We start from the raw sequence: 122,845 nt of genomic DNA on the forward strand, positions 1-122,845 counted from the left end.
CCAATAATATTCTGTAAGATATGTTTATTGTGCTGTCGTAACCAACCAAAGCCTAAGAATCGAGAAATATTAGGAAATATCAACTAAATATTGTAAAAATCTTAGTTTTAAGTTATAAGCTATAAATTTTTTAACCTGCATAGACCTGTATCGAACGCCTAAGAGCCGGATAAGCCGAGCCTCCGAGTGGTGAAATATTAAAACATTATGACACGAATTACATATGTGTAAGGTAATTTTTAAAATTTTCGGTAAATTTTGGGAATTTCCTTCTTAAATTTACAGTATTTATACCCTACACCACCATGGGGTCATGCGTTTGTGCAGATGTTTGTAACGCCCAAAAATATTAGTCAAACACCCACCTTAAAGTATACCGATCGACTTAGAATCACTTTCTGAGTCGATTAAACGATGTCCGTCCGTCCGTCTGGTCGGCTGGCTGGCTGTCCATGTAAACCTTGTGCGCAGTGTACAGGTCGCAATTTTGAAGACATTTCGGCTCAAGGACCAAGCCTATTAAAACTTGCTGAAATCGGTCCATTATTTCACCTAGCCCCCATACAAATGTCCTCCCGAAATTGGACTTTATCGGTCATAAATGTTTAATTTATATACATATCCACACATTCCGCTCCAAATAAGTTTTATATACACAAAATTAATGTCACCAAATTTTGTTACGATCGGTCCATAATTAGTCATAGCTCCCATATAGACACGCTTCCGAAAATCAGTTTAACGTGCATAAATCGCTTAAAAATGTTGGTATACACACAAAATTCCACATAGTTAACTTTAATATAGACATAAATCACACGACCTAATTTCATGGTGATCGGTCCATAATTGGTCATAGTAGTCATATGACCACTTCCGAAAATCACTCAAAAATATAAATTATTGAAATTTTAAAAGAAAAATGTTTTTGTTCTTTTACTAAGTGTAGGGCATTATCAAGCCCGACCATACTTCCTTACTTGTTATTCTTTGTGATTTGTTGTCAATCGAATGATTCGATTATATTCACCGATTTTGTCTATACTAGCAACCATTTAGTAAGCTAATTTTTGCCATCCCAACCCAAATGAATCATAAACTCGGTTATTACAACTAAAACTATTTTCTCTGTGACAAAAACATAAAAATGTTTATTTAAAACAGGAAAATTAACATTTCAAGTAGGTTGAGAATTTAATTAAATATAATTTAAGATCATTAATTAATTCATATTTCTTCTGAGTAAAGTTTTCTTTAAGAAATATTAACTTTTCAATCAATTATATGGTATTTTTGAAAAATATCCAGATTTTGTGCAGTCAAAATAATCGTAAGAAATTGTCGAAAAAATATAGAATATTCATGTTTTCGTTTTAAAAAATCGCCATAAAATTATAATTTGAATCTACTTTTAAAATTTTTTTAGAAACAAAAAAGTGGTTATGTGAGCTCTAGTTTAAAAAATAATGATTTCTGAACATACAAATTAGCTTAATTCAGAATAAAACTATTTATAGATATTTAGAAATGGTTTTAAAAACCATTGCGTGGAAATAAAAATATAAATTTTAGATTTCGAAACCGCTTACCTCTTTTAATCATAACACTCTTAGCTCACCGTTTCGAAAATCAGGCATTTATGTTCTGCACTGTGGTCAAAAGCGACGACTAGTGTTGCAGTTATTCGCTGACCATTACAAGAACAAAATTTAAATTATTTAAATCCTATAAAGTTTCACCAATAACAATATAACATCCTATATTAAAGGTACAATTTCCGAAGTCGCATTACCATTTTTCAACATTCAAGTACCAAATCACTTTTTGGTCAAATAATTAAACAAATTATATTGTTTGATATCAGACTTCTATAGAATGTCCTCCGAATCCAATTTCAACCAAAATTTAAGATAATATATTCATCTTATCTTACAAACACACATATTTTAAAATTATAGTTTGATTGTGGTTTTTCTATTATAACATTCAAAGAATATATTGAATATGTGAAATAAATAATTCAATCTTATATGATCAAATGCTTGATAAAATCATACTCAGATATAAATCAAAGAAATTATGACCATAGGAATGATCTATGGAACGATAAACTGATATAAATTTGGGTTTCAAGCTAAAAGGTCAATATCGTGGCACAGAATGTGACATCCCCAAACACAATTTTATTAAAAATAGATGGCCAAAAGTCACAAAAAGGGTAAAAGGAAACCAAAAATATTGTTACGAAATTGTACTTGAATTCAAATATAACGATTTTAAGTTCTGATTTAAAAGTAGCATAATGCTTTCAAATAACAGTGCTGTAATAGCAAACTGTAACATATCTGTGGGCATTATTAAATAAAAGCTTTCAGTTAACCATTGATCGTAAGTTAGCAACGCTGTTTGAATTCGAATATTCAGTTAAAGAACATTGTAGAAAGTACACCACAGATGGCGTATGATCTAGAATATTCGAACTCTGACAGTTAAAGAGCAATCTAGAGTGCAGACGGCAGTGTTATAAATAGTGGCAGAGGTTACAGTCGTGAGTGAGTTTATCAGAGACGCTATTTGAATAAACATCAACTGAGTGCCTTAAAGTGTTCTGTATTTTTCAAGTGAATTCGTGTACATTATAAATGGTGTCTTTATTTCTGCGAATTTATAAACGTGTATAAAAAACACTGAGTGACTATTTAATTCTGTTGTTGTACATTTTAAATAAATAAAGAGTTGTTACAATTTTCAAACTACTAAACGGCTTTTATTTGCAATCAAAAGTATCCGGTTTATTTAAAGGAAATAAACCAGCGTTTTGAAAAGGTTAAAACTTAACAATATTTAAGAATTTATTTTGGGGAATGAAAAAATATATTTGGCATACAAGTTCGATACAAAATATTGAAAATTTTAGAATATTATTTAGGTAGGAGGTGGTCGGTCTCTTTTTTGCCAAAAAATACGAAAAAAAAGTCAGCAATATTTTACTTTTAATAATTACGTGTTAAGAACGTTACAAACCATAATAATTGTTACTAAATTAAATTTTGTTCTGGTTAATTTTTGTTTATTTTAATCGATTTCTATCTTGGTGCTATTTTTTTGACTGATGAATTATGTAGTTTTTCTTTAAAATTTGCATCGTGGTGCTATTATTTTAACCGCAGCTGTATATATTGCGTTTTAATCGGCTCAGTAGTTTCGGAGTTATAAAAACAAATTGAAGTAAAAAATATATTTTTTATGTGAAAATATAAATTTTTTGTGTCCCTTCTTAGATTTTAAGATGAGTCTATTGCCAATAACTATTAAATAAATTTAGTATTAGGTACATAAATCCATAAAAATATTTTGTTATTTTGTTTTTAAATAATTTAATAGGATAGTCAAGGATATGCTACTTTAACAAATTAGGCACAAGTCACTTATGTTGAGATAATCCAAATTTGTTTCTAAATTTATCTAAATCAACTTAAATATATAGATATATGAACTTATTCCGTTTTAGCCAAATTTCAACTACCAATTTTAAAACATTCTGAACCAACATTTTCACTGAATTATTGCACAGGAATAGAGGTATGAGTTATGTCTTGGTATACCACATGATATGAGAAACAATTGTGATACAATTGAGAATGTTTGCGATTTATAATATCTATGTAATTTTTGGTTTTAGTTCTTCTGATTTTTCCATATGATATTGAACCACCCTAATGAACTGGTACATACATATATCTATTGAATGTATGCAGGTAAATGGTGAACGTGTGTTAGTGTATAGAATTACATTTGGCAAAAGGGGCTATTAAGAAGTTAAGCAATTACAAACATCTTTCTTTATTTTTTCTTTTCAATTATTGTTTGTTTTATTTTCACTATATGTTTAATTAATGATAAAATGGTATTAAATATCATTGATGTAAATACTGTAAAAAAAATAGTTTATTGTATTTTTTATGTAAAAATTAATATTAATTTCAAATTATTTTTAATAGAGTTGCCATGGTAAGAAAATTTTAATGTAATGTTATAGAATAAACCCCTTATTCATATTCTATAGAATGAAAAACAATTGTAAAAAGCAATTTAAATTCGATTTTCAGTTTATATTTTCACAATAAATGTAGATTAAAATGTTTTTTCTCATATTTTCCAAATGATTAATTTATAAATTATGATTGTAGCAGCAAAAGTTTGTGTGTCTTCTTTTAAAGTTTTGTAGTTTTATGCATAGAGAAATACACATAGAGTGGAAACTAGAAAAAACTTAACAAAAAAAATTACTCTAAATCTTAACACATAAGTTAGGTGTTGTTTTCACATGATTTTACTAATACATTCTCCTCTCATTCCTAACTCATTTTGACAATTGATTTGTCAGGAGAGTTTCCGATCTATGTGTATTTCCATGGTTTTACATATAAAGTTAAATATTTATTTATTTTAATCAATTGTATTCCCAAATAATTCTCATGATATCTTTAATAATCTTGATTTTTTTTAGGAGATTATTTTATCAGTTGCACTCTAAAATGTTGTTATATGTCTCATTCAACAGTTATAGCTAAATTAAAAGATATTTTAATAAAAAAGTGTGTACATTTTTCACACTTTTATTATTGTTCCCATCATCTATTAAATTAAGATTTTTAAAACTGTAACACAACATGAATAGCATAATTTCGAAAAATATGTATTTACAACGCCAAGCTTGATGCAGTACTTTTATAAATTAGCGTCAAGTTGTTTAACTGTAAAAATAAAAAAATTCATATAAAGTTCTTAAATCGTTCTTTTTAATTAACACTAGATACTGGCAACCTTGTTTTTTTGCTGTTATTGTTGTCGCTGTTTTTACACAATAACCCTACTAAAAAAAAGTACTCGTATTATGGGAAATTTAAACCAATTAAAACTGTAAAACAAAAATCAACTAACTCCTGCTGCAGTATTTAACACTAGACTCTACAAAAATTTAATATCAACAAAACTTGTAGTAGTAATCGTAGTGATGTCAACTATTTTTGGACTAAAAAACGCAAATATTTCTTTTGAAAAAATGCTTTTATAGTTATATGTTGTGTTCACATTGAGCTTGTTAACAAGCAATTTTGTCAAATTTAACATGACCGTACACATTGCAATATAGGATGTTTTTTTTGTTGTAAACCGACAAAATTATATAATTTTGGTCCTTATAGATTTCCAAGTCGATCTAACTATATTTTTTGTCTGCTTAGAGGGAAGCACCGATAGGGTTAAAATTTTCCCCAACTATTCTCTGAAATTTTGAGAATAAGGTTTAAAGTTAATTAATTTAATTATTTTAACTTTAAAATTAATTCAGTTTAAAAAAGGCTTTGGAATGAATCAAAAAAATTAAATATTATAAATGGATTTATGTAATGCAAGGCTGACATTCTTTTATTACGGATTAAGATTTTAGTGAATTAAGCTCAAATTTTATTAATTAATTCGAAGCTCTGATATTTAATAATTATTACACCAAGTTTTTATATGAAATTTGGCTATAATATTCCTAATTTACAGTATCATTATATATTTCGGGAGTAGCCGGGTACCCGGGAATGTAGAAAAAAATTTCCCGATTCCCGGGAATCAAAAAAGGTCGGGAAATTAAAAACCCTAATGAAAACCCATTTTTAAGTGAAAAAAAAATTGAGTGAAATATAATATGTGATGCAAAATAATTTTTAGTGAAAACAAATTTAGATATTTGTTTTAATTTTTTGGGTGAAAAAATTGTAAAAAAAATAAATTTGGTAAAAAACTAATTTTTTGATAAAAAAATTGAAAAAAAATGAAAATGTTTTTTAAAAGTATTAATGACTTAGTAAACCAGATGAAGATCACAAATACGTTAAAAATCGACGTGGGCCAATTTTCCAGAATTTAAATAAAAAACTAAGCGGGACTATATCGGATATATTGATGCATCAATCATATATGTATATTAGGGTGGCACCGTTTGTATGGAGAAAAAATAAGGTATCGATGTTCCCGCCTAAAATGAAAATTTGATTCATTCTAAGACTACGTTTTGAAATTTTTTCGTCCTGGGGTCAATATTTGGCGAGCTGGATCAAAGGATAAAAAGGTCCTTTTTTGATGTTTTTTACATTTTTTCCATATTTCTTCCAAATGAAGTATATGTAAATTTGGTATCATATGAAAGGTCTTTGAGAGACGCATTCAATTGGTTAAAAGAAATTTAAAAAAAAAATTTTTTATATAAAAAAAAATTTTAAAAATTTTCGACAAAATTTTAGTTTTTTTTAATTTTTTCATAGAATTTATTCAAATACATAGATGAAATTTCTTGATCATAAACATCATGTAATTTCACCGAAATGGTTTTTCTCGTTTTTTAAAATTCAATCCAGTTCAATGTTTATTCAAATTTGTTTAAACCTAATTTCATCCCTATCTGACAATCTCTGTACTCAATTCATAGTATATGTAATAGGCATCAAAATAACTCAAATTTTATAAGCTTTCCATCGATGTATAAATTCGTATACTTTTCTTTTGTTACACTACGAATATTTAAATTTACAGTCCAGACTGTGTCCTCTCCGACTGCTATGTATTTCAATCGATGTAGAATGCTCTCTCTCTATGATACGCTTCATTTTGGAACAGAGTATCCGATATTGGCTTAAATCGTTCTTGGGCTCAAAAGACGTGGAGTTATTTTGGCTCGGAATTCATATGTTGGCAGAAAGATGGGAAGAGGTCATAGCTAACAATGGCCAATACTTTGAATAAATTTATATTGTAATTTTTTATTTTTTTTTAAAAAAGGAAAAGTAACAGTCTCTGAACATAAATCAGAAACGATCGAGCTAAATATTGCCGATACGTACTAAATATTGCCGAAATGCAACCTGATTTACTGCGAAGGGTATTTTTTTTCAAATTCGAAACATTAAATAAAATGTGCAACCATTAAACGTTATGCGATTTTAATCAAATCTTCAGACCATCAGCCTGACCATTATAAAAATCTAGGTAAATTTAGTTACGGCCGTCTGTGATATATCCGTTCAGTAATATCAGAATTTTAACTTGATTATCTTCTCTGTGAATATGCGGCTCATTATTTAACAATGTGTAGGATTTTGGTATACTGGGCGACTTAGCAAAGGTATCGGGAACTGGAGGGAATTACCTTATTAGATAACTCAATATCATAGGCTGGATCAAATAGTCTTCCACACTGACAATATAATATATAGTAACATCAGTGGTATTTTCAAAATGGAGTCTTACCGACTCAACATGAGTGCTTGCGAGTAAATAGTTACCAAGTCAATCAACCAACCGAACTCTATTAGATCAGAATTGTAAAACCTAATAGTCAGAATCATGCCCGATATTATAATACCCTACACTGAGTAAATGAGCAAATATATTTTTCTTTTAAAATTTAAATAATTTATTTTCGTGAGTGATTTTATGGGAGCTATGACCACTTATGGACCGATCGCCATGAAATTAGGTTGTGTAATTAATGTCTATATGGGCCTTATATAGGCGCTATGACTAATTATGGACCGATCATTATAAAATTAGGTGACATGACTTCGGTACATATAAACAAATTTTTGTAGATTGCTATATAAATTAAATATTTATGACCGATAAAGTCCTATTTCGGGAGAACATTAGTATGGGGGCGAGTGAAAGAATAAAACATTTAAAATGTATTGACAAGATACACAAAAGCTAATTGAAATAATGGACCGATTTAAGGTAATTTCAGTAGGCTTCGTCCTTGGACTGAAAAAAGTACTTGACGGGTGGACATTCTGAGTCGATCGGTATACATTAAGGATACAAACATCAGAACAAACGAATAATTCCCTACCCACTATTGTGGTGTAGGGTATAATTATAGTTTAAACTCCTTCTTCCTTTAAATAAAGGACTAAAAATAATAAATCACTAAATGTAACCCAAAACACGCTATATTAACAATGCCGAATACGAATATGAGTATGTGAATGAGTAAAACCAAACAAAAAACATTTAAAATGTATCGACAAAATACACAAAAGCAACTGAAACTTTTGCGATTGCGCTGTGCTTGTGTGGAAAATCTACAAAGAAATAATAATAATGAATAAGCTCTTGTTGGCTGAGTAGCAGGCAGGCACTCACGGTAACATTCAACATGCGCAAAACTTAAACCAGTTATGAGACAACTTTCATTACGTGCTGACGTTTCGAACGAACAACAACTGAACGCGTCGAGGAGCGGTTAAATTTTTATTTTTTCTTTATATATTTAACGAGTTTTACGTCGCCAAGTATTGTTTTTGTTTCGGTATTTTTTTTTTCATCTGTTCGTTTGATTTTTTAATAAAATGTTTAAAAACACTTTGGCATTTAAAAGAAATTTTGTTAAATAAATAAAAAAAAAAGTGTAGAAGAGGTGATGACAGTGACAGTGTTTCTCAACAAAATAAGAAAAGAAAGGTGTGAATATTTAAAAAAAAAACAACAAAATTAAATAAAAATAATATATCTGGTCAATACAATACATATGAAAGATATAATTAGTATTGAATATATTTATTCTAAAACAAATCTTGTATACATTTTAATGTTTATTAAATAAATAAAAGAAATAAAAATAAAAAAAAATAAAATAAAAACAAAGCGAGGTCAGCCAGTTGTGTACCGTGTACCGTGTTGAGTGTTATTTATTAACTTTGTTGTTACTAGCTGGTTATCGGTTTTAAGCTATCAACTTGGTCGTTTGTACAATTGTTTTTAATTCACTTTTTTTTGGGCTAATAAAAAAATAAACACACAACGAACGCCAGTCGGTGGCTAACACATTCATAACCATATGCCAGCCAGCCAACAGTCAAAGTCTAGCACTGCTGTCTGCAGCCAGCAAAAGCACATTAATGCAATAAAGTAAAGAGAAAGGATTTTGTTGTTGTTATTATTGTTATTACGTTAAAGCGAATTTATTTTATGGCTATAGAATATCGTCTATTTCAAGTCAATATAAAATTTATTTTTTATTTAATTAATTAAACTAAAAAAACTTAAAAAAAGTAAAAATAAAACTGCTAACAGCCTTTTTTCCAAAGTGATTTAATCGTGGGTTTTAAACTGCCTTTAACAATTTTTGTTTTGCTTAAATTAAAGTGTTCTAGAATTTATATAAAATGTGTTAAAATTTATACCTATATACAATGTTAATTAAATTCCGGTTTAAACTAATTTGCAATAAATTTATAAAAGCAAAAAAATAAGAAAAACTTGAAAAAACAGTTCTTGAGTTTGAAAATTTTTTTATAAAAACGAAAGAGTTAAAACACAAACTTGTTTATAATAAATGTACTGGTGAATTATGAATTTATTGTTGTTGTTTTCATATTATTATTATTATTGTGGTTGTTGTTGCTGTTTTAAAAACATTATTGTTTTGAAATTTAAAAATAAAAATTGTTTATGAAACTTGTTGCGGTTAGTACTTATTCTTAAGAAATCTTAAGGGAATTTTTTATTTTTTTAAAAGAATTGAAATGTTTTAAGTTTTTTTTGGAAAATAATTATTTGGCATATTTTGCTCTTTATATATATGTGGTTGTTTGGAAAAACTAGGTAACTCCATTTTTTGAAAACACGAGTAAAATACATTTAAAATTTTAAACATATTTCACTAATTACACTCTGCTACAAAATGACACTTTTTGTCAGAACTTGAAAAGCCTAATGGAGGTTGTAGGCCAAGGTGAGGACACATTAAAACCGTTTTCAAAGATTTTGAAACACCCTCAAAATTTAGAGGTATTTTGAAAAACTGTTTTAGGGTAGGTCGTAGTACTTTAGTACCTCTAACTCACACATTTTTAGACCGATTTCAAAAATTTAGAAGAGGTGACTTTCATAAAATGTATATTCCAAAATCTTGTGTAAGTTTTTATAAAAAGTTTCGCTTTATTTTTAATTTTTTTCGTAATTTTTCAAATTCAACAATAGATATTTTAATTTTTTTCTATGAAAACTATTTTTTTTCAAAATGTTTTAAAGACAATTTTATGTAGACAAAAATGAGACATTACTCTTTAAAATCGGTTTACATTTGTTAAAGTTATTAAACTTTTTCGAAAAATGTTCAAAAAATTTACCTTGTAAGTTCTAAATTTTATAAATATTTTGTTTGTACATTTTTTTGTTTTTTGTTATTCATATGCGCGGGGGGAGAAAATATTAAAAAAGGTGTTAATGTAAAGTTGGATAACTTTTACAATTTTCATCCGATTTTAATAATTAAAAATTAATTTTGTTAAGAACTAAATTTCCTTTATACATTTGTATAAATTTTTATTAGCTTTCATATCAAAATAAGCAATGAAAAGCGACTAAAATCAAAAAAGTTGATAAATTTAGATATTCTTTTAGATATTCTTAAGATATTCTTCTGTTTTTTCTAACAGAGGAGTTACCTAGTTTTTCCAAAAACTATTTTTTTTAATTTATTTTTATATTTTACGGAACTAAGGCAACTTTAGTAATCATTTGTGGTAAAACATTGACTATTTGGCTCCGCAAGTTAATTTAACCGTTTTTTAACGAAAAAATGGAGTTACCCAGTTTTTTAAAAAAAATATTTTTTCGTTTTATTCTTATATACATATCAAAAATAAGCCGAGTTTTTTTATTTTTTAGTTTCAAAATTTGAACCCAAAGAGCTTGTGATCCGAATTTGTTCTATTTCTCTCTTAGTATTTTAAACTTCTAATTTTTCTGTTTTTTTAAAGAAACTATGGAGTTAGCAAGTTTTTATATAAAAATAACTTTTAAATGAGAAACTATATCAAAATTTCAATTTGAGTGATAGTAAATTAAATGTTTCTATTTTTGGTGTTATATCAATTTTCGTAAAAAGTGGAGTTACCTAGTTTTTCCAAACGACCACAGATATGTATATCGATGGCTTGATATAAAAAGTCGTAACTCGATTTTTTGTTACTTTACAGAAGAAGGAAAAAACTTAATAAAATCCATAAAATTTTAGACACAAAAAAAGTTTTAATGCTATTTTTAATAAGAAGAGACATCACATTTTATTTATCATTTAATTTTTTTTTTATTTTAATGAAGTTATTTAATATAACCCTTTTTCATTGATATTTTTGAATATTAAGCCATCGATATGAGCTATTCATTGCATGAATATGTCAACCAGGCCTAAAAAATTTCAAATAAAAAATTAAAACTGGAAAAAAATAAAACATTTCATACAAGAAATATGAATTTTTAAGAAAAAAATTTTTGTTCTCCAAACTTTTTAATAAATTTTCATCAAATTAACTTTGAAACATATTAATCTAAACTTTAGTTTCCTTATCATCTACATTAATAAATTTAAAGCTTTAAATATACTTGTGTGTGCTTTATTAATTAGCACTACTAAAACTAATATTCATTTAAAGATCAATAAAATTTCCATAGAAATTTGGTTTGGTTTTGTAGACGTTTTTAAATTTTTTGAGATTTTGCTTTATTTGGTTTACCAGAATAAAATTGACGTACATTTTGTATGTTGATTTTAATAAAGTTTTAGTTTTGGGCGTAAATAGGTGAAGGGCACATTAAAAGAAGAATGATAGCGGCACAGAGCAAGCCGACCACATGATATCCTACACCAGTTTCAACCCACAAAAAATATAACTTCTTTTGGAAGCTCTTAAGAAGAAAAAAAAGTACTTTTTTTTGTGCAATTAAAAAAATCAATTGAAGCCTCTTCAGAAAGGGAGAGGGTGGGCATTATTTCTACCTTTATGGTACCTTAATACCATTAAGCTCCCTATTCTTGATTCTTTCTTTACTCAGATGAATATCAGCCAACTATTATGAATATATGAGTTAAATAATTTAAAATATTAAAACAGTATTGTACAATTAGAAGAAAAAGAACCAATTTGCATTTTCCCTCTTGAATGACAGTCAAGTTTAAAATTTCAAAGTCATTTTTATACCCTACACCACCATAGTGGAGAGGGTACAATGCGTTTGTGCAGATGTTTTAACGCCCAAAAATATTGGCCTAACACCCACCTTAAAGTATACCGATCGATTTAGAATAACTTTCTGATTTTGAAGATATTTCGACAAAATTTGGTACATATAATTTTTTTGCCCCAAGGACCATGCCTATGGAAATCGGTCCATTATTTCACCTAGCCCCCATACAAATGTCCTCTCGAAATTGGACAATATCGGTCATAAATGTTTAACTTATATATGTATGTATGTATCTACACAAATTTCGCTCCAAATAAGTTTTATATATACAAAATTCATGTCACCAAATTTTGTTACGATCGGACCATAATTAGTCATAGCTCCCATATAGACACGCTTCCGAAAATCACTTTAATGTGCATAAATCTCTTAAAAAAGTCTGTATGTACAACAAACTCAACGTAAATAACTTTCATATAGACATAAATCACACGACCTAATTTCATGGTGATCGGTCCATAATTGGTCATAGCTCCCATTTAAGGCCCATTTCGAAAATCACTCACGAATATAAATTATTGATATTTTAAAAGACAAATCTTTTTGCTCATTTACTTGGTGTAGGGTTAATATGTAGGGTTAATATATGGTCGGGCTTGACCGACCATACTTTCTTACTTGTTTTATTTTAGGTTCAGTAATATGGATTATTCAAAAATTACAATTTGAAGAAAGTACCATTATTTCCAAATTTTCCTTTTCCCTCTTGAAAACCCAACAAGTTTGAAATTTTAAAATACAAAGATACTTATATCTCAAGCGACTTAAACCTGTGAAGTACAAAACTGTTTACCCGTATTTGGCACAATCTACATCTTTGCATTCAAGTGCCAAATAAAAATATGTTAGTTAATTTTTGTATGACTTACCCTCATTATCACAATATTTAGTTAACCTAAATAACTATAAGTTAACATGAAACCAGACATTGTGCTAATGGGAGTTAGAAACAAATGTTTAAAATTTTATTAAAATTGGTTCAATAAAAGGTTCGAATTTCCAAAAAGTACCAAATTTATATTTGGTTTTTTGTTTAAAAATTTGTTTATATTTTTATCGGTTCAAACGATACATCGGTTGTAAAAAAGTACCAAAACATTGTGGTACCAGTTGTCGATCATAAAGGGTTTGAATATTTTTGAAAAAGATAAAGATGCAATTTAAATGTTGTTGGTATTAGTTTAGAGGTTATAATGTTACCAAATTTACCCGTTCTTAAACTGTAAACATTCGATTGGAATCATATTGAATCAGTCAGTCACTCAGTAACGTTACTCTTTTATATACATATATACTTTGAGACATGTATATGGGGATTTTGATCTCAAGTGACACAACTTTTGAAACCGATGTCTTCCGATCAACAAGATCGGTCAGGAACTCTCTGAGTTAGAGGGGGTCAAAATTTGTAATTTTTTTTATTTTGACTTATTTTTAGTTACAAAACATTTATTTTGATATATGTATATCCCACTCGCTTCCGACTAAGCGACCAAAAAGCTATTAAAGGAAAAGGGTCCATTTTGATAAAAGTCAAAGTCAAGTCATGTCTTGAGTTACAAAACATTTATTTTGATAGATATCCCACTCGCAACCCACTAAGCGACCAAAAAGCTATTAAAGGAACAGAGACAAGCTTTATTTTGTACAAAAAAAAAATAAAAAAGGGTCCATTTTGAAAAAAAGTCTAAAAAAGTTTTTAATTTTGCAAAAAAAGTCAATTCTTTTAAATTTTTTTTATCGAAAGATTAATGAAATAGCTGTATAAACCATTTTGGGAAAAAATTTGCTAAGAAAAATAGCTAGTAAGTTACATGGATGAGAAAAAAAACCTGTTTGGCAAAAATTTCAAATTCTGTCTACCTCTAACTCAGAGAGTTCTTCACCGATCTTGTTGAAAAATTGTGTCTATAACTTCCGCATGATCGTTTGATCAGGTTACAAAATTGATATTTAAATCAATTTTAATAAAAATCCAGCCTACTTTAGTATATAATTTAACATATAAATAAAAATTTAGACAAGTGTTTTAAATAAAAACTCAGCAAGTAAAAGGTTAAAATTTTACTTTGTTATTATTTTAAACTTTCCCTTAAATACAGTTAACAGCTTAAACCGCTTTAATTAAATTATAAATTTATTATACACAGAGTTAAGCTTTTATTTACAAACAACAATATGGTTTAAAAACGAATTTGACAAAACAAAAAAACCAAACTTATGCAACCCCCCCCCCCAAAAAAAAAACAAAATAAAACCAAACATCAAAAACGAAAGACTCAAGACAGAGACTTTAAAAGTTAGATTTGAAGCCAATTTCCTAAAACAGCTGCAAAAATTTCAAATCTTTTAATAAATTAAAAGAAAAATTCAATATGACATAAATATACAAATTAAACCGAAACGAAATAGAAGAAAAAAAAAACGTGAGAAAGAATAGCCTTCATTGTATAGACTTAAAAATACGTTTTACTGATTTTATAAATTTTTAACGCGTTTCTTTGTATGATTAATTACTAAACCATCATATGCGAATGAATTAACAATAGAAATGCATAAAATAACTGCAACGAGTACAAAGGCAAAATAACAACCATAAAAATAGTTTAAACATAAACTGCAGCATAAAAAAACTCAATGAATTTAACAACAATTGAAAACCACAAACAAACACATGAACGAATGAACATTAAACAACATAATCAACACCACAGTTTATTCTCATTCATATATTTTAACAAAAAAAATGTGAAGTGAATTCAATTGAATTTGAAGTGCATAAAAAACAAGAAAAATAAAAATTCATCATTTTTGTAAAACAAAAAAAAAAAAAAAAATTAACAGCAGAAAATGTTTTCAAAAAATAATAATCTATTAAAATCACGAATCCATCAACTTGTTTGAGGAGATAAAAAGAAAATTTATATATTTTAAATAATAAATTGCTCAAAAAAACAGCATTTGCCAACTGCAAGCAACAAACAGCTGCCTTAGTTCAACAACATTTGTGTCGTGTTTTACTGCAATATGCAACAAATGTTTTTCAAATAAACAAATTTACATAATTTTTAAATTTATTTATATTGTATGTTTTTTTCTTTTATGTTTATAGTGAAAATTTTCACTGGAAATTATAAATAATAATACTAAACCAATAATAATAATAAAAATAGTAGTTTAACAAAAAAAAAATCAAAATTTATATGTCTACACAAGAAATTATAATGTTAACACCCGTATCTACTACAACAGCCACAACAACAAAAACAACTGCAACTACAACATCAGCATCTACAACAACATCAAAATTAACACCATTTGGTGGCTATAAAAGCGAAATGTTTCAAACAAAAAAACTGTCACAGTGTACGGCGGCGGCGGTGGCCAAAAAAGCATCTGTGAATTCGAAAAGTTTTCAAAAACTAAGCCCAGTTTGGCTGTGGTCGCTGTTAATAATAACTACATTGCGTGTAACTTACAGTCAAGGTAAGTGTTGTTTGTTACATTATTGCTTTTTTTTCTGTTTTGGTTTTTGTGTTTTCAAAAATTTTAATTTACTTAGTTTGCGAGTTTGTGAAAAAACACCATATGTATGTATATGAATAAATTATATTAAATTATTGTATTGCATAAAATGAAATAATTGTTTTATTACTTAACCAACTGGTTAAATTATAACAATATTTGAAAAAAATAAAAATAATTATTAATTGCTGGTGGTTAAATTGAACAAAATTTCTTAACGATTTTTGGTTTAAAATAATAAAACACAGAGGCGTATTGTATTTTTAACAATAGAGCTAGAGTTCTAAAAAGTTTTGGTAAAAAGTATTTTTTTTTTAACAAAACAGTAATTGATTTGTAGATGATGGACAAAATTATACAAATTGCTTTTTTGGGGCGATTAGTAATCGCCAACGTTTTAGTTAGGCTAATAACTAGGGTTTCTTTGCTTTGCAATGAATAACACAGGTCAACAAAATCGAAAAAAATGTAGAGGCTTTTTAAATCTTACTCAATTTTGTTGTATTGTGGTTCCAGTAGTACAAATATGGTGCAAATTTTAAATTCTATGGAGGTGTTTTTAAAAAAAATTTTTAAGTAAAATTGTGAAATTTTTGTAGACGTTTCTTCACATAATTAATGATTACTCAAAAACGGTTAGTTCGATATTATAAGAAAAATTTAAATTTATATAACTTTTAATCTGATTATATATTATGTTTCAATCGGCTCAGCAGTTTCGGAGTAATAATAATAAATTGAAGTAAAAAATATATTTTTTACATAAAATAGCTAGCTTTTTTGTTTTAAAAAAATCATGAAAAATCTAAACCGCCAGAAAGTGTTTAGATTTATTACTTTATCGCAAAGCCACATGTAATATAGACAAAATTAAGTATCGATCGTAAAAATCGATAGATACTTTATGAATTTATTCACAATTAAGTGAATTCACTCAATTTCACAACATTTTAGGTTTTTGTTTGATATACATAAAATTGAGTAGTTAATGTTCATCTTTTGAATGATTGAATTTTAAAAACATTTTTCCAATGATATGTAAAAATTTTCGAATATATATTGCGTTTCGATCGGATCAGTAGTTTCGGAGTTATAACAACGAATTTAAGCTAAAAATTAATTTTTTATATGAAAATAGCTAACTTATTTGTTTTAAAAAAATCATGAAAAATCAAAAACGCCAGAATTTGTTTAGATTTATTACTTTATCGTAAAGCCACATGTAATATAAATAAAATGAGATATCGATCATAAAAATCGATGAATTCTTTTCGACTATATTCACAATTAAGTGAATTCACTCAATTTCACCAAATTTTAGTTTTTTTGTTTGATATACATAAAATTGAGTAGTTAATGTTCTTCTTTAGAATGATTGAAGTTTGAAAACATTTTCCTCAAGCTATTTAGAAATTTTTACATATATATTGCGTTTCAATCGGCTCAGTAGTTTCGGAGTTATAATAACAAATTGAATCCAAAAATATATTTTTAGTGAAAATAAAAATTTTTTTTTTAAAAAAATCATGTAAAATCGAAAACGGCCGAAATTGTTCAGATTTATTGCTTTATCGCAAAGCCATATATAATAGCAAACAAAATGAGATATCGGTCATAAAAATCGATGGATTCTTTTCGAATTTATTCATAATTAAGTGAATTCCCGGTGAAAATTTTCCCGAGTAGAAACCCTAGTTGTTAACAATGGCTTATAATTTGCAAAATGGAAGATATCTTTTTTGAGATATTCTTTGTTCAAGCATTTTCCACCCTATACAATTTGAAGCTGCCGAATATAACACTCCTAATAAATTTAAACTTTGAAAATCAATAAGCTCTATGTGAAATGAATTTGTATCAAATTAGTGTTTCACATTAAACCATATAAATATGTTTTTAGTTGGTTACTAACAAATTAGATGAGTTAACTTTAATTTAAAAAAAAAACTCGTTAAATATCTGAATTTAATATCCCTACATCCGGACTTACAGCAACTCCCCTTTTTCACGCTATTTTACATACAACACTGACTGCAGAATGATGTTTATTTTTTTCTATTAAATTTTTTGCGTGCTCAATATTTAATATTTCTGCAAAAGTTAAAAAAAGTATAACAAAAAATCAAACGGAAGTATTAACTTGTCTGATTATTTGAAATGTTTGTCTAATAAACACCACAAAAATGAATCATAGCAAAATAAATTTTCTCATACAAAAAATAGATTACAATATAATTAGTAAATAAATTGTTACAAAAAAATAAAACTCAAACAAAAATTAAATTGAAATTAATTTACAATATATAGAAAAACCTTAAAGCATGATCAGAATATTATTTAATTTTTTATTAATAATTTAATTAACAAACATTTATATGAAAATTTAAAGCTTAGCAGAAGATTTTCAAAGAAGAAAATGTATTTAATGTAGTCATATTTTAATAGTTTATCTTCAATGACCTTCATGGTTAGTTAGTTTTGATCATTTATAATCCAATATTTAGTTCTCTACTCTAGTTTGTGCTTTAATATGTTTAAATTTTTAGTTTTAACTGAGAACTAAAACGGAAATAGTCAATCTTAATATTTTGTTTAGTGAAATAAGAAACAGCTAAAAAATATATTTATGATTTAGTTTTTGTTTGCCCAAATATGGCTAACAAATAAATAATAACCAATTTAAAATTCATATACAATTTAGACTTTTAAATTATGGGAATTTTTATTTAAGAAAACATTTGTTTTATTAGGATTTCAGTCTTGTTTTTGTATAAAAAATAAAATTTGAATCTTTTAGAGTATGACTGTAGAAATATTTATTATTGGCTGGATGCCGGCTTAGTTTGACGTTGCACAATGGGTAAGAATCAAAATAGTTTGGAAATAAATCTGGCATTTCTAAACGGCTGGTCCGATCGAGTTTAAGTTATTAAAGTAGGGTACCTTCGATATGTAAAATGTTTAAACACATGCCATCTAGTTGTTTCCCATCTGATTTCAAAGATTTTAATATTTATGGAAAGCGCTCGGGCGTAACTCAATTATATTCAAAAATATGTCACTTTAAAACACCGTTTTTTTTTAAATATTTTCATATTTTAGTATAAAATATGACTAATTCAGAACCATTGGCTTGTTGTTGAATAAACTAGTATTAAGAAAATTTATAAAAATTTTTTGGTATGAAAAAAAAAGTGGCATATTTTTGAATCTAATTGAGATATTGACTTGACATTTTATGTAAGACCAAAAATTTACTTATCTAAAGAAACAAGTAAGAGAGTTATATTCGGCTGTGTCGAATCTTATATACCCTTCATCTAATTATACTTCAAAATACAAATTTTAACTATTTTTTAATAAACAAAATTTATTTTTTTTAATTTTTTGGAAAAACAAATTTCGAATTGTTATTTTAAATTTTTTTTTTTTAAATTTAAAATTTTTATATTTTTTTGTCGGAAAAAATATATTTTAACCCGATTTTTTGGGTTAAAAAATATTTTTCCCGATTTTGACCCATTGTAGGTCCAACTTACTATGGTCTTATATACGTCGTTGCTAATTTTTTTTTTTTTTTTTCATCATTTATTTATTGTATCTTCATTATTTAATGAACTAACAATAAGTGGTTCAAATCTTATATCTAATATTATTATTTAATTAGTCCAGCCAGTGCCGGACGAAAAAATTTTGTGTTCAAATTTTGTCGTTGCAAATGTCTTTGAAATATCATTAGATATCCATATCTATCATTAGATATCCATAATGGCTATATTAATGACTTAGTAATCCAGATATAGGTAAAAAATCGAGGTTGTCCTGGTTTTTTCCTCATTTGTGGACCGATCTTGCTGATTTTAAATAGGAAACTTCTCGAAAGCATGTCTGACAAAATTACGGACATGGCTTAATCGCTATCTATAAGGATCCAGAATATATATACTTTATAGGGTCGGAAAATTATATTGTGGAAATTACAAACGGAATGACAACTTATATATACCCTTCACTAAGGTGAAGGGTATAAAAATAGATGTGGACCAAATTATTCCTAACATTTGCAATCCTATTAAAATTTTGATACAAATTTTAGTTTTAGAAACTCAATTAATATGTAAATGTAATAAAATTGGTCAAATTCTGAAGGACGTAGGGGCGACATATTCGAAAAATAGGACATGTTTATTATACCAAAATATTGTGCGTAAATATGCCTTACAGAAAAACATAAAATGTTTATATGTTCTTAAAGAAAGTTTTTTGTTAATAAAAAAAGAGTTAAGTCACTTTTTTAAGCAAAAATCTACCATTTTTTAATTTTTTAATTGAAAATCTTTTATTTTTGGATACATAATTGAGATTGCTCTGAAATTTTTTGTATATTATTGGTAATTTAGTTGTCTAACTAACAAAGAAATTCGAACCCATTCGGCGCTCTATATTTTTAAAAAAGCGGACCAATTTAATGCAAAATTTTAAAATTTCAATTTTGAAATGCCTTAAGTAATACATTTTTCAAGACCTAGCCGAACGCTTTCCAAAAAAAATAAAAGTCTTCGAAATCAGATGGGAAACAAACAAATGAAGGTATCCTATTTTTAGCCCATATAACGCCGCCCCTGGATCATTTGTACGGTCCATTTTAATAACTTAAACTCGAATACTCCTTGGCCACGTCCATGTTAATGGACTAGCCGTTTATAAATGCCAAATTTATTTCCAAAACATTTTGATTCTGCCCCACTGTGCGTTGTAGGAAAATAAATATAAACACTTTCCAAATTCAGGAGAACGTTAAGTCTTGTATGGCCATGGAAAACATGTATATCAAATATTTTTAAATTCAGAAGAGTAAAGGTTCAAAAATTCATATTTTTTTAAAAATTTTTTCGTTTCTTCCCCATAAAATCCATAAAATATGTATTGTGCAACCTTTTACATGAATCTTTTGTTCTTGATTATTTTTATTTTCAATCTCTACCTCCATGGATGCAGTAATACTTTGTATGGAATTGATTTTTGCACAGTGACAGACAACAACAATAAAAATAACAATAAACAAAAACACGCTAAAACCAGTTTAAAAATGTCAAAAAGTCTTCAGACAATATTTCATAATACTTATACGTACGTACTCGTACATACGTATTCAACTGGTTCGAATCTTAACTGTTTTTGTATTTGTTACTTCGGATATTATAAAAAAAAATTTAGTAATTTATTTAAATTTATAACTTTTATTTTCATTTTTGCAACAAAAAGACAATAACTAACCATCACCATCATGTGAGTGAGTGAGTGGCTTTTATAATCGAAAAGATAAATTAATAATCAAAATCAAAACATGTTAATCAACTTCAATATTATGATGCCAAAATTTCTTTATAAAAAAAAATTCGTGGCCAAAAGCTAGTTGCAAAAAAAAAACCATAAAACTTATTCAATAATTTATTCATAATGATGACCGAAAACCAAAACAAAGTAAATGTTAACGAATTTACAAAGACTTGTTTGGTTAATATTTATTTAACTGTGTGTTTGAATGAATGAATCAATATCAAATAGAAATAGTAAAATAATAAAAATAAAAATAGACTAGAATTGAGTTTCCAGAATATCTGTTGAATGACTAGACTCTTGGCTGGAAATTGTGGAGGTTTCATGTGTTTGTTAGTGTTTCGTGCTCATAATTGCCTACAAAAGGATTGTTAAATGTTTAAGTGGTTTAACCTGTTTTTTGTTTGTTATTATTTATCATTGTTTTTTATACCCTCCACCACCATAAGTGGTGAATGAGGGTATATATAAGTTTGTCATTCCGTGTGTAACATTGAGAAATATTCATCTGAGACCCAACAAAGTATATATATTATTGATCCTTATGAAATTCTAAGTCGATTGAGCCATGTCCGTCTGTCTGTCCGTCTGTCCGTCTGTCCGTCTGTCCGTCTGTGTAAAACACGCTCACGTCCAAAATACGCAAACAAACTTAGTAGAGTTGCAAGAAAAATGTTTATTATTGTCCTAAGCAGTTTGGTATTGAAAATCAGCGAAATCGGTACAGTGGAACCAAAGTTATGAATGAAAATGTGGGACAACCTCAAAAAAAAATTGATAATTTTCACATATTTTTGGACATTTTTTGTAAATATATTGCAGCTAATATCATAAAATTTTGCACTCGTTACTTTTATGATAAAAGGAGTAACTATGGTGAAAATTATAAGAATCGGTCCATGATTTCTCCTAGCCCCCATACAAATTTCTTCCCGAAATATGGTTCTATGGTCTATAAATGCCTACAGAATAGGAATATCCACATCAAATTCAGCAAAAATAAGTTTCGTGGCAAAAGAAATTATACTACAAAATTTTTCGTGGATCGGCCCATATTTGACTATAGCCCCCATATAAAGTACACTTCCGAAAATCTCTTAAATAAGCATAAATGTCTTATAAATATCGCTATCAAGTTGAAATTCGACATGAGTAATCCCAATATATACCAAAATCGCTGTACCTAATTCTATGAAGATCGGCCGATAATTGGTTATAGCTCCCATATAAGGACCACTTCCGAAAAACACAATAACCTACATAAATATCTAAAAAATATCAATATCAAAACAAAATTTCACACACATCCATAGTTTATATTTAGAAATCATACTACTGGATTTTGTGAATATCGGTCCGTATTTGACCATAGCTCCCATATAAGGTCCACTTCCAAAAATCAGTTAAGTACTCATAAAACTCTTATAAATACATTTATCATGCTAAAATTCGACAAAAATTATACTCATAGATATAGATATCACTGTACCAAATTTTATACAGATTGTCCTATAATTGGTCATAGCTCCCCTATAAGGCCTATTTCCGAAAAAAGATATTAACCTTAAAAAGTATTAAAAACATATCGATATCAAAATGAAATTACGCACAGATCCAGTATTTTGAATCCAGTAATCATACTTCTGGATTTTGTGAATATCGGTCCATATTTAACCATAGCTCCCATATAAGGTCCACTCCCGAAAATCACTAATATCCTCATACATTTCTTACAAATATAGTTATCAGGTTGAAATTCAAAACAAATTTATTCAATATATACAAAAATCGATGTACCAAATTTTATGATGATAGGCCCATAATTGGTCATAACCTCCATATAAGAACTTCTTCAGGAAAACACATTACCCTGCACAAATATCCATAAAAATCTACACTACTATAAGATTTTTTAAATATTGGTGCATAATTCTGCATAGCTCCCACGTGAGGTCCACTCTTGTTAATAGCGTTGTTTATATGAAATTCTACAAAAATAAGCCTTAAATACTTAGGACCATAATAGGTCATAGCATCACCAAAATAGTACACAGATCAGTAATTTGTATTCAAAAATCATAATACTGAATTTTGTGAATATTGGCCCATAATTGGCCACAGCTCTCATATAAATACATAAAAATCACGTAAAAATATTTTATGACAATCGAATCATAATAGTCCATACCTCCCGCATAAGTCCCACAACCAAATATTTTGAAATTTGACCACATATATTTGTATACCCTTTTTATACCCTCCACCACCATAAGTGGTGAATGAGGGTATATATAAGTTTGTCATTCCGTGTGTAACATTGAGAAATATTCATCTGAGACCCAACAAAGTATATATATTATTGATCCTTATGAAATTCTAAGTCGATTGAGCCATGTCCGTCTGTCTGTCCGTCTGTCCGTCTGTCCGTCTGTCCGTCTGTGTAAAACACGCTCACGTCCAAAATTCGCAAACAAACTTAGTAGAGTTGCAAGAAATATGTTTATTATTGTCCTAAGCAGTTTGGTATTGAAAATCAGCAAAATCGGTACAGTGGAACCAAAGTTATGAATGAAAATGTGGGACAACCTAAAAAAGAAATTGATAATTTTCACATATTTTTGGACATTTTTTGTAAATATATTGCAGCTAATATCATAAAATTTTGCACTCGTTACTTTTATGATAAAAGGAGTAACTATGGTGAAAATTATAAGAATCGGTCCATGATTTCTCCTAGCCCCCATACAAATTTCTTCCCGAAATATGGTTCTATGGTCTATAAATGCCTACAGAATAGGAATATCCACATACAATTCAGCAAAAATAAGTTTCGTGGTAAAAGAAATTATATTACAAAATTTTTCGTGGATCGGCCCATATTTGACCATAGCCCCCATATAAAGTACACTTCCGAAAATCACTTAAATAAGCATAAATGTCTTATAAATATCGCTATCAAGTTGAAATTCGACATGAATAATCCCCATATATACCAAAATCGCTGTTCCTAATTCTATGAAGATCGGCCGATAATTGGTTATAGCTCCCATATAATGACCACTTCCGAAAAACACAATAACCTACATAAATATCTAAAAAATATCAATATCAAAACAAAATTTCACACACATCCATAGTTTATATTTAGAAATCATACTACTGGATTTTGTGAATATCGGTCCATATTTGACCATGGCTCCCATATAAGGTCCACTTCTGAAAATCAGTTAAGTACTCATAAAACTCTTATAAATACATTTATCATGCTAAAATTCGACAAAAATTATACTCATATATATACATACCACTGTACCAAATTTTATGCAGATTGGCCTATAATTGGTCATAGCTCCCCTATAAGGCCCATTTCCGAAAAAAGATATTAACCTTAAAAAATATTAAAAACATATCGATATCAAAATGAAATAACGCACAGATCAATAATTTGTATCCAGTAATCATACTTCTGTATTTTGTGAATATCGGTCCATATTTAACCATAGCTCCTATATAAGGTCCACTCCCGAAAATCACTAAAATCCTCATAAATTTCTTACAAATATAGTTATCAGGTTGAAATTCAAAACAAATTTATTCAATATATACAAAAATCGATGTACCAAATTTTATGATGATAGGCCCATAATTGGTCATACCCTCCATATAAGAACTACTTCAGGAAAGCACATTACCCTGCACAAATATCCATAAAAATCTATACTCAACCAAAATTTTACACCGATCAGTAATTTGTATCCAAGAATCGTACTACAAGATTTTTTAAATAGTGGTCCATAATTCGGCATAGCTCCCATATAAGGTCCACTCTTGAAATTCTACAAAAATAGCCCTTAAATACTTAGGACCATAATAGGTCATAGCATCCATATATTAAAACAAAATAGTACACAGATCAGTAATTTGTATTCAAAAATCATAATACTGAATTTTGTGAATATTGGTCCATAATTGGTCACAGCTCTCACATAAAAATATAATAATCAGGTAAAAATATTTTATTACAATCGAATCATAATAGGTCATAGCTCCCACATAAGTCCCACAACCAAATATTTTGAAATTTGTCTAAATATATTTGTATACCCTTTTTTATACTCTGTTTCTTCACTTGAGGTTAAAAGGGAAAAATGTTGATCCAAACGTATTAACTAATTATTAAGTATATAAATTGTTAAATTGCATACGTTCTAATAGGAATTTCAGTTATAAATTGCTGAATTAGATACAATTTTTTGTACATTTGAAATAAAATATCTACTGCGTAAACTAGTCTTTCTAACGATTGTTATATTATTTCAGTTGTTATACCATCATATTTAGGTGGAGGGTATTTAAGATTCGGCACGGCCGAATATAGTACTCTTACTTGTTTATACTCTGTTTCTTCGCTTGTGGTTAAAAGGGAAAAATGTTGATCCAAACATATTAACTAATTATTAAGCATATAAATTGTTAAATTTCATTTCATGAGGTCCAGACTTAAACTCGACAACACTTTCCCTTTGCGCATGTGAAATTTCATTAAAATCGGACTAAGGGTTTAGAAGTTACAGATTTATTTCCCTCTTTTTTTTCTCATACCACTGTGCGCCACTTTGACACTCAGATATTGTAGATCATTTAACCCAGTTCCAACAAACTGTTTACGGTTACCTATGTAAGAAAATAATAATTTACACGAAGATTTAGAAAAATTAAATTGAGACGACAATTTCTCAATTAAAAGACAATAATTAACTGTGTCAAACGTTGTAATAGGAATTTCAGTTATTAATTGCTGAATTAGATACAATTTTTTGTACATTTGAAATAAAATATCTTCTGCGTAAACTAGTCTTTCTAACAATTGTTATAGTATTTCAGCTTTTATACCATCATATTTAGGTGGAGGGTATTTAAGATTCGGCACGGCCGAATATAGTACTCTTACTTGTTTTCTTTCGCTTTGGCTTGAATTTAATAACGGTTTCATGAGAGACTGGAGGAAAATTAAAATTGAATTCAAAAATTATTTTAAATGAAAGCGAAAACTAGATGGTCTAGTTTTATTTTAACTTTTTGTATCATTTGTGTTTCTGTTTTTTTTTGGTTTTATTGGAAAGTCATTTAAAATGCAACAAAATGCTCATTGTTATTGAAATATGAAAGCCTGTGGTTTTGGACTTTTAAAAATATACGTAATAGTTTAATTGAAATTAACGGACATATGGTTGATTTACACCTTAAGGATTTTTCATTTTATTATTACAAATTTTAAAGTCAATCAAGAAAACCTGACTATGCTGTGTTACTATTAGGGTATTCATTCGACTAATGATCGTTCGATTAATCGAATAATTTCTAACGAATAATTATTCGAACAATTTAAAAATGACAATTTTCGAATAACGAATAATTCGAACAATTTTATGTAGAATAATCGAATAAAACGAATAAATGTTCATACATATTTAAATTTATTAAATTGCTTACAATTTTTCATAATTCAAAATTTAAATAAGTAATAATGACTCACAAAAATTGTATTGTTTCTGAAATTCGACAAATAACTAATGACAAAGGGACTTTCGATCGCTGTAGATGAGTGCTCCGATAGCTCCTTCTATATATAAATATATAAATATTACTGCAAGAAGCTACAATTCTAAAAACAAATCTTTCAAAATTTTTAACTTAGGTCTTAAACCAATGAAAATAAAAGGTAGATACGGAATAAAATATTTGTTATTTAGCTGGCGAAATATTAGAAGAATCGCAATTAATAATTTAAAATATTAACTTAGATTAAAGTGGAGTTGAATGTGATGGCGAATGTGATTTTGAAACGGTCGTCGAAAGTGATATTGAGGATGACATTTATAATGATAACGTTGAAATACACAAAGGCCATGATCTTAAAATATATGTGTATTTCAAGCATTCACATGATTGCCGCACCAGTGTTGCATTTGATTGGGTCAAATAAGCACAATATTGTTGTGGTTTGACATATGAGCCAATAAGTTGTGAAATCACACGATTGACGTATAAAATAGACCAATAATTGGTGCATAGCGGCAATCGTGTGATCCTACCTTAAGTGATGTTATTAACAGCGTACGTAAGTGTTGCAAAATATTTAATAAATCGAATGATAAACACAAATATTGCAAACTAACGTTTTGCTGCAAGAAAAGCAAGAAGTTCGTCTTATACATGATTTTGAACATCGTTGAACATCTTTGTCTAACATGGTAATACATTTTTTGCGTATTTGTAAATGCGTCAATCATGCACTGCCTGACTTCAAATTAGCCACGTTCACTGACAATGATATCAAACTTTGGACAGATTCCCTTCATTGTGTAATTCCCCAAGCCCACTTTATTAAGCAAAGATTCGGCAACGTTGATAGAGCTTGATGAGTAATACAATTTGTTATAAATAATTTAGAAATAGTGAATAATTAATTACTAAAGAATTAGTTACTCAATTTAAAACCCGAATTAATGAACGTCATAAAAAAGTTCTTAATACGTTTATATTGTATTTGAATTCAGGATCATGTCCAACTAGCTCATGTTTTTAAAGCATAGCTCCAAAACGGAAACTAAAGGGTTTGCTAGTAAATTGTTTTGTAGATTGTTCTGGAGTTAATCTGATCAGAATATTTCTGTTGAAAATTTAATGATGGACTTTGTTTTCGAATGTTTTTTTAACATTATCAATACTTGAATTGTTAACTTTAACGTTATTTTTTGTTTTTCTTTAACAATAAAATATTAAAACACCGACATCAAAACTTCATTCTTTACTTTTTTAAAAAAATTTAAATTATTCGAATAATTCGATTAATTTTAAACGTGTGATCGAATTATTCGAACAAGTTAAAATCTCTTATTCGAATTATTCGTTTTATTCGAACAAGAGAAAAATCGAATAATTCGAATACCCTAGTTACTATGTATGATCTTTAATTTCACGTATGTATATATAGATTTTTCCATGTGTAAAAATTACTGTTGCACGGTGTAATAAGTCCCCGATCAAGGCGAATCAAATAAGGCAGCGAGAGAACAGCTGACTCTTATTTTTGAATTCGCCTTCCTCGTTTTGCGATTAAAATTTGCTATTTGTTTACAATTGTTTGATGTCTTTAATTGTAATTTTATTAGTTTTTATATTTGTGAAATTTTTTGTTTTAATACAATAATTTATAAAAACGGTTAAGTTGTCTCTAAAAAAATAAATATAATAAAATATTCAGACTTTGATTATATGAAGTAAAAATTTGTGGAAAATAAACAAAATATTTCAAACGATACATAAATCCGTTGGTTGTTTATTGGAAATAACTGTTACAAATTACATTATGTATTTCTAAAATAAAGTATTTGTTTACAAATTTGTTTTTAGTACCAGCTCATTTTGACATACACTCAGCCTCAAAAGTGAGTAAAGACTAGTGTAGTTTTTGATTCATTTAAGATCATGAACATTTTTATAGTCCGACTAAAATTTTTTTCAGAACCGAATCTATTATTCAGCCCAATCTCCAACCAACCAAAATTTGAATCAATATCTTAAAAAAAATTAAATAATTTGTGGTGTTTATTCACTTTTGAGACTGTGTGTATATGCTAGGTTTTCGCAAAAACAAATAAGACTCCTCCAAAGTAAATCTATTTTCTAGATTCTATTTTCAACAGTGAAAAAATTCACTAACAATGTCAAAAATTCCGTGCCATTATGAATAAATAATTATTTTATTTTTCAACTCTTTCCTCCGAGACATTTCTACAGGTTAGGAAAAAGGAAATAGTCACATGGGGCTAAATCCGGAGAATAAATAGGGCGGAATAGCGAGCATTTCGTAGTCTAATTCATGGAGTTTTGCCATGTAAACTGCACATATGTGTACCCGATTGTGAGCAAACGCAGCAGCCATCTTGCGAAAAACAAAAATGTATCCCCTTTTAGTAGACACTGAACCGTATACACTTGTTTCAATAGTAATTTTAAATGCAGTAAATTTTGTTTATACACTTCACCATAAGTGACAAGGGTATAATATAAAAGTTTGTCATTCCGTTTGTAACTTCTACTTTTTTCATTTGCGATCCCACAAAGTATATACATTCTGGATCGTTACAGATAGCGAAGTCGATACAGCCATGTCCGTCTGTCAGTCTGTCCGTCTGTATGTTGAAATCAACTTTCCGTAGCCCCCTTATAACTTACAAATATGATCAATACATCAATATATCGAGAATTCTTCCGGCTCGGTTTCTATTCTAGAAAATCGGCCAAAAAATGGCTGAGATATAAGGAAAAAACTGGGACAACCTCGATTTATGGCCTATTTTAAATTTAAAAAAATTTGGAAAAAAAATTAAAAAAAAATGTATTTTAAAGTACAATTTAGTGAAGGATATATAAAATTCGGCGAAAAAAAAGATAAAGATAAAATAAAAAATGAAAAAAAAAATGTATTTTAAAGTACAATTTGGTGAAGATTCAGGGGAAATATAGTCGGTCAAGCCATAAAATACTACTCGTTGTGATAAATTATGGATTTATCCGCAAACAAACAATTCAATGTGATTTGTTATATACACAGAGAAAACAGATTCGTGATAGCAACCGAATTTGTTTCCAATCGAATGATTCGGTTGCACACATAGAATTTTTCAGTTCTAACAACAAAAAGTCAGTTGATAAAGACGACTTTCAGTTGAGGCAACCAAACTTTAGTTACCCCTTCCAAAATATGGTAGCCACAACTGTAAAATTCGGTCACTAAGATAGTATCATTCGATTGGCAACAAATTCGGTTGCTATCACGAATATGTTTTCTCTGTGTAAAACTTATTTGTGTAGAAATTTATAAATTTCAGGCATTAATGACAAAAAAGATTTAGTTCGGGAGGACAGTTGTATTGAAGCTAGGTGAAATGAGGGCATCAGCAAAAGTGGTGTAAGTTGAATATAAATTAATAGTTCGGGGTTACACCACTTTTGTACTGATAGTTTCAAATAATGAACCGATTTTAACCAATTTCAATAGGCTTTTCCCTTGGATCGAAAAAAAAATGTATGTACCAAACTTTGCGCACAAGGACAACTTGGACAATCGCCTGAGAATTCGTGTTGACCAGTTTACTTTAATGTATGTATTAGTCCATTCCCACTAGGAAAAATATTGATGGTTTGTAATATTAGCTTTAAAATAAAATTACGAACTGTACAGGGCTTAAATGGCCAGCCAGACGGAATCGAATCAGATAGTAAATTTATTTTAGACAAATAATTCAGCTAAAATAACATTATTAGTGGCCCAAATAGTCAGATTGACTATTTTTTCCTTAAAATTGTCATTTGGTGGGAAGCTAAAAACTAAAGGCCAAAAGTTACCCAAAAAAAATTATGATATTAAAATCATTTATTTATTTTTTAAGTACCTATAACCGAATCTTATTAATAATATTGAAGCAATACAACGCATTTAACTTGCTTCTAGATAAAAATCTGTTACATACATATATAAAATATATTAGCACAATATTAAGGAGCAAAGAAGATTAAATCAAATTATAAAAAACACAGATATTTTTTATTGCTAAATTTTATATTGAGAGGTTTTATCAAGATTATTCAGGTAAAATAAATGTAAATTTGTTAATAAACAAATGTTTAATTATCAAAAATAACACTGTACTACAGCAAAATTTATATTTATATGAAAATTTTGAGTTATAAAAAAACAGTAATTTCTTAATTATTTTTCATTATTTTTAGTATGGAAATAAGATTTAGAAAATTTTGTGAAGAGTGAACATTATAAAAACAAACATTTTAATTTTACTCAGACAATTTAGAACATTATTTCAAAGAAAAAATTATTTTCTATTCATATCTTTTTAAGGATTTGAAATCGGTTAATAAATGAATGATTTAGAATTCATTATCACAACTCACAAAAAATTGTTTTTTATTCAATTTTGTAGCCTGGTGAAATTCTTGAAAAAAATGTTTTAATTTTTCAAGGTATTTCGCAATTTAACAAAATATAGTCTAAATTAAACAATAAATTTGGGTAGATATAATCTTTGCTATAAATTAAATATTGTATAATTTGAGAAAGAGATGGGAAGATGCATAATTAAAATAAATCTGAAACTCATAAAAAGCAAAACATATGTATTTCGTAAAGGGTAAATGGTTATTAAATAAAATCGAATTTTTAATTACACTATGGAACAAATGAAGACTTTTGGAAAAACACAAGATCATGACAGTATAGGTTCGACTCTACTACCAAAGGGTAGTAAAACCCTATACTCAGTTTGTCCATTTTGGTGACCGATTTTTTTTTATGGGCCCCCAAAGTTTCTGAAAATCAGTGGGGCCTATAAAAAAGGTGTCATCAGTTTTTGGTTAACAGCTAATTCAGACTTTGTGGTACAGCTTAACTTTATATGGCAATAATATAGCTAAGAGTCCGCCAAATAAATTTTGTTACAATCTTTTTCCAAAAAATAGCTTTTTTGTGCACTTTTGTTGAAAAAATATAGGAAGAAAAATTTTTTTTTTTACTTTTTTTAGAATAACTTCCAGGGACTCCTAATATTTCAATAACAATATTTTGCAAAGTTGTAGCTACGGTAAATCTGAATAACTCTTGTGAACATATCAATGCAATCCGAACATATCTAGGCATTCTAAATGGCTGTCAAAAATCACTTTGTAGCTTAAAAATTTTAGTTTTTTTTACTATTTTTTGACTCTAAAACAAAAATTTTTTGTTAAAAATGTATGTTCGACGTTATACTTCTCTATTATGAGGGAATAACGAAGAATGGACGAATCATCGGTATGATCCGGGCGTCATCACTTTATCCAATCTTGATCACGCAAGACCGGCTTGATGCAAGATATGAAAAAACATCAAAATTTTTGAAAGTGGGCAAGGTTTGTGGAGCTTCTGAAGAGTAAATATAAGCTTTTTATATAAGTTTTTGATATCGGTGAAAACCTTCTGACTTGGAGATTGACATTTTAGTGAAATGAATAAATTTTGTGTTTTTTTGGACGTATTTTAGCTTAAAAACTAACTATATTATAAAATGGTGATTTTCCATCAAGAAAAATAAAAACTTTGAATTAATGTAAAATTTGAACAGTTACAGACATCACAATAAAATTTGGAAGTAATATAGATCTAAATGTTCTTAAGTCAATGGCATCACTAAAGTTGCCATTCTTTGTTTTCTAACATTGGAATTCCTAAAACGGGGAAAATTTGTTCCAAAACCTGAGTTTTTTTTAGAAAATAGCCCACTTTGATGTTATTTACAGTATGATAGTAAAAACGTTTTGTATGTAATAAACGATATATAAGGCTATACAAATATGACGAGATTTTGAGGATCGGTGATTTGCTTTTTTAGAATTTTTTACTCAAACCTAAAATTTTGTTTCAAAATTGGCCAAGTTTGGATAGGGCTGGGGGGTAAAATGTCCGCTTAAGTTAGTCAAATTTTACTTTATACGTTTTCGCAATAAGTTTTCTTTCTAGATTATAAAAAAATGTATATGGCCACAAAGAAAATTAGTTTTTTATAAAAGAAAAAATATGGGGACTTTTTTGGGAAAACACACACAAGTTGAAATATATAAAAAGATGCTTCAACTTTGGATGCGTGTAACTTTTTATAGGGACGAAATAATTGTTATCAGGTTTATTTTATTTTCTTTAGAATTTTATCGCAAATATACGTCGTATATAAAAAACAAATTTCGACCTTTCGTAGGCCCATCATATATAAAATACAAAAAAAAGATCGAGCAAAATTTAAAAAAAAATTAAACTTAAATGTCTCTTGAACTAAAAGAGATATCCACAGATAAAAGCATATTTTTGTAGACCTTCCAAAGGACTATCTACATTTTAAATTTCAGCTCATTCGGATCATAAATGCCTTTTTGGCGATTTTTTTTTAAATGTGTGACATTGAGGATCCATTAACTGATCCCCATTCCGAACACCTCAGCCGAGTAAATAATATAGCATAACATAGAAGTGTGGACTTGATCATACTATTTTAACAAAAAATCTTTGTTTTAGCGTAAAAAAATAGAAAAAACGAAAATTGTTAAGGTACAAAGTGATCTTTATGTGCTATTTAGAGTGACTACACACGTTCAGAATGCATTGATATGTTCTCAAGAGTTGTTCTATTTTACCGTAGCTACAACTTTGCTAAATATTGTTAGTGAAAAATTAGGAGACCCTGGAAGTTATTCTAAAAAAAGTAAAAAAAAAAAATTTTTCTTCCAATATTTTTTCAACAAAAATGCACGAAAAAGCTATTTTTTGGAAAAAAATTTTAACAAAATTTATTTGGCGGAATCTTAGCTATATTATTGCCATATAAAGTTAAGCCGTATCACAAAGTCTGAATTAGCTGTTAACCAAAAACTGATGACACCGTTTTTAGAGGCCCAACTAATTTTCAGAAACTTTGGGGGCCCATAAAAAAAAATCGGTCACCAAAATGGACAAACTGAGTATAGGGTTTTACTACCCTTTGGTAGTAGAGTCGAACCTATATAGTCATGATCGTGTGTTTTTCTCACTGTTGCACTGTGTTATTTTTATTTACATTGTTTGTTTTTTTTGGGGCAGATATTACTTTTTATTTTATTATTTGAGTTATAAATAGCTTAGATCTTGTGAGATTTTTAGTTTACTAGAGCAAGAATTTGAAACCTCTTAACTGACATTTTTCAAAATGTCAAACTTATTATACAGATATGAATCAGCTGGTTTCAGTAATATGGCAATAGAAAACAAACGAAAATATCAAAATGGTTGTGGTTTGGAAAGAGAGACAAATATATATCTCTCTTCTTGCCTATTGTATTTTTTCTCTCGCTCTGTAAAACGCAACCATTGAAAAGTGCTTGTAAAATGTCAAAATTAACATATAGATCGATATTACTTTTTTGACAACTGTCATTTGTTGCATATCTGTAATAATCTGTGCTATATTAGTATAAAATTGGTCAGTTACGATCGTCAATATAATATTATTTCTGTTTCTTTTTTTAAATTTAATTTTAAAATTCAAAAACCGCACAGTTGCACCGGTTTTGAGAACAGGAAACCAGTTTAAAAATGTATGCTACTTTTTGTGTAGCTGACTTTACTTTGTTTGATTCTGGTTTTATATTTGCAGTTTATTTATAATTTATGCAAATATCTAGTAATAAAAAATATATAATAATAGTTTATATTTGAATATTTAAAACAACAAAAAATAAACACTGCTAAAATCACTTAGCACTTGAGTTAATTTACGTCATTTGATGCTTTTAAACTCAATTTTTAATGTTAGTATTTTTGCATAATGAAACAAAAAATTAATAAAATAAAAAATAGCAGCAAAATACGTACGTACTACAGACAAGTACAGCTACAAACAAACCAAGTGTGAATAGTTTTGGTGTGTCAATGCACAGAACTTGATAACCTTTGAAATTTAACTTGAATTACATTTGAAAAAAAATATTTATATTTATATGAATATGTTTTTAAATATAAAAAAAAACTAAAAATTTCGACCTAAACCTAAAACATAAACAAAACATATAAAGAAAACCATATCAAATGTTTTTTTTTTATTATTTTAAAATAAATAGCTACTTCTAAGGTATTATATTTAAATGTTGTAGACATTGACCAAGAAATTTGTTTGAAAACAAAAGAAGTTATAAAAAAGAGTAATAAAATGTTTAAATAAATCTTAATAAATCAAAAAAATTTTGCCATCAATAATTTAAAACAAAAATAATCAAGAATAAATAACCTTAATTTAGAAAACTTTGAAGGTGAATGGTTGCAATTGATATCTGAAAATGGACCTGAATGAACTGAAATATTTTATATATTGGCATTTCCATGTCATCGTACGTAACATTTGTACGCCTATAGAGTGGAATAGATTTTGCCAAAATATTTAAAACTAAGGACTTTTTGTGTCTAATGTAAAATTTGTAAAAATGGACTTAGCACGTTTGCTAACGATATCCAATATGTAAGGTGGCCATTAGGGTGGCCCTTAATAAACAAAAGTTGGATTTTGGCCATTCTCACCCTACAGTTTGGTGAACATTAGTAAAAAAAATCAGCCTGAAAAAATTTTAGGTAAATCGGTTGGGGATAAGACGTGCCGCAAGCCTTCTGAAGTTTTGAGATGCATTTACAAGGGGGAAAATGCATTTTTTCAGTTTTTGTAAAAATTTTGCCATTAAAAAATTACTTTTGTAATTTAATTTAAAAGAATCGAAATGTGTACATAATTATCGTTCTAATGAGACATAAAAAACAGAAATCGGTCAAAAAATGTTAAAGTTATTAAAAATTCGCCAGGCCATTAACGTGTCTCAGGCCACTGAACAAGAAATGTAGGAACAAAATTAACATATTTTGAGAAATATTAAAATAAAAGCTCATTTTTACTTAAAATATGTCCATATTTACTTGTATATGAGTTTTTGTCTTCGTAGGATACCGTTAACCTATTCTTAGGTATGAACAAAAAAATAAATTTTTTTTAACGGCAGTTTCAAAACTCCATTTTCAAAATTTTAAAAATTTTGTTAAACAAATTTCAGAATTTTTTGATCATCTCATTGGGATTTATTAAGAATATAATAGGGAATAAAAATGTGAAAAAATTATGAAAATATCTCTTATAGTTTTTCCGTACCTGCGATTAAAATTTTTAAATTTTCGAGAAAAATCAATCATTTGGCAATTTTTAGGCCAATGAGCTCTATTTCCTTACTCTTATAAATTTTAAGTAAAACCTATTGAGAATATTATAGTCCAGATAATTCTAAATATACTCTGAAACTTTTACTAAAATCGGAAAACGTTAACCCTTAAATCGTGAAGGTGAAATGTCAAATTTTTCAATATTTGGAATTTCTCTTGGAAAGATTTCGAAATGTTCGAAATGTGGTATATTTTTGGGCCGATTTTGATGAAATTTAACAAAAATATAACATAATCTCTAGGGTTTATAATAACAGCACAAGAATGGAAATTAACGTTTAATGGCACTTGGGGTTAAAATGACCCCAAACCCCTATCATATTTTTTTATGGTTTTAGAAGTTTGGGGTCATTTTAACACCAAGTGGTATATAGGGTTAATTTTAATTTTTCTGTTGTTTTTTTAAATACTAGGCTTTGTGTTATATTTTTGTTAAATTTTATCAAAATCGGCCCTAAAATATACAACATTTCGAACATTTCGAAATCTTTCCAAGAGAAATTCCAAATATTGAATAATTTGACATTTGACCTTCACGATACAAGTCTCCTACGAAGACAAAAACTCAAATACAAGTAAATATGGATATATTTTAAGTATAAATACTATATTTAATTTTAATATTTCTTGGAATATGTTAATTCTGTTCCTACATTTCTTGTCCAGTGGCCTGAGACACGATAATGGAGTGTCTCTAAAATTTTGTAACCAATTTTGCCCTTTATATCTCATTAGAACGACAGTTACGCACACATTTCGATTCGTTTAAATTAAATTGCAAAAGCTATGATCCTAATATTTTACACAAGGCGTTTCAACAATACATACTATAGAACACATAGAACACGTACCATTAATTCAAATAAATTTTTGACTTTTTTCTTTATGTCATATATTTGCATTTTCAAAATCTAGTCGCCTTAAATATGGAATCAGAAAATTATAGTTGATTGCCTTAGAAATAACGATAAGGTATTTAGCTTAATCTTCGATTATCAAATTTGACAGTTGACCGATATTTCTTGTTAAACGCTTTTCATATAAAGCGATCTACAAAATATATATATAGTTTCTAGAAATAATGCCCGATACACTAAAATTATGTTAAACATTTTAGATTTTATTCATTGAGAATAAATAAATAAATTTAAACCGAAAAATTGCAAAACTTTTAAACATTTCCTTTCCACCAAAAAAAAAACTAATAGTTACAAAACGTTATTATCACTTGATTTTTTTTTGTATAATTCAACCAATAAACTGTTGAAATAACAAGTTATTTCTTAAGTTTCTTATGAAAAAATATGATTTTTAGGTTTTTGAACAGAATTTCCCACCACAGTTTTTTTTTTCATTTAAAACATTTATTTCTATGTAAAGCTTGTGGCCATTCGAGTATCATGTTCTATCTTGACGGTTTTAAACATGAATTTTGTGGATTTTCTTGCAGTTATTAAGTGCCAGTATTCTTGGAATTTGTTGAAACTGAAAATAAACAACACATTTTACTTACAAACAAAGTGCAATTTTGTAATTGCTTGCTTGTGTTGCTTTAAAACCAGCATTTAATTAAAATTGTTGTTTAAGGTGTATTAACCTGCTTTAAGAACCTCGTTTGCTAAAGTCATGAGAATTTTTGGTTTGTTACGAAAATTTCCAACTAACATTATTTACATACGAATACAAAAAAAACAAACCAAATAAAACAACTTATTTATAAACATTTTGTAATACTTGTACACATTAGTTTTTTTTTTCTTCAGTTTTTTTCATTTCATATAACCGGTCAAATTTTGTAACACAAATAAACTCTCACTAAGCTACTTATTAAAGGCCTGCACAAGACAACATTTTGTAGAAAAATGTCTTACTTCAAAATTTGATGCTTTGTTTTGTTGTGTCGACGCGCACATCATGTTGTTCAATGTCATCGCGCCGCAAAAACCATGTTGTACCATGTCATCGCGCCGCGAAAACCGTGTTGTGCCATGTCATGTCTATAACTATTGATGATGCTGTTGTTATGTGTGGTAGCTTGAATTGAATTGATGTTAACAAGTGTCGCATTGTTAGGCAGAATAAAATTGCATAGCAGAATGAAATTGTACATAACTGCTGAACTGTGAAAATCTGAGAACTATTATTATTTAGCATTATATATTTTTTTTTTAAATATTTAGAACAAATAATATAAGGATTTTTAAAAAATATAAATAATAAAGTGTAACACAGGAAAAAGAAATTCATAATTGGAATGAATTTTTTAATAAATATTATTAATCGAACATGAATTTTTTCCAAACTTTTTTCATTCAGAATAAGAACATGTTCATAAATATTATTAATTTGTACATGAAGGAAATTTTTAATTTTTTTACACAAATTTGTTGCTATTTTATAATAAATTGCATTATGTAGTTCAAATATTTTTGTATAATATCCCAATATTGGCCAATATTTCTAAATGTATAGAAAAGTCTGAAACGTATACATATTTTCTCATTGTATAGCTGAAAATCATAAAAAAATTAAATATTTTCCAAGAAAAATTTCAAACATTTTTGAATAACATAAAAATATACTAGAAAATTTAAATAATTTTGTTCAAGCCTTCTAGATTTTATTTGAAAACAAAAAATAGGAAAAAAAATTCTGTGAAGTTACGCAATAAATGCCCTACACTTTTTCTTCAAATCGTTGGGCAGTTGCTTTTGTTCCATTGGATCATTTTCGTAGATTTATATTTTTGTAGCAATTATGCCGCGAACGATTCAGAGACACTTCATTAAATTTAAACACGTTTTTACAACGAGTATAATAAACACTTTTGTATTTAATATCATTAAATATATTATAAACTTCACCGTTAAGGATTTATACATTAATTTAATTTTCTTTAATTAAACACCGTCTAATAGGCCAATTGGCTTTGTTCATGAAGTTTTATTTTATTTAGCAATGTAATTATTAAATGTCCCGTTAATAATATTCGAGCCATTGTACCTATGTCAGGTAGTATTTAAAATATGTATGTGAAACACATTACATTTTTAATTCCATGAAAATTATTGGCATTTTATGGCTTATATTCCACGTATTCCTTTTTAAGTAATAATATAACAGGTAATATTACTAAATATTGTAAAATTTTCCAAAACAACATTGAAAAACCCATTGGTGTACTTTCGTATTTTTATTTTGACCTACTATATAATATAAATATAAATTTCAGTTGTATTTTTATAGTCAACTAGCTTGACTCGGTGCGCTTCGCTAGCCCTGTCGTAGTAAAAAAATATATAGCCTATTGACGCTTCCCAGTAAGGATCTATCTACGTTCCAAATTTCAATAAAATCGGTTCAGCCGTTTAGGCGTGATGCTCAAACAAATAAACAAACCAACAAACTTACAAAGACATTTATATATTAATATAGATTTTTTCTTATTGCACACAATAAATACTACAAGTGAATTGAAATCATCTCATACAAAAAAGGCCTCATACATGATTTAAATGACTTGAAATTATTTTCCATGTCATCCATGCATCTGTTAATTTTTTTAATGTTGTGTGTGTTATGATGTTGTTAAAATGATGCTGCGTTTGTTTTTTGTTTTGATATACATTGCCTTTGCGTGTTGCTGTTAAGTAGGTAAAAGAACATAACATGACATGACAAAAGCATCATGTGGCAATTGTCTTCGTGTTAAACAATGCAGCTTGTGCAGGTCTTTACTACTTATAGCAGCCAGCCCCAAAAACGGTAGGAAAATGTTAAAAAAAACAAATGTAAAGGAAATAAATAGTTATAAACCAACAACAATAACGAAAACTAGGAAAAAAATGAAAGTAATTTAATTATAGACATTTACATACTCATAGATACATAGATACACATTGTTACAAGTAGTGCAGACATTTGTGCATTTCATTTTTTTATTTTTATTTATAAATTGTATTTAGCCCAACTATGTAGTTAATGGTTTGAGATTTTCAAAAGGCTGCCAATTATTTTGAGTGGGTTTGTATGTTTGATATTTCAATGTTTTAGGTGTTTTAGAGAAATTGTTTAAGACTCTATAAGGATTTGAGATTTTATGTTACTTTAGAAATTTGAAGTGTAATTTTAATTGAAGGGCTTAGTGTAATAATATGATAAGTCACAGATATAACATATTGAAAATCATTAGCTTAGTGTGAAAACCTGATAAATCCATTTCGTAAATATTATTTAAATCTGTTAATTCTGTTTTATTATGTTTTTGCTATGACTTGTAATGATAAATAATCAAAGTTTAGAAAAAGTGCTACTTATAAATGTTTTTTTGGACTTAGCATATTTTCTTATACAAAATTGTCACTAGAGTTGCTCTCGAATGGCAATGGACCAACGCACAGTGGTATGAGAAAAAAAAGAGGGAAATAAATCTGTAACTTCTGTAACTTTTAAGTTTAGAATTTTGACCGCATGGGCCCACCGGGGGTGCGGCCAGGGTTCCCCAAAGTAGGACACCTCGGGTATGTTCAATTTTTAAAACGATCCTATTTCTTCGGCTGTGTTTCGATTTCAAAACGATCACATATATAGAATCTTCTCGTCGAGCACTACAAACCTCGTCGTAGCTATCAATGATCTCTTAAAACTTAGGAGATATCCGCATTTGAAAATTAAATTTTCATCATTTTTACCCATTCTACTCCGGTTTTTTGATAACAGCTGGTCCAAATATTTCCCGATTTTTTCCATTTTTCTTTTATTGGACTAGCAATAAATTTATGTATGAAATATAGAAAGTTTGTTTAAAAATAATTGTTTAAAACTAATGACTGAGTCCAAAGTTACATGCATTTGAATTTTAAAAGTTTTAAAAAGGCGATTTTTCGCTATTTTTTTTGGGAAAAAAGTACTATTATTCTTTTTAAGTTATCTAAAAAATTTCTAAAAGGATGTATAAAGAATTTGTACTTTTTAAAAAGCTAACTTTACATCGAATGTTTTAAATTAAAAAAAAATTTAAAATTTTTAATACCGAGGGGACCAGTTCCATTCAAAGAACGCCTATTTTTTATGTAAAATTCAAGTTTAGTGCAAAAATTCTCAAATCGCATACACGATATCAAAATATAGTAACCCATTTTACATGGCCCAATATGTTCTTAATTATCTTGTAAAGGGTTCCGATAACACCGATAACTAAAAATCCCATTTTTGGAATTTTTCAACACTTTTTTGGGAATTGCGGGATTCCTGATTACAAATTTAAAAATTGGTGTTCAGTTTTTAATTTTAAATTGAAAAATCTATATTACTGTAAAATTTTGTTAAAAAATAATCAATAATAAAAATTTTATTTCTAATTAAAATATTTTTATCTTTGAAAAAACTCCAAAAAAACATTTTTTTTCATATTTTTTAAAAAAGTATTCCATGATTTTTTTAGTTGTAAAAAGTTATATATATTTTTGAAAAGTATACAAAATTCCCTATCCGTTGACAAGTTACAGATTTATTTACATCTTTTTTTTTCTCATACCACTAGCAACGTTTTTTTGTGCGATTTTAAAATAGCACTAAAAGTAAATTTACAAGTTTTATAAAGTGATTTATACAACTAAAAATTCAAACATTTCTTTGCAATTGATACATTAATTAGTGAAGCTTGTAGAGAAGAATGTATAAAAAATGATCGTATCTGAGCTAGCCAAATGGTTTCATTAAATATTACGTGTATGCGATTTTGCGCCAAAAGAATACGGAATTGTATCGAATTTCAATTAGGAGAATTTTGATAAATTATTACACAATAAGACTTTACGAAAAGAAACTAAAATGGAAATTCATCAGAAGGCCAAATTTGATGAAAGCCATTTGGCTGTTACTTTCACACGATCCGTATGTAGTAAGATGATAACAACTGTTAATGTTTTTTGCTTCGATTACATACAAATTCAACCCTGATTTATAACGACTTGCTTGTTTTTTGAAATATTTCAAGGAAGAAAGACAGCCATACGAATATGAAATTTTCTACCGTATTTCATCTCTTTGTACTCTTCTATTGGGTGTATGACTTAAATTTTTAACATTTATTTTGAAACATTTTTACAATATAAATTTATTCAAAGTTTTGGCCATGATTAGTTATGACGAGCCAAAAGAACTGCTCCTCATTTGAGGCCAAGAACGAATCAAGCCATACTCGGATACTCTGTTCCAAAGTGATGCTTATCCCAGAGAGATCGTTCGTTTAATGGCTGTGCATGGAATGGACCAGTTTTGTTGTTGTCAGGGAATCTATTTTATAATAAGATTTCCCACCCCAGATGAAGCCATGTAACCCCAAACAATAAAGTTACCTCCTCCATGCTTTACGGTTAGCGTCAAATGCTTCGGATTAATTTCAGTATTTTGACTCGATCCCAAAATAAAAAATCTTTATCAATATGCTCATGTTCACTTTTCGAACAAGGGGCTTCTTACGGCTTACCCGACCATTGTATCCATTTAGTTTAAGGGCGTTTCTTACAGTTTGGGGGTTTACCGTTAATTCATCACTAGTTTTCAAGTTTCCCGCAGTTAAAATGCGTTAATTTTTGGATTACCTTCTACAAATCGTACAATTCTTCTCTCTAAGTGGTGGTATATTTCGTGGATGGTCAGTTCTTTGTTTATTTGCCATTGTTCCGGTTTTTTTGAACTGTTGAATAACGTACTGAATGGAAGAGCGTGGTCTTTTTACAATATCCTTGATTTCGGTTAGATTTTTTCCTTCATTTTGCAAGTTAATAATAATTTTCTTTCTATACATTAAAATTAGCTTATTTTTGGATTCCCTGACAACAACAAAGCTGGCCCATTCCTTGCACAGCCATTAAAATGAAGCAATTGCTCAGAAAGGAGGACCTACCACATATTAAATTCAATTAAGATTAATATTGGGATTCCTTGCCTTAAAATATTTAACTGTACGGAGACTTTTTTGGTGATACTTTTCGTACAATTATTGAATTTATGTAAATTTTTATGATTTTAAGGAAAATGTTTCTATTTTTTATGTTGATTTCTAGTTTATAGGATTTTTTATAAAATTAATTAAAAAAAGGTTTAAATATGTATTGAAAAGTGACCATAAATTGCTAATTTATATTATGAGTATGTCTGTACGGAGACTTAATTGATTCAGTGTATTCTGCAAACCTGGCATATGTTGCAAGTCTAGCATAAGTGCTATCATATATGGACTATAGTTACAAACAACTCTATAAAAATTTAGCTTATTTTCAAAGCACTTAAAAAACGCATTTTTTGTGTACTTCGATAAAAGTGCTTCTCAGATGCTATAAGTTGTAAGCGCGAAAAGAAAAGCTATAATTAAAATAGAACAAATAAAAAACAAACCCTGCATTCAAGACGGAACTCACCATTCAAAAATCATGTCTTCTGTCAGATAGTACCAGTTTTTTTGTAATAGAAATTGCTCTCTGCCTTACATTAGGCATGAATTTTGTATGACGAAATTTTAGAAGTCCATTTTTCGAAGTATATGAAATAAATGAAATTGTTCATACGTGCTCTCAAAAATGTGTAATCACTGGATTATTATTGAAAAGAGAGCAATATGAGCAACAGCTATTCCAATCAGTATTGAATATAAAAATTAACAATTTTATGAGCTATTTTGTAACAGGAAATAAAGTGAAGATGACAAAAGGAAATTATTAAACATAATAATGGAAAATTATAGTTTACTTTATTGTTTGCCATTCCATGTAAATGAATAAAGCTGCTTTTAATTCCTATAGAAAAAGAAAAAAATATACATAACAATACCAATATATTTCACAGACTTAAGGAAATTTTTAAAATCTTTTGAAATGCAATATGTATGCACAAAAATTCCAATAAATTTTTTCATTATTTAATCATAATTTTTGTATTCCACATAGTCTTAGTCATCTGTCGCCACGTGATTCATAATGGAAACAAAACACAACCAGACCAAACCAAATTATATTAACGTCACTTCAGAGAGTATTTGATATTGATACCCGTATACATAGCTAGAAATGAGCTAATACTTTTATAGACTGTGGCTAACAAACTCCTCACTCACAATTAACATAATTAATGACAAGAATCTTACAATATCTTCAATATTAATATTGTTTATGAATATCTTATGAGTTAAATTGTTTTCTAACAGTAGTAGGTAATATTTCCAATATGAGATCAACTTGAAAACAAAAGTGAATTTTATCAATGTTGGGACGGACAGCAGTAAAATATGTTTTTTTATTTACAAAACCTGGTATTTAAGTTTCCATTTAGAGAAAGTTGATTTTTTTTTTAAATTTAGTTTTAGTTTTGTTGTTGTTGGTTGTTATTTTTGTATAAGTACCAAAAAGTTGATGTATAAACGCACAAAAAAAGTCAATAATGTTAAAAACGCTTTAAGATGTTCGTCATCTTTCAGATGTTGAGTGTGTAAAGGTATGATTAAGAAACAAAGAAGACAACAAAACGACAAAAAATTATAAACTATCATAAAGATGGTCAGTTGTTGATAAATAATTATAAAAAAAAGTTTAAGCAAGCAACACAACAAGATAAAGAAAATTGAAATTAAAAAAATTAAACTATAATTTGTATTAACTTCTTTACTTCTGCTACTGCCAACAAAGACAATGAATGGGTCAATGTTTTTTCACTTGTTTTGCTAACTGTTGAGGTTTGTGGGAAAAGAAGCAGAGTAGGAAGTTAAAAACTATTAAAAATTCCAACTTTTAGTAAAGAAAAAGAAAGCTTAAATCATTATAAATGAATTTATGTGACAAGTTTGGTTTTATTAACAATATCTATTCTATTACGAATTTCTCAACGTTTAGTTGATTTCGACAAAAATTTTGGTTTCCAAATTCTTTAAATTATATAAGCAATTTGGTTTGTTAGAAAGTAGATCTAATTATAATAAAATGTAAACAATTTGGGGTTAGTATTATATGGAGTAAATAGAATATTAATTTGAAACAAACTAGGCTTTGAATAAATTTGTCAAGCTTCATAAATATGTTACAATGTTTCTTCTATGTTTTTATTTTAATAATAAATTCTACAGATTTATGTTGTTGAGAATAGTCACAGCCATTTTATTTGTTTGTAAAAAAAGAGCTAAAGTTTACAACAAATTTGCATAAAAATTTTTATATTTTTTTTATACATAAATCATGTGTTTAATGTTGTGTTCACAAACAAATTCTAAATTGTAAATTAGTTATGTGAAAATTGTTTTTTTATTTTTATTTTCTAGTGTTGGGAAATTCTGAAAATGTAAATATGTATAATCAAATGAGTTGATTGTTTTTTGTGTAATATTTCATGGTTTTTATATGTGAAAATTTTTAATGAAGTTTGTGTTTCAAATCTTTCGTTTTAAACTGATTTGGAAGAGATAGTGAGAGAATATGGAAAAAAACTTGGAAAACTACCTAGCGTGGGTTATAGGGCTTGCTGAGTACATTACAAAATGTGTCAAAAACTTTCAAAAACACCCTCAAATTCAGAAGTTATTCTGAAAAAACCGTTTTCAGTATGTTCGTCGACTTATCGATCTGTAACTCAGTCAGTTTTTGTCCGACTTTAAATCAGTTAACGGGTTTGGAAAGAAAACTGATTACGCTTTAAAATGACGTGCAGTTTTTTATACATTTGTAAGTTATAAGTATTGTTTTTGTTAAGAATATCTAAAAGAAAAACAAAATTTATCAACTTTTTTGATTTTAGTCGCTTTTCATTGCTTATTTTGATATGAAAGTTTATAAATCTTTATAGCAACATATATCGGAAATTTAGTTCTTAATAAAAAATGGTTTTAATTATTCAAATCGGATTAATATTGTAAAAGTTATTCAACTTTTAATTAACACCATTTTTAGTATTTTCACCCCCAGCGCATATGAATAAAAAAACAAAAAACTGTAGAAAAAAAAATATTTTTGAAAATTTTGAATTTACAAGGTAATTTTTTCGAACTTTTTTCAAAAAAGTTTAATAACTTTTGCAAATATAAAACGATTTTAACAAGTAATATCTAATTTTTCCCATATAAAGTTGTCTTTAAAACACTGTGCAAAAAAGAACAGGTTTTTATAGAAAAAAATTAAATTGTTGAATTTGAAAAATTATTAAAAAAATAAAAAATAAAGCGAAACTTTTTATAAAAACTTACGCAATTTACGATATACATTTTAAAATCGGTCTAAAAATGTGTGAGTTAGAGGTACTAAAGTACTACGACCTACCCAAAAACAGTTTTTTCAAAATATCTCAAAATTTTGAGGGTGTTTCAAAATCTTTGAAAACGGTTTTAGTATTTCCTCACCTAGGCCTACAACCCCCATTATGTCGCTTTTCAAGTTCTGACAAAAAGTGTCATTTTGTAGCAGAGTGTAATCAAATACTCGAATAAATTTATGTTCCATTTAAAATTGTATAAAGTAGTGTAATAAAAAGTAAATTTTATTAATAGAATATAAAATTATCAAAGAAGCAAAAACATGAATTCATTATGTCAATCAAATATATTCATCATTAAAAACTTTTTGCAAGAAACTATTTCCAGGTTTTTCATAGATTTTTAAAGAAATCTTTATGACTTTTAGAAACCTAGGAAAATACTACACAGAGAAAACAGATTCGTGGTATCAACCGAAATTGTTTCCAATCGAATGATTCTAACTTAGTGACCGAATTTTAATGTTGTGGCTACAAAATTTCAGAAGGGGTAAGAAAAGTTTGGTTGTTTCAACCGAAATTCTTCTTTACCAACTGACTTTCTGTTGATAGAATTGAAAAATTGTATGTGTGCAACAGAATCATTCGATTGGCAACAAATTTCGTTGATACTACGAATCTGTTTTCTCTGTGTAAGAATCAATAAAACAATTAAATTAATTATAAGCTATTTATAAATTAAAAATTAAGGCCATAGAGAAATACACATAGAACATAGAAACTAGAACAAATTCAAAACAAACAAATTACTCAAAATAATAACACATACATGTGTTGCTTTTGTTTTCATACAGTTTTATTTCTAATGCAATCTCGCCACTTAGGTTTTTGACAATGATGAGAGTATTTTAAGCAGCCAGATCCTTTATCTTGGGACCTCTCGTGACAGAAGGATATAGCTAGATCGTCTTAGAATCTTATGAGGACTCAGAATATATATACTAATATACTTGATGTGTTACTACATAAAAAGTAAGCTTAAATAATATCTTCTTATTTCTAAAAAACTCCAAAATAACACGTAAAAACTCAATATATCAATCGTGACAAATAACACGGGGCAACAAAATCGAAAAAATTTTATAGGCTTTTTAAACCCATACACAATTTTAATGTATTGTGGTTCCATTAGTACAAATATGGTTCAAATTTTAAATTCTATTGTGAGTTTTTTTTTAAAAAATTTTTAAGTAAAATTGTGAAATTTTTTAGACGTTTTTCCTCATAATTAATGATTACTCAAAAATGGTTAGTCCGATATTATTAAGGTAAACTTAGAAAAGCTGAAATTTATATAACCTTTAATCCGTTTAAATATAATGTTCCAATGGGCTCAGTATTTTCGGAGCTCTAAGAACAAATTGAAGCAGGAAATATATTTTTCACATGAAAATAGCTAATATTATTGTATTAAAAAACACATGAAAAATCGAAAACGGCAGACATTTTTCAGATTTATCGCTTTACTGCAAAGGCATATATAATAGAAACAAAATAATAATAAAAATCGATTGATTATTTCGAATTTATTCACAATTAAGTGAATTCGCTCATTTTCACAATATTTTAGTTTTTTGTTTGCTATTATAAATTTAGTAGTTAATGTTATTTTTTCGATTGATTAAATTTTGAAAATATTTTCCCAATTCTTTGTACAAATTGTTAGTTGTAGTTTCGGAGTTATAATAACAAATTGTAGCAAAAAAATATATTTTTTATGTGAAAATAGCTATTTTTTGTTTTAAAAAAATCATGAAAAATCGAAAACGGCAGAAATTGTTCAGATTTATTGCTTTATCGCAAGGCCACATGTAATAGAAACAAAATGAGATATCGATCATAAAAATCGATGGATTATTTTTGAATTCATTCACAATTAAGTGAATTCGCTCATTTTCGCCAAATTTTATGTATTTTTCTTTTAGTGGCCGATATAGAGCTTAAATATTTTTAATGCAAAATGTAACGGCATTTCAAATTTATAAATTATTTATATATCTGACATTGAGCACACATTTTTATGATTAATAGATATCTAAAGAAGTCTAATATACCAAAAAATACTAATAAAATTATTCAAAACGAATAGTTGCACTAAAAATTAATAATAATTCAAAAATCTTTAAATATTAACACGTTTATGTTATAGAAAATTTCTACAAATTAGCATTTCAATACAATACTAGGCTTTCTTTGAAAAGCTAGAAAGTCTTACCATAAATAGCAATTTATTCTAAAGCATAAAAAGTGTTATTGGTAACAAATCTAAACAAAATATACATTATAAATACAAAATGCTTAATGTTGTTTGAAATATAATTATTATTCACTTGTTTTGCCTATTTTAATTAATAAACAAATAAAACAATTAATTATAAATTCAAACATATTTATGGTTTTATACTGTGTGACCTCTTCAGAAATACCAGCAAACTAATAAACCAATTGGAATGGAATGCATTTGTATTGGTAATTTACACAATAAACTAATTGTAATTCTAACAATGTACCTTGAACACACATCAAGTCAAGTGCAAAGTTAAACTGAAACATTGGAAACATTTTTTCAGTTTCTTAGTTATTGTATTTGTAATGGAGTGTGGTGATGTATTCATTTGTATGCAGGTCTTACAAGTGTTTACCAATAAACAAAGCAACAACAAAATTTCAATCAAACCAAAAAAAAAAAATATTCAATATATTGAACAAAACTTTCATTTCGTCATTAATTTAATTAAACCTTATCATTTGGGCTTAGATGAAAACAAAAACTTCAAAGCTAAACTAATGCCAGTCACTTTGGAACAAAAAAAAACCTTCAAATTTTTATACCTAAAGAAACACGCTACAACTATTTTACAATATAATTTGAAATGAACTTTTTGATCTCTGGCTTTTGTTTGAAAAAAAAACACAACTCAATGAAATTCGAAATTGAGATAAAGATTTTTAAATCTTGTTTGTTTAGAAATTGTTCTTTGGAAAGTTGATTTCGAAATTTTCTGTATGTTAATTACAAAATTATATGAAGATGTATTTTTTCAAAAAAATTTCAAACAAAAAATTTAAATACATTCCCTCTGTGTTTTTTTTTAAATGTCTGTATGTATTAATAAGTATGTCATCTAAATGTTTTTAATAATAATTCCAGTTAGTAGTACCACAGGTCATAAGATCATTCAACTGTTACTTTAAATTATTGTTCCATTAAAATAACAAACAAACTGAAAGATGTTTTTTTTTTTGGAGGAAAAAAAGTGTTTTAACTGCCACTACATGATGTCACGTTTAGACCAGTTTGCTTTTGTTTGTTTGTAAATTGTATATTTATTGTTATTATTTATGGAATTTAATAGTACAACAATTTAGACGTCTACATCTGTAGATTGTTATTAAAATAAAATGTATGCCACTGTGGTAAGTAAATGGCTTCAAGCGTTTGGGAAATATCTTTTTAACTATTGGGCAATTTTTTCATTTAATTTTTTGTTTTGTTTCTCTCGGTCTGTCTCTTTTACATTTTTAAGTTTGTTATTTTTTATAATATCATTAGCAGAAAATTGGTATTAACTGTTACTAATAGAAATGATTAATTAAATATCTTTTTTTGTTACATTTACTTTTACGATTTAATAAATACAATCATATTCAAAATAATACATTAAAAATTTACAAACTGCTTTGATATGATTTATTTAGGAGATAATGTTTTACTGTTTACATTTTCTATAAATATATTTCAATTTTAAATGTATAAAAACAAGGCACTTGTTACCTATAAATTTCTCAATAATGGTGAGTTAAATAGTATATACAGCCGTATTTATAACCAACATTTAGCATGAACTTAACATACGACTTATTAATAAAGTATTTCTTATCCACTCACTAAACATTTGTTAACGAACAATCAAAGGGCCGTTTTCTCACTAGGTGATTATCCTTTTTCCCAACGAAAAACTGCAGATTAAAGAAGTTTAGTTTTCTCAATGTCTCATTTGCTTCTATTTATTTATCGTACAGATAAATTCAATCAGCTGCAGTTAGGGTTTTCATTCCGGGAATTCCCGGTACAAATTTCCCGGGAATTTTGCCAATTTTTCACTACCCGATTCCCGGGATTTTTAGTCGGGAATCCCGGGAATTGAAAACTGACGAAAATACATAGAAAACATGTTAGAACTCTATTTTTTTCACCAAAAAACAGTGAAAAGTTTTTTACAGTTTTTTGCTTATATCTCGGCAATAATATACCGCTTACTATTATTATTATTTATTTTGGGTTTTTCGTATGAAAATTTAAAATTACTTATAGAATTTATTTCTTATTGAATCACTCTAATTTCTTTAAATTTCTTCTTCAAAAAATAGCTTTAAAAATTTATTAAATCTTCAATTCAGATCTATTACAAAAAGGCTTAAGACAATTTCTTCGATTAATTTTGTAAATGATTTGATTTAATCATCAAAAGTTTGAATGAATTCTGTTATTAATTAACTTTAAAATTAATTCAGTTTAACCAAAGGCTTTGGAATGAATCTAAAAAATTAAATATTAGGAATGGATTTATGGAACGAATGGCTGATATTCTTTAATTAAGATATTAGTGAATTAAGCACAAATTTTATTAATTCATTCAAAGCTATGATATTTAATAATTGTAACACTAAGTTTTTATATGAAATTTGTCTATAATATTCCTAATTTACAGTATCATTATATATTTCGGGAATAGCCGGGTACCCGGGAATGTAGAAAAAAATTTCTCGATTCCCGGGAATCAAAAAAGGTCGGGAAATTAAAAACCCTAGCTACAGTTCATAGTTTTTATGTGTTTGTGATTTTGTAAACGAAATTAAATAGATTTTATAAAAAAAAGTTTAATAGAGGAATTTACATTAATTTGATGGAGAATGAACTCGAAGAACATGAGTTCCAAGTGAATGCTGAAAGAGTTTATCAGTCAGGCCTAAATACCTGGCAGACATGCAGGATAATGAATTTTTCAAAAGATTCCGGCTGTCGATGGTCACATTAAACAGCTGATTTATATAAACATGTTGTCACTTGAAGGCAGGGTCATCTGAAAATAATGTTTTTTGTCGGTATATTGAGAAAACCAAAATTGTTAACGGACAGTTTATCGGCCTAACAACTTTATGTCGACATTTAGTAACAGGCAGTTTGTCGATACATTGAGAAAACGAGCCATAGACTTGCTGTTTTGTATTATATTATATAATCTTGTATTGGGAAGCAAATAAAATTAATTAATTCCACATTTTGTTCTTCTTTTGAGGGAAAAACTTAAATAGAAATGTAAACAAATTCATCACAGTTGATTTTTTTTTAAATAGTTGGCAATGCATCATACTTTTCAGAGTTGTTTTTTAAATTATTTATTGACAGACAAAATTGCATTATAAATAAACTCTTTGCTAACTCTCTGCTAAGCTTAATCGGCCTGCTAGTTATCCTCTTTGAATAATTACATAGTAAATTGAACGTTATAGCTCCCATATAAGGCCTACTTCCAAAAATCACCTTAACGAGCATAGATCTCTTAAAAATGTTGGAGACCCATATAATCTCTCACGAATATAAATTATTGAAATTTTAAAAGAAAAAATAAAGTCGCGAGTTTTTCAAAACTAAAAGAAATAAAAACAAGTTAGAACGGTATATTCGGCTTTGCCGAATCTTAAATACCCTTCACCTGCATACATATTTTTTAGGTTAATATATAGGGGATCTATAACCAATTATAGGCCGATCATCATAGAATTAGGTATAGCGATTTTGGTATATATGGGGATTATTTATGACGAATTTCAACTTAATAGCGATATTTATAAGATATTTATGGTAATTTAAGTGATTTTCGGAAGTGAACTTTATATGGGGGCTATGGTCAAATATGGGCCGATCCACAAAAAATTTAGCGTTGTGATTACTTTTAGCACGAAACTTATTTTTGCTGAATTTTGTATGGATACAGCATTTCTGAAGGCATTTATAGACCATAGAACCATATTTCGGGAAGAAATTTGTATGGGGGCTAGGAGAAATCATGAACCGATTCTTATAATTTTCACCAGAGTTAGTCCTTTTATTATAAAAATTACGTGTGTAAAGTTTTATGGTATTATCTGCAATATACTTACACAAATAACCAAAAATATGTGAAAATTGTCAATTTTTTTAGGTTGTCTCACATTTTGGTTCATAGCTCTGGTTCTACTGAACCGATTTTGCTGATTTTCAATACCAAACTGCTTAGGACAACAATAAACATATTTTTTGCAAGTCTACCAATTTTGTTTGCGTATTTTGGACGTGGGCGTGTTTTACATAGACACACAGACAGACAGACCGACGGACAGACAGACGGACATGGCTCAAGAAAATATATACTTTGTTGGGTTTCAGATGAATATTTCTCAATGTTACACACGGAATGACAAACTTATATATACCCTCATTCACCACGAAATTAAGTAAGGAACAAATTGTACAACTAATGCATTCTCGAATTAATGAATTTAATAAGTAATTAACTAATTAATTATGATACAATTTAATTTGATTATAACAATTTAATTAAGAATTAGTTATTTAAATTTTAATTTGTTAAATGCAAAATTTTAGCAATAAATCTCAAAATTATGTTTGCCGTCTTAAGCTCTTTTAAAGTAGCTGAAGTTAAAGTTTATTTAATAGTTCAGATTGTAATCTAAAGGTAATGGTTTTAAAAATTACAAATAACAATTCATTTAGAATCAGAATCGTTCTCTACTGCTGAAATTCGATTTATTTTGGTGAAAATTACTTTCTCAGAGAGTTGTTGTAGATGGAATCTCATCAAATGCATTCATAATTAATTAAGACATATGGAAAGGTTTCGTTCTCACTCTTACTTTATTAGTTATGTTCCTGCATGATCCACAATTTCGAACTATTATTAATTATCAATTATTTCATGGATAAAAGCTAAATTTACCATTCAAATTCATTTAGTTATAAGATAATTTTGTTGGAGATTTGAAATATTAGGCAGAGCATGAAAGATACTCTTAATCGGGACTTTGTAAAACCATCTGAATGGGGTCGTGTGAATAAGGTCGATTTTAATACTAGAAATGCTGAATGTTTTAATGCATACAAACATGTCAGATCATGTTGCTTCATCTATATTTATGGCCACGAAAAATCAGTATGATTTAATTTCTTTTTATTTATTTTTAATGAAAGAAAGCATTAAAGTGTATTGTTTTCTTAAAACTTTGCAAGTGATAGATATCTTCGTCTAATTTCATTATTATCTATAAAATTTACTTCCGAATTAAAATGTAATTCATATCTTATGTGTGGATCAGTGTTCCACAATTTTCGACTACAAGTAGGGTGAGGGAGAATACGATTACGGTGACAGTAAGACATCATTCTTTTCTAATTCAGAGTATTTCAAATTAAACATTTTATGTGGGATTACATTAAAATACAACAAAATGTACAAGATTATATGTGAAGCCGAATACCCATAATAATAACATAATTAATTTAAAATCACTTTATTTGTCATCAAGTCCATTTTTTACTGTCAATCAAATATGTATGTTTTGAGTGAAAAGAAAAAATAAAACTAAAGAACAATATTGTAATTTTTATTAAAGAAATCTGCAAGACTAAAAGCACATTCTTTGCCTACACAATTTAAACAAATATTTACATAAATTCCCTAAGATACTCTTTATGTATAAAACACTTTAGATATGTACAAATGTGTAAAATTATAGGCCAACATAAATACAAATAGTGCTAGCTAGCTAGCATCACTGTGAATACCAAATATTAATTCATTTATGTTGTTGTTGGTCTCTTGAATAAATATTTGTTTAACACACCAAACGTTTTTTGACTTTAAATGATGACACAATTTCATCAACAATAAAATAAAAAAAATATACAAATACAAGCAGCTACTTTTTTGTACAAAGTGTATGACACTAATTGAAATGTCACGTTTTCTAGAGAATAAACCATAAACTGAAATGCAAATGCTAAAATAAACGCAGTTTTTCGTTTGGCGTATTTTGGACTTTACAGCGATGAAAATGATGATTTGATGGGAACAAATTATGTGAATATGTAAAATTTAAAACTGATTGACATTATCCGTAATACCAGTTTTTGTTGTTGTTGTTGTTGTTTTTGTTTTGCCACAGAAAAACTTCCTGATTTTCACTTTTTATCTGCTGTTGGATACACCGCACTTAAAATATGTAATTTCCCTAACATGTAACCACTTCCTTGGAAATATTTCATCCACCACATGAGCAGATAGATACTTATTTACTACGAGTACATACATATTAAATTACTCTGTTTGCAACATATGTACATACATTTGTTAGTTTGTTTATGTCAGTCAGTTCGTATGGGATGTGTGTAAGATAATTTACTTGTAAAATTAGAAGCGAAATAAAGTAAAAAATAAAACAAAAAGACAATGACTGTTTGGTTACAACCTTTGTACTGAACTTTAGTCATTTTTTATACCCATATAGTGACAGTTTATCAGCTGCACATCAAACATGTAACTATTTGTGTATTAAAACTATAAATTTTAAAACATTTTTTTTTGTTTATTTATAAAACAGAGCTGAGAAAGTTTGAGCCCCTTAAGGATTTAAATTTTAAAAATAAAAATAGGGTTTCAGATACAACATTATAAAAGTTATTCTAATTTGTCGACTAACTAAAAAGTTCTTTTTTGAAATTTGTAACCACCCTGTAGTTCATTGAACTGGTTACACCACGTCGAATTAGTTAGCCATTCAGAACTACTACTGGTGAATTTTCAACCTACTCGAAACATTATTAACTGGGGAATTTAACGTAGTGACGTCATTACACACTTTGCATAAAACTTCACTATTAAATACAATTGTACTAATACTCCAGCATTTGTACTAATTATAAACTCTCGAAAATATTTCAGGTTAAAATATTGTTACGAAATTGCAATATTAAGTTGCATTTAGCGGTCTGCAACGACTGCTTGCAACATTCATGGACATTACAATTTTTGAAATTTTTTATTTTCAAATACTGAAATTCCTACAACGGGGAAAATGTGTTCCAAAAACTGGGTTTTTTTAGAAAAGTGGCTACTGTGAAGTTATTTACTGTATGATAGTAAAAATACTTAGTAGGTATTTAAGAAACATATGGGGTTATACAAATACGAAGCTTTTTCGTGGATCGGTGCTTTGCCTTTTTAGATTTTTTACTCAAAGCGAAATTTTTCTTTTAAAATTGGCCAAGTTTGAATAGGACTGGGGGGTGGTATGTCCGCTTAAGTGAGCCAAATTTTTCTTTACATGCTTTTGCATTAAGTTATCTTTCCGGATAATATAAAAATTGCATATAGTCCCGAAGAAATTTTTTTTCTACAAATGAAAAAATATATTGGCGTTTTTGGGAAAAAACGTAAAAAATACGGCCCTTTTTACAAGTTCCAATTTTGGATGCGTATAACTTTTTATAGGGAAGAGATAACTGTTAGCAAATTGCTTTTATTTTATTTAAAATTTTATCAACAATATAGCTGATATTTTAAAAATAAATTTTGACCCTCCGTAGGGAGGCTCAATATCTAAAAAACCATAAAAAGATCGAGCAAAATTATAAAAAATAAATCAATAAACCTGAATATCTCTTCAACTAATAGAAATAACCTACACTTGAGCATAGTTTTTGTAGATCTTCTCAAGGACCATTTACAGTAACAATATCTCCAATAGTTCCCAAGATACCGAATTATTTCCAAAAAAAAAAGTTTTTAAACCACTGTGCAATGTTGATAACACTCTATTATTAACATTGTTTATAAGTAAAACAACATTAATTGTTAAAGCTGCAAGTATTAACATTAAAGCTCTAGAAATAGAACATTCTAGTTATGGCCGTTAGATAATTCATGAAAATACTAGTATGTGGCAATGTGTATATAAAAAGTAACAGCAAGTTGCAGTCATTACCTGTGTGTTTTAAAAGTTTAATATTTTATAAGTGTGTGTATTAAAAGAGAGTCACTATTTAAATTGTTGTGTAAATTTAAATAAATAAAGAGTTGTTACAAATTTTAAAATACTAATTGCTTTTATTTTCAATTAAATGAATACGGTTTAAAGTAAATAACCCACCCTTTTTATACCCTTCACCATGAGTGGAAAGGGTATATATAAGTTTGTCATTCCGTTTGTTATTTCTACATTTTTCATTTGCGACCCCACAAAGTATATATATTCTGAATCGTTATAGATAGCGGAGTCGATATAGCCATGTCCGTCTGTTCGTCTATGTGTTGAAATCAACTTTCTGAAGCCCTCAAATAACTTACATACGCGAATGATACATCAATATCTCCGAAATTCTTCCGGCTCGGTTGCTATTGCTATCGAGAAAATCGGTCCACAAATGGCTGAGATATAAGGAAAAAACCAGGACAACCTCGATTTTTGACCTATTTTTGACCCATATCTGGATTACTAAATCATTAATATAGACAATATGGATATCTAATGATAGATATTTCAAAGACCTGTAGAACGACGTATATAAGACCATAGTAAGTTGAACCTACAATGGGTCAAAATCGGAAAAAATATTTTTTAACCCGAATTTTTTTTTCACCAAAATTTTTTTTCACTAAATATTAAAAAACAAAATTTTTTAAAATTAAAAAAAAAATTATTAAATTTAAAAAAAAAAATTTTAAAATTTAAAAAAAAAATAAAAAACAATTTCGAAAAAACAACTGGAAAAAAAATTAAATTTTGTTTACCTAGAAATATTTAAAATTTTTATTTTAAAGTATATTTTGGTAAAGGGTATATAAAATTCGACACAGCCGAATATAGCTCTCTTACTTGTTAAAAGATAAAAACGTAACAATATATTATAATTATTTTATTGTGGCCCCCTTAATACACAAATGTTTGACATTTTCATCTTCCAAAACACAACTAATACAATTTCCAAATCCCAAATGTTACAGTTGATTGGCTGATATGCTGGCTTACTGCTTTTTCTTCACTATTTGTTACAATTTCTATAGAAATTTAAACGTTTTTTCTTTTATTTAAAAATGTAATTTATTTATTTATATTTTTGCTACATTTATTTGTTACTCTTCAATCGCTGTGGAAAAATAAAAATGAAAGTGAATTATTGTTTGAATTAATTTATTATGTCGGTACATAATAATTGCTGTAAATTGTCATATTATTAACTTGACTAAATGTAATCAATGCATAAGACATAATACATAGATATATGTATAAGAAATTATGTATTTGTTAATATTTAAAGTAAAGAGTACAGCAAAAAAACTTCCTGTCAAATATTGGTTTAATATTTCTAGTCGCATGTTCGGTTAATAAAATAAATATAGAGACACATAGACAGTGGTTAAATACCCAGCAGTTCTTGGTGACTAGTGATTTTACCTGTCATTTAGGGTGAGCACTAGTAACATATATAAATAGTTACGTGACTAGTTATTTTAACATGTGCGTGTCCTAAGCTGGGGATCAATTAACCCTACATAGATTACAAACATATAGTCCCCAGTAGTCAAGGTATTGGATTCACATACCTGTTACATATACTCATGTATCTTACTAGCTACTGAACTGGTTATTTGATTAGCTACATAACTAGTAAATTTAACATATACGCCTCATAAGAGGATGCTAATTGACCCCAAATAGTCAGTTTAAAATAATTGATTGCTTGTAAACCAACCTCCCTCTGACTACTCTCCAATAGATTACTGCTGGTGGGTAAAATAACTAAATAACTAATAACATTACAAAAACACTAAAGTGACAATTCACTTTACGTTAGGTTACTTAAGCAAAAAGAAAATAAACTGTATGAGAATTATATCAACAAAATTACTTTCTACTTAGTAATAGATTACTACATAGTAGTAGATTACTTAGAGACACTTAAGTGACAATTGACTTTACGCAGGTTACCTGGGATGTATAAAGTAACCAATTGTCTTCCCACCGCATTACAAAGAGCACATATGTTTCAAATGATCCAAAATATATAAATTGAAACCAAGTGACCAGACATAAGTGACAATTACAGTCTCTAAGGGATACATTGACTATTTGCAAAACTGCTGGGTATTTATACATAAATTGTGAGTTCATATTTATTTTGCTTGAGTAAATTATAGGTTTTTGACATGAAACAATAATAAATAATTAGTTAATCAATTGTTAAACAATTTGTTAACTAAGAAAACAAACGGCATTTTTGTAGCTTTTTACTCTTATGTATCTTGACAAATGTTGAGTTAAGTAGGTGTAATGGTTTATGAAAGTTGTTTGTATAATTTTGTTTTCTGGTATGATGTAAAAAACACAGTATTTAGAAAAAAACTAGAGCGATTAAAGTAAAATATCATTTCCGTTTCGTTTTGTTAAAAGAAAAAAATATATATTTATTTTATTTAATTTAAAAATCAGTTACTTTTAATAATGATAATGTTAAATTAGCATGTTTAGGCGTTGTTTATAAATACTTAAGCGTAAATCTTAATAATTGAATAAAATAAAACTTGTAATTTTACTATTATTTTTAGAAAAATGGCTAGACAACTTTTTTAACTATTTAGTTCCTTTTGACTTTAACCCTTTCACGACCATAAGACTAATTTTTGAACAATTCTTGAACATAGTATCAATAAAACTGTAGATTTTCAAAGACAATAAAAAAAGCTGTAACTGAACTTGTTTTAATCTAAACACATTAATAAGAGACACGTTTACGAACTAATTCGTTATTTAGTTATTCAATATTTTTGTGTTGGGACTCCGGTGTCCGTGATAGTCAAAGGGTTAAACGAATCGATATTGAATATGTATTCTATAAAAGCAGTATATCAGTTTTATTTTGCCAAGGACATTTCTGTGACAAAATTCAGCTAATAATGTGAAAACATTATATTGAGAGTTTGGCAGATTTGTACATTTTATGTCTCTTCGCTTATAGTTTTGATATTTATTTTTACATTTTGTTTTGACAATTTTTTTACTCGTGCTAAAACGGAAATGCTATATGTATGGCTTTTTTTAAATTTGACAATATGTCCGTAAGTTTAATAGTTACATAGTTATGCACTTTGTTTTGTTAAAGCCAACTACGTGCTATTTACAATTTCTTAAAACATTTGGCCTTGACCTAATTTTATTGTAATTTAAATGAGTCATTATTAATTTTGTGTGACATGAAAAACATATACCATTACTAGTTTTAAATAAAAAAACACATGTCTAAAGTTAAAGTTTAATGTAATTTTTATAATATTACCAAAAAAAATATATATTATACGTTAACTTTACTTTTAATAACTTTGAATGTATCAAATCACATATCATGAAAAAATTGGCCTGAAATCTAAAAATATATTTTACATTTTTTTGCTTTTAGCTTTCTTTAATGACATTTTCTCTTTAGTATTCGTATTGTTGTTAACATTTTTATTCATGATTGCACAATTGAATTCAACAAACAATTAATAAAGGGCCAAACAATGTTCTAATGTCGCGTTATTGTACTTTAATCAAGAGGCTGACAATTTAAAACAAGTTACAGAAACTAGCCATCACATTAAACAGTTTATTTTTATTTTCAAATATTGTCGCGTTCGCTATCTTTACAGTACGTTTTGTGTTTTTTAACATGAAACAATAAATAAATAATTAGCAGGGAAACCAAAATATGCAAATGCATGTTTTTCTGGTGAGTCTAATGAACACATGGATAAGATATTTACACGTTTCAGAACTATTTAAGAATTTTGGCATCGATTTGTTAGTGCATATTTTTGCATATTTTACCCTTAAATGAATATTTTTGCATATATTTGTTTTAAGAGTATATTTATGTCATATTTTTGCGTTTTTAGAGCATATTTTACTGTTTAAAAGCATATTTTGACTTTACAAAAACAAATTTTGTCTTACTTATTTTTCGCTGTTGTGTTACAGGTTTCTACTTCCTTTGTTTAAAATTCAAAATTGAAATAGATGGCTTTTTTTTAATATAAAATAAGCACTATTTTAATAATAGCGCCATCTAAATATCAAATTTTAGTTCTAATTCAAACTTAACCGTTCTAAGTGTTAAAGAAATATTGTCTTTTAAATTTGTTCCTATAACATCAGTTGATGTCGAAAGAACATTTTCTATGTATAAAAATGTTTTTAGATCCAATAGACAACGATTTTTATTAGAAAATTTAAGTCAGTATTTTGTAATTTATTGCAATAATAACCTTAATTGAAGAAGTGACTTTATATTTATATAACGCTTTTTTTAGAGCATATTTCCGGTTTCCTGATAATTAGTTAATCAATTGTTAAAAATATATTTATTTTCAAGAAGAATTGTGCTAATGAAATATTTACTTTAAACGTTTTCATCCAAAAAACCATCGGGAAAAGCAGTAAAGGATACCAGTTTTCATAGTTAAAGAATTAAATTTATTAAAGTACTTAAACGGCCCTATACTCCTTGTAGGAGTTAAAAGGAACAAATATATATACTAAAAATTACTTGAACACACATGAAAGAAAAATGTGTCGCGTTATAAATCATACTAATGTTTGTTAGTAGTAAAGCTTGACCCACTGTACTTTCATAAATATTTATTTAAATGTTGTAAGCAAATGTATCAAAATATTTTTATTTTTCATTAAACCTCCCTTAACAACATGTATGTGTATTAAGTCTTTTGTTTTGCCATATTTAAATGCTCGAAACAAATCTTAAATTTAAATTGATATTGTTAAACAGCGTTTAATAAACATATTATTAAACTAAAGATTAACACAAAACTACATCTAATGTTAAAATGTGAATTTACTTATGTTTGTTGAAACACTAAAATATGAAAGTGCAACAAGGCGTAAAATATTTACAAGAAATAAAAAAAAACTGGAGAAAAAAACACATAAAAACCCAAGCATGTAAATATGTATGAAAATACTTTTCATAAAAAAACAACATTAACCAAATAAGTTTAACAAATCTCTGGAAAGGTGTAAGACAGACATTCATTCACTTAGACAGTGAGACGCTTACTTAGTTTTACCACAGATTATGTATTATACTGGTACAAAATATAAAGTCATTTTGTTTGTAGATAACTATATAAGGTTAGAGTTATTATTACCATAAAAGTGTTACACATTACTAACATTATTATTTGTATTATTACATCAGGTCTTTTACTTTTGATGTTTTTGGAGAAGAAATTTTTTTTTTAAAATAAATAGTTATGACATAGAAAGACAACTGAAAACAAAAATTAATTTTTAATAAAAAATTATTTGAGTTTCAGATTCAAATATTGTATGTATAACTTAAAAATGCTGGATTTTTTCAATTGTTTAGCTTTTATTGTGGAACATTAGTACAATATACATTTATTCAAAGTATTGACCATTATTAGGTATGACCTTTTCCCATCTTTCTGGCAGCATATGGATTCCGAGCCATAAGAACTGCTCACCTTTGGAGGCAAAGAACAAATCAAGGCAATGTCGGATACTGTGTTCAAAATTGAAGAGTATCTTAGAGAGATAGCGTTCTACATCGATCGAATCAACTAATATTTGCACGGGGCATGGTCTGGACTATAAAGCGGGTGAGGCAAAATTTCACAACCACTTCATTCTAAATACTTTGTAACAGGTATTTTAACATGTGGCCGAGAGTTGTCAAAATGGAATATTGCGGTTTCATGTTTGGCCGCATATTCTGGGCATTTTTCGGCCAATGATCGCTTCAAACGAATTAGTTGTATTTGGTATGGGTTTCCTCAAATTTCAGATTTCAATAGCTCATAGTAGATAAGTCCCTTTTGCTCCCACCAAATACATTTGCGCCATGGATATTTAGCTTTGGTTGGTTGGCCGGGCTACACATACGATCTCTTATGCTTCGAGTTATCGTAATGTTTAATTTTTCATTGCAAGTAATATTTCGGTACAAACATTGTTTTCTTTTATAGCGTTCAAGCATCATTTCGAACATGAAAAATCGTCTTTAAAGGTCTCTCGGCTTCATTCAATTCAATTACCCTTCTTTTGGATGAATCCTGCTGCTCGCAATCTTTTTGGAAGATTGATTTTGAACAATCTTCATTGAGTAATGCCTCCAATTCTTAGTCTTCAACCTTTTTTTTGGCTGGCCTGGGAGATCTTTGTCTTCCATGTCACAATCCTTTGAATCGCACAAATCACCTTAAAGAAGTAAAACAAAACTTCCCGCATATGACGCATTGTTGGTACAATATTCAACATTTTAGATGCAAAATAAAACTTTGTTGTTTTCACTATTTTTACGTTTTTACCTTGTTAAAAACGGTGGTTTGTTTCCTTTAATTAAACCATATTCTTTTGATTGCAAACAAAGGCAGTTTAGTAGTTTACAATTTGTAGCAACTCTTTGTATATTTAAATTTATATAACAATTTAAAAAGTCACTATTTTAATACACACACGTATATTACACATTTTAAAAACACACACTTTACACACAATGATAATGCAGCGCCTAAAATAAATTCTAACAGCGCCTAAAATAAATTCTAACAGCGCCTAAAATAAACTATTTTTTTTTTTAACAAACACAAACTGCGAAGCATTTTGCTTGTCTGCAGAAACACACAGAGTCTCTGGCAGGAATCGAACCCGCAACCCTTGGATGGATAGTCCAGTCTATCGGGGAATCCACTTACAGACTGCAACCGTTGCCACCATTTATACACAGTGTGCATAACTTTGGGCAAAACTGGGAGACAAGGGTCTTTTTTCGGTATTTTATCACATAGTGGTGTCCGTATATGGTAATTTTTTTCGTGTTGCACTATTTAACATAAGTACTGTTAGGCCTTAAAAGAAATTGCAATGCGTTTTTATTTTCTAAAAGCATCATTTCTAATTATAAGGCCACCACTGTATTATATTTTTTTTGACATTTATGTAGAATTTCAAATTTATTTTTAAACCAAAATTATTAATAAATATTAAACACATCTATTGGTAATATTTAATAATTGCACATGTTTTGTCTATTGATCTTTTATTTAAATTAATGCATTTATTTATTTATATACCACACCTAATTGTTGTGTACTAGATTTTATTATTGTATTTTGCTGTTTGGTTTTACAATTTTTGCATAATCACACTACCATAAACATTGTAGTTGAAACTGAATTAAAAAGAGAACAATGACCCCACCTGCTTGTAATATTTAAGTAAAATATATAGAAATAAATAAATAAAATAAAATATTTGAAAAAAAAGTTTAACACGAAAACGTGTTTGAAATTGGAATTCAATAAATTGGTTAATAGAAAAATAAATAAAAACCCCAACCATTCAGCCAACCATCCATCTAACGTTTAACGGTTTCATTACTGCGACTTGATGTTATTTAACACCAAAGCCTTCATATGAAGCGGGTAAAATGTAGTACAGTAATTGTATTTTATATAGGGCTTTAAAGATTTCAGTTGGATTAAAAAAATTAAAAAAAATATATATTTTTACAACAGGGAATTTTCTTATGATTCATAAGAAAATAAATTTATACAAACGTGAGCTTTTAAAAATCTATCAAACAGTTTGATAATAGTTTTTGGATAAATTTTGTAACTTTAAATGGTTAAACGAGTTCAAGTATTTCCATTAAAAATTGCTTTTAAAACCCACAATTGTATTTTGATTGTTGATGTTGAAGAAAAGCTCTATATTCAATTCAAACTGTTCAATTTATGCCATATCATGTTGAAATAAATAAATTGTAGTTCCTTATGGGCTTAATAAAAACCAATTTAATAAATTTCAAATTGTAGGCATATATTAAACATATTAGCAAAATTAAAACAATATAACCAAAATTGAGAAATATTAAACAAACACCAACACTTGTTGCTTTAATATTAAAAGGATAATGAATAATTTATATAAAATCTAATAATAATAAAATTTAAATCTCATTCAAATTAAATGCAGGTGTATGTCATTTATTTCAAGGCGTGTTAAAAACTATTAAATAAAACCATAACAATTAAATTTAAAAACATAAAAATTCTAAAAAATCATGTTTGAAAACGTTTATGTTGTAATAAAAACACATTTTTATGACTACATTTTAATTGCCCCTCAACTCTCCAAACCACAGAAAGTCATCTATATAAAGTCATAAATATTTTCTCTTTTTCTCAAATATTAATCTTAAAATCTCGCTAAATAATAGTTTCTTATTTAATGTTTGTAAAACTACTAACAAAACTTAATTAAACCAAGAAATTTATCTCATAAAACTTTTATAATAGACTCTACAGAAATGATTACATTCTATAAATGTAAATTGTTTTGTATTTACAATACAATTATTATTATTAACATTAATTAAATATTTCTCATAATTATACATTGTTGTTAAGAACTTTAACTATAACTAAATGCAAATTATATACAAAGCAATTATATTATAAGTTAATACAACTTTAACTAAAGTTTTTTTTTAAAATTTGAGAAAATATAAAATACCCCTGAGAATTCTGACATAAGTATACAACTTTAAAAATACATTAAATATAAGAAATATTTCAATTCTACATATTTAATATACAATGTACAATAATTAGTTATTTTAGCAATTATGTTTAAGACAAATAAAACTTTATGTGAATAAAAGAATTGTATTTACTTGGGAAAAGGGGTTGGGAGTTGAGAACATTTATAAAAAATAAAATTTTTAAAAATATAAACTGAAATTAAGAATCTATAAGAAATTTGTGACAACTGCTTGAAACGTACTCGTCCCCTGATTTGAGAAAAATAGAAGTCCATATAAAGGCAAAAATATCAAGTAAGATGTACAATTGAATCGCTTATTTCATAAACCAGTCAAGCAACAAAAAAATCCAAAATTGATTTTGGCGACTAATGTTTTTTAAAGATAAATGCATCGTTTAATGCAAACCAAACTAAAAACTGCCCCCTAGTATGGTGAAGCAAAGCTGAGAAATACTTGTTTAGTGCAGAAAGAAGTCAAGTGACAGCGCTTGACCAGCCCTACTATGCTCTAATCTATTTTTTTTTTCATAAATGTTGTAGGTCTCAATAAATGTGAAAAAAGGAAGATTTCTAAGCTCTAAAACCCTACTTGGTTGGATATGAAGTTTTTTATGGGAATATTTTTCAAAGGCCTACAAGGAAAGCAGATTGCATTGTAGAACGAGAGTATGATGACGAAAGATATCTTTAAAAATTTCATTTATCATTTTACGTTTTAAAGTTCCTAATAAAATTAGAATATTTCGTATGAAACTTACAATAGTGATAGTTGTTTGTTTCAGAAACCAGGCAAGTGCAAACTTTATATTATTTTTTAAATATATGTTAATATAGATAAAATAAAGTTGTATATTTATCAAACAGTTAAACAAATGTATAACTTTCTTAGGAAAAATTATAAATTTTGTAAAAGCAATTTTTAAGTAAGAAGTTTTCTTTGATTTACTTAAAATCAATAATTTGTTGCTTGACTGGTTTTTGCAATAAACAATTCAATTATGTTTCAAATCTTATATACCCAGAATTCCAAAAAAGAAAACATATCGTACAGAGAGAGAAAGGAAAAAATATTTTAAAAAATATAAGTTTGAGTCCTATATGAGTAAGCGAACATTGAGAAATGCTGTTTAGAATGTAGAAAATTCATGCTCGAGTTCATATAAATTTCCAAGAAAGTCTGAAAAATTTATTCATATACTTGTAATCATAAAGTTCGACAAAATACTAATATTAAGTAGGTTGAACCAATAAATAATTTAGAGTTGAAATTATTTGAACTAGGATCGCCTGGTGGTCAAAATTCGACCACTAATAACAAATTTATACAGTTACTTTGAGTATACGCAAAAATATTTTTCACGTTTGTGTACAAATATACGATATGCATAAACATGTTGTTGTTGTTTTTCAAGCAAATTTAAAACACTTTTTAACACTTTTATGGAAAGAATTTTTAAAAAAAATTTACATTGTGCACATCTAGAGAAAATAATCTTTTAAACCATATATGTTTCATCAATATTGGTGGACAATAACATACTTAAAAGTGTACCACAAAAAAACGTGTGGCCTATTTATATATAAGATTAATCCTTATTACAAACGCAATAGCATAAAATATTGCATTATAAATGTCGCGTGCTAAATAAGAGCTATGTTACAATTTTAGCCGAAAACTAGTTTTATTTACGTCTCGTTCTTTATCCAAACGCTCAAAAATCTGGAAAATATACACACAAGTATGAAGAAAAAATGGATATACGTAGGAAAAAATTTGTTTTAAATTCATTTTATTATATTAAAAAATGTTGTTACAAAAAATATTAAATTTTTACAGTTTTTAAAATTAAATGGTTTTTTTTTGTTACATCAAATGACAAAAAAATAAGTTTGTTAGAAAAAAATTTTCATAAAAAAATAAAAATATTTTTTCCTGATATTTAGGTATAGATATACGATTTAATTGAATTTTCATTTAATTTTGTCTTAAAAATAGTGAATCAATTATTTAAAGCCGCTGTATTTTTAATATTCCATCAAATTTGATTGAAGTAGAAATAAAATTAGACTAAAACCTACATGAAAACAATATTCTAATTAAAAATTGCAATAAATAAATGTATATGTATTTGAAACTAAAAATAACAGTTTACGAATATATTAAAAATAAACAAATAAATAGGTGCTATAAGAAAAAGTGTTATACATTTTTTTTAAATTATAAATTTATTAACAATTTACAGCCTTCAGCAGCAAAGTAGGTCTGGGTTGATTAACAACTCTCGAGTCATTGTCATTACTTCTTAAGGGCAATCAGGCTCGTTTTCGTTTTTTGGCCTTTTACAATTTTGCATCACGTTTTGGTGTGTGCTGTAATGCTTCGTATAGCAGTTCCTAATCTATGTTGTTTACACCAATCGAATGTCTTTTAATGTTGACAAACCCTGGTGGAGACCATAAAAACTAGTCGATACTGGTGGAGTACCATTAATAAGTCAAATTGTAAATTGGTTCCTATATGAAGATCGACTATGGACGTGGGGATAACCTAGTAATTTGTGTATCGTTATATTCCGGCATCAAACTTTAAATACCAAAAAAAAAAAATTACAGCCTTTCGTATGTTGATGTTGTATGAAAATCTCTTAAAAACATATTTCAACAGAATCAATTTATACATTCCTGATGCATTCATAACGTTTTTGTAGTTTTTTTTCCATCCGGAGTATGTTTTGTCTGTCCAGGTTCTTGAAAGGTACAATCTTGAATGAGTACAATCCGACGAGATAAATGCTTCGACACTCGGTCGGCTAACTACGGTATTAATACGAAGTAAGAACTATGGCCTCGTTTACTTACCCGGGAACATTGTAGAAGTAGATTGGGACTTCGATTCTTGCTTGCCTTGCTCATGTTTTTTCTTAGATGTTGAAACTGTAAAACACTATAAAAATTGGGAATATTTCAAAACTAGAGGTCACATAGAGCGGAAACTAGAAAAAAACTGAAACAAAAAAACTGCTCAAAATATTTTTTTTACTAATACATTCTCACCACTTAGGTTTTTCACAAGTGAGCTAGTTCTTTGACATCAGAGTTTCCGCTCTATGTATATTTCTCTATGGGTATTATTACATGCAGACATAGATATAAACATAGTAAGATCGAACATACAGTAAAAATTGAAATTAACTCCAGAAAATGACACCATTAAAAGCAACACCTTGTACATCTATTTTCCCAGTCATCTTAAGATTAATGAATATTTGAAGCGGACTCAAAAATTAAACTAAATAAATAACTGATTTAACTTTTTGTATGTGGGTTATGCACTGTATCAATTTTTAGAGCAAATAACAGTAATAGACGAAGATGATGCATACGTTAGACACGACATTTTATTTGTCGCTGATCTTCAATTTATTTAAAGAAATGATGTTAAGACGCTTTACCTTATTGGGATGTGCCTCTTCTATATAGTTTGTTTGTCTCAGCAATGATGAGGTTCAATAAACTTTAAGTTAAATGCGGAATCTTTATTTATTAAATGAAGAGAAAAATAAATACATATGTACGTATAAAAAATAGGCGTTATTATGGCAAAATAAATAGAAATATAAAATGCCAGTAATTGTTTGTAATTAACACATTTTTTTGTTATTGTTAAATTGTGAAATAGACAAATTGTTTTTAAGTGTCATGTCATATAGTTATGGACAGTGTTAACATAAATAAATTTATAAAAAATTTTATGACAAAGTGATTTCATGTATAATTGGCTAATTTGGTTGATTTAAAACTTTAATGATTAAATTTAAAACAACTTAATTTTTAATGATTTAAATGCATTTTTTTTTTTAAATTTATTTTTATATTTTTCTTTTTATTTTCAGTTTGTGGCCCTCCTGCAGTTCCTCTTAATGCAAAAGTGCAAACAGTGTCAGATGGTTCTTCCATTTTAGAAGCAAAATACGAATGTGATTCGGGTTATGAACTTTTTGGTCCCACGTCCATTAAATGCGATTCCCGCACGGGCTGGGAAAAAGAATTGCCCTTCTGTGGCACAAATGTGGCGTACCGTAAGCCCGTTAATCAAAGCTCCTATACACGGGCTGGTCCCGCCCACTATGCCAACGATGGCCAGCCGGGCAATAAAAATCCCGATGGCCAACAATGTTCTGAAACACAAAAGGAACCCTCCCCCTGGTGGCGAGTAGATCTATTAACGCCACAAGCCGTCAGAGTTGTACGCATAACCACCAGAGGCTGTTGCGGTCATCAGCCTTTACAAGATTTGGAAATTAGAGTGGGCAACAGCAGTGCAGATTTACAGAGAAATCCTTTGTGTGCCTGGTATCCAGGCACTTTAGATGAGGGCATTACCAAGACATTTACTTGTGCTCGCCCTTTAGTGGGCCAATATGTGGCCATACAATTGGTGGGTGTCGAAGGCAGTCTTAGTTTATGCGAAGTGGAAGTGTTTACCAATGATGAATTTTCTGTTGACCGTTGCTTAAGTTCAAACTTGGCGGTGGACACTGTGTTGACGACTTTCTCCAAGACGTGTTATGAATTTCACGTAACAAAGGGAGAGAATTTCGAAAAGGCCCAACAAATGTGCACAACTACGGGTAAGTTAATGTTTTTTAAATGAATTAACAAAATAATTATGTACTTTATTTTTATTTTATGCTTTTGTAAATGATGTGAAACGTGTCATTTAATGTGACTGGCCTTGAAGTCAAATAGTTGTCATAGTTTTGTTTTTCTTTTTGTTGAAATTAATCTGCGAGGGAACTTTTTGCACAATAGAGTTATTATTTTGAATTTTGTCATTAACTTATGAAGAATTTTTAAATACATCTAAAGAATTTAGATGCTGTGCAAAATAGTTAGCTAACAGTCATATTAATTCTAGACATTATATGAAGGTCTTCAGCAAATGGGCCAAAGAACTTTTTGTAAGTTAAATAAGATGAGCTGAAATCAGTTTTTGTATTTTAAAAGAGCATGCTAAATCCGTTTTTCTATAAAAGAATAAAATTATGTCCTTCATTTTAATTTATTTCTCATTATAATATTCCAGATTTAGATTTCAATCTTATTATTAAACAAAAAGTTTTTCTATCGATTTGAAATACATACATACATATGTATATAATTAAAAATGCTATTTATAGCATGACAATTTGATAATAACGGTTTTTTTGTAGTGATATTTAATCGTTAACGGTAATTTCGGAAATGGCATTTTAGAGGTAACGGTAGTCGAGCCGAAATTAGTTAACTACAACTTTACGGGTACGGTGAGCCAACCTCGTTCAAAATAATTAATTTACCATAAAACTATTTAACTTTAAATTGGCTTATTGATACTGACCCATTAACTTGTAATTATAGATCGTTTTATTGCACAATTACAGTTTACTTATGTAGTAGATCAAACTAAGGTTCGATCGTAGATATTTTAAAATTTAACACTCTGTTAAATAGAGTTTAGTTTAATTACTATAAAATACAATATTGTACAATAGTTTAGTTTCAGGTATGATATGTTTAAGCCTAGATTGTATGCAGTTTATCGTGTCATTAATAGTTGTTTTTTGACTTAAAGATTATTGATTAAATTGAGATGTTGTTTTTGAATTGTAGATTATGTTGTCTTGATTACTTGTTTCTAGTTTAGGTAGCCAATATTGACGAATAAACCTTGTCTACGAAAACTCGAAGTAGAAATAGCTGTTGAAAATAAATTTAATAAAAATACAACCACATCAAAATATAATATTCAGGAAAACCAACCATTTTGTTATATAGAATCTATCAATTTAGTACCAATAGGAATAAAACGACAAAGCAGTAAAAATGCATTTAAGAGCACATAGAAAATAGAAATTATGAAACAATTGTCGGCACCCGTAACCTCCTGAGACCGAGCACGATCGGTTATTTGCCTGTAAACAACTCGAATGTTGACAAAGCTAAAAAATTGCGTTACCAATGACGCACCTTCTTCTGGTTATCTGGTCAGATTACAAGAATTAGGTGCTTAAAATGTTATTATAACCCATGTTCTCTTTATACCGACCACTGGTTTAAACGTCCAACTATTTACAGAGAAAAAAGGTTTAACTGATTCCTGATTAATATAGAGTTTAAACTTTCTCTAAACGAAATAGGCAGATAATCTCTGAACATAGTTTAGCTCAATCTAAATGTAAAGATTGTTCCAAAATTCACTCAAGATTTGAATTTGCCGCCATTTTGTGCAAGAAAGTGTTGCAAATATGACAAAAGGAAACAATAATAAAAGTTTAGAGGTCAAAATTTGAAATTTTGTATAAAATATGTTTTGGATATTGGTTGAACTTCGTGAACTGTAAAGAGAGAGTAATTAAAAAGTTCAGGGGTTATCCAAAAACAAGCTGTTCAAATATCAATATCGAAGCGGTGCATGAGAGTGTTGGAGAAAGTCAAGGAACATTAATTCGGCGTTGTTGACATAATAATTATCTGCTTATACTTACTGAACATTTGCACTCCATGCTTACAAAGTTCAATTGAAATAAGAAGTGAAGCCAGTCACTGTTTGGGGCGAATTTTGGGCTGGATGCATTACTGAGGAATAGTTCTTCGAATATAAGGCTGGTCAAGCTGTGACTCTTTCTAGCCAAATTGGATGATATTTATGTAGACGTCATGAAGCGTCATGTGGATTCAACAAGACGTTACCACATGCCATACACCTCGTGAACATTGTCTCTTGTTTCGTTAGTCACAATAGATGGTGTGATTTAACCAGAGATCGAAAATAACTCGTCCATATACCAAAAAACCCAAATTGTGATTTATATTTTTGTGAAAAAATAAATCACTGAAAATAACAGTTATAAAATGATTTTTATTTAAATGGTTTGGTATGACTTTTATTCGTTTTTGTTGTTTTTTTAATGGTTTGGTGTGAGATAAACAATTCATTTGTTCTTGTTCTTAATAACTGTTACTTTCTCTTTTATTTACATACAATAACATATTATTAATAATTTTTAACAAATTATGGAAATAATATGATAAGTATGAAGTAATGAAGTCTGAGTAACAAAAATGTTTAAAATTGTTATTAATCTTTTGATACATTTTATAATTTTACGAAAAAAATAAATTATAAATCACTCATCCAGATTGTTTGTGTTTGTTTCTTTTCTGTTTCTCTCAACCCCAAACCTAAAATGTTCTCGAATAAATCACTCTCTCACACTCAAAATATCACAAAAAAATATTTTTAAATGGCTGCGAATGAGAATTTACCCTTGAAATGAAAATGAACCCGTTATTTTCGGTCTCTGGATTTAACACAATTGGATTTCTGAGGAATTGAAAGAGGAATTTCCACATTGCATTTATGGTCATGGAAAATTTCCACAAAAATAGAAAAAGCCTTGGAGGCCATTTGTCCGATGTGGAATTGTACATAACCCTATCCTGTGTAGGTTATGATTGAATACAAAATTCCAATCTCAATAAAAAATTGTGCTTTATATTTAATAAAAACTGTGCGAAAATATTGGTAATTCCTTTAAATACACAGTTTTGTGGTAGTAACCAAATTAATTCAAGTACATCAAATTTGGTCATTTTATTTAATCGTATTTTGAACCAAATTTCTGCAATCAATACATTTGAATGATTTCGTTTAATATTCAATTGACTTCAAATTCGGTTTTTTAACTGAATCAATTCGTAAGATCATTCCAAAAAGTGATGGGCAAAAAACCATTGCAAAAAGAAAAGTATCTCTGATGTAAACTTAATTTCTCCTATTTAGTCATTGAACATAGTGACATAAACATTTCTAAATTAAGATTTTATTTTTCTTTTAATATTTTTAAAGTTATTCATCATTGAATTTTTGTATTTATGTTGTTTTGCAGATGTGTTGGACTAATAAATCAGTTAAAAAATATTGAACCTCTTAATTAGAAGTAATCATTTATATGTATATATTTTTGTGTTCTTTTCTATTATTCAGGAATTTTACTATTAAAGCATTTTTCCATATATTTAGTTTTCCAAGAACTAATCCAGTTTTTTTTGCGGTCATTTTAAACAATTTGACTTTAAAGACAACATTTAAAGTTAAAGTTCATTGTAACCAAATGGTGTCACAAAAGAATTAACAACTTGCAATATTTGTTATTTTTATTTGTTTATAATCTTAATTTTATTTTTAAGGTGGCAATTTGGTGCACGATTTTCGTGGAGCTGCCAACGATTACATACTGGCTGAATTGGAACGACGCAAATCGGAATTGAAAACACAACTAGTCTGGATTGGTGCACAAAAGGAGCCGGGAATAACATCACGCACTTGGAAATGGGTGAATGGTGAGTTATTTTTAGTATTATTATTATTAAATACTTAAGTAAATGAAAAATGTACTCGTGCAATTCTGTTTTAAATCATTTAATGTACTTACAAAATAATTGTTAATTGAATTAACATGAGTTTAAATCAGACATAAAACTTGTAAAATGTTTACAATTGAAGATTACACATTGATACACAAATTAACAAAAAATTATGCAGGGGTCTCATATAAAAATGTTCTTTTCAAAATTGAAATTTATTGAAAAAGTGCATTTGTTTAAACTTAAAGTCTTAAAAAGTCTCTTCCCAGCAGTTAAGCAAGTGGTCAATGTATCCCTTATAGACAGTAGTGGTTACTATTGTCTGATCATTTGACCGACTCCAATTTATATATTTTGGGACATTTGACACGTATGTTCAGTTTGTAGTGCTTTATACATGCCATGGTTACTTTATACATGCCAGATAATCTAGCGTGATGTCTATTATCACTTAAGTGTCTCTAAGTAATCTAGAGTGTAGTCACTTACAATTTTTATTTTGTACTGCACTTTTTTGTGAGTAAACTCATGACAAATTCATTATCTTATTAATAAAATATTTGGCTTTTTATTATTTTTGTCAAAAACCTTAATTTTCTAATTATGAATAACAAACCTTCAAACTATTGCCAAAAATGTTGCTGGGTTTTTATTTAAAAATTAATTTGCAAAAATGTCATAATTAAAACCAGTTTTTTTTTATTAATTTTATAATAATAACTTGATTTATTATTAAAGCATAGCTTTTAATAACCCTGAAATTTAATGTTTGAAAAAAGAAAGTACTAAATGAGCATTGAGGAACGTTTAACCAAAAAAGTGTTTCTAATTTAAAAAAAAAACATTACCACCGCCACTACTATTTACCCAGGGCAGGTTCACAAACAATAAAATTTATAATGCTAGAAACATACAATATTTAATAAACAATAATCAATATCATTGGCCATATTGGTTTCCCCGTAAACAACATGGTCACACTTATTATGGATATTTTTATTAATATTTATGTTTTATTGTGTGCGGGTACAAACTCGTACCAATTATGGCTATAGACGGACGGGGGATTTCAATTCAAAACGTTCTTTCTTTTTGTATGAAAAATGAAAGTTATTTTAACTATTGCGACATATTAATATTATTAATTGTTTATATATTTTTGTGTAATGTTAATGATTTTCTTGTTGTGTTTTGTTTACAGGTGAAGTTGTACAGAAACCAGCTTGGGGTAAAGATCAACCCAATAATTATAATGGAGAACAAAATTGCGTGGTATTGGATGGTGGCCGCAATTGGTTGTGGAATGATGTGGGCTGTAATCTGGATTATTTGCATTTCATATGTCAGCATGGTAAGTTTAAGTTTGTTGAAATTAGCAAAATAAATATTTATTTATATAGATACTTGCATTGAGTGTCATCACATTAATTATGTATGTATATAAACTAATTTAAGCAATTAAGCGCTGTTATTTACTCCAAATTGAATTTCAGACTTGTATAGGGAGTAAGTTCAGAACAAGACAGAGATTGGCATTTCTATTGAAAGGTTCACGGTACCGAAAATTATTTTTGGTAAAACCAAAATTTTGTTGAAAAAAATTGTCCGAAGATATTGCTGGATATTGCCATTCATTAAAAATTTGGTTAAAAAATATTGTTTCGAAATTGACCATTGTCCGTCCATTGAAATGTTTTTTATTTGATACTAATATTGTCTATGTACATGACTAGTAATCGAGATATAGGCAGAAATAGGTAAACATCGTAGTAGTGGTTATTTGTTTATAAGTATTTCAGTAGTTTTGTGGACCGATTTTAAATAGAAACCTTATCAGGACAATATCCGATATATTGATGCATTAATCATGCTTTTATTGTATTTAGGGGCTTCGAAATGATGATTTCAATAGCCAAGGGGACATCGCTATATCGACACTGATTGACAAACTTATATATACTCTTACCATTCCGGTGAAGGGTATACAAATTATAAGAGGCGAAATAAAGTTTGATTAACTCTGTGGATTTTTCATTTGATTTTGTTTGAATTTGTACGTCGCATTCTTGTACCTATATCATCGTTTGTTTCGCGATCGTTTTTATCATGTGGCTAAATACTTAATTTCAAATAGTAAGTGGCTACCCAAAGTTGCTCACCACAAAAAAAAATCAGTTCTTATCTGAATTCCAAGAAATGTTATATTCAGCAGGTTCTTGCATTTCATTTCAAGAGATATTTATGTTGAATTGGACATAGGTAGGTCGTACATTTTTTTTATACCCTTCACCATGAGTGACAAGCGTATATATAAGTTTGTCATTCCGTTTGTAATTTCAAAATTTTTCATTTGCGAACCCACAAAGTACATATTGGATATAGCCATGTCCGTCTGTCCTTCAGTATGTTGCACCCAAATAACTTATATACATGATTCATACATCAATATATCTGAAATTCTCTCGGCTCGGTTGCTATTAAAAATCGAGACAATTGGTCCACAAATTTACTGAGATATAATGAACAAGGGCAGCCTTGATTTTTTAATTATTATTTATCTATATCTGGTCATTAATATAGACAATATGGATATCCAATAATAGATATTTCAAACAACTTTGCAACTTAAAGGCTTAAATAAGTCGAACCTACAGTGGGTCAAAATCGGAAAACCGAATTTTTTTAGCCAACAAAATTTTTTTTTGTTATAAAATTTTTGTCACTAATAAATTTAAAAAATTAAATTTTTTAAAGAAATTAAAAAAAAAAAATGTCTCATAAATTTTTTTTCAGAGTTGGGGGTAATGCACTAAATGTTGAGTGCAATCAACATTTCACTAGCACTAAATATTATTTTAAAAAATATATTTTTAACTAATTTTCATCAGCTTTAGTGGTAGTGAAACTTATATTTTTATCACTAATATTTTTTAGTGATAGTGATAATTTTTTGCACTAAACTCAAATAGTTAAAAAATTTAACAATAACTAAAAAAAAGCTTCAATAATTTTCTTTGAACTAATATATTCAAAATTAGTGATCATGAAGTTATTCCAGTTTAAACTAGAATACTAAATATACAGATGTTTGTTGAGGAAGCTTCAAAGTGTTTTTCAGCATCCGCAGAAATAATAACACAAAAAAAAAACACTGATAATGTAGGATTCTTAGATTTTGGGAAATTGACAGTAAGTGAAAAAGTTATTGAAGAAATTACTTAGTTTATTAACATCTTCAATATTAGGACCTTCAACCTTTGTGCAGAAAGATTAGATAGAAAGTGAAATACGTGCGTTCCTTTTAAGCTCGGTCACTGATATTTGCAGTCTCAAAAAATATCCAATAATAAGGCAAATGTTTTTTAAATTTAACACGTCTTTGGCTTCTTCTTCTCCAGTAGAGCGTTTATTTTCTTTTAGTAGAATGGTGGATTCTCCTCGGAGAAATAAATTAAGTGATTCGAATTTCAAAAAGCTTGTTTTACTTAAATCCAATAATCTCTAATTATTTTCTGTGTAATTGCTATTTCTCTTTTTATTGTAATATGTGTATTTATATACCGCTTTTACGTTTTTTCCTTAAATATTTTCAAAATATTATTAGTTAAAAAATTTCTGGTCCCAATTGAAAGTTACACTCATTTAAATTCGGAAAATGTGTTTATCTAAAAATGTATCGGAAACTATTTTTCTTTAAAATGGAATACTCACAAAGATAATGCAAGGTCTTGAAATTTTTAATGTTTTTGGTATATTGCATTTCACAATTAATGGAATTTTGAGCTGACTTTACTTAGTTCCTTATAGCAAACGTGATGTCAAAATATGTCGCATGTTAAATCATACCAAAAGTTGAAAAAAACAACAAACGAAAACCTTTTAACATGACAACTATCAATAAAGCCACACCATTTTACTTTAGTTAACCAAGAAATACTTAGCTTGAAAAATTGTTCACAGATTTTAGCAGTTTTCTAGATGCAGTCGAAAACGAATTCTGTTTTTTGCAGCGTTTTTGTACCCATGTTTTTTACTAATTTATAGCCAACGACACAACATACGAATGTCGCGTTCTTGACCGTGGAAATGTCCATATACATTATAAAGGCGTCATAAATAATTAGCAAGTGTTCCAAACAGTTGTTGATTATTATTTTGCCTTTATCTGTCATCATTTCAAACCCATATTTTCAAATACCACTAAATAGTTCATATTTTCAATTGTTCAACAAAGTGTTAAACTTTCCAAACACTAACTTCAAGCATATGTATTTTTCCAACTAACTTCCTCCTAAATGCGAGTATTAACATATATTTTTTAACAAACTTATTTTTATTTTGTAGCACCACTATCTTGTGGCTCACCAGATTCCCAACAAAATACAACAATTGTTGGTAAAAACTATACAATTGACAGTGCGATACAATACAACTGCCCTAAGGGTCATTCATTAATTGGTGATGCAGAACGTACATGTCGCACCGATGGCACATGGAGCGGAAAGGCACCCACTTGTAAATGTATGTAAAATAAATCACACAAAACAATTGTTATTTTGTTGCAGTGATTTTGTTGTTTATTAAAAATAAAATTCTATGACTTTGCTACTTTATTAATGCAACACGAAATTTTTTGTATGCTTAGATGTCGATTGCGGTCCATTGCCTGTATTAGAGCACGGTTCAGTGTTTCTGTCCGAACAGCGCACAAGTTATGGTGTACAGGCCACTTATAGTTGTCATGAAAATTATACACTGATTGGCAATGAGAATCGAACCTGTGAGCTGGATGGTTGGACGGGCAAGCAGCCGGAATGTTTGGTAGATTGGTGTCCTGAACCACCAGAGATACAAGGCGGCTCTGTGGTGGTGACCGACAAGAGAGCAGGCTCAACGGCCACCTATGCATGTGAAACTGGTTATGTGTTGGTGGGAGAACCGGTAAGTTGTTGGAAATGTTAAATAAAATAAATCTTCTAATAATGTTATCTTTAAGGTTATATCTTGCGGCTTGGGAGGAGAATGGTCAAGTAAGGCACCTTCCTGTCGTTTTGTGGATTGTGGCTCTCCAGCCCGTCCTGATCATGGTGTGGCTGTATTGATAAATTCCTCAACTACTGTGGGCTCTATGGTAAAATATGAATGTGAAGATGATTATTGGCTGGATGGTCCTTCTGATCTGTTCTGCACTAAAGAAGGCAAATGGTCGGGAGATGCTCCTGTATGTGATTTAGTGACATGTGATACGCCTCATGTACCACCAGGCTCATTTGTGGTGGGCTATGATTATAATGTTCATTCAAAAATTACATACAACTGTGATCCGGGCCATGTGTTGAGAGGCAATCCTATTTTGGAATGTTTAGATTCGGGAGATTGGAGCACAGATGCTCCCTTCTGTGAATGTAAGGAAGATTGGAAAAAAATTGTTAAATGATTAAAAATCAATAAGTTTTTTGATATATTTATAGACATTGACTGTGGCACTATCACTCCTGTACCTTATGGCAGTCATAAATATACTACTAATACCACCTATGTTGGATCCGAAGTAACCTTTAGCTGTTCTCAGTCTCATAAACTAAGTGGTGTCCCTAAACGTACTTGTCTGGAGTCGGGAGTTTGGAGTGATTCATCACCAAAATGTGAAGGTTAGTTAGAAGTGAATAAAATCATTTATACCAAAACAAATTTTAACAATTTACAATATTTTACAGAAATACGCTGCACAGAACCAGCTTTGGCTCCTCATAGTTTGCTGTCCGTCACAGGCAATGATCGTATGTATGGTCGTACCTTAATAAGAACCGCCGAGAGTGCCTCAAATTCAGCTCAAACTTATAGGTAAATTATAAAAATGCTCAACTTCGTAATGAAAATAATATAATCTTGACTTTATAGAATTGGAGCTTTAGCTAAATATCGCTGTGAGCGTGGTTACAAAATGGTGGGTGAAGCTTTGGTTACCTGTGAAGACAATGGTCAATGGAGTGGCAATGTTCCTGAATGTGTTTGTAAGTTTTAATACTTCTAAGCTATCATATCAAAAAATTATTTGGATACCGAAATAATCACAGCTATCGTCAATAAAATGTGAAATTTTGTTCCCAAGAAATGTTCATTTTCCTTGAAAGGGAAATTGCTATCTTGATATTCCCATGAACTTTTCATTCACAATAGTTGATTTTTGTTTACAAAATTCCATATAAAAATTTCATAACATGAGAATTTTTTCACTTGAACAAAGTTGATGAAAGAGAAATGGGAAGAACAAAATTTACTAAACTTCTTGCTCGATATCGAAAGCCATTATCTCAAATATCAAAAATACGATTAATTTTACTCGATATCGAATGCTTTAATTCGGCTCTTGCTATGAATATAAACTAAGTTTTAACAATTTATTTACTTTTGAAGATGTTGAATGTGGAGCTCCCTTGAATATCACCTATGGCAAAGTAACCTTGGCCACAAATGTCACCTATTACGGAGCAGCTGTCCTGTACGAGTGTGATACTAATTTCAAGTTAGATGGCGTTTCCAGACGTTTGTGTACCGAAGATGGCAGCTGGAGTCATGAGGCCCCACATTGTGTTGAAATCACCTGCGATGAACCAGATTTAAGTGAAAGTCTTATAGTGGAGGCTGGTGAGAGATCAGTGGGTTCCTTAGCCAAATTTAGATGCCAAAGAGGACGTAATTTGATTGGTAATGATACGAGGGTGTGTCAAAAATCTGGCAAATGGACGGGTAAAACTCCAGCGTGTAAACGTAAGTGTAATTTTGAAATCAAAATATAAAATTCATTATTAATAATTTAAATGAAATCATTTAAAGCTGTTGATTGTGGACGTCCCTTGCCCATTGAGAATGGTAGAGTAATTGTGGTCAATGAATCTACCCTATATGGTGGCTCGGCTGAATATCATTGCATACCAGGATTCAATCGTATTGGCCAATATTTGCGTAAATGTACTGAAGATGGTATGTGGAGTGGAGATGAGCCTCGTTGTGAATTGACCGCTACAGAAGCTCAAGAAAGTGGCAGCTTAGGAACAGGCATTGCTATAGGAGCCACCGTTATTATAGCTTTACTCATTTTGATTGGTCTGATATTCATACACCGCAATAAAGCCAGGCCGGTAAAGAATACGGAAAATATACAAGCGGCCGAATCTAAAGACGAAAGAAATGCTGCTGTCATGTCCTATTCAACACTAGAAGCTAATAATAGAAATATGCACTTGGATAATGGACCGCCAGCTACTTTTAATACGTTCCAAGGTGGAAGGGGTATGAATGGAAATGGTACAGCAAGTCGGGGAGGTAAGATACTTCCCCTATATACCAAATAAATTGTTTCAATTAATTGAATTTCTTTTTTTTTTCCAGAAAATATCTACGATCAAATACCCAACGAACAGTTCTACGATGCCCCTTATGAAATGCGCACAAATGATGAGGTCTATGAACCAGAACCCACAGCTAGCAATGTCATCACTATTAATGGTATATCTGTTAGATAAACTTTTATATATCTTTTTTATAAGATTGTTAGTTTACTTGAACAGCTATATTCCAAAATTGTTTTATTTAAAGAAAATGAAAAAAAATGACTGTATTATTATCAAAATTTGATTGAAATAACTTTATTCCTTAAGTATCCTAAAAAAAACAAGAAAGAAAAAAACAAATTTAAAACGTATGTTTTGTAGATTTTGTATAAAGAAAATTTAATTATAATTGTTTAGTTTGTTAAGTATTTTTTTTTTGTTTTAAATATAAGTTTTATTGTATGTGTACATGTAAATATTTAATTAGTGAGTATGTGATTTGTTATAATATAAATACTTAAACTTATATACATATTTATTTTGGCCTTTAACTAATAACTACTTAATGAAAACAAAACAAACAATTTAGTACTTATGGTAAAAAAATAAATATAATAATAGTATGTATTTAATAAAAAAAGTAATAAATAACTTACAAGTTTGTATTTTTTTATTTGATATGGTAACTCGTATTAAGCAGAAAGCTTTTTATGAGCTTTTGGGGTTTAGTGTGTTGTGTTTGATTTAAATGGTTATTCGTTTAGATTAATAATTTCGATTAAAATTGGTAAAATTAGTATTTGGTTTTTTGATTAAATATATTTAAGTTGCAAATAACTTGTTAAAACTTTAAAAAAACATAAAAATATAAATAAGATTTCAAAATTTCTATGAGGATTTGTGGGAAAAACATTCATATGAAATTTATTAAAGAAATTTCACTTTATTAAATTTAAATTTTTAAAAATGAGAAAATTTCAGCATTAATTCTTATAAATGTACATAAATATATCGAAACATAATATGCCTTGTCAATTTGGCGCTTTTCAATAACACATAAGTCACATTTTGCCAGTCAGCGCTTTTATGAGCAAACGCAATTTTGTTTAAATCAAAGTGGTTGACATCAGAACTGATAAATTTAAATCGATTATCGATTTCAAAACAATAGATTTGAAATGGTGTGAATAATTGCGATCGATTTCAAGAATAATTTTTTAACTGAGGGCTTATTATTTTTTATTAAAATAAAGTTTAGATGACAATAGCAAATAATTTAGACAGAAAATGTTATACAAATTAATTCAGTATCATAATAATGAAGGATTAGAAAAATAATAAAACGAAAATAATATTTTTTATAGTTTTTGAAATGGATTTCCATCACATACCGGATAACTCAAAACTTCGATCAAATAAATCAAACCTGAAGAAAATATTTTTCAAATATTTCTGTTAATATAAATATTACATTACTTTTAAGAAATAATCTCATATAAAACAGTATACATAATTTTTAGCACATTTTTATCCAAACAATTTTTATATTTATCACGGACTTTCTTAAACTCATCCTTCATTAATGCTTCTTCCACATACATATATGTCTCATTTCTTATGTATTGTGCTACACCCTTCATGGTCCTAAGAATTTGCGATGGGACCCTCTGTATAAGATAAATACTGCTATTGCCCTCTGTTCCCCACAGTTGGATTCCAAGTGTCCGAATTGGTTTTAAAACTCTTTTATACAGGATGACTTTATAGTCAAGGCTACCAAATTATTTAAAACTAAAATAAATCTAACCAGAAACCGAAATGCTCAGAAATTGAAAATAAAAAATCAGCCTAAACTGTAATAGATATTAACCAAAAAACAGATTCAAGAAAGTTGGCTATAATATCATTTCTAGGGAGCGGATTTTAATGCATTTGTTATTGAAAAAAAAACCTAAAATATGTTTCAAAAAATGACATAAATTTAAAGAATATTAAATTGTAGAGAAGCATTAAAGAATCGCTCAATGTCCAAAAATTACTTCACATTTCCCAGCAGATAGAACTAATATCCACTTTGTTATTGTTTTTTATGCCAAAAGAACGCGATTTAACTACATTTTGTTACATAGCTCCAAAACTGTAGTGGTTTAAAATTGTATGTGGTACACTTGTGTAACATTTCTTTTGTTCACATTTTAAGACGTCATATTAATGGAGGGACAAATCCGAATGCGGTGGGAAGGATCATCTCATGGTTTAAAATTTGACAACTCATATGGAATATTTAAAACGTAATTATACTGAAATGTATGAGACTTAAAATAGATAGTAGAAAAAAATTTTACATAATTTGCTTAATAAATTGTTACAATTTTGTTCAGCTTTACTTTATTTCCCCTGAAATTAGAGTTATTTTGTTGAAGAAAACTAAAATTTAAAATACCTTATAAAATTTATGTAACTAACGGGAGGCAATATTGTTAAAGCTTTTTCTTATAAAAGTTTTTTTCATAATATATAGTTTGAGGAGTACTGCTTAAAAAGTTTAACATTAAAAAAACTTTGCAAGTTTATTGTCAACAGTTAGCTCTAGTTAAATGGATTTTCTTGTTTTACTTGCCAACACTTTCGTTATATTGTTATTCATTAAAAAAATGTTTCATAATAAAGTTTTAAGTTGATTAAATAAAGTTTTATTAAATAAAATTTTAAATTTTATAATGAAAAAACCAGTAAGTGAATTACAAAACAAGTAAGAGTGTTTTATTCGGCTGTGTCGAATGTTGTATGTAGTTTTGGCCTTCTATGGGGACTTGAACCAGTTATGGTCGTCAGAAATGTACAGAAATTTACGTTATATCATTAAATGGACAATCAAATATTTTTCTGATTTTGGGTTTATATGGGGCATATAAGCAAAAGTTGGTAGATCAATTTCATCATGATATTAATTATTATAAGACAATTATGAATGTTTGTGTCATTTTCTGAGGGTGTCCTTGTATGGGGACTAGGGATAACTGTTACAGTAAAATTTCAAAGTAGTTAGAACTAATTTTTGCAAAATTGTATCAGGATTGCTGTATAATCAACATATTTATGACTGCTCATTCCGTATTCCGGGGGACATTTGTATGAGTTCTAGGTGAAATAAAGGACCAATATTGCCCATTTTCAGCCAGCTAACTCCTTTTGTTTGGGACTTATCGCGTTTTCATTAGACTGACGGATGGACAGCTAGATCGTCTTAGAATTTCATAAGAACCCAGAATATATGTAATTTTTGGTTCTACAAACAATATTTCGATATGTTACAAATGGAATGACAAAATCAAAATTTTGGATATTTCCACAATCTCTGGTTATTTTTTATTGTGACGATATACTGACAGTTCTCATACAAAAATTATATTAATTGAGAAAATGGGTCTTGGATTGCACTATGGTTTCAAATACAGTTTTTATGGCATAAATTAAAATAAACATGTCAGAGCTTTTAATTTCAGCACATTTAATGTCCATGGCATATAAATAAATTTAAACAAAAAATAGTCAATTGGACCACGACCACACTCTACGCCCACTAAATGGGAAGGTATCCAAACTGAACTCTTTTTTTATATGTAAAAGAAAATTATATATATTTGTTTTATTTGATTTTTTTTTGTTAATATTCAGATTTTTATTGATTTTTTTAAAGAACCCACTCTATTAGTACATCATATTTGCGCCCGTTAGTTGTCCAATCCGAAAGCATTTCGGTACGGGTAATCAAAAATTGTGCTAAAATAAAATGACAATTGTGGGTGTTTGCTGAAAAATGCTGGAGAGATATGAATAAACACTCAAAATACACACTTTGGCGAACACTTCCACATTTAAACTTCCATGCAAGTTCGTGGCTAAACTTCCATGCAAGTAGTGTTTATAAAAAACCGGTTTGTCGGTTAACCGAAAATTGGCCTTTTTTAGAAAAACGGTTTTTCGGTTAACCGACATTGAAGAAACCGGTTAACCGTCATTTATGTGTAAAAAACTAAAATGGCCAATAAAGTATATACAGCTTTAAAATTTTTAGTTTTTAGTAATCAGGAATGGTTAATATTAAGTAACTATGAATAAACAAAAGAGCTAAGTCCATTTTATTTTGTAAAAATTTCAAAATTATTAGCTCAGTCAAATGGATTTGAGCATAAATATGTTACTAAGTATATAATACTTGTTTATTCATTAAATTTCAACCAAAAAATGTAAATCAATTTTTTAATTAAATATTTGATAATTTTGAAATTTATTATCACCTCGACTTTCTGATATGAAACAGAAAATATTACAAGTCCCAAAAAAGGACTTATAAGATGCAAACGCCCTTCTTCTTAGCTGTGGTTATTTGTCATTAAAGATCATACTAAATAAGTAATAAAACTGCATTAACAGACTTCAAAAATATTTAAAATCAAGTATTTTAGAACGTTTTGTGTCTCCCCTGTAATATTTCTGAAAAGGACTTTGTACACTAAGCTAACGAAATGATTAATAAAATAAAATTTTAAGAACAAATGCAGTTATGGTTTCAAATCAGACCAATAATGTGTGTACAATGAATATAAAAAATACACAAAACCATGAGATTTCTTAAATTTAGACCTAAATTTTAAAAACCGGATAACCGAGTGATAAAAACCGGATAAACCGGTTAACCGAAAATCAACATTTTAAATTAACCGGTTCGCAAAAAACCGAGATTTCGAAGAAAAACCGGTTTTTCGGTTAACCGGTTTATAAACACTACATGCAAGTTCGTAAAACTACACAATCACAATATCAAGAATTACGACAAGGACTCAACAAAAATTAAATTGAAATATATGCCATAAAACTACTTAACTTGGGCTACATTTGCCAATTTTGAAATACTTTATAACTTTATTTTTTAAGGTTTGCTCGTTATACAATTGTAATACTGTTTTAACACTTATTTAAGAATACGTGTTTAAAGTTTCAACTTTGAAAGCCTAGCAGACCAGCAGTGTTGTCAACTGCTTTTTTAAATACATTTTCTTGATTGCTTGGAGTATTGTCTTTAGGAAAATAAATTAATTTTTAACAATTTAAAAAAAAAAATTTTGAATTTTTGCAAAAAAAAAATCGATTTGGGACCATAGTGGATTATATGAATCTATGTCGACTGCCTATAATTAACATTCAAGTATTATATAGTCGTCAAATTTGACTGTTTATATTATGAAAAAGTTTATGTTTAAATATTGATTGTAGAAGTCATACGATTTTTGGAAAAAATAAAGAATTTGAAAAACTAGAGATCTGTTTTTTTGGTCGACTTAGAGCAGCACAAGTAAGAGTGTTTACTTGTTCCGAATCTTATATAACCTTCACCAAAGTTGGTTGAAAAAATCGAGGTAGTCGCTATTTTATGCTTATATCTCAGCCTTTTATTGTCCGATTTTCAGTCAGACTGCAAAACGGAATTATATGTACGGAAATTTTAAAAACTTACCGATGTTTAAATTATCGCCAGTACAAAATCACCTGAAAGAATATAAGTTTTTTAAGAATTAGAAAAATATATATAAATTATTTAGTAAATATATTTTTTTTATTTTCATGATAATTTTCATAATAACGGCACCATATTAACCTAATTAAAATATTAAAAAATTTAAAAAGGGAAACCGTTTTTTACATATTTTTTTTAAAATCATCAATTCGGTATTTTGTAACGTTTAATCGCCTTTTATAATTATTTTTTTATTCTTATTCAAGACCAAGTTTGGCTACCGTTACCGCTAAGCTATCATTAGCCCTTTCAGCTCAACTACCGTTACCGCTAAATAACCGCTAAACAAAAAACAGCAGTTACCGCTACCGCTAAATACCCTTACCGAAATAAATAATTGTAATTACCGTTACCGCTTAAATGATGTATCGAAATGATCGACATTAGCGTTACCGTTATCTTTTAACCGTTTCGAATAGTTAGCCAACCCTGCTCAATTGTTCTAATTTTTTGTATTTATTTTGCCTGCCATTTATATCTTTCAATATAAAAAGTTGTCAGTTCCATGTCCGATTCCAATCTGAAATGATCTAACGTTCTAACGTTGGAGAACATGGTAATTTTTTTTATTTTCTTGACCATTTTCATAATAACGGCACCTATTAACCTAATTAAAATATTCAAAAATCTAAAAAGGGAAACCGGTTTTTTACATATTTTTTAATTCATCAATTCGGTATTTTGTAATGTTTAATCGCTTTTTATAATTATTTTTTGATTTTTATTCAAGACTAAGTTTGGCTACCGTTACCGCTAAGCTATCATTAGCCCTCTCAGCTTAACTTCCGTTACCGGATGTTCTCGTTGGAGAACATGGTAATTTTAACTGATAATTTTAAACAAAAACTGACAAAAAAATATTTAGAATTTCGATGCAAAACAACGATTTTTGCATTTTTTATATAAGTTTGCATTTTTAAGCTATTTTTCCTGAAGAACTTCTGCACTGAACGGAGACGGACTGGTGTCGTACTACAGGTGAAAGCTACAGCAAATACACGACTACAGGCTAATCATAAGCTTTAACGAAAACATAACTACTTCTGTGGAAATTATTCTTGACTAAATGAGAATTATACTAAATAATTATAAACCACCGATTACTAAACTACTTCTAAGTAAGACAAACGGTAGTAGCGAATAAATTGAAAATAAATTTTCTATTAACGAAAACTATTGTACCAACTTTAAGTAAATGTTTTAAAATATGTTAAACTATCTAAAAACCCGTGTGAATACATGTAAACAGGAAATTATAATTTATGTATATATTTTGTCTGTATCTTAGCATTTTTATCGCAAAATAAACATCTGTGTAAACTAGCATTTATTTACTCTCCTTCGTGGAAAAATTTACTTAAAATATTATTAAAATTTAAGCGCTAAATATGTTTCCATTACCTACTCTGGCTACGGCTGGTTGTAAACTAAAACCAGGCTGACAAAATTTCCAAGTACAATCTTAAGGATTTTATGACAACGCAAATGTTTACAGGATTTTAGAAATGTTAAGCCGTGAGTCGCTAGCATATTCTTGGAAAATAAGTACAGTTTAACTGTGTTTACTACATGTCCATCATGATGGACGTCAATTTAAATACAATACCTATGGAAATGTATTTTCCCGCCATTTTTCATATTTGCTCAACATATGCTAACTAATATTGGCGCGAATATAGCATCGCTAAACGGCTTTAAAGGTACCTGATTGCCCTTCAGGTACTTTGTAGCATTTGGTATAAATACTGCTGTAAGTTGATGCAGTAAATCAGTTCCTGTTGCAAATCACTGCAACTCACAAACAAGTTTAGTAAAACAAAAATATCTTTTTCCCAGTGAAATTTTTTAAAAAAAATTATAAATTTTCAATCAGTTCAAATTTGATAAACATGATTTTGGCAGCTCGCAAGCATCTTTTTGCTACCAATATCATTTTCTTTTTCATCATTTATGTAGTGCAGAAATTCATACAGGTCTTCTGTATAATTGAGGAGAAGGCCTGCAATAATGCCAATTGTACCCCAAATAATCGATGTGACGATCGTTGTATTAAACCCATTGCTGAATCAACTCCAGCAAAGCCAGCTGTATTAACACCTCCTCAATCACCAATTCCAGCAGTGAAAGGTCTTCGTCTGATACCATTGGCCATGCGCAAAACCATGCGCAATTTCGGTTACGGCGAAGGACACTATCAAATGTTCGTGGAGGAGAAACAGCGTAAACAACCCACCTCCAAAGCTCGCTTAAATGCGGCCGTTGCTGAAGTTAAACTCAATCCAAATTAGTTTCAGTGGTTACAGCCAAGAAATAAACAAACGTTTGCTCATTTAATACAGAACAAATGTTTGACAATTTTACTATGTACTTCCTAATTTTTAATAAAGTTCAAATCTATTTCTCCCTGTTGTGCATAGTTAATACAAAAAAAACTCTTGAATTTGATTTTTATCGTACTGTGGAGAAATGCAATTAAAACTGCAAGATGAAATTTTTATATTAGATAAATATCAATCAAATGTCTAAGACCGTATTTAAATTGTTATTAGTTTACTTTGTATTAAATGTTATTCGTTTTGTAATTTTTCAAGAAACAAAAAAATATAGATCTGTTTTGTGGATTTTGTTTTTAACCAAAATAATAATTTTTATTTTTGAAAAAATTGTTAAATAAATTATTTAACACAAGCAGGCATTATTACGTTTAATGAAATAAGTGTGATTATTATTTACATTTCCGTTTTGACTCTGACGTTCGGCAAGTGTTTGAAATGTCAACAAATTTTTTGTATAAAAAAATAACAAAAACCTAATTTTACTTAATAAGTGTGCAAGATCCATGTCTAGGTACAGTTATTTGCTTTCTAAAATATCATTCTTAATGATATTTGTTCAAAATATTTGAAATGGTTGAGGAAAATGGTTTTCTACAGTGTTTTTGAACTACAGACAAACTATAAAACACCCTATTAAAAAAATGTTCCATTCAATTCCATTTGAATGAGATAATAATTTGCAAAAAAACCGCAGCATAAATAATTCCAAAATTTTTACGTAAACAGTGTATAGTTACGTATTTTAGCGCTTGGTATTAAAATCTCAATTTGCATAAAAAATGGACTTAGCACGTTTGCACACTAAGAGTCTATTTACATTGGGATTAATCGCAGCAATTTACATTTAAAGTTGGTTTGAAACCCCTTTCACGTTTACGCATAACAATTTGTGCCATGCTACATTTAATAACAACATTTGACAATTGAAAAACCAAACAAGAAAAATCCTCTTAAATCCAAATCCCAAATTTTTCCTACCCCGTTTGCTCTTCTACACTTCTACTCAACAAATGAAAGCAGTTGCTGCGATTTATCGCACGAAAAGTTGACAATGTATTATAAGCTATAAGCTAACGATATGCAGTATTATTTCAGTTCCTCTGAATTTCTACTAGAAAAAAACCGGTTTCAGCCATTTGAAAAATAATGCGTACATATTTTTAAGCAAACAAGTGTCTCTGCTTTATTTGCTTTGGCGGACTTATAAATGGAATTAGTCTTCTGACTTTTCTCTTTCATTTCCGGCAATAATAAACATAACAAATTAACAATACAAAACAGCTACAATTAAATGTCAAAATAAATAAATTTAGAAGTAGACTTGTTTATTTATTTTCACAAAATTTAAGAACAGCTAATTAATTAGTATCTAGAAAGTCTTTGTTTAATAGATATTATTAAACAAAGACTGTCTAGATACTAATGAGCTGTTTTTAGAAGTAATTATAATGATGATTTTAAATGTGAAATTAAAACTTAGAGCTGGTCTTAACACTAGTACAACGAAGTACAACTTACATTAGTTATGTAAACGATAATTTCAAATTATACTTATTTCATCATAGATTTAGGGTTGTCTTTGAATGTAATTACAGATAATTTTTTTACTTTTTTTTTTCAAAATGGGCCCTTTTTTGTTTCTCAAAAGAATGCTTACATAATTTCCTTGATGTAAGCTTTTCTTTAAATTGCTCAAAATAATGCTTAGATCTATTCCAACCTCTGTAGCTGACCCGACAGCCGTTGTCCTGTCCAAATTAAAAAAATTCTAGTATTCGATTTGTGAATTTATGAGAAGCGGCTTGAATTCAAATTTAAAAAGAAAAAAAACCGTATTGTTGAATGATAATTTTTATTTATATACTTAGCCCATAGAATAAAATATACATAGAAGCGCTACAAGAACCAAAGTTTGTTGTCAAAAACCTAAGTCTTGCAACAACAGAATATGTACATATGTACAATCAATGTACATATTTTGGCCAAGTTATTAGCGAATTTAGATATTTTGATTTTTTATATAAAAAATAGATTTTTGTTCAAAAATATGAGTGATCACAGATCGAGCTGCTTTTCTTGCTTAAACGTTTATTGGCCAAGTTATTAGCGAACTTAGATATTTTGAGTTTTTATATAAAAAATCGTTTTTTTGTCAGAAATATAAGTGATCACTGATCGAGTTCCTTTTCTCGATTAAACGCTTATTGGCCAAGTTATTAGCAAATTTAGTTATTTTGAGTTTTTATATAAAAAATAGTTTTTTTGTCAGAAATATAAGCGATCACAGATCGAGCTCCTTATCATGATTAAACGCTTATTGGCCAAGTTAAGTTTTTATATAAACAATTGATTTTTGGGCAGAAATATGAGTGATCACAGATCGAGCTCCTTTTCTTGATTAAAAGCTTATTTGCCAAGTTATTAGCGAATTTAGAAAATTTGAGTTTTTATATAAAAAATCGATTTTTGGACAGAAATATGAGTGATCACAGATCGATTACCTTTTCTCGATTAAACGCTTATTGTCCAAGTTATTAACGGATATTTTGAGTTTTTATATAAAAAATCGTTTTTTTGTCAGAAATATAAGTGATCACAGATCGAGCTGCTTTTCTTGATTAAACATTTATTGGCCACGTTACTAACGATTTTAGATATTGTGAGTTTTTATATAAAAAATCGATTTTTGGTCAGAAATATGAGTGATCACAGATCGAGCTCCTTTTCTTGATTAAACGTTTATTGGCCACGTTACTAACGATTTTAGATATTGTGAGTTTTTATATAAAAAATCGAGTTTTGGTCAGAAATATGAGTGATCACAGATCGAGCTCCTTTTCTTGATTAAACGCTTATTGGCCAAGTTATTACCGAATTTAGAATTTTTTGAATTTTTATATAAAAAATCGATTTTTGACAGAAATATGAGTGATCACAGATCGAGCTCCTTTTCTTGATTAAACATTTATTGGCCACTTTACTAACGATTTAAGATATTGTGAGTTTTTATATAAAAAATCGATTTTTGGTCAGAAATATGAGTGATCAAAAATCGAGATTTCTTTTTCTTGACTAAACGCTTATTGGCCAAGTTATTAGCGAATTTAGATAATTTGAGTTTTTATATAAAAAATTGATTTTTGGACAGAAATATGAGTGATCACAGATCGAGCTCCTTTTCTTGATTAAACGCTTATTGGTCAAGTTATTAGCGAATTTAGATATTTTGAGTATTTATATAAAAAATTGATTTTTTTTTGTCAGAAATATAAGTGATCACAGATCGAGGTCCTTTTCTTAATTAAACGTTTCTTGGCCAAGTTATTAGCGAATTTAGATATTTTGAGTTTTTATATAAAAAATCGATTTTTGGTCAAAAATATTAGTGAGCACAGATCGGTCTCCTTTTCTTGATTAAAGGCTTATTGGCCAAGTTATTAGCGAATTTAGATATTTTGAGTTTTTATATAAAAAATCGAATTTTCGTCAGAAATATGAGTGATCACAGATCGAGCTGATTTTCTTGATTAAACGCTTATTGGCCAAGTTATTAGCAAATTTAGATATTTGAGTTTTTATATAAAAAATCGATTTTTGGTCAGATTACAGATCGAGCTCCTTTTCTTGATTAAGCGCTTATTGGCCAAGAATTATCGAATGTAGATATTTTGAGTTTTTATATAAAAAATTGATTTTTGGTCAGAAATATGAGTGATCACAGATTGAGCTGCTTTTCTCGAGTAAACGTTTATTAGCCAAGTTATTAGCGATTTAAGCTATTGTATTTTATATAAGTAATAGAATTTTGGTCTGAAATATTAGTGATCACAGATCGATGTATTTTGCAGATGTATTTAATAAGTGGGCGTATTAGTGGACGTAGATATTTAAAAACTGCGAACATCCTGAACTTATTTTATACCTAAAATGTAAGGATCACATGGTTTCTTATGCCGATTAACAATAAGAATGCCCCAGAGTTGGGAAACTTTAAACCCCCCCTCAAATGAAATTCTGATATAAACTTTCAAAACGCCGAAACACGTGTCTTTTTTTTGTCTCCTCTATCAAAATTTATTAGTCGGACCATGTAATTTTTGTTGTGCTTTATAGTGTAATTTTGGTTAAATACCAAAATTCTTATTAGAATACTTAGTAGACAATAAAATGTCTACCATAAAATTAAGAAACATTTTAACATTTTTAATCCCATAGTAAAATGTCAAACAGAGTTTGAGTATCTTAAGGATTTATCTAAAACGTTATAAAAACATGCTTTCTTAATAAACCGAAAAACATGCAGCTGACAGACAATGTGCTCTAACATTCGAGTGAACATACCAAAGACTCATAAAATAGAACCAGATTTAAATTTACTTAGTTTGTTTAAATCTACCTGTAATTAGAAAAACTGTAGATAGGCGAGAGGACATGGGTGGTTTATGGGCCTTATCGACAAATTCTTATTATACACATACAGAGATACACTAAACTAATTCTTGGTACCAAAACACACACGCTATCATTACATTGCTACAACAAATTTGGGCAATTTAAATTCCAATAGTTAAAATGACTGAGATTACGAAATTGTCGTTACCAAAAACTAAATTAATAACAAGAAAAAGACAGGAAAGCAACAACATCAAACAAATTATGAAGCAGCTAGTTGCTACCTGTTGCTTTAATTTATCCCTAAAAAGGAAAAGGTACCTTTGTAATTTCATATAAATACTTATTCTACAATGTGTGTGTGAGAGCGTTGACAAACTAATTTGTATGTGACCTTTTCTTGCTGTTATTTGTTATTGTTGTTGTTTTGTGTTTTAATTTTGGGAAAATCATAGTTGTCATATGGATTTCCCATTACATTTAAGAATGGGTTTTTGGAAAATGTATATTAGTTGTTTAAAAACTTTTAAAGTGTACACACTAGCTCTTGCACCCCTCGGTAACTCAAGGAAAACTACAGCAAGCAAGAAAGCAAGCAATCAAAAGTGTAAAGGATATCAAGGATATATGCAGTGATTTTTTATTTTTTAATAAAATTGTTTGTTTCTTGTTCTCTCTGTGTCGTTTAACAAACTAATTGAAATGTGTACATTAGTGTTTATAAAGTATTTGTTGTACTCGTGCGTTGTGTTGTATGTCATTGTAATAACCCCCAGTGTCAAAGGCGATGGCTGCAACGAATTCGTATGTGGCTCAGTAGTCTCCAAGTGTCTTTTGACACAAAGTTGTACGTGTAAACTTTCTGATTGCTATTGTTGCAAGGATTGTCTTAATTGTTTGGGGGAACTGTATATAGAATGCTGCAGCTGTTTGGATATGTGTCCCCAACACAATGACACTTTAAGTGCTCTGGCGCCAAAATCTCAAATTGGCGACTTTGAGGGAGTGCCAGAACTCTTCGACACCCTCACAGCCGAAGAGGATGAAGATCAATGGTCCACGATACGTTTTCCCATGCGCAACAGTTTACAGCGCCACTACAACATGGTCACAGGATCATTTGGTTTTGGTGATGAGCTTGATGCGGATGCTTTTGCTCACAAACAACAACAACCGGCCACGGTTAATTGTACGGTCATCTATTTGAATAGCTGTACAACCAACAAAAAGTGTTTACAATATTGTGAGAGTATGGTAAGTATTTGAAATAATGCGAAAAAAATTTTTCAAAATTCAAAATAGATTTTTCTAATTTGTAATTTATTTAATTGTTATAGGGTTCAAATAGTTATCGTTGGTTTCATGATGGCTGCTGTGAATGTGTTGGTGCCAACTGTTACAATTATGGCATCAATGAAAGTCGTTGCACTGCTTGCCCTGACGATGATGAGGAGGAGGACGATGAAGATATGAATGGTGAAAATATGGATGATGCTGATTATGCTGGAGAGAATGAGGATGATATGTCTTGGGATTATGGCGAAGATGAAATGAATTATAATTAAAAACTGGAACAACAACAAAAAAAGACAAAGAAAAAAATATTGACTGTAAATTTGTAAATTATTAGAAATAAGTATGTAGCGTTTAGATTTAAAATTGTCACTTATAAATGTTTGCTTTAATAAAATAAATATTTTTTTAAGATACATATGTATATTGGACCTGCTTTAATAATCAACAATTTTTTTTATGAATTTGAATGGTTTTAATTTTATGTAATCGGGGATTTGAAGATATCGAGAAATTTTGAAATTAGCATACCTCTTTTGTGGATAGATTCCAAATTATGTCTAAGAGACATTCAATTAAAAAGAATTTTATTCAGTCTTGACCCATAGCATATCTTACAGGATATAACAGTAACGAATCCACCACTCACCATATTTCAACTTTTAAAGTATCAGTATACTCCATCATGGCACCTGTATGTTCACTTAGCCACATATTCCTATTCTGGATAAGTATGGAGAATTTAAAATGAAAGACAAATCTAATTATTTTTTAAAATGTTTAGCTTTTATTTTCAAAAATGTGTACAATATAAATTTATTCAAAGTATTGGCCATTGTTAGTTATGATCTTTTCCCACATTTCTGGCAGGTGAAGCAAAATTTCCAAAACCACTTCTTTCTAAATAGTTTTTAACAGGTATTTCAACATGTAGCCTAGGGTTATCATGATAACGGTTTCATGACTGACCGCATATTCTGGGCGTTTTTCGAATTAGTTGCATTCGGTATAGGTTACGTGTGAATTTCAGCAACTAGGCTTTGGAGTCGATTTGGCAGGTTGGCCGGGCTTCATATACGATCTCTTAAGCTTTTGGTCCCCCCGAACATGAGCATTAACTTAGCGTCATGGATATTTGGCTTTGGTGTCGATTTGGCAGGTTGGCCAGGCTTCATATCCGATCTCTTAAGCTTTGGGTTATTGTAATGGATCCAGTTTTCATCGCAGTTAATGATTCGGTGCAAAAATTATTTTATTTTATAGCGTCATGTGGTACCCAATTTCCCAGCTTTTGAATGAATCCTGCTACTTGCAATCATTGTGAAATTGCTGTTTGAGTAGCTCCCAATGATTTTTCAAACTCTTGTTGAGTTTTGCAATAATCTTCAAGGAGTAATGCCTCTAATTCTTGGTCATCAAACTGTTTTGTCTGGCCTAGGTCTTTGTCTTCCGTGTCAAAATCACCACTCGCACATTGAAACCGGTGGAAGTAAAGCAAAACTTCCAGCATATGACGCTTTGTTGGTACAAAACTTACATTTTCGAAGTAAAAAAAAAGAAAAATACTAGCTTATTCCCCAACAATAATTTTCAGTGAATTTATCAAATTAAAAATTGGTAATTTAGCATAAAACAATTTTACTAAAATACTAATTTTGTATTCCCGAATAACCTTTTAACGAAAAATACTCCTTCTATTGTAAATCCCGTATTTTTAAGTTATACACTCAATAGTTTAATATAGTTAGAGATTGTATAGTTGCTTCCTTTACTTTTTTGGTTGAGGTGGTCCACTTACTCTTAAAATCGAACATGTCCTGGAACCTTTCCTGTGTTCTTTAATTCTTTTTTTTACAAGAACCCAATACCTTTCCACAGTTGGGGGGATTTGCCTCCCGTGGTACAAAATTTACATTATTGTTTGAATACCACCCAAGGACCTTTTTGCCATAGTGGCATGATGCCAAATCGGGCCAGAAATATGAAGGCTCCCTGTGCAGTTTTTAGAAAGGTAAAAGCCGTTGACACTCCGTAACATATATTGCTGGGTTTATCGTGCCTGATGTCACAAATGATTGGCTTATTTTGCAACTTCTTGGTAAATTTTGGTTGTTTTTTGTTCTTAAACATTACCTCGTCCATCAGCCACATCAAAATCTGCAAGTAAATAAGTTTCATCATACATCACACAACAGGTGTATTTTTTTATGAAATTGTACCTCTATTTTTTTGCTCTTTCTTTTGCTTCTAAGTTTTTTACCGCATTGCGATCTGGAACTTTCTGAACTTTATACGACTTCGACCCAGCATTAGCTTTGGCTAATCAGAGCATTTAACTTTAAGACCTGCTTTTCTGATAGAAGTGTTCGGTGCTCTTCGAAAGAGTTGTTCGACTTATTTTGCCTGACTAATACCTGTTAGACCTTTTTTTCTTCCCGATCCAAGGTTTCTTTAAATGTTCAAGTCCTTATACTGTTTAATGGCTTTTGAAACGGTGTGATAATGAAACTTCAGATCTTTTGCTATTTTGCGAAAGTCCATATGTAGTGGATTTTTATTTTACATATTTTTTGTTGATGTCCATTTTGACCGAAATAACAGTTTAAAATTAATGATTTAAAAAATATGATACAATTAAAAGCTAACGTGATTAAGAAAATAATAATTTGTTGTACCAAGGATAAGTTTTGCCTGGAATAGTGTGTATAAGATTTTTTACTTACTCTTAGTATTCTTTTAAATATTTTACTCATATGAGTAGTTAACCCTACTATATGCAAAATTAGATTAAAATTTGCATTGGTTATAGGTTTAAGCAGTTTCTTAATTAACACATGTTTTATTATTTGAATTTTCTTGTTAATTAACTAAAGTTAATATTTAATATTTGTTTAATAAGAAATCTATATTAAATGTTTAAATGCAAGTTAATTTTGTTTTCAGTTTTTGCTATAAATAGTAGAATCCATCATAAATTAGACAGTATTCTAAGTTAGAGAAAATCACTACTACTAGTCACTAACGAAATGAAAATTTTTACATTTATATTTTTTGCCGTTACGTTATGCTTGGCTTCCGGAGAAGATGTAGCTTATGATGGTTATCCAGACGGAGGTTATGAAGATGCACCGACTGAACCACCAGTAGATTATTCACCTTCATATTGGGATGATGCAACTACAGAAAAACCTGCTGACTACAATGATTATCCAGCAGGAGGAGATGGAGATCCAACAACTGAATCACCAACTGATTCGCCTGCTGATTGTCCTCCTGAAGATAATGCAGCTGATATATTTAAAAAATTCGGTGGCGGTATAATTTTTAAAGATCTTATTAAAATAAATTTCATTGTAAAAGGAAAACATTAAATTGAGAATTACTCTTTGATTAAAATAAAAATATTTTATATATTAAAGACCGTATTTATAAACGAAATTTAAAATTTAAACAACGTTTTAAAATCAAATTTTGTATATAAATTTTGCTTTAAAACATTGTTTAAATTTAAAAATTGTTTATGAATACAGGGGTAAATAATTAAATTGAAATACCTGTAGTTAAATATATCTGCATTGGCGTGGCCCTTATATAAAACGCTTAGCAATGTCTTCGTAAATACTTTAATTCTAGAGAAAATAAGCTTAATCTGTGATCACTCATATTTTATAACAAAAATCGATTTTTAGTAGAATAAAATTTAAATATCTTGTAGACAAATCCGGGTAAACAGTTCGGTACTTTTTTAAAATATGAATACAGATTTAAATCGTTTGAGACATACATATTTACGCAAAATAGAGTATTTTGATAATTCAAACTTGACGAATGTTTTAGAGTGAAATTTGTACCTACTTTTTTTACTAATGGTACTTTTTTAAATGTAACTTATCAACAGGGCAAGGATTTCTATGCGAATGCATGTTTGTAGTCAGTAACTCAAAAACAGTTTTGACAATTTATCTTTCCGAATCAAAGAATTTGCAACAAAATGGCATCGATTTGTTGTTGCATATTTTGCATACTTTTTGCTTTTTTGCCTTTTTACATTTTTCGTTATATCTTTTATATAATTTACAGTCGGATCTTAAAGTATGATATATTAATATTTTTGTCTCGGGACATAGAACTCAAGTTCTAGTATTTATCCACCAGATCTTTGTTCCTACCACCTTAATGTCAAAAAATTAATGCTTGCAAGAAATCATTAAACTTTTGCTAACGAAGTAATTCGATAATACCGGCAGAATAGTCTGCATTTACCGACGGATGTATACATATGATGTAACGAAATCGTGTCTTTTTATCAAAGATAATTCGACAAAATTTGGTACAATCTTTTCTATTGCTCCAAGGACGAAGTCTATTGAATTTGGTTAGAATCGGTCCATTATTACTCTTAGCCCCCATATAATTGCCTATCTGAAAATAGTGAAATTTATAGTGAAATGAACTTGTTTTTATTGCATATTTTTGTAATTTTTAGTGCATATTATAAAATCTAAGATTCATTAGCTTTAATATTAGAATGATAATATCCGACTTACAGTTCTAAAGTTATTAACAGTACTACTTTAGGTATTTTTGCACGTATCCTTTAAAAAATATGAACTTATAAACAAACCAAACTAAAGCGAATTTTTAAATTCTGAAGAACTTTAAATTTATAATGACCATGGAAAATATTTAGGAGAATTTTGTTCGTTTCGTCCGTCCCCTTTATCAAATAATTATTTTAATATTAAAATTTTTCAAACTGTTATCAGATTTTTGATAAAATTTTCTGCATTTGGTTTTTAGATGATGGAGAACAATTTAAGACCTTAGGAGCTCCAAAAATTGATAAAGTCCAATATAGATTCCACCACAATATTGAGTTTCTCAATTCGATTGTAACACATCAAAATATTGTTCGCAGACCGACAATTTGGGTACTCATAATGTTCTAAGACGATCTAGATAATTCTGTTGAAAACACGAAAGGGCCCAAACGAAAGGAGCTAGCTAGCTGAAATTTTCCACAAAACCTCTTGTTTGCTTGGCATTGAAAGTGAACAGTATCGATCCACCTATATTGTTCTACCAACTTTTGTGATGATCGGTCCATAATTGCATATAACCCCTAAATCAGAATAATATTTTATTGTCACATATTGATGGTATGCAAGATTCGGCACAGCCGAATATAATACATAAAAGTTATCAAGTTTCACACTTATAGGAGGTGATGTGGACTGATCACTGCCATTTTTGGTTCATAATGATTAACAATAGTTATTGTAAAATATCAATATAGTACACATTTTTGCTATAAAGTCGCACTGAGCGAAGTCTGATATTGGAGCTTTATAGTTCATCAGCAGTTCAAGTAAATATTAAAGCGTGCAGCGGCGGACTTATATAATAAACAAATATAGTGTTTAAAAACAGCTGTAATTTGAAAGAGTTTACATCTAAGTAATATAAATAATCCAATGCAAATGTTCTACATTGAACCTGTTCTGCATACATGAGTATTATTGTAACTGTTAATGTTTGTTAGTAAATATTTATTTTATTACAAATAAACAAAAACTGAAGAATTTTATTAAGCTACATAAGAATTTACATGTTGTTACATTAAATATGTTTTAAAAATTTTTAACATAAATACTGTGTTTAAGTTTTAGAATTTACAGTTCAAATCAACAGTTGATTTGACTTGTAACACATCACTAATTCAAGTTAAAAAAAAATCAAAAACCGAAACCGAAACCGAAAGGATTATGAAGTTTTTTACACTTTTCTTGTTAGGCGTCCTATTGGCCATGGCTTCCGCAGAGGAACCACCACCAGAGGATGGTCCCCCAGCTGATGGTCCACCAGCAGATGGTCCACCAGCTGATGGCCCACCAGCAGACGGTCCTCCTGAGGATGGTCCTCCTAAAGACGATGGTCCTCCTGAGGATGGCCCTCCAAAAGATGGTCCTCCTGATGATAGTCCCCCTAAAGACGGTCCACCAGCTGGAGGTTCTAAACCACCTGCCGGAGGATCTAAACCACCTGCAGGAGGTTCTAAACCACCTAGCAAGCCAGCTAATAACAAGCCTGCTGCTCCCGGTAAGAAACCCACTGCTCCCAACAAAAAACCCGGAAAGAAACCCTCCAATGCCAGCAACAACAAGCTCAAAAAAGAAAATCAGAAGAGACAACAGGCCATTAAAAAAAGGCAACAACAAATCAAGAAACAGAAGAATCTTATTAAGAAGGAACATTTGGCAAACGAAAAGAGGCGACAGGAGATCAAAAAAAGTCGTCAGGCTGATAGGAAGAGGAGAGCATTCATTAAGAAGAGGAAAGCCGTCATGAAGAAAAGACGACAGACCGTATTAAAACAAAGACAGGAGCTTAAAAAATTGAATGCTGCTAACGGCAAGAGACGTTGGGAAACCAGACAATGGTAACAGGATAATATGGATTTTTATAAACATGGAACTAATTACTTAATTAACAAATTTACTTCAAAAAGAATCAGACCAATTTTATAACATGAAAAATATATATAGACCATTTAACGAAAGTTTTATGGAAAAAACTACAATTTCTAAAATGTTTTTTTTGTATTAATAGTTGGTATACCAAAAGTTAGTATTGGTATTAGATCGGTTTGCTGGAACTTACAAAACGTAAGAATGTCATATGCTCCTTCAGGATATGTGACAATATATTGGAATAATTCATTTAAGAACTCTAATCAATCCAGTATGAACTGAATGATTACTTAAACAACTTATAATAGTTTCGATAAAAATTAAGTTATTTAATTACTTGTGAACAAAAACACAAACAAGTGACTTAATCACTCCAAATTTTTAGAAACAAAATTCTCCTAATGACTAATGTGCAAGCATCATTTTGGATAAATTTTCATAATGTTGAATTATCCAAATGTGATTATTTATATCTTCTGTGTATATCTAAAAACTGCTTCACATATTTTTATATAGACTGCCTTCGGCCATACTGAATGATTTTCTCCTTTGACTATGTCGAATTGCGGTATCGACTACTGAATCTTATCTGTGTAGAAAGACGATCGCAAAAATGTTCTCCTATGTATAAATTATATAGCGGGTTCAGTTATTAAATATAATTTTGGTTTTCACTTCTAAATAATAGGAGTTTTTACATAATCCAATTTTTATGAATGAAATTGAAGGTTTAAGGCAAACTGGTGCAATCAAGTGTCATCGAGCTCGGTGGATTACTGCTGCAGTAGTAGTATAAATAATGTCAAAATTTTAAAAAGTCTGAAATTTTAATTTTTAGAATTCTCTTCAGAATTGTTTTTCTTTCATAATCGCACGATACACATAACATCAAATCACTTTTGATATTGCTCCACACACAGCGGTTTAAAAACTTTTTATTTTGTAAATAATTCGGCAGCTCGTGAACGATTGCAGATATCTTAATGAAATTTCACATGGTCAGTGCTGAGGTGTTTTGTTGAATTTATTAGTATTTTTATGGGTTCGTAGTTGTAATGGAGGTTAGGGTATGACCACGCAAAGTTGTTCATCTCGTATCTAAAATATTCAATTAAAAAAAATCAACAACGATTCAGTTCTTATCCGAATTTCAAGAAAAATATATTTAGATTTCTTAAAGTTTAGGAGATGTACTTTTCTTTTCAGTTTTTGTTTTAAAAATATTAGATGTACTTCTGATAAAATTTAAAATAAAATAGAGAAAAGTTTTATACAGTTGTCTGGACCCTATACAAAGTTACACGCATTCAAACTTGGAACGTGTTAAATAAATCATCCCTATTAAAACGTTTTCCAATTTTGAAAAATTCACTGTCTCTTTTGTGACCCAATTTTTGGAACATATTTTCACGTTTTAGGAATTTTGGTATTTAAGTGAAGACGATGATAAAAGTTATCAAACCATTGATTAAAACTCCCTTCGGTCTATATAAGTTCCATTCAAATGTTAAATTCTTCTTCACGAAAAATCACTACATCATGAAACTTCCAGTTTTAAGGTTAAAACTTATTCTGAAAATTGATCGGAAAATTTTTTTGAAATGTTAATTCTTAAGTTCACTTTTGAACTGTTTAATATTCATGACATACGACTAAGAACTGAAGAAGATTGGGGGATCGCCCACTAGCCCCTATTGAAACTACGAATCCATATAAATACAAATCAACTCAAAAACACCTCAGTATTGACCATGTAAGATTTCATTATGAAATCATGAGCAACCGAATTATTTCCAAAATAAAACATATTTAAACCACTGTGCAACAACAATCGCACCACAGGAACATCACAGTCAATCGGCTGGCACCATCACCTGGGTGTTTGTTGTCTAATTCGATTTTTATTTAAGAACTATTCTTATAAAGAAAAAGTAGGATAAACTCTCTCTTCAATTTTCACTCACTTATGACTTTAAAAGGTACCATTAGAAGGAAAAAAGTACCACTAAATACACCTTTTGCGGATTCTTACTCATTCAGCATTATATGTGTCACATTTCATGATTCTAGGTTCAAATGTATTCAAAAAGTACCATTAGACAAAAAGTTCCATAAAGTCACCCCTTGGATTCTTAGTCATAACTAATAAGGTTACTGAATTTACCAGTTTTTATCCTTTTTCACCCCATAAAACCCCTTAGCTTATGCCGTTTGGGCTATGCGATGATAAATCAGTCAATAACGTTAGTCTTTTCTGTATACAGTCAGAGTCAAAATTTAGTATACAAGACGCATTTTCATCTATGAAGCTAAATATTTTAATTAGTAATAGAAATATATCTGTGGAGTTTGGACAAAACATCTTAAGTAGCGATAAGAAAATATCTTAGTATTTTTTATAATAAAACTAACTTTTCCAAGCGCTCAGTTTACACTAATCTGCTTCATCTTACGAATATTAGTTTCTGAGATATCATAAAAAAACAAATCGACTTATTTGGAATTGTTGTTGATTTGTTTTTGACAAAGCAACTTAATTCGCAAAAACTGTTGAATTTATCGATAATTATTTTATTATTTATCCTTTGTATAATTCTTTGAGACAAATAGTAAAGTTCTTCAGGGACAAATAATAAAATATTGATCGATAAATTCAACAGTTTTTGTCCTCTCCTGATAAATTTGAAAATTCAACTTAAGTTGTTTTGTCAAAAGTTTACAGATATAATTTGAATACACTTAAAATTAAATTTAGAGTTTATTCTTTTAAAAAACTTTGAAAATTAAAATTGATTTCGTTGAAAATTTATGGGAAATAGGAAAAAGTACCTAAAAACAACAGTCAAAAATTAGTATACAGTTGATCTCCGAAAATAAAAAAGTTAATATATTGTTGGTCCTCCACTTAGCTTAATTACGGCATCTAGTCTCCTTTTCATGGAGCTTACAAGATGTTCAGTTATATCTTTAGCAATTTCCCTTCCCCTCTTCCTATAAAGATGGTTCGGTGAAATCCTTCGTTTTCCAATATTCCGGTAGGTGAATTTAACTGCTTTGGCACATTATACAATAGCCACTCCTTAACAATTCTGGCGGTATGCTTTGACCTAAATTTTTAGCACATACTTTCAAATTGTCCACACCATCGTGGGGTTTCACTAATTAATTTACTCAAAAAAAAATTTCTTCATATTTTCTATTGGATTTTGAGTTTTGAATTTGATTATTTTGACAATTGAATATACAATTTTCGTTATTGGTTGAATTTCAAATACAAAAATTATTGAATAGATAATTTTTGTATTTGAAATTCAACCAATAACGAAAATTGTATATTCAATTGTCAAAATAATCAAATTCAAAACTCAAAATTCAATAGAAAATATGAAGAAATTTAGTTTTTGAGCAAATGAATACTTGATTTAATTATGAAATAATTGAAACCAGTTCAATATATGACAAATATTTGAATTGAAACGGTTTAAGAAATAGTTTTTTCTGTGTATACAACAAAATCAATTTTTTTTCCAAAATTACAAGGTCCGACCAATAAATTTTGATAGAGGAGACAAAAAAAAAGTCACGTGTATCGGCGTTTTGAAACTTTACATCTGAATTTCATTTGAGGGGGGGTTGTAAAGTTTCACAGCTCTGGCACATTCTTATTGTTAATCGTTATAAGAAACCATGTGATCCTTACATTTTAGGTATAAAATGTGTTCAGCAATGTTAGGTAAAATGTTATGGAGAATATTTTTGTAGAATGTGTTAACCCTTTTAATCCTCAAGACATGGGTCTTTTTTGTCCTTCTTTTAAAAAAAGTGCAAAAACCACCATTAAAACAGGGATTTAGTGGTAAAAATGTTCTGCAAAAAAATTATACGTGAAATTTTACTATAAGTCCCTGAATACATCATAACGGAAAATTCAACCAGAAAGTCAGAAATAAGACATAACAAAAGAGAGCCTAGGGTTAATAACGCATTTGTTAAGAATTTTATTTTAAAGAACATTTTAGGTATAAAATGTATTCAGTGAATTTATGCAAAATGTTACGGAGAACATTTTTGTAGAATATGTTAACCCTCTAAATCCTAAAGGCATGGGTCTTTTTTGTCCTTCATTTAAAAAGAGCAACAAACTCCATTAAAACAGGGATTTAGGGGTTAAAATGTTCCGCAAAAATATTATCCGTGAAATTTTACTATAAGTCGCTGAATACACCAAAACGGAAAATTCAACCAGAAAGTCAGAAATAAGACACAACAAAAGAGAGCTTACGGTTAATTACGTATTTATAACTATTAATTATTTCTCAAATAGCAGATTTCATATTTTTATACACAACTCGAAATGGATTGATTTCGTTATTATATTTGTAAAACATTAGCAATATACGGTGAGAGATTTAAAAATATTGAAATAAATTTGTAATATTCTAATAATAGTCCTAATGTTTATAGGCGAGATATACATAGTTGAGTTTTGAATTTGGAATTATACAGAAAAAAAAAATAAAAAAAACTTTGAAATGAATCGATCTCTTAGAAAATATATCCAAATCGATACAAACAATTATCGAGATATTACCGAAACCAGGTTTTATTAAAACAAATAAATTTATTCAAGTGCAGTTTTCACTAAAATATATAAATTGCAATCCTGAAATTGTCTACATATCGCACACTTGGTCATTACAACTAAAGGAATATATTTAGTTTCCAGTAAAATTACTATGAATGTTATTTTGTTAGTCTATACAAATATCATTGTCACGTGTAGAAAGCTCAAATGAATTCAGTTAATGAACTGTTTTTTTAGTAACAACTTTAAAAATTATTAATTTACAGTTGTTAGTGCTTTGTATTTACCACAGTTTTTTTTAAATTTTGGGTATTAAAACAAAATATAACTAGATTAAACAAACTAACCTTTGTTTATTGTTTGTACTCGTGTTACAAAAAATATTTGATTAGTCTAAAAAAATTAAATATTTAAATAAACTTATTACAAGTGTTTCTGTTTTTCTTACAAAAAGTTACAGAATTTTACAATAAATAGTAAGGTGTAATGGTTGAAAATATATAGTGTAATTCAATATTTCATTGAATTCGTTATAATATTTACTTGGAACTTTTCGACTAAAAGAAAATGAAATTTTTTACAATATTAATATTCGGGATTGTATTAGCATTGGTTGTTGCTGAGGAACCACCACCGGAGGATGGACCGCCTGCTGATGGTCCTCCTGCTGATGGTCCACCTGCTGATGGTCCACCAGCTGATGGTGATAAACCGCCAGCTGATGGTGATAAACCCCCAGCTGATGGCGACAAACCACCAGCCGATGGTGATAAACCCCCAGCCGATGGTGATAAACCCCCAGCTGATGGTGGTAAACCACCCGCTGGAGGTAATAAACCACCAGCTGGAGGAAATAAACCCCCTGCCGGCGGTAAACCACCTGCTGGCGGCAAACCTGGAGGTAAACCCAATAAGAAACCATCACCTCCTGGAAAAAAACCCAACAAGAAACCCGCTAACAATCAACAACAGCAAGCCAAGAAGCAACAAGCCATCAAGAAAAAACAACAAGCTATTTTGAAGAAGCAACAGGCTATTCTTAAAAAAGAAATGGCCAAGAGGAAACGCCAAGAAGCCATTAAGAAGAGACAACTGGCCATCCGTAAACAACAAAAAGCTAATGAGAGGAAACAAAACGCATATATCAAAAGACAACAGGCCAATTTCAAACGTCAACAGGCCAATTTGAAGAGAGTACAGGCTAAATTGAAGAAGGCTCAGGCTGAAAGAAAACGTTTACAAAAGAACAAGAACAAAAATAACAACAGACAGGGTTAGAATCACATAAAACTGTTCTACAAATGCGATAAATGTTAAATTCATAAAAAAATATTTCAAAAATAAAAAAAAAATATTCTGTTAAGCAGGCACTAAAATTATTAATTTGTTTTTGTTGGGGTTTTAATTATGGCTTATTATTTTAAATAAGCATATTCATACAATCAACGCCTAAACTAAGTAGATGATTGAATTCATACTTTGAAATACTGCATCAGATTAAGTAGTTAGACTACTACTAAAAAAGAGTTTTATGATTTGAAGTGATTTCCAAAATATGTCAACTCAATGTTTCCGGTTTTCTAGGTTGGGCGATATAAAACCCAATAAGTAACCAAGTAGGGAAAATTCAAAAAAGTGGAAACAAATCTGTTACTTCTAAACGGATATTCCGATTTTAATAAAATTTCCTATGGCTATAGATAAGGTGTGGCTGAGTTTAAGTTTGTAACTGAGTTTATGTTTTGGAATTTGGACTTTAAACAGAGCCTCAAAGCCCCAAATTGGGGTATCTCGGATATATGAAAAATTTAAAATTATGTGAAATTTTTTTTCTCCTTCAGATTTTAAAGATTATTTTACAAAACTTTACGAGATATTCGCATTTGAAAATTAAAATTTCAGTTTTTACCAACCTTAGTCTCGATTTTTCCTAATAGCGGATCCAAATCTCTCCTGATTATACCCTACACCACCATAGTGGGGAGGGTATATTGATATGATAGTGCTTATGTTTGTAACATACCAAAATATTGTCCCAACACCCACCTTAACCCCTTGTGGACCAAGGCATTAAATCGTTGAAAAAGTTGTATTTTTTTTATGAAATATTGAAAATAAGGACTTCATTTATAAAATTGTAACTTTGTGGAGGACCTGCACGGTACCGAAAGGGACCTGCAAAGATCCGAAAGGGACCTGGTACCGTTGGGTCAGCATCAGCCAAAAGATAAAAAACTCATAGATTTTTGTTTACGTTTTATTTATATATTGATTAGATTTGTAACATTTATAAACTTTTTTATTACAAGTCTATTTTATGGTATTTTACGAAGAAGTATTTTTTGTCATTACAAAATAAATAAACACCACAATGAGAATATGAAATAATTCATCGTTATTCTAGGTAAGCGAGTTTGCCAATAGCACTATGGTTTCAAATACAGTTTTTATGGCATAAAATAAAATAATCATGTCAGAGCTTTTAATTTCAGCACATTTAATGTCCATGGTATATAAATAAATTTAAACAAAAAATAGTCAATTGAACCACGCCCACACTCTACGCCCACTAAATGGGAAGGTATCCAAACTGAACTCTTTTTTTATATGTAACAGAAAATTATATTTGTTTTATTTGATTATTTTTGTTAATATTCAGATTCTTATTGATTTTTTTAAAGAACCCACTCTATTAGTACATCATATTTGTGCCCGTTAGTTGTCCAATCCGAAAGCATTTCGGTACGGGTAATCAAAAATTGTGCTAAAATAAAATGACAATTGTGGGTATTTGCTGAAAAATGCTGGCGAGATATGAATATACACTCAAAATACACACTTTGGCGAAAACTTCCACATTTAAACTTCCATGCAAGTTCGTGCCCAAACACAACTTTTGGTCCACGGAACTTATAGGTTATGGCGAGATTATAAAACTACACAATCACAATATCAAGAATTACGACAAGGACTCAAGAAAAATAAAATTCAAAAATATTCCATAAAACTACTTAACTTGGGCTACATTTGCCATTTTTGAAATACTTTATAACTTTATTTTTAAATGTTTGCTCGTTATACAATTGTAATACTGTTTTAACACTTATTTAAGAATACGTGTTTAAAGTTTCAACTTTGAAAGCCTAGCAGACCAGCAGTGTTGTCAAATGTTTTTTTTAAATATATTTTCTTGATTGCTTGGAGTATTGTCTTTAGGAAAATAAATTAATTTTTAACAATTTTTAAAAAAAATTTTTTGAATTTTTGCCAAAAAAAAATCGATCTGGTACCATAGTGAATATGCAAAAAAAGCGATGTCCGTCCGACCGTCCGTCTGTCCATCCATGTAAACCTTGTAATCAAACTACAGGTCGCAATTTCAAAGATAATTCGATAAAATTTGGTACAAGCTTCTTTAATGCCTCAAGGACGAATTTGGTTAGAATCGGTCCATTATTTCTCCTAGTCCCCATACGAATGCCCTATCTGAAAATAGTTAAGCTCTCATAAATACCTTAGTTATAAAGATATCCAAACCGAATTCTGCAGAAATGAGTTTTATATAAGTCAAACTCGCCTCACCAAATTTCGGATGATCGGTCCACAATTAGTCATAGCTACCAAATAGGCCCTGAAAATCACTTTAACTAGCATAAATCGCTTAAAAATATTGGTATCCTAATAAAACTCAGCACAAATAATTTATATATATACAAAATTCATGCCACTAAATTTTATAACGATCGGTCCATAATTAGTCATAGCTGCCATATAATGCCCAATTCCGAAAATCATTTTAATGAGTGTAGATTTCAAGTCACACGATAAGGCATCGACTTGCCAAAAACATCTCTTTATTTTAAAGGGGTCGTAGAGGATTGGCAGATACATATTTCCAATACTATACAATAAATTATACTATAAATATTGTAAAATATGCATTATTTCCAAATCAAATTCCAAAACTATTTTTTAGTAATAGGTAATAGCATTTATATTAATTTTTTTAAAAATTGTCCTTTAATTTTTCATACATTTTTTCTAAAAAGACAAAGTTAATAAGATATTAAGCGGTAAGTAAAGGCAGCAAACAAAATGTTATGAAAATATTTCCAAATGTACTGCAATATCTTAATGTGTTCCAATTTTACATTTTTCATCATGTCAAGTTTTTATGTTAAATGTTATTTTGAAAATTGATCGGGAACATTTTTTCTTTTACGTGTTAATTCTGTAGTTCTAAAATTTTCAAGAATTCTAAAATGAAATATTTCTAAGCCACTATTCGCAGCAATTTCTAAATCACATTTCAATTTATTAAAATAAATAACTATTTTAATAAATTAAAATGTTAATTCAATATTAATAATATACAAATTTTGGAGTTTTCCATTATATTTTGTTACGAGTTTAAGTCTATATTACTTTACACATACCATTTAATCTGTATTTGTTGTTTGTAAGTAATTATATATCAATGTTTATATATTTGTTGTTAAATATTTGTTTAATTGTAAGAAATGTCAACAAATGTAAGTAAAACTAAAGAAGTAAATATTTAATTTAAGTAACTCTTTACAATTACATAGTTACATTCACCTGTGAATATTAAATATCTTAAATATTAAACATTTTAAATATAAATAGAGATTTGAAGGTATACAATTTATAGTTATATCGACTTGATTAAGAATAATACAAATTTGAGTAAAACACTATTTGAGAAAGATAAATCATGAAATTTTTTACAATCATTTTGTTTGGTGTTCTCTTAGCAATGACTTTAGCAGAGGATGGTCTTCCTAAAGATGGTCCCTCAAAGGTTAATACACCAGTCCTTTATAAGAAACCAGCAGGCACCACTAAAAATACATTAGTAACTACCAAAAAACCTATTAATAGCAACAGGAACAATATCAATAATAAACTTCAAAAAGAAAATCAAAATAGACGTCAAGCTATCAAAAAGAGACAACAAGAAATCAAGAAAATTGGTCAATTTATAAACAAAAGAGAGAAAAAGCACAGGAAAATAACAAGAAAGAACAGCTAATTAACAAGAAAAACGAAATCAGAAGAAAAAGGTAATAGGTCATGTTTAAACAAAGACAGGAGCTTAAAAAAATACAAGAGAGCAATGAAGCTGCTGCTAAAAAATTACAGGCGATCCAAGTATACAAGGATAAAATTTTATAATTTTGAAATTTAAAATATTTAGTAAAGCTATTATTTATTTATGTAAATATTATTTAGTAAATCAAAAACTTAAACATTTTTGTACTTAAAAAAGTGTTTTTAGGAATCTTCTGAGTTAAAATCCAGAAAGTTCAGCAGTGCGCTTCACTATTTATTTTGAACGATATGTTAAAAACATGACACATTTTTTTCTGTCATGCTGGGCACCCGGCGGTTTAAATTAATTCGAGTACTCTAAATCCAGTGGTGATAAACGTTTTTTTTTAGGTTAGCTCTTGTTTTCGAGTTATACCGTTATTTTGGAGGAGGTAGCACAACATATATTCGCGTAACTGAAAAATACAAAATTCCCCAATAAAATTGCCTTTAACTCTTTGTGGTTTGGTGGTTAGTTTAATAACCACATTTTCTATAGTCTTTAAAACATAGTTTATTGGCCTCTATTGTCATTTCGCTAAACAATTATATTTTTTGAAGTCATCGTTTATTCGAATATTCGATTTCCAAAAAATTTATACGAAACAAAAATTATCATAATTATACCACTTCACTCCACAAAAAACCTTGGAATGGGGTGGTTTTTTCATGTTTTGATAAATTTTTTCTTACTTTTTATATTAAACTGACCTTGATTAAAGTAAAAATGCAATTGTTTTGATTTTAAACATATACACAAAAAAGCGTGGCTAAAAGAGTTAAGCAAGACTAAAACTTTTTTTAATCTTCGCAGTCGTTTTAGAAATATAAATATTTTTTTTTTTAGCAAAATTTCGAAATTTTGTTTTTTTTAAAATGAAGTCTTACTTAGTTATCGAGATATAAATATGTCAAAAATTGGTCAAAATATCGATAAAGTCTTAGCCGTTTTTAAGACGATTATCTCAATTTTAAATATCAACCGAACCTGTATTGCATTTGCAATATTGATGTATCAATCAAGTTTGTAAGTTATTTTGGGGTATTCGGCAAATATATCGACCCCTTAGTGCCAAATTATCGTAAGCGCCATTTTCTAACTTTTTTTTTATTGCAAAAATTAAAATTTTATGGACCGACTGATGCTTTAACGTTCTAAGAATATCAAAATTGTTAATAACTTCAAAATTATAGGCGGTAAGATTTTATCGTAAGTCAATGTTTACCTTTTACAGTAAACGAATTTTATCGTAAGCGACACATGTGGTATAGAAAAAAAAGAAGGAAATAAATCTGAAACTTCTAAATCGTTAGATTGGTTTGAATGAAATTTCACATGCGCAAAGAAGAAGTGCTGTTGAGTTTAGGTTCTGAATCTGGACCTCATGGGCGCACCAGCGGCGCGACTAATGGCCCTCAAAGTAGGACACCTCGGGTATGTTACATTTTTAAAACGATCCTATTTATTCGTTTGTGTTACGATTTCAAAAAAATTACACATATAAAATCTTCTCATCGAATTTTCAATATTTTTACCTAACCTACTCCAGTTTTTTGATAACAGCGTATCCAAATATTTTCCGATTTTCTCCAGTTTTCCTTCGTTGGACTAACAATATATGTATGTGTCAAATAGAGAAAGAACTGTTTACAAATAATGACTAAGTCCAAAGTTATATACATTTGAATTTAACAAATTTTAAAAAGCCGATTTTTCGCTAATTTTTTATGGGAAAAAAGTCATGTTTTTCTTTTTAAGTTATCACAAAAAATTTCTTAGAGGATGTATAAGGATTTTTTACTTTCTGAAAGCTAGGTTTTCACATAATATTTTAAATGAAAAAAAAGTTTTAAATTGTTGTTACCGAAGGGACCAGGTCCAATAAAAAAACACCTATTTTTTTTTAAATTAAACTTTAGGGCAAAAATTCTCAAATCGCATATTCGATATCAAAATATAGTAACCGATTTTAGATGGCCCAATATGCTTTTAATTATTTTGTAAAGGGTTCCGATAACTCCGACCCTGGTATGGATATTATAGCCAAAAAACTAAAAATTTTAATTTTTCAACACTTTTTTGGAAATTGTGGGATTGCTGATAATAAATTTCAAAATTCGTTTTTATTTTTCCATTTTGAATAGAAAATTTTACATAACTGTGAAATTTCATTAAAAACTATTCTTAAATAACAAAAATTCAATAAAAAACATTTTTTGTCATATTTTTCAATAATTTTCCATAAATTTTTAATTGTCAATAGTTCTACATATTTTTGAAAAATAGACAAATAGCTTGAACGAAATTATATTATATCGCATCATAAAATTTTTAATTCAATGTATAAATTTCAAAATAATCGAAAAAACCTTCTCCTGTAAAATTTGTGTTTTGTCGCTTACGATAATTTGACTCTAAGGGCTCGATATTTAAACAGACAGACATGGTTATATCGATCCCGATATCTATAAACCTTTATATACCTTTAACTCTCGTTGGAGTTGGTTATATATTTAAAATCTAAGAGTATAATTTTACTTCGTTACTAAATTTCATATTAGATTTATCAGCGTTAATAATTCAGAAGAAGAATTATGAAGAATTTTTATATTTCTACCAAATTAAAAATTAAATGTATTGAAGAAAATTTGATTGATTCCATATATTTTATTAACTTAAATTTTGTTTAATTAACCCCATTATGACGACGATTTAAATTTTTTACTTTTGAATCGTTTAAAATACATACATAAGCTAATTATTTTAGTATTTGAAACCAACACAACTATAATTCAAAATTTTATACAAGTGTATTCTATTTGTTATCTATGGACATATTTGTAAATGTTTTTATGTGAAATTAAATATTAGTTTATCTATACAAATAGAAAGTCAAATATTTTATTTACAAATAAAGTTTCGCATTTGAAAAAATTTTGCAATAAATAGTGGATTTATCAGTAAGAAATTATAGTTCAATTCCTTTAGTTATTGAAGAAACATTAAGCTAGCTATCTTTTTTTAAAACAAAAATAAAAGTTGACAACAATGAAATTTTTAACAATTTTTATTCTTGGTCTTGTATTGGCTATGAGTATTGCCCAGGATGTAGATACAACAGGCACAGTCACAGACACTGGCACTGGCACTAGCTCTGGCACTGGCACTGCAGTCGATACACCTACTGATGTTCCTAAAGACGACAAGCTCGAAGAAATCAAGAAAAAACAATTGGCTATTTTGAAGCAGCAAGAAGCTGTTAAAAAGCAACAATTGGAGAAAAGGAAGAAGCAAGAGACTGTTAAGAAAAATCAATTGGCCATAATCAAACAGCAACAGACCGCCCGCAAGAATCAATTGGAATTAATCAAGAAACAAGACGAGATTTTCAAAATTCAAGAGAACAATATGAAAGCACTACAAAACCAGATAAATAATGCTTTAGCCGAAAAGAAAAGGTTAGATGCTTTGCTAAGGCAACAACAACAAAGGGGTTAAGAGATGATAATCGGGAACATTTATTTAAAGTCAACTTATAATATAAAGTATATAAGTATCTTAATAAATATTATTTGCAAAAACTATGTCTTTTAGAATATATTATAATTTTTTGGAAATTAGAGAAGGATACTACTTTTTCGTTTTCTTTGTTGTCGTCGTTTATAATTGTTTAAATTACATTTTTATTTAGGGCAATTATTAAAGTATCACAAACTTTATGAAGAGCCAAACTGAATTTTGATGCAAAAATTAAAAACAAAAAATACAATTACTTAAGCTATAATATTATCAGATACCTTTAGATCATGTTCAGTTTTACCTTCTATTGAAAAGAGATAATGAAAAATGTAGTCGTATATGTTTTTGTGAAGTTTTAAATTTAAATTTGTTAACGAATTTCATGTACTAATAAAAAAAGCTTCCTGCCACAAAAGAATTTGATTAATGACTCAATGATTTTTTTCAATAAAATTGAGCCTTTTTTTGAATAAAATTTGGAAGTAAAGCTAATTTTAACTATAATAAAGTTAGAGTATTAAGTCGGCTCTGACAAATTCATAATTGGAAAGAAGTTTTTAAGAATTATTACACTCTGCTACAAAATTACACTTTTTGTCAGAACTAGAGTTTATATCCCTGGAATTCCCGGTACAAATTTTCCGGGAATTTTGCCAATTTTTCACTACCCGAAAATTCATAGAAAACAAGTTAGAAGAACTCTATTTTTTTCACCAAAAAACAGTGAAAAGTTTTTTACAGTTTTTTGCTTATATCTCGGCAATAATAGACCTCTTATTATTATTTTTTTGGAGTTGTTCGTATGAAAATTTAAAAAGTGAATTCATTATTTATAAAATTTATTTCTTATTGAATCATTCTAATTTCTTTTTCAAATCCATAACAAAATAGCTTCAAAAATTTATTAAATTATTATATTGTTCTTCAATTCAAAAAGACTTAAGAAAATTTGTTCGATTCATTTTGTAAATGATTTGATTTAACAACAATTTAATCATTAAAAGTTTGAATAAATTCTGTTATTAATTAACTTTAAAATTAATTCAGTTTAAACAAAGGCTTTGGAATGAATCTAAAAAAATAAATATTAGGAATGGATTTATGGAATGAAAGGCTGATATTCTTTAATTACGGATTAAGATTTTAGTGAATTAAGCACAAATTTTATTAATTAATTCGAAGCTCTGATATTTAATAACTATAACACTAAGTTTTTATATGAAATTTGTCTAAAATATTCCTAATTTACAGTATCATTATATATATCGGAAATAGCCGGGTACCCGGGAATGTAAAAAAAAATTTCCCGATTCCCGGGAATCAAAAAAGGTCGGGAAATTAAAAACCCTAGGCAGAACTTTAACCATTTTCAAATATTTTGAAACCACCTCAAAATTTTGAGTTAAGAAAAAAACTGTTTTAAGATAGGTAGAAGCACTTTAGTGCCTCTGACTTACACATTTTTAGATCGATTTCAATAATATGAACAGTTATGGAGAGGCAAAGAATTAAGATTTCATTAAATGTATATTCCAAGAAATTAGATAAGTTTTATAAAAAGTTTTGTATTTCTTTTTATTTTTTTTGTTTTTTTTTTTTTAAATTCAATAATAGTTATTTTAATTTTTTTCTATGAAAACCTATTTTGTTGGCACATTGTTTTAAATAAAATTTCGTATAGAAAAAAACGAGACATTACTTGTTAAAATCGATTTGTATTTGCAAACGTTATTAAACTTTTTCGAAAAAATTTACCTTGAAAATTAAAGATGGATGAAATAAATAGCTGAAACTCGTTAATTTTCTGTATTTTTTTCCAGAAATATGTATATTAATGAAAATTACGTGAAAAACATAAACACCCATTAAAAAAATAAATTTTTGTTGGAAATACCTGCGAATATGTTAACGGGTATCCTAGAAAGACAAAAACTCATACACTAGTAAATACGGATATATCTATATTTATAAAAATGAAATGGTCCATGTATGTAATGAGCGATTTTGCTGATTTTTTTTTATTCGATTTGTAAAGAAAAAAAATTAAAAAATTCCGGGTAAAACTCAAAAATTCTGTTTTTGTGAGTCCAGTCAACTGTAATAAAAAAGCTTCCTGAAGTATGCAATACAAATTTAGATATTTTATTTGCAAATAAATAAGAACAGGCTGGTGTGAGTGGGTTGGAGAAACTTGAAGAACTAACATTAGTAAATGCTACCGGGCGAAGCCGGGTTTTAAATAAAATAAAGATTTTATTTTAATTTTTCTCAAAATATGTTAATTTTTTTCCCTAAATTTCTTGTTTAAGTGGCCTAAGACACATTACTGGTCTGGGGAATTTGTAATAACTTTAAAGTTTTTTTAAAAATTTTTTATCATTTATATCTCATTACAAAGACAATTACGTACACACTTCATTCAATTACAAAAGTATTTATTTAGTAGCACAATTTTTACAAAAACTGAATTTTAGCGATAATACAGTTTTTGGGTTATTTTGACCCAAAGGAAATATAGGGTTAATCTACAAAAAAAAGGTTTAATGTAATTTTCATTTATATAAATAAATCTACATATTTCTGGAAAACAATGCAGAAAATTAACAACTTTCACCTATTTATTTCATATAAATAGTAAAATTTTGCATATATCTGAACTTTGACCTCTATGCGTCCCGAAATCGTTGTCCGATTTGGTTAAAATTTTCAGCACTTAACTTTTAGGCCTAGTGTCACAATATTCCACCCGGCACTCTCAAAATTTTAACAAAAATGTTTTTCCATACAACTGATTGTCACTCACATATACATTTGTTTATATTTTTATAACTCATTGTTTTTAAACTTACACCTTTATTCATAATACATTTTAAACTCTCCTGTCAAAGACCTAACTCAGTTGTCAGAAACCTAAGTGGTGAGAATGTATTAGTAGAAAAAAATATGTGAAAACAAAAACAACACTCGTATGTGTGATTATTTTGAGTAATTTTTTTGTTTGAGTTTTTTTCTAGTTTCCGCTCTATGTTTCTCTATGCCCTACACCACCATATTGGGGAGAGTTTTCTGATTCGATTAAACAATGTGCGTCCGTCCGTCTGGCTGGTTGGATGTCCATGAAAACTTTGTGCTCAATGATGATCGGTCTATAATTAGCCATTGCCCGCTTACGAAAATCACTTTAACGAGCATAAATCTTTTAAGAATGTTGGTATACACATAACTTCAATAGAAATACCATACCTTCTTACTTGTTTTATTTATAAAAGGTTTATAAAGCCAATTTTTCATACCAAACTGATTTATAATAAGGCCTATGGTCCTATATTAATCCCAGAACGGTTTTTATTCGAATACTATTAAAAAATATATATGTGCCAGTGTTTTTGTAGTAATAGTATGATTAGGGTACATTAAAGCACTATTGAAATTGACTTGGGGTAATTTTAACCCCAAGTGCTATATTAATACTAGACATCATGTTATATTTTTCTTAAGTTTCATCAAAATCGGCCCAAAAATATATAACGTTTCGCTATTTTTCCATGAGAAATTCCAAATATTGAAAAATTTGACCTTTGACCTTCTCGATTTTCCGATTTTAGTAAAACTTTCAGACTATATATAAAATTACATGGACTATAATATTCTGAGTAGCTTTTACTTAAAAATCATAACAGTAAGAAAATTCTGCTCATTCGCCAAAATATGGCCAAAAAATTTGTTTTTCTCGAAAATCGCAAAATTTAAATCTCAGGTACGGAATAACTGTAAGAGGTATTGACATACTTGTTCACATTTTTATTCCCTATTATGTTGTCAATAAATCCCCAAGTGATCAAAAAATTCTGAAATTTTTTTAACAAAATTTTTAAAAATTTTAAATTGGAGTTTTGAAACTGCCGTTAAAAAAATAATATTTTGTCGTCATACCTGCGAATAGGTTAACGGTATCCTAAGAAGACAAAAACTCATATACAAGTAAATATATGTATATTTAAGTAAAAATTAGCTCTTACTTTAATATTTCTCAAAATATGTTTATTTTGTTCTACATTTCTTGTCCTAGTGGCCTGGCGATTTTTTAATAACTTTAAAATTTTTTAACCAATTTTTGTGTTTTCTATTTTATTAGAACGACAATTGCATAGACATATCGATTTAAATTAAATAGCAAAAGTAATTATTTAATGGCAAAATTTTTACAAAAACTGAAAAAAATTGAATTTTTTCCCCTTGTAAATGCACCTCAAAACTAAATCGCAAGTCGGCACGGGTTGCAATCATGATAGAAAGACAAAATTTCATATTTAACTATAGTTTTATATATATAAAAAAAATAGAAGGTATGCGTTCCAAAATTCCAAAAAAAAAATTTTGGGACACTCTAACTTATATATACACTTTTTCAAATTTTTTCTTCTATATCTAAAATATATAGAAAAAGAATATTTCTATAATATACATTTGAAAACATCTACATACATATAATAATATATAATAAATATATTTAGATTAAACAAATATTTATTTTATGTTTAATGGAACTAAGATAGCTTTCGTCTGTATTTAAATTGCAAAAAAATCATTATATTTAGAGCGTATTTGGTAAATATGATAAATTTATTTTAGCAATTTAATAATAAGATACTCAATATATATAAAAATAATGTATATATGTAGCAAGTAGTTTCAAAATTAATTTGCGCAATTGAAAACGGATTTCGATTAGTTTAAATATTTGTTTAATCTGAAATAAATGACATGTGCACGCAAATAAAACAAATAATATTTAAACAGTATTATTTGCTATAATTTTTGCAACAATTTATGTGAAAATAATTTTAAAAATTTACCATAAATAGCTAGTTTCAATTTTATAAACTACAGTTGAATTGAATAGTTAATTTGACAACATTATAACGAATAGTCAAAAATGAAATTGTTCGCAATATTTCTTTTTGGCCTTCTATTGGCTATGGCTTTAGCTCAGGAAGGTGGTGGTGAAGGTGGCGGTGAAGGTGGTGGTGAAGGTGGTGGTGAAGGTGGCGGTGAAGGTGGTGGTGAAGGTGGCGGTGAAGGTGGTGGTGAAGGTGGTGGTGAAGGTGCCGGTGAAGGTGGCGGTGAAGGTGGCGGTGAAGGTGGCGGAGAAGGTGGCGGTGAAGGTGGCGGTGAAGGTGGCGGAGAAGGTGGCGGAGAAGGTGGCGGAGAAGGTGGCGGTGAAGGTGGCGGTGAAGGTGGCGGTGAAGGTGGCGGTGAAGGTGGCGGAGAAGGTGGCGGTGAAGGTGGCGGAGAAGGTGGCGGTGAAGGTGAAGGTGGCGGTGAAGGTGGTCCTATTGAAACCCCTACTGAAAATAGCAAGCTACAAAAGGAAAACGAAAAGAGACGTGAACAAGTTAAAAAACAACAAGAAGAAATCAAGCAAACGAAACAAGTGGTTATGAAAGCGTATGAAGCTAATATAAAGAGGAGCGAAAATATCAAACGGGGAAAAGAGGAAATTAAGAAGAGGCAGGATTTGATTCAGAAGAGAAACCAAGTCACGAAGAATAGAAGGGCGAAGGTTGATAATCAGAGGGAGTATCTCAAGAAATTGTTAGCTTACAATACTGCAGCTAGGAAGAGGTTGAATGCCGGTAACAGAGGATAAAAATATAAAATATTTTATTTAATATAATAAATATATAAAATATCATTATCATGCTTTAGAATTTGATAAATAAATATAAAGATTTTATTATTTGCAATTAAAATCCATATGTGTATCGTTTAACTTTTGTGAATTTTGGTTTTGAAAAACATAAATTTTTAAGAATAAAAACTCATTTGGTGTATCGAATCATGTATCAAGTAATCAACCTTAACAAATTAGATATCGGGCTATAATTAAGTATGAAATTGGTTAATTTGCAAGTCGAATTAACATTTTTTGATATTAACGAGAACCAAACCACCCCATCTATATAGCAATTTTAAAGATCGCATTTGAGTTTTTGCTGCTATCAAATAATGTTCTATAGCTCTATTCTAATGACAAAAATATATCGCACACTAAATACAATAACGTCACAACTCAAAATAAATTGATTCACAGTACACATCTCTAACTACTTCAAAAATTTTTTTCTTATAAATATCTTTTTTGGCTTGAAAATTACCGTTATGTCTGTTTTTTGTTAATTTCATTGCTTCGTGCATAAGCAACTGTTTTTTTGCTCTGCTGAAAATTTAGTTCCGTGACGTTATTGTATTTAGTGAGCGATATACAAAATATGGAGGAGTAATATAATTTTTTACGCAAAAAACAACACTTACCGATTTTCCTTATTTTCCCAGCAATATCATAAGATATATTAATGCAGAATGCTAAGAGTTGCATTATACTTCCAGTTGTCATAATGTTCTAAATTAAATTTCAAGAGGCATAAATACATATTTTGGGCCACATATCAATCTGACTTTCAAATGTTCGCTTCGCTGTGCTAGGTAAGAATATATTAACATATGTAGGTAAGAATCTATATTCTATCTATATAATTAGAAAATTCATAATTCCAACATGTCTTCCAATTTATTCAGCCATTTCCCTCTTACATCATTATAAGGTGTAAAATTTTGAAGCGAACATTTTGGTGATTATAATTTTTATTAGTTTTGTTAACCAGTGAATGTGGGCCAACGAACAATGTTAGACTCAAAACCAATTGATATAACCTGATATACTCATGCTTCGAGTAATACCTGTTTAACGGATGTGTTCTCATTAAAAACAGGGTATGATTGCTTTAAAAGTTGAAAGATAACTAGAAAATTTTCAAAGTTTGTTCCACCATTTTTATTAACAAAAAAGTTCTATTAACAAAAAAGTTCTGTGGATCAGTTGTATCAACTTAAGTGATAGTGAAAATTAAATTCTTTTATACCAACAAATTTTACTGAGGCATATCCGCAAGATCATTCGTGAAACTTCTAAAAATTTAATGCAATATTAAGGTTTTAACAAAGCTTATCCGAAAATGCGAAATTTGTGAGGGACACTAAAGTATTTTATGTGCTGAAGTACTTATTTTTTGGCGAACAAATTATTTGTTGACAGACTAGCGTAACAAAATCTTCCTGTATGAAAGCTAGAGTTAAACTGAGAGCTTTTATTTTTTTAGTTATTGTATTAAACATATTAACGAAGTTTTTTAAATTTCATTTTACGATGGAATATATTGTTTGTTAAATACGATATTGCTTTCCTGTTTAATCAACTTCGTTGTCAAATAGTGATAAAATGACTGCCTCTTCACTTAAATATCACAAATGCTTGATAAACTTACTTATAGCAGTTTCAGCAATTGTTTCGTCTATATATGTATATCCTTTCAACCCTTAAAAAATCACAAATTCTGGTTACGTGCTTTTACAGAATCTGTAAATTCGAGCAATGCAGAGCATTTGCAGCTATATTGACCTGATACTGAAGCAAACATAGTGATCTGACCATTCATAGATCTTGATGTCAGATACGTTAATGGTATCTGACAAAAGTTTTTCCCAGTGCCGATTTATAATACTATATGAGAAATTTTGTTATCTGTCTTTGTGCTTTTCGAATTTCTTGACAGAAATTTATGTAAATTTAAAATGAAGTCTACTACTGCTTAAAAAATGTTAGCGAATCACACAATCGTTACGCAAACTACAAAATTGTTGACTTGTCGGGTCGTTTAAAGTTAGTGAATCGCACTACTGAGCTAAAGATGGACCGAAGAACACAGAAATCAATACAAACATTTTTTTGTCGTTTATATCACTTTGGAATTACCAATAACAAACATTGATTTTAGAGCAATACTTTAAAACAAATTTTTAGAGAAAAAAAATTAAAAAATTTTGAATTCTTAGCCGTTTTTCCGAATTTTAAATAGCCACCGAATCTGTACTGCATTTGCAATATTGATGTATCAATCATGTTTGTAAGTTATTTGGGATATTCGGCAAATTGATTTCAACAGATAGACATGGTTATATCGATCCCGCTATCTATAACGATCCTGAAAATAAATTCTTTATGAGGTGGCAAATGATAAATGTGGAAATTACAAACTGAAAGATAAACTTTTATATACCCTCAACACTCGTTGGGATTGGTTAAATATATAATTTTACTTCGTTACTAAATTTTATTTGAGGATAGACCTTTGAGATTGAAGTCTTATGAAGAATTTTTATATTTCTACCAAATTAGAAATGAAAATTTGATTGATTCCATATATTTTATTTACTTAAATTTTGTTTAAAAGAAAAATTCATAATGACGACGATTTAAATGTTTATTTTTAAAACGTTTAATATTCATGCATAAGCAAATTATTTTAGTATTTTAAACCAACACAACTATAATTCAAAATTTTATACAAGTGTATTTTATTTATTATGTATGGATATTAGGGCTATAACTTTCTTAAATTTTCAAGTATCAAAATGGACCTAGCATTGTCGAATAGACCATTGAAAGCTATTTAAAAAATGGTATTACTTTTTCGCGGTTGTTGAAAAAGTTCACCCACAAGACTCTGTAAAGTCTGGATATAATTTTTTAAATTTTTTTATCCAAAAAATGCAAATAGTTTTTTTTTTATAAATATATCAACTTGGCTTGAATCTATATTTAAAATTTGCGGTAAGAGGAAGAAAATAATAAAAATTTGAGAAAATTTTGATTTTAAAAAATCGTTTTTGTGGGAGAGGTTTTTAATCCGAAATGACCTGAAAAAAATGATATAGTAAATAACACAACATTTGCCGTCGCTTGGTGCTAGGGCCAAAATTTGGTTATAGCCCTAATGGATATATTTGTAATTGTTTTTAAGTGAAATTAAATATTAGTTTATCTATACAAAAAGAAAGTCAAATATTTTATTAACAAAAAAAGTTTTGCATGTTGAAAAATTTTAACAAATTTTGCAATAAATAGTGGATTTATCAGTAAAAAATTATATTTCAATTCCATTAGTTATTGAAGAAACAATTAGTTAGCTATCATTTTTTATTAAAAAAAAATAAAAG

General features: G+C 28.8%; 5 protein-coding genes across 6 annotated transcripts; all 5 read left to right on the forward strand.

Annotated features, from left to right (window-relative positions):
• The first annotated feature begins 15,054 nt into the window (after positions 1-15,054).
• Positions 15,055-81,111, forward strand: fw (furrowed). 2 transcript variants are annotated; one of them, XM_065507988.1, is made up of 13 exons: positions 15,055-15,564; positions 68,653-69,390; positions 72,992-73,144; positions 74,370-74,519; positions 77,513-77,689; positions 77,814-78,109; positions 78,165-78,573; positions 78,640-78,819; positions 78,886-79,012; positions 79,070-79,182; positions 79,586-79,939; positions 80,006-80,494; positions 80,561-81,111. In XM_065507988.1, exons 1-13 carry the CDS (start codon positions 15,282-15,284, stop codon positions 80,692-80,694), a joined length of 3,603 nt encoding a protein of 1,200 aa, XP_065364060.1. In that variant the 5' UTR covers positions 15,055-15,281; the 3' UTR covers positions 80,695-81,111. The 2 variants fall into 2 exon arrangements, with proteins under 2 accessions (XP_065364060.1, XP_065364061.1); XM_065507989.1 differs by having other exon boundaries at positions 80,006-80,476.
• A 6,854-nt stretch (positions 81,112-87,965) lies between these two features.
• Positions 87,966-88,532, forward strand: LOC135958954 (uncharacterized). The gene has a single exon (XM_065509903.1). It carries the CDS (start codon positions 87,970-87,972, stop codon positions 88,366-88,368), a length of 399 nt encoding a protein of 132 aa, XP_065365975.1. The 5' UTR covers positions 87,966-87,969; the 3' UTR covers positions 88,369-88,532.
• Positions 88,533-93,510: 4,978 nt separating this feature from the next.
• On the forward strand, positions 93,511-94,373 carry tsg (twisted gastrulation). Its single transcript, XM_065509211.1, has 2 exons — positions 93,511-94,062; positions 94,146-94,373. Exons 1-2 carry the CDS (start codon positions 93,511-93,513, stop codon positions 94,371-94,373), a joined length of 780 nt encoding a protein of 259 aa, XP_065365283.1.
• A 2,754-nt stretch (positions 94,374-97,127) lies between these two features.
• LOC135958311 (ATP-dependent helicase brm-like) lies at positions 97,128-110,209 on the forward strand. The gene is made up of 5 exons (XM_065509212.1): positions 97,128-97,416; positions 99,895-100,540; positions 100,711-100,724; positions 105,764-106,429; positions 109,932-110,209. Exons 1-5 carry the CDS (start codon positions 97,128-97,130, stop codon positions 110,207-110,209), a joined length of 1,893 nt encoding a protein of 630 aa, XP_065365284.1.
• Positions 110,210-118,766: 8,557 nt separating this feature from the next.
• Positions 118,767-119,438, forward strand: LOC135958312 (uncharacterized). The gene has a single exon (XM_065509213.1). The coding sequence runs from the start codon at positions 118,767-118,769 to the stop codon at positions 119,436-119,438; it is 672 nt and encodes a 223-aa protein (XP_065365285.1).
• The last annotated feature ends 3,407 nt before the right edge of the window (positions 119,439-122,845 follow it).

Source organism: Calliphora vicina, chromosome 4, assembly GCF_958450345.1.
Source record: "Calliphora vicina chromosome 4, idCalVici1.1, whole genome shotgun sequence".
NCBI lineage: Eukaryota > Metazoa > Arthropoda > Insecta > Diptera > Calliphoridae > Calliphora > Calliphora vicina.

Coding starts and splice junctions, on each gene's coding strand:
- LOC135958311 (XM_065509212.1), top strand. CDS start 97,128: ATGAAAATTTTTACATTTATATTTTTTGCCGTTACGTTATGCTTGGCT. Junction 97,417..99,894: donor ATTTAAAAAATTCGGTGGCG/GTATAATTTTTA, acceptor TTTTCTTGTTAG/GCGTCCTATTGGCCATGGCT. Junction 106,430..109,931: donor CAAAAATAACAACAGACAGG/GTTAGAATCACA, acceptor GTGTTCTCTTAG/CAATGACTTTAGCAGAGGAT.
- fw (XM_065507988.1), top strand. CDS start 15,282: ATGTCTACACAAGAAATTATAATGTTAACACCCGTATCTACTACAACA. Junction 74,520..77,512: donor GCATTTCATATGTCAGCATG/GTAAGTTTAAGT, acceptor TTTATTTTGTAG/CACCACTATCTTGTGGCTCA. Junction 79,183..79,585: donor CAATGTTCCTGAATGTGTTT/GTAAGTTTTAAT, acceptor TTACTTTTGAAG/ATGTTGAATGTGGAGCTCCC.
- LOC135958954 (XM_065509903.1), top strand. CDS start 87,970: ATGATTTTGGCAGCTCGCAAGCATCTTTTTGCTACCAATATCATTTTC.
- LOC135958312 (XM_065509213.1), top strand. CDS start 118,767: ATGGCTTTAGCTCAGGAAGGTGGTGGTGAAGGTGGCGGTGAAGGTGGT.
- tsg (XM_065509211.1), top strand. CDS start 93,511: ATGTGTACATTAGTGTTTATAAAGTATTTGTTGTACTCGTGCGTTGTG. Junction 94,063..94,145: donor TACAATATTGTGAGAGTATG/GTAAGTATTTGA, acceptor TAATTGTTATAG/GGTTCAAATAGTTATCGTTG.